The sequence below is a fragment of the Phoenix dactylifera genome, unplaced genomic scaffold (assembly GCF_009389715.1).
Source record: "Phoenix dactylifera cultivar Barhee BC4 unplaced genomic scaffold, palm_55x_up_171113_PBpolish2nd_filt_p 000143F, whole genome shotgun sequence".
NCBI lineage: Eukaryota > Viridiplantae > Streptophyta > Magnoliopsida > Arecales > Arecaceae > Phoenix > Phoenix dactylifera.
Window position 1 is genome coordinate 403326 of NW_024067698.1, and position 128317 is coordinate 531642.

At 40.8% G+C, this 128317-nt stretch overlaps 5 protein-coding genes across 9 annotated transcripts; 3 read left to right on the forward strand and 2 right to left on the reverse strand.

The window, feature by feature from the left end:
• Positions 1-285: 285 nt before the first annotated feature.
• Positions 286-39450, reverse strand: LOC103712013 (peroxisome biogenesis protein 5-like). Its single transcript, XM_039116862.1, has 15 exons — positions 39227-39450; positions 36721-36852; positions 36466-36646; positions 31151-31344; positions 30487-30738; positions 15148-15270; positions 14095-14265; positions 13389-13579; positions 12823-13072; positions 5905-5989; positions 5513-5622; positions 4937-5161; positions 4336-4401; positions 1142-1236; positions 286-1001 (listed from the first exon to the last, which is right to left on the reverse strand). The coding sequence occupies exons 1-15, from the start codon at positions 39344-39346 to the stop codon at positions 923-925; spliced, it is 2274 nt and encodes a 757-aa protein (XP_038972790.1). The 5' UTR covers positions 39347-39450; the 3' UTR covers positions 286-922.
• Positions 39451-62118: 22668 nt separating this feature from the next.
• LOC103711994 (COP9 signalosome complex subunit 6-like) lies at positions 62119-75597 on the forward strand. Its single transcript, XM_008798356.4, has 9 exons — positions 62119-62539; positions 62768-62856; positions 67847-67940; positions 73192-73253; positions 73344-73422; positions 73515-73607; positions 74292-74392; positions 74634-74689; positions 75280-75597. Exons 1-9 carry the CDS (start codon positions 62242-62244, stop codon positions 75359-75361), a joined length of 954 nt encoding a protein of 317 aa, XP_008796578.1. The 5' UTR covers positions 62119-62241; the 3' UTR covers positions 75362-75597.
• Positions 75598-77206: 1609 nt separating this feature from the next.
• Positions 77207-112901, reverse strand: LOC103711993 (F-box protein At-B). 3 transcript variants are annotated; one of them, XM_039116864.1, is made up of 5 exons: positions 112717-112901; positions 83553-83801; positions 82240-82445; positions 79500-79599; positions 77207-79385 (listed from the first exon to the last, which is right to left on the reverse strand). In XM_039116864.1, exons 2-5 carry the CDS (start codon positions 83733-83735, stop codon positions 78024-78026), a joined length of 1851 nt encoding a protein of 616 aa, XP_038972792.1. In that variant the 5' UTR covers positions 83736-83801; positions 112717-112901; the 3' UTR covers positions 77207-78023. The 3 variants fall into 3 exon arrangements, with proteins under 3 accessions (XP_038972792.1, XP_038972791.1, XP_017699493.2); XM_039116863.1 differs by lacking the exon at positions 112717-112901 and adding an exon at positions 83913-84013; XM_017844004.3 differs by lacking the exons at positions 77207-79385; positions 79500-79599; positions 82240-82445; positions 83553-83801 and adding exons at positions 95147-97268; positions 97383-97482; positions 111033-111238; positions 112357-112605.
• Positions 90580-93144, forward strand: LOC103722390 (COP9 signalosome complex subunit 6-like; the record flags this gene model as incomplete). The annotated part of the gene is made up of 6 exons (XM_039116837.1): positions 90580-90690; positions 90781-90859; positions 90952-91044; positions 91738-91838; positions 92077-92132; positions 92730-93144. Coding segments are annotated over 6 exons (522 nt in total), but the record flags the coding sequence as incomplete, so codon positions are not given.
• A 1765-nt stretch (positions 112902-114666) lies between the features above and the next one.
• LOC103711985 lies at positions 114667-119492 on the forward strand. 3 transcript variants are annotated; one of them, XM_026806552.2, is made up of 4 exons: positions 114667-114973; positions 115364-115400; positions 115479-115600; positions 119062-119492. In XM_026806552.2, the coding sequence occupies exons 1-4, from the start codon at positions 114728-114730 to the stop codon at positions 119155-119157; spliced, it is 501 nt and encodes a 166-aa protein (XP_026662353.1). In that variant the 5' UTR covers positions 114667-114727; the 3' UTR covers positions 119158-119492. The 3 variants fall into 3 exon arrangements, with proteins under 3 accessions (XP_026662353.1, XP_008796567.1, XP_008796566.1); XM_008798345.4 differs by lacking the exon at positions 119062-119492 and adding an exon at positions 115988-117906 and having other exon boundaries at positions 114670-114973; XM_008798344.4 differs by lacking the exon at positions 119062-119492 and adding an exon at positions 115678-115962 and having other exon boundaries at positions 114675-114973.
• The last annotated feature ends 8825 nt before the right edge of the window (positions 119493-128317 follow it).

Consider the following 128317-nt stretch of genomic DNA (forward strand, 5'->3'; position numbering starts at 1 on the left):
ATATATGTATATGCATCCAAGAGTTAAATGAGGGGGAAGGTTCCACCAAACTCCACTTTCTTCTATATGCACTATATTAACATGCTCAGATGGCTGGTTCTACATCCTCGAACGACCTTTTCATTAAATAACCTTTGCAATGTGGGAAAATTGAAAAATTCTGGTGTTAGTACAAGCAATTTCATAGTCGAAACTTTCTTGAGAACATGAAGGTCCCACATAGAGCAATCTTCAAACATGTCACTCCAAGATGCAGAGCTGTTAATATGAAATTGATTGCAAACGTAGAAGAAAATTCTTGTGCGATATAATGGAGAAATCCCTGAAGCTCATCAGGGAAGCTCATCACATTCTCTCTCTCTTTCTTTTGATGAAAATGCTCAGCACATAGTAACATAAAGTTTTTTGAACCGTTATCCACCTAAGAGGCTGGACCAGCACTAAAAAAAGAATTGTTCAACAAAATAATAATTATGAACAGCAACATAGATTTGCATAATCATTTGTAAGACATTTCTTGCCCCTCCAACTTCATACGATGATAATGTGAGTTTGTGATCTGATAATATTTAGTATTCTGATTTATACACTGCCTCACTATATGTTGTTGTCCGGTTCTCTAAGTTATTCTCTGTATGCCTAGGTCCCATTTTGACTCTTCTGGTTGATTGCTGTCCTCCAGGTCTTCACTTCGAAGCTTAGCCTCCAAAATTCTGAACCCGAACTGGCAGTCCACCTCAAATCTCATTGTACATTGTTTTTTTGTTTCACCGGATGATGCAAATTTTATCAGAATCAACATTCAAGACAAAAATCTGAGTGTAAATCAGCACACTCTTGGTTGCATTTACTCTCTTTATTATGTAGGACTTCCCTTCCATGTGTAAATATTGAAGACTTCTGGTCTATGGTACATTAAATATCACAGTGGAAATTCTTTCTGAAGAACATCAAGGTTTCGTGAATCACAAGCTTCAAACATGTCATTCCGAGATGCACAGCTGTACAAATGGAAAAAGCATATCGTCACAAAATTTTCCTGTATGTCTACTCTCTAAAGAAATTTTTTTGTTTATTTCAATAAATTGGTTCAGTTTCCAGTTTTGAATGCATATGGCCAAGAAACTTATCAGCAGCATACCTGAGAGAAATCCTCAGGTATTGCCAGGCATTGTCCGCTTTAGGATTCATGGAAAGTGCTCTCACATAGTATCGTATAGACTCTTCATGCAGACCCTGAACAAAGAAATAAAGAAAGCATGCAAGGGTGAAAAAATGTTAGGTAAGCCAAGTTATAAACAGAAACAATTGGCGCACACAAGCAAATATGATATCATCTATCATAATATTTATTGTTCACCTCCGGACTTCTACCAATTAAAACACTATAATTCCTTCAATTTTCAGTTTTGCTTTGATGTTAGGGTTTTATTGAATTATTTATAGGGGCTGTTGCATTGCAAGTTTTTGTAGAGGTTGTTTTGATAAAAAATAGGATTTGATTGTGATAACCTACAAAATCATTTTGGTTGTTTTCCTTTTTCTGGGACTACATAAGAATAGAGTTTATAATTACTAAAAAAAATGTTGCAAGGATCTTATTTGAAAGTAGATGAAGAGTACGATTATTTTATGCAAGCCTGGGACAAATTATATGGAACTATATAGAAAAGGAATCATACGTACATGTATATAATTGTTTCATTTACAATCATCATTCTAATGAATATTATTTGCCATGCCAATTCTCAAAAATTTATTTTAAAAAACTGCAAATTATAGAGGTTGACAAATAACCATGTATTAAGAAGGGGTGAAGGGAGATTGGCTGTGGCTCATTGGGAGTGAAAGGACATATCAACTTAACAAGGTGAAGGGATATTTTTCTCTCGATTGGGGAAACTAGAAGCTTCCAAATCCCTATATTTTTAGGGATAACTAAAACCACCCTTGAAGTGGAATTTGTAATATCAAAGACTGAGGGATTGTGAGTGATACATTCCTCAAATCTGTTAGACAGTTCTTTTATCTTGAAAAATGCCGATCATAAGTTATTCATGGATAAGAAATCCAGGATCCAAAAAGCCCTTAAAAGGAAAAGAAGAAGAGGATAATTAGAATAATCTGGCTTGCCTCCATAATTACCTCTTTTGCAAAAGGGATAAACACGAGAAGGCACATAGAAAAGGAGACATCAAGGCAAATGAGAAAGTATTAGGCATTAGACGTCACACAGACCCCAATCTAGCTTGATTAGTCCGACTGGACCAGAAATTAAAGGGCAGGACCCCAAGTCTCTCTAGATCAGGTTGTTCTGATCTATCCTAACGTGTCCTAGCCGAGACAGACTGAGATTGATGCATCCTGACACTTGGGACAGCCTAGCAATCCAGATAATTAACTAGGATGCCAATTTTTTCATGTCTTTTTTTCCTTCCTGTTTTCAATGGTTGTTTTTTAGGGGCTTTCTTGTTATTTTATTTAAATCCATGACTTTTTGTTCATGATATGATAGATAAGCAGCATTTCATTTAAATTTATTATTATTTTTTCATTAGTTTCAATCTATCACTAACAGCTTAAACTAGGGCTGTCAACGGGCCGAGTTGCTCGGGCTCGGCTCGGGCCCGGCTCGGTAAAAGCCCGGCTCGAGCTCGGCTCGTTAGTCAAACGAGCCCGAACCCGAGCCCAAAATGAGGCCCGTTTAGATCCGAGCCCGAGCAGCTCGCGAGCCCAAACGAGCCCAAAAGAGGAGGGTTCGGGTTCGGACTCAGCCCGTTAACCCAAACCCAATCCGTTAACCACTTAACCCTTCCCTCCACGGTTCCACTTCCACCTCCTCTTTTTTTTTCTTTCTTCCCTTTCTTCTCGTTTTCTCCAGAAGCTTCCCGCACCGGCGCTGGGTGTCCCTCCCCTCCCCTCTCGCCTTCCTCCTCCGCCACCGATGCCTTGCCGCCTCCTTCCGCTACTAGGCAAGAAATCACACCCGAGGCCCTCCCCCTCTTTCTTCTCCATTTCTCCCCCTCCCTTTTCCTCTCTTTGCCGACTCTTCCACGGCTCCACCGGCGAGACTGCGACAGAGGAGCGGAGGGGACACCCCTGCGGCCGACTCTTCCTGCAGCCGACTCTTCCTGCGGCCGACTCTTTCCTCTCTTTGCCGACTCTTCCTGCGGCCGATGCCCGTGCCGGCGGTGCTCGCGGCCGAAGCCGGCGGCCGCCGCACGCGACGAGGTGAGTCCATTCTTCTCTCTTGTTTCTTTCTTTCTTTCTTTCCTTCTTTCTTCTCTTCTTCTTTTCTTTCTTTCTTTCCTTCATTCTTCTCTCCGTCGTCTCCGACGACGAACCGTCGGAACCGAGATCTCTCCGACGGAGACGGAGACAGCGACGGAGATGGGGATGGGGATGGGGATGGGGCAGGCTCGGGCTCGAGCTCGGGCTCGGGCAAACGAGCTTTACGAGCCCGAGCCCGAGCCCGAGCCGGGCTGTGCCGCCGGAGCCGGGCTGTGCCGCCCGAGCTCGAGCCGGAAAATTTGGGAAACGAGCCGAGCCGAGCCGAGCCTGCGAAGGCTCGGGCTCGGCTCGGCTCGTTAACAGCCCTAGCTTAAACCCAATCATTGGCTCAAAAACCCTACCTTAAACCTTAAATTTTGACAAACAACCCCTAAAAACCTATAAATAATATAAAAAAAGGGCAACCTAGTAAATCACTGGGATGCCAACCCAAGTGTCAAGACAGGAGTTCCGGTAACATCCTGACTCGGCCTTAAACTGATACAAGCACTGGGATCAAGATGGGTGCAGGCATGGATCATTAGCTTACTAAAGAATGTGACGTCCTCCCAATTGCGCCTTACAGGTTCCTCTAACCATGAAACAGCACATAGGAAAACTAAATTTGACAAATTTGTCTTTCTCATACTTATGTCTTATACATTTACCTCAAGTCTTCCCACTTATCTTAGGAAAGGAAGTATCAACTCCTAATCTAGTTTGTAATTCTTAATTTCAGGGACATAGATAAGAAAGCCTATAACAACATAACTAGTTTGGAGATCACAGTTTGGCAAAAGGCAGCTTATCTTGCTCAAGAATCAAAGAGCAACCTCCAATGAGAAAAGGAAAAGGCAAGAAGCAATGCCTAATAACTGCTTGAGTAAACCCAAAAGAAGAGGTACAAACAAAAAAGACATTTTTTTTAACCATCTTAAGATTTACTGAACAATGTCTAGCAATGAATGAAAAAACCATGACTTTTCACAAGCGAACAGTGGAAATAAACAATTAAAATTAATTTCCATATGGCAAAGGTTGTTTGACTTTGAAAGGGAAAAAAACCTGATTGGCGTAGCTGATACCCATATTTGCCCATGCTCGAACATAATTGGGTTTCAAGTCTAGTGCCTGGGAAGAGAAAGGTAAAACAAGGAAAACAAGTAAGAACACTACAGAAGCCAAAAGGCAACACACTAGATTAAGCAGAAGGAAACAACCTAATGCTCCCTGTTATCAATTAAAAAAAATCACTATTCATTTGAATGAATGCAACATGCAGGCCCATTTACTTGAGTGTGAAAAATGCATTTCCCAAAAACAATGATGTGCTATTCTACTATCTAGAAGTAAATAACTATGCAGCTACAACTCTTGTAACAGAGCTGTAACCAAAGAAGATGGATGGATACAACTCTGTGAAGGAGACATGAAACTTGCGAGGATGCATGCCTGATGCAGATTTTACAATGTCAGTAGCTGAACAAGTAAGATAGTCTGCCTGATAGCACATAAGGCACACCAATATGCAATGTGTCAACTAATTAGCACAAGAAATCAAATCAATGAACATATCATGGTCTTCTTTTTTCACTTAAAGACTCTGTAAAGATCTGTTGAGCAGATACAGTCTGTAAAGTTACATTTTAAAAGATAATTAATCTACCTGTTGGTACGCCAATATTGCATCTGCACTTTGAATATTGTTCGCTTGGGTTGCACCAAGTTTGTTCCAGAGAGAGTAATCATGTGGTTTGAGTTTTAATGCTGCCTGAAAGGATTCTATAGCTTTGTCATATTCCCTTGACAGGTTGTATAACACACCAAGTACAATATGGACGTCAGCATCCTCAGGTGACATTTGAGAAGCTTCATTGAACAACCTTGCTACCTGATATCAATAATATAGTAAGTCTTTTTTATCAACAACATTAGATGCAATATTTGTTATATCAGTAAAGTTTTTTAAAACTGTGTTGATAGAGCAAGTTGATTACCCAAACAACTTGCTTCCTGTCTTGTAGTAATGAGAAACCAATGTCAACTTTTATTTTTCAGAAGCCACCCAAATCAAGAAATTGAAGGAAATCAAGGGATGGTTATTTACATCATTACTGCTCCAATCCAAACTATTGCGCATAATGGTTGTAACAGACAAAAACTGAAGAGTTTCTCTCATCTCTGGTGTCAATTTGCTAAGAATGGCAACAAGAACTTATAGGTGATTGTCTGGAGTACTTACACTGGCATAATGCAGAGAATCAACTTGCTCTGGGGGGGTAAGAACCCCATACTTTGGGTGATTTTGAAGCCATTTATAAAGAAACTTCAATGCCTCTGCTTGCTCTAATTCTGTAAATGTCATGGGAAAAGGAATCATAAAGAATCTTAGACCAGAAAACGGTATTATCTTAAGTCTCTATACGACATCATTGGTAATATAATTAAGCAGAGTCCAGACAAAAGAAAAGAGAAAAATCAAGCATAAGTGTTAAAAATGAAAAGTGTCGATTCAAGAAAAAGATAATCATCAGTGATGGGAAGAAGAATTGGTAAATGAAATTTCTTAAAAGTTTTATAAGCAAGTAGTCAAAGATCGTGGCATATAGCAATTTCATGAAGTGTCACACTTACCATTGGTATGACTCACACCAAGAGCAAGAAGCACTTCAAGGTTTGTTGGATCTACTTGCTGGGCACGCATCATGGATGCAATAGCCTGAAATGTAAACAGTCAATTTACCACAACTGATATAATCAGAACCCAAAATGCAATATCTAGAATGAAGCAAATTACATTAGGTTTTTCATCTTTTCATATCCATAAATCTCAACATTTGTTTTCATCTTTTCATCCCTATCAATCTCTAATTCTGTCAACGAAGGCACAAATTTCATTGGTTAAGCTGTTGGGCATTGAAAGAATCTATAAAATAACCATATTGTCCAATAAGATTCCTACCTCAGAATTTTCTGACACAAGCAAACATTTAGTGACCTATTTAATTATTCAAAGATCTATTGACATGTCTAGTACACACAAATACCCACCAAATTCAAGAGTATTATGGCATAAACAATATTAAAATTTCATCAATTAGAAATGATGTCTGCTTGGAATTAGTACAGATTGGTATTCCATGCTCACAAGTGCTTCTATTTCACATCATATAAAAGATAGCCCATATTAACAAGCCCATATTATTCATCTATCTAGGGCCAGCGTCATCCAACCTAGTAATAACATTTTGCTACTGGAGTGAGACTATGTAATTTGCAAAAGCAGAACCACTTGAAACGTACTGATGATTATTTTAGGACATGAAGCACAAAATTTGATAGAGGTACGTGTCTCATATGCTAAGATGTTCAAACATTCCTTTATATGTACATGAGTCACATATACATATGCGAAGGACATGAGCCATTGCAATTGTACATATAAGGATATTTGCCCATTCACTGGATTTGAGTTGTATGGTTGCAAATTTGCAACCTAACCAACCTCTCTCCTCATGTTTCATGGATCAAAGTCTGATATGTAACTGAGTCCTTTGTGTGACCTCCAAAGGCAATTTGTGACATATCAACTTACTTCTTGTGACTGCACATTGTTCATCCAAACTAGTGGTCTTTAGTTGCATGGTGCAATTTTGCAAACTATCCAGCCTCTTATGTTTGCAAGGTTCTCTGCAACATTGCTGCATCTCTCTTGGGGAGAACAGTTGGGTTTCCCAATCTTTTGTTCTGCCCTTAAATCCCTGAACTAATGAAGTCTTGTTTCCATAGAGAATCAATTTGTTAACATACCACCAAGCCATTTTTTATGAACCAAATGACACAATGCCCTTATTGCTTTTGATGCTACTTAATCCACTGCCTTATTTCTGGTACCAGCGATTAAGAGGTCTTTTCACTAGGGGTGGCAATTTATGATCCAACCTGTCAACCCGACACGAAATGACCCACTTTAAGTAGGTCCAGGTTTGACAAAAATGGGCTTGAGTCATAAACGGGTCAACCCACCTAGACCCATTTATTAAACAAACTGGGCTTAGATCTTTGACCCATTTTGACCTGTTTAATAATTGGGCTGGTTCATGACCTAACTCATTTAAACCGTATAAGATCTGTTTAACCCACTCAAAACCTGCTTAACCTATTTTTGTCTTGTTTAACCCAATCCGCTTAACCTATTTAACCATTCAAATCCATTTAATCCATCAAAAACCCGCATAATCCGTTTAACTTGTTTAATCTAATTCAACCTGTTTAGTAAACAGGTTATGCGGGTCTTGGGTTACCTATTTAATAAACGATCGAATTCCAATCTGAATTTTTGACCTGCTTAATAAATAGGTCGGGTTCGGATTGATAAATTTTTGACCCAACCCACAATTGATCCGACCCATATCTGACTCATCCCGACTAATTGCCACCACTACTTTTCACCTACTTGCTGCATCAGACAATAAATCACAAGCTTTTGATAAAAAAAAATAGCAGTTCTGGTGAGATTTGTAATATGAATACCTTTCCACTCTACAGAGATGTTGAAAAGGACCAATAACAATATCAAAACAAGATAAGGATCTTGTACAGTAACACTCTACAAAAACTTTAAAAAGAGATGTAGCAGAGCTTTGGAAACACGTTTGTTTTGCGTACAAAATGCCACAAGTCCAAGCGTTGTCATCCCTACCTTTACTTCTCCAATGGGCAGTAAAGAGGGATTAATTAAGATTGATTGAAATTGAATTTTGGTTCTTCCATGGGCCAATTATACATTTAGAGTTTAGACACTAACATCAATTGTACATGATCAGTCAATAGTTTTGCTCACTATTATTGCCACGAGGGCTTTTTACTACAAAGTTGGTTGGCCACTTTAAAACTTGCCAAATTCATTACTAAGCCTTAGAGTTGCCTCAGGATCCTAGGTGTGAGAATTTTTTTTTTCATTTCCCATAAGTGCCAACATTTTGAATTTGGTAAATTCCACCTAATGAATAATGCATGCAAGCATAATCCCAACTTATTCTTCTTTACTGGGCATGTCCCCATGCCAACTCTTCTAGAGGTGCAGAGGATGTAGAACAGAAAATCAAAGAGAGAGAGAGAGAGAACTCTGATAATGGTAGAGGCAATAAGGCATTGAAATGCACATCCAACGAACCTATTACAAGCCTTTGAATAACTCCATGTTCATATTAACATGATAAAATGAGAAAGAAGATGAAAATAAGATATTTCAATTCAATAATAGGAGAGAGATTGACCGTTCCTTCTACGAAGAGAGATAAAAGAGAGAGAAAGATGAGAGAAAGTTGGAAAGAGAAGGTAAGATAAGCAACAGAACTAAGATGACAACTGAGAAAGTAAAGAAAGATATGGGGACAAGAAGAAAAGGGAGATGGCACATACACACACTTGCATGCACACATACACACACAATGAGAGAGGGACAACTAGACAAGTGATAGAGTAGAATCATTCATAAGACTAAATCCTTCTCTACTACTTTCTCATTATGACTTTTCATGAATTCATAACCTTCGGACCAAGGAACGCTGAGCCAACCCGAACTGTGTAGTTCGGCTTGTAACAAATTGAACCGATGCCAACCCGAGATGATTTGGAAGTGCGGGTGAGCTATAAAATCGATTCACCGTCTCCCCAATTTGAACAAAGCCCTCTCAAAGCTTCACCCGCTCTCTCCGCCTCTCCGTTGGTGTCCCTAGGGCAAATTGTTCAAACCCAAGCTCGACCCGACCGGTTCACCAATGACTTTCCCATCCCTCCTCGCCTTGCTCTCCACCTAGGGTTCTCTCTCCGCTCCTAGGGCAAGAAAGGGGATCCCAAGAGATCTGCAAAGGTAACTCTGTCTCTCTCCCTCCCTCTCCTTCTTCCTCTCCCCCCTCTCCCTCTCCTTCCCTCTCTCTTCCTCCTCCTCTTGCCTCTCCCCCTCCCTCTCCCTATTTTGGTACACTTCAACACAATACAGTACGGACCCGTACCATACCGTACTAGGGGTGAAAGTGAACTGGATAATATCCGTTCGGATCCATTTTCATATTTGAATCTATCCGGATATGGATAGAAATTTAAGCATCCGACTAATATCTATAACCATATCCATATCCGTCAAGAAAAAATGGATATGGATATAGATAAACAACAACTACCCGATCCATATCTGAATATCCGATTTTATTTGTAACCCTATTTAATTTTATATAGCACTCATGAACTTTTAAAAAATATATATAACCACACTAACATGTTATTAACTTAATTTACTATCCACTTAGTAATATTTTTGATTCTGTGGTCATAAAGTTTAATTATCCTACTTGTACCGTGATACCAAGTTGATGTGCGCTTAAACTGGAGCATATTAAAAGCTGACTAAAGAAACAAAGGGTGATGGCTGACATAGAGTGCCATAACATCATGTTGGACATACTTTGGTGGTTGGTTGACTAGTTCGGTCAATAAATAAATCCTGAAGACTTGGTAACATAGGGTTCACATTGTCCATTCTAACCAATTTAGTAGTTAAATGTCTGATGGAGAAGAATTCCTGCATCATAACCATTTTAAGGCTCTCTCTCTTTTCATTCCCCATCCTACACCTAGTTCCACCCTTCCAAACCTTCAATACATTTTTCTAGTTTCAACTAGATTTCATAACCTCTTCTTCTGCTATTTAACTGATATACTTTCTAGACTAAATGTCACTTGGCGATTTCCCTTCTTTTCTCTAGCTTCTTGCTTCTATGTTCATCTCTTTCTAGCCTCTAAGAGAATTATTTTATTATGATAAGTGGGTTTTTCCATGCTTCTATAAACTTTCACAATATTGCATCTCCTTTGCACTTAGTGGCTTCTCTTTTGCTTATCCCCATCTGATTTACACTACCATTGCTTTGATAGCTCTTCATAGTCCATTCTTGACCATGTGGCTGCACACATCCAAAATAATGCTTCCTCGAAACTACCTTCGAGCCATAGATATCCAATGCAAGCTATTGGGTGGAGGATCATTATCGGTACCAATCTTGGCACATTTAGCACATGAGCTATTCTAAAGGCACTTGAACCAAGCCTACATGACATGTTAACTCTTAAGTTACTTATGACATATCTGACACCATCTCTAGCTTAGTCTTCATGTAAAAGCAAGTGGCATTGTATTAACCAGTGCAAGTTCTCCAATCCATGACCTTGTTACAGTCTTCTTTCGTTCCCAAGTAACCAACCTCCATACAAGTCAAATATGGACAACTCAATAGTTGTTACAAAAATCTAACCTTCCTAGATCAAAGATATAACGACTCTCTAAGATTCATCTTATTTTAAATAGCCTTTGCTCTCATAATGAATAAGATTTGTTTCATAGTTCAAACTTTTTTTTACTATTTATCAATCCAACATCAACCATCCACCTATACCATTTGATGTTGGGACCATCACTGGTCCCTTTGTAAAACTAGAGAAGATAGAGTGAGTAATGAGTACATAGAAAGAGGTTTATGGAGGACAAAGTAATAAAGAACCAGTCGAGATGGTATAAGCCAGTCCAAAAGAGCCTCTAATAAGTTTAGGGTTTAGGGTTTAGGGTGTTTAGAATTTAGGGTTTAAGGTGTTTAGGATTTAGGGAATCAGGGTTTAGGGTTTCGGGTATGAGTCTAATACTTGAAAAATGGAAAGACTTAAGATAGCAAAATGGAAAGACTTAAGATAGCATGGATGAAAGCTGTAAAAAGAATTTGGACAAGTTTGCAATAACACCAAATGCTCAACAAGAAAGGTTTTAAATAAAGATTCATGAAGCAAACCCATATATGTCAAACAACACCCAATGTAATGGCTATACTTACGGGACACAAGTTGTCTCCCATGATGTCTCACAAGTTTGACACCATGGTAATTTGTGTAACTCTGCATATCCTATGTTCCTATACACATAAACCAATATGGTTTTCCTCTAGCTTAAAAAAATGATTTAAAGATATTATTCAACAAATCCCTCTAGGTAGCTCCAAAAATTTTCAAACTTAAATTGGTATTATATCTAGCCTGTAAGGCTTCACTCTACATATTGTTGCTTAAGTCACCATCACTTCTATTAACCTATCCGGTAAAATCTCCACTAGTCAACCCTATGTGTTGATCTTGGTCTACCTTCATGCTCCAAGCATTATCATCATTCATCAGCAGTTCCAACTCCCAACTATCTTGTCCTTCACGAACTGTGCCTTTCATAAACATTCTACATCTATGTGCATATAATGTAATCCATCTCAACTTTTTCCTCCATATATTATTCATATCCTACAAATATTTCTATTGCACTCTTTATATGTTAACTTATAAGTAATCAAATGCCAGTCCTATTAATTAGAGTTTTAATTCTTGTTAAAAATTTTGTACATCCTTGATAACTTCATTCTACAAAAATATGTTATGAGAATACAGGAGTTAAGGCTGAATAATATCGCATAAGCTCCCTTCTGCACTATCATTTTTACCCCAATTCACTTAATAAGTTCTATCTTTTTCTTCAACCATTATCAAATCTACTTGCAAGTAAAGTTCCCTTTTTGGAATCCATCATCTCTCCCTGAGTTACAACATGACCCCTTTTGAAGGATAACAAACCCTATCAAATACCATCATAAAAAAGATTTTGCAAATCAGATTACAAGAGAGATTTTTAGGACAAGCATAAATTAGAATGTAGAATGTAGATGGGAGCTCAAATAAAGGAACGAATGCCGTTGGCACAACAATGGCCAGCATGGCACATGCCTTGCCATGCCATATTGATATGAGCCATGTCCTGCCGAAACAAACAAACAAAAATCAAGCAAACAAACAAATAATAGACTTAAAAGTTCTTTTGGCTGGGCACCGAGACTTTTCAAGAATCAAACTATTTCAGGTTGCTTTTTACTCTATTTACGAAGACATCACTGGATATTAAGTGGTTCATCATATACCAGTAACCAACATAATGCATGGGTGCGTACTTCCCCAGCATATGTGCTAGTTGGAACAGACTAGGACAGGCCGAGACCCAAAACCATGTAAAAGGATCGCATGTCTAATGGGAAAATAGAACGAAATCCAAAAAGTGATATCAAAACAAACTAAGTAGCCCAACTAAAGAATTCATCCACCGAAAAAAAGGACAACCTATGGTGGGAAGACATCTCAACTAATGTGGATTCCCTGCTGCATTTGAATAGTGATCATTGGCATGCATGCACAAGCCGCACAAAAATAAGAAATGCTTCACTAGTTTAGGAAAGCCCAGTGATAAACAATCATGCTTCATTTCATGAAACATTGTCACCAACAAGGAGATCCACCTGCTATCATCACCAATGCCGAAGTGCACATTTGGGGATTTCAGGATGTTTCTAGGATCTCATAACACCAGTGTTACTCTTTATTTTAAAACAAAAAAAAGGATTTTGGGCTGAAGCAATCATAAATGGACAGTGAGGAGAATGAAAACTTTTCAAAGGTTGGAGATTGTCTCACCTGTTGATCATCATCATTTTCTGCATGTGTTATTCCCAGCAACCTCCACCCTTCAGCATTGTCAGGATTCTTTAAAACTTCAGCCTCTAAAGCGAGAACTGCTTCACTTAGAAGCCCCTGGCGAAAGAGCTCCTGCCCTTCCTTCAAAGGATTGGGATGACCAACATAAGGATTCATATCAGAAAAGACATAAACCTGGCTTGAAGTATTGGACCGTTGCTTGGATGCCAGTACTTGTTCATCAAGATACCTATTAGTAGTAGATTAAAAAATTAATATAATGAAAAGAAAAATTAGAAATTTATCCAAGACAATAGGGAAAGTATGCTATAACAGATGATTAACAAAGCATGGTCCTAACTGTTCAAGAGATCTCTAGATAAATGGGCTTTCATAGAAAGAGAAGCATAGCACTTCACAGAAGATATTCAGATTGAAAGGCTTATATAGCCAAATACAAAAACTGAATTTTCAAAAATAAGCTTGTAAGCATAGCATATGCACAATGATTTATTTAAAGCATGATCACAGAACATTATAAAAGAAATTGATGCGATTATACTTACTTATCATATGCATCTGCCCAATTATCTGCAGAACTGTCCCCAAAAGCACCTTCACTGACCTGCTGTCCAAACTCCTCTGCCCAGTCTTGGACATGCAATTTGGAGAACTCATCTACCCATTGATCATCAACTCCCTGCTGTTGATGTTCCTTAGCAAACTCATCCACCCACTTATCCATTCCTTGTGAAAGCTACACCAGAATTGGTAGCACAAAAGTAATCAGCTAACAAGCAGAGGTTGGTGATTTCAAACCATGAGGTCCTACATAATTTTTCCAACTTCAACTTAACAAAGTAAACAAGGCCATCCACAAGGCTCCCCCATTGCGAGGTCTGGGGTGGATCTGGCGTATGCAGCCTTACCCCCGCAAGGAGAGGCTGATTCCATATTTCAAACCCGTGATACCCAAGTGAATGGAGCAACCTTACTATTACACCAAGGCCTGGCCCCTTCGACTGAACAAAGTATAGGACAAAAAAAAGGAAAATGGTGTAAATGAAAAAAAATAGTTTTAAATATGATAACATCACTAGCAGGGCACATGAAAAACCAACAAAGTATACAGTCATACTCCTATGAACAATTCAGAAAAGGAAATTTGATATTTTAGTGTGCTTCATGATGAATAGAGCATACAATAGTATTGTTCATAACAAATTCAGAATATAACAGTATACTTCATGATGAATACAGCATATAACTTACTTGTTCATGTACAAACTGATCAGCCCAAGAGTTTGGACGAAAATTATACTGTGTTTGATATTCGTCAGCCCAATCAGCAGAAATAGATCCAGTAGCTGGCTTGATTTGATTCTCATCAACTATAAGCTCCCCTCGGCCCATCTTTGAAACAAACTGGAGAAACTTTGAATTCTTGTGGATCATGAAGCAAAAATAATGTCAGGTGTTTATCATACAAGAGAATTGAAGAAAAACAATTAATGGGATTAAAGGACGGTGTGGCCCATTAAGGCTAGCTAATATCATTTAAGTTTGTAATTTCTTCTCTTGGAAATGCTATAAGGTTATTAAGCGCAAAAGTCAAAATGGATAGATTACCAGCATTATATGACACATTCCATGCTGAGGCTTCATTTCCCCACTGTATATTTGGTGGTACAAGCAACCCTAGTCTTGGTCAATAATCTTATATAATATCATACTGATGATTCACTATGGCATTCAACATTATATTGTTTCTGCATGTATGTACGTCTATATGTGTCCATATGTATGTATGAAATATGTGTAAATGCAAACATGCAACATGCTACACAAAACACAAGCACACACAAGCACCTTCCACCCACACTGACACATACAGTTTTAAGAAACTAAGTAATTAGTTATTGTAAAGCAGCACTAAACCTGAACATGATATTAGTCACATTTCAAGATGTTTATAATTTAGATAGAGATGAAGGCCTTGGTCTCCATTTAATGCTGAAGACAGACCCCAATGACCATATTGTTGAACTGTTTGAAATCAAGAGGATGCAAAGCACAAACAACAATATGCACAAAGCAATAGCAAATCAACATTTGAATATTACAGCCTAACCTTCTTCAAACAAATTTCTACTAAATATATTGAAATTTCAATCTTGTACAACATGGCCAAGTTATACCATGCTAAATGACACAATGCGTCAAATAGACCAGTGATCTCGGTATTTATTGAGATTGAAGACTTGAAATAAAGGATGATAACTGCAATATTTTTCTATAAAGACATCACGACTGACATTTCTATACCTGAAATTTTGGGTCAGTATTTTGTGCTAAAGTATGTGCAAGCATACGGCTCTGCTCCATAGCTGCAGTATTAGACATGTTTCCACCCCTTATCTGACCAACTGATGCCATTTGTGATTGTTCCTGTAAGCGAAGACAATGCCAAGGCAGAGCACAACACTTTAAAACTGAACTGTGAATTATTCAATACTGTCTCATAATAAAAATAGAAGATCTCAACTTTTCTGAATTTTTTATGTGAAAAGCTTTTTCCTGACAATCAAAGATACCAGTTTGCAACTAACTATAATATATGTCACATAACAGTGCAGAGTAATATGAACTCAGGGCTTGTTGGTTGCCAATGAGTGTTGTTGGGGGAAAAACCCCAAGTCATGCCGTCACGGAGGCGCTCGGCCAAAGGGCGCCGGCCAGAAAGGCGCTCGGCCAAAGAGTGCCGACCGGAAAGGCGCTCGACCGAAGAGTGCCGACCAGCAGGGTGCTCGGCTAGAGAGTACCGACCAGAGAGAGCGCCAAGAAGAGGCGCCCAACCAAAATGACCAAGTAGGGATGCTCGGCCAGAAAGGCGCTCGACCGAAGAGTGCCGATCAGCAGGGTGCCCGGCTAGAGAACGCCGACCAGAGAAAGCGCTTGCCTAAAGAGCGCCGACCAGGAAACCAACCAAAGAGCGCAAGACGCTCGCCCAAAGGGCGCCGAGCAGAAGTACTATGAAGCAACCCCGCCACAGGGCGCCCCATTGGGCGACCAGCTCGGCTCGGCACCCCTGCCGAGCCGATTGCCTTGGACCAAATGTTCAACTTCCGTCTAACCCTCTAAGCCTGAGGGACCTGACAACTCCACTACAACCTGCCGCTATCTCCAAGCCATCAAGGCATAAGATCTCCGCAGATATTCGGCACGACCTGCCATTAATGCATGAGACCCCCTCGAGTCTCCGATGCACTCAGTCATTTAATGAACACGGCTCAACGCGATCTCCGGATCACCGAACCATCAAAGCGTATGGCTTTCCCTGACCGCCGGTTCACTCGGTAATAAATGCACTTACCATCCACGGACCCCAGGCCTACCACGGCCGGCGGTTCAACCACCCCAACAGGTCCGATCGACCGTGACAACTCCCTGGTTCCGGTCTGATTCGGCCTTATTTTCCACCACGCCATCAATGGGCCAAATCGTGCCCAATTATTACAAAACAGGACAAACCTCCTGTCACCTCCCAGGTAACAAAAATCCTCCTATAAAAGAAAACCTAGGGGAAAAAGGGAGGGGGGGAGAAAAAAAATCGAAGCCCGAGAGAACCCTCCCAGACCGGGTGGAAAGAAGTGAACAACACAGACAATTGAGAAAACTGATCCTCTGGATCTGATCCAAATATTCTCTCTGTCTTCTACACATACTCTCTTCCCTGCTCTCTCCACATATCTGCCCCCTCTGACTTAAGCATCGGAGGGCCGGCGCCGGGGAGCCCGGCCACCGGTTTTTCTTGCAGGACTTACGCCCCCCAGGAGGACGCCACCTGCCGGCACGCCATCGACCACTGCTCCTGCGGCGGAGCTCCGCCCTACAGGAGAACGCCAGTAGCCGGCGCATAGTCATCCACCGTCCCTGCGGCGGAGCCCCTCCTTCCCCGGCTTCGCGGCGGCCCCCGAGTCCAATTTCCAGCAACAGTTGGCGCTAGAGGAAGGGACCGAGTTCGCTGCCATGAAGCTAAGAAGCAAAGGGGCTTCCAACGCCTCTCGACGTCTTCCACCCAGTCCTGAGCATTCCGTCCGGAACTCACCACCTCCGGCCGAGTCAACCCCTCAGGTTCGGCCGGAGCAGTTTGATGCCCTGGTGCAACAAGTGCAAGCCTTGGCTACCGCTGTCCAAAACTTGCAACCCAGGGGCATCCCAACGGCACCGCCTCCTCCGGCTCCAGCTCAACCGGAGCCTCCTACAAGCGGACTTCCCCTTCGAGGTCAGGACTCCCAAGTCCAGGCCTCCCTCTGGAGAGAGCACCCAGCCAGAGGCTACGGAGGCTGGCCACAGCCTTCAGAAGCTAAGTCGGTTCCAGGGCAACCTGCGCTCGAACGAACCGCTGCAGCGATCCTCCAGAATGATGAACTCGACAAGAAGGTCGAGAAGCTGGAGCGCCAAATCCAGGCACTCCATGGCAGGAAATCGGGGCGTGATGACGACTTTGAGTTTACTATGAAGTCGCCCTTCTCCCCGGAGATTGAAGATGAACCGGTTCCGCTACGGTTCAAGATGCCCCAGGTGGAGCCCTACAACGGCAAGGCTGATCCCCTTGACCACCTGGAGAGTTACCGGGTCTTAATGGCCCTACAAGGAGCCTCGGAGGCCATGATGTGCAAAGCTTTCCCGGCGACACTCCGAGGACCAGCCCGGCTTTGGTTTACCGGGCTGAAGCCGAGTACTGTCTCTTCCTTTGAGCAGCTCGGCAGACAATTTGCTGGCAACTTTGCTGCCAGCCAACCCCAGCGGCGGACATCCGACTCCCTCCTAGACATTAAACAAAAGGAAGGAGAATCCTTCAAAGAGTACTTGGACCGATTCACCGCCGCAACATGGGAGGTCCGGGAGCTTGACCAGTCCATCGCAATGTCAGCACTAAAGACTGGAGCCCGGTCCTACAGATTCCTCTTCTCAATCGAGAAGAATTTCCCTGCGGACCTCACTGAGATGTTCGCTCGGGCGCGGAAGTATGCCAAGGCAGAAGAAGCCGTGGCGGTTAGGCGGGGCGGGACCAAGCAAAACCCCAAGAAGAGACGTCGCGAGGAGCGCGGCCAGCCCAGAAGCCCGTCTCCGCGACGAGCTAAGAATCCGCCCCGCCCGAAGAGTCTACCCCGGTTGAGAGGACCGCCACAGCAGAGGTCACCACCCCGCCCGAGGTTCCCACTGCAGGCCCGTGCACCAGAAGGGAGGTATGAAAAGTATACTCCCCTCAATGCTCCTCGGGCTGAAATCCTCATGGAGATTGAGAGTCGGGATTGCATCCAGCTCCCACCTCCGAAGCCAGACACCAGAATCTGGCGTGATCTCCGGAAGTATTGCCGTTTCCACCGGGATCACGGCCATGATACCGAAGATTGTTATCAGCTCCGAAATGAGATCGAAGCACTCATTCGCCGAGGGGTGCTCGATCGGTTTGTGCAAGGCCGGCGTGAAGGGAAGAAGCCAGCCGAAGGAGCAGCACAGCCTGAAGGTTCAAATGCCAACAGGCCCATCGCCGGCGTCATCAACACTATCCGAGGCGGGACCTCGGCTGGGGAAGCCTCAGGGGAAGAAGCCTCCTCGAAGCGCCCGCGCACCTCTGAAGCCATCTCCTTCTCAGATGACGATCTAGAGGGAGTCGAAATTCTCCATGATGATGCCATGGTCATCTCCATGATCATAAATAAATTTGATGTAAAACGCATCCTGGTTGATAATGGAAGCTCGGCGAATGTTTTGTATTTTGGTGCTTATTATAAAATGGGGATGACAAAAGAACAGCTACGGAGGATGAATGCTCCGCTAGTTGGATTCACTGGGGATTCAGTTCCAGTAGAGGACGAGATCGACCTTCTGGTCACAGCCGGGCTCGCCCCACGTGAAAGTACCGTGGATATGAGCTTCCTTGTAATACGCCTGCCCTCGGTTTACAACGCCATCCTCGGAAGGCCAGGACTCAACGCCCTCCGAGCAGTGGTCTCGACTCACCACCTGCTGATGCGATTCCCCGCCAGCCAGGAAGTCGGTGAAGTCCGAGGGGACCAAATGGTGGCAAGGCGATGCTACCTAGCGACCCACGAGGCAAGACGACCAGCCGAGGTGCCTGCCCCAACGACTGACCAGCCCTCAACTGAAGTTATGAAGGCATGGGTCAACCCCCAGAAAGAGCGGGTAGAGCCTGGTGAGTTGTTAATTCAAATTCCCTTACGAGAGAACTTTCCCGAGCTAACCGTGCAGGTCGGCTCTAGCCTTGACGAACACGAGAGGAGTCGCCTCGTCAACTTCCTGCGGGACAATATGGATGTCTTCGCATGGTCGCCTGCAGACATGCTGGGGATAGATCCGGAGGTCATGGTCCACCGGCTTCAGGTGAAGCCGACCTACAAGCCCGTGCGACAAAAGAAGCGAGGCGCCGCCCCTGAACGACAACGAGCAGCAGCCAAGGAGGTCGGCAAGCTCCTTGAAGCCGGCTTCATCCGGGAGATATCCTACCCGGAATGGCTCGCCAATGTGGTTCTCGTCAAGAAAGCTAGCGGGAAGTGGCGTATGTGCGTGGACTACACCGACCTGAATAAAGCCTGCCCGAAGGACAGCTTTCCACTTCCCAGCATCGACCAGCTCGTGGACTCCACCTCGGGTCACGAGCTGTTGGCATTCATGGACGCCTTTTCCGGATACAACCAGATCCGCATGACGCCAGAAGATGAGGAAAAGACAGCCTTCATCACCGACGGGGGAACCTACTGCTACAAAGTGATGCCGTTCGGCCTAAAAAATGCCGGGGCAACTTATCAAAGGCTGGTCAGCCGGATCTTCAAAGACCAAATAGGCCGAAACATGGAGGTCTACGTGGATGACATGCTGGTGAAAAGCAAGGCGGCACAAGACCACATAGCCGACCTCAATGAAGCATTCTCCACACTCCGAAAGTACCAGATGAAGCTCAACCCAGCTAAATGTGCATTCGGGGTCACCTCCGGCAAATTCCTCGGCTTCGTCATTACACAACGAGGAATTGAGGCCAATCCAGAGAAGATCCGAGCCCTCCAAGGGATGACGCCTCCCAGGACGGTCAAGGAGGTACAGCGGCTCACAGGCCGAGTGGCAGCCCTCGGGAGATTTATTTCCCGCTCGGCCGAACGCTGCCTTCCATTTTTTGCAGCCCTCAAGAAGCCATAGAACTTTTTATGGTCGGACGGGTGCCAGCAATCTTTTGAGGAGCTCAGGCATCTTCTGGCTTCCCCTCCCCTGCTCACGAAGCCTCAACAGGGTGAGCTCCTCTACTTGTATCTAGCTGTCTCCCCTGTAGCAGTAAGCTCGATCCTGGTCCGAGAGGAGGGGAAACTTCAGAAACCAGTGTATTACACCAGCCGGGTCTTAAGGGACGCTGAGACCCGATACTCCAAGCTTGAGAAGACCGCCTATGCTTTGGTCATCTCGGCTCGGAGGCTCCGACCCTACTTCCAAGCTCATACAGTGGCTGTGCTGACTGACTAGCCGGTCAAGCAGATCCTGCAGAGATCAGATCGTGCGGGTCGGATCACTAAATGGGCCATTGAGCTCGGGGAATTCGACATCGAGTACCGGCCCAGACCGGCGATCAAAGCACAAGCACTCGCAGACTTTATAGTCGAGTGCACCATACCGGATGAGGTCGAGCCTGAACCTGAGCCACCGCTGGAGCAGACCCCGAGTTTGACATGGACTCTACATGTCGATGGCTCTTCAAACTCGGGGGGTAGCGGAGCAGGATTTATTCTCACCAGCCCGGAGGGGGTGGTCGCCGAGCAGGCCCTGCGCCTCGAGTTTCCTGCTTCCAATAACATGGCGGAGTATGAAGCGCTCGTCGCCGGGCTAAAGCTAGCCAAAGAGCTAGGAGTGAAGGACTTGAAGGCCTTCAGTGATTCTCAGCTCGTCGTCAACCAAATTGTGGGCGACTTTGAAGCCAGAGACCCGACCATGCAGAAGTATCTCCAGAAGGTACGGGATCTCGCCTCGACCTTAGACTCTTTCCACATTCAACATATTGCCAGGTCGGAGAATCTCAGGGCCGACCAGCTATCAAAGCTGGCGTCCTCTCGCATGAGCGAGCTTTCCAAAGAGGCAGTACTGGAATATCTCCAAAAGCCCAGCACAGGCGAGCCCGAGCAGACCCTCTGCACCGAGCTCGAGCCAAGCTGGATGGATGAACTCATCAGCTATCTGCAAGACGAAACTCTCCCCGCTGATGAACGAGAGGCTCGCCGAATCAAGCGCCTCGCCACCCGGTACATACTATACGAGGGAAAGCTCTATCGGAGATCCTTCACCTCTCCCCTCCTCAGATGCCTTCGCCCAACGGAAGCTAATTATGCCCTGCGCGAAGTCCACGAAGGGATTTGTGGAAACCATCTGGGAGGGCGAGCATTGGCCCATAAAATTCTGCGCCAAGGATATTATTGGCCGACACTCCAGAAGGATGCTATGGATTTCGTCCAAAGATGTGACCGGTGCCAAAGGAACGCCAATGTTCAGCGCCGGCCCTCGGCTCCTTTGACTTCTATCAGCTCCCCTTGGCCCTTTGCCCAGTGGGGAATTGACATTCTAGGGCCATTTCCACTGGCCACCGGGCAAAGGAAGTTCCTGGTCGTCTCCATCGACTACTTCACAAAGTGGGTAGAAGCCGAGCCCCTCGCCCGGATCACCGAGCAGAAGCTGCGGAATTTCGTCTGGAAGTCCATCATTTGCAGATTCGGGCTTCCCCGCATCCTTATCTCTGACAACGGTCGCCAGTTCGACAACATCCATTTCAGATAGTTCTGCTCCGAGCTTGACATTGACCATCGCTTCACCTCAGTCGCGCACCCTCAAACAAACGGAGAAACCGAGGTAACAAATCGTACTATTTTGCAGGGTCTCAAAACCAGGCTCGACAAATCCAAAGGACAATGGGTCGAAGACCTATACAGTGTCCTGTGGGCTTACCGGACTACGTTCCGCGTCCCCACCGGCGAGACTCCCTTCAACCTAACATACGGGACGGAGGCCGTCATTCCACTAGAGATTGGGCTCCCCTCTCCAAGAGTCGAGCACCACGATGCCAGCTCCAACTCTTCGCAGCTCAGAGGCAACCTCGACCTGTTCGAGGAAACAAGGGAGGTCGCCCGAGTGCGTATGGCGAGGTACCAGCAAAAGACAACTCAGTACTACAACGCCAGGGTCAAAGTCAAATCTTTCAGACCAGGGGACCTTGTCCTAAGAATAGCTGAAACCTCCCGACCAACTGAGCAAGGGAAGCTGGCCCCGAATTGGGAAGGACCATACCGAGTCACGCGCATTCGCCGACCCGGAACTTATCAATTGGAGTCTCTAGATGGGACTCCCATTCCGCGGAGCTGGAGTTCTGAAAATCTCCGCGTGTACCACCAGTAGAACCCTAAGGGATTCCCCATTATTCAACCATTGAATTTCATTTTGTGAATTTCATTTCACAATAAACTGATGGTTTGCGAACCTATTCCGAGCTCACCAATTTTCCTGATTATCTCATGGCATCAGGTTTATTCTTCTTCCTTGACCACGGTTGGGATGCCCCGATGCCTCGGGATGATGGAGTACCTGCGTGGACTCCCTGAAGATGTCCGTGAGATTCGTGGTGCGCTCTCCATCAACCAACGAGCTCGGCTCGTTCTTCTACCCTGGCCACGGTCAGGATGCCCCGAGACGTCGGGAGGCCCCGGTTACCGGGAAGCTCGAGACGTCGAGATATGAGTAGCGGTCCTCTCTGACCGGACGAGCTCGGCTCGTGCTCCATCGATTATTAAGTAGCGGTCCTCTCTGACCGGACGAGCTCGGCTCGTGCTCCATCGATTATTGAGTAGCGGTCCTCTCTGACCGGACGAGCTCGGCTCGTGCTCCATCGACTATTGAGTAGCGGTCCTCTCTGACCGGACGAGCTCGGCTCGTGCTCCATCGATTATTGAGTAGCGGTCCTCCCTGACCGGAAAGCTCGGCTCGTGCTCCATCTACTGAGTAGCGGTCCTCTCTGACCGGACGAGCTCGGCTCGTGCTCCATCGACTATTGAGTAGCGGTCCTCTCTGACCGGACGAGCTCGGCTCGTGCTCCCACCCCGACCTCGGCCGGGATGCCTCGAGACGTCGAGATGCCCCGGTTCATCGGGATGCCCCGATACGTTGGGATGTGGTCTTTATTGGCCAAACGAGCTCGGCTCGTTCTCTACCAGCTTCAGCCAACGAGCTCGGCTCGTTCTCCATCGCCGGATTTCTCTGCCGACGTCCCCAAAGAATGGAGTCCGAGCAGAGAAGCGTCTTTAGTCGCCTCGGCGCCAGGACGCACACGGTACAAGGTACCCATTTACTTAACGTTAATGTCTCTATATCTATTCTATTTTTGGATTTCTCTGCCGACGTCCCCAAAGAATGGAGTCCGAGCAGAGAAGCGTCTTTAGTCGCCTCGGCGCCAGGACGCACACAGTACAAGGTACCCATTTACTTAATGTTAATGTCTCTATATCTATTCTATTTTTGGATTTCTCTGCCGACGTCCCCAAAGAATGGAGTCTGAGCAGAGAAGCGTCTTTAGTCGCCTCGGCGCCAGGACGCACACGGTACAAGGTACCCATTTACTTAACGTTAATGTCTCTATATCTATTCTATTTTTGGATTTCTCTGCCGACGTCCCCAAAGAATGGAGTCTGAGCAGAGAAGCGTCTTTAGTCGCCTCGGCGCCAGGACGCACACGGTACAAGGTACCCATTTACTTAACGTTAATGTCTCTATATCTATTCTATTTTTGGATTTCTCTGCCGACGTCCCCAAAGAATGGAGTCCGAGCAGAGAAGCGTCTTTAGTCGCCTCGGCGCCAGGACGCACACGGTACAAGGTACCCATTTACTTAACGTTAATGTCTCTATATTTATTCTATTTTTGGATTTCTCTGCCGAAGTCCCCAAAGAATGGAGTCCGAGCAGAGAAGCGTCGTCAGTCGCCTAGGCGCAAGGACGCACACGGTACAAGGTACCCATTTATTTAATGTTTCTACATTATCTATTCTGTTCTTGGATTTTTCTTTGCCGATGTCCTCAAAGAACGGACACCGAGCAGAGGAGCGTCTTCAATCGCCTCGGCGAAGGAATGCTCATGACACCAGTACATTATTATACTAAGTCCGGTGAATTCCCGTCACGAGCTGACAAGCATTCGACCCATTCGTTGGAAATGAATCTGGTCCGCCCCGGCAACGCGAGGATCGAAGTTCACTAACTTCGCAAAAATTTAATTTCCTAGAGACCGCCTTAGGGCTCGGTCGAATTCTGGACTGAGCTCGGAAAGACTCTCCGAGCCCAAATCCTTGGTATAAGCACAAGCGTTGCTATACCACTGGATTGAAGGACCGAGCAATGGAGCTCGGCAAGCCAAACTCAAATTCAAACCCTGTGGCAGGTAAAGCTCAGGCCCTAGAGCCCATATCCTCGGACCTAAAACGGATTCGAGCAGAGAAACTTGGACTACGATAGACGAGTTTCTAAAAAAAAAATGTATATTCATTTCAAAAAGGCCCGTAGGCTAAATACAAAATTCGGGTTCGGCCCTTACAAGTACGGGAGGCCATCCCGAATTTACAAAACAAAACAAAATTACACTCTAAGGCCCGAGCCCGACCACTTCGGCTTCGGCAGTGTCAGGAGCAACGGGCTCAGCAGTCAGGACCTCCTCGGCCTCGGCAGCGATGGAAGTAGCCTCGGGGGCGGCTTCGGTCGCCTCGGCCTCCGGAGCATCCGCCTCCGCATCCGGCCTTTCGACCCCTGCTCCCGGTTGGAGCAAGTTCACGTCAAAATCCGGGAGGAGCCGCCGCAATTGATTGCGGAAATCCCGGAAGCCCTGGATCAGCCCATTCACGCCCTCCTCTTCCAGGAGGTCGCGGAACTCCTCCGACTCGCGAAAGAGCGCCACCGCGCTCTGAGCTTGCTCCCGAGCCTCGAGCTCCCGAGCCTCGTGGTAGGTAGCCTTCTTCTCGAGGGTTTTTATTTCCCGCTCGAGCTCCGAATGTCGGAGGCGGGCATTCCCCACCTCCTGCTCGCGGGAGGCCAGCGCCTGCTCGACTTCGGCCAATCGAGCCTCAGCAGCGCGCAGCTCGGACCTCGCCAACGCATGCGCGCCCTTTCCCTCATCGAGCTCAGTGGTAAGAGCTCGAATTCTTCCCTCGGATGCTCCGACCTTTTCTTGGAGCACCTGTCGTTCGGCCTCAGAGGCCTGGTACTTCGCTTCGGAGGCTTGGTACTTCACCTCGGCGGCCGTGTACCTCGTCTGGGCCTCGTCATACCCGCACTGGCACCTCCGGGCCTTCTCCTGGTACTCTTGTACTAGGTGCATCAGCATCTCCGTCTCGTGCAAATGCTGTAAAAGAGACGAAAAGAAAAACATAAGGCGCCACTAGTAGAAAATCTATACAAATTACACAGGTGGAGAATTTTACTTACCCGGACGGCGTTGCAGCGGGTAAAGTCCATGAAAGCATTGTAGCTCATGGACTGCATCGCGGCCCGGTCGGCCGGGAGCAGCGCGACCCGGAAGATCTCACGCGCTACTCGAGGGTTTTCGAGGGCCGAATCACCCTCGAATACTGACCAGGTGGGTGCAAGGGGCACCCGTTCCCCCGAGCCCGATGGGCCCGGAAGGCCAGCATCGGCTGGCCTAGGCGGAACCGACCCCGAGGCTCCCTGACTACTCTCTGGCTCGGAGCTAGGGGGCTGGGATCGCACAAGCGGCCGATCTGACCGCCGCACAACTATAGCGGGGCGTGCAAGCACGGGACCCGCGGAACTCCTCCCCTGGTCGGCAACTGAAGCGTCCTGCCGACCAGGAATCTGCGCTAAAGGCGCTGGGCATGGGGGCGCCACCGAGGCTCCTCTGGAGCCCGAGCCCCCGGAATCCGCGCCCTCCCTCCGACCAGCTTTGGGGCGCGCGGGCTGAGAAGGGCCCGCCTCGGAGTGAGCGGGGCGAGAAGAACCCGCCTCGGCCACCGCTGCCGCCGGGGGCGCCGGGGGCGCTGAGGTCGCCGAGACCTTCTGTTTCTTCCTCGGCTCGGTGGGCTCGCCCGAGAGCTCGGCTGCCCTCTTTTGGAAGCGGGCGTAGAGGACTTCGCTTTTCGTCACCATCTTTGCGATATCTGCAGAGGCAAAAAGGATTAGAACATTAGAACAGTAAGGAAATAAATACACCTTGAAATTACTTACCATGGGGACGCGCCGAGCTCAAGCCCACGTTTACCAAAGCGTCCTCACATATGAGGCCGTTCAGTAAGATGCCGTCCCCGAGGCTGCGGATGGCGTCGAAGATCCCCTGCTCACGCGGAGAAAGTCTGGGAGGTTTGTTGATGGACTTGAGCTGAGCCGGTCCCCACCGGGGGTCAAACCCCCAGGACTGTGCAGAACCAAGGAAGAAGAATTTCTCCTTCCAGCCATGAATGGATGAGGGGGCACCATGAAAGAGTGGCCGACCCACCCGAAGGGCGATGTACATCCACTCTCCATCTCCCGGATTCGACTTAAAAATAAAAAGTCGCCGGAAGACGTTGACAGAAGTCGGAATCCCCTGCAGTAAACACAGGGATAGAAAACCGACCACCGTCCTCCAGGCGTTCGGAGTGAGTTGCGCCGGAACCAACTGGCACACCGTTAGCAACTCATTCACGAAGCCGTGAAGAGGAAATCGGAGGCCGGCCCAGAGCGATTCCAGATGCACTCCGATCCGGCCTACCGGAGGATCGGTTATCCGGTCCCTCCGCCTGGCGGGCTCCAAACGGAACTCGTGAAGAGGGAAGAACCACTCTTCGGCCATTTCGACCTCCAGGACGCTCATGGTGGACTCGACCTCACTGGGAAGAGAACCCATTGCAAGAGAAAAAGAAATCAAAAAAAAAGAGGGGGGACCTGAGAAAGATGCCGGAAAGAAGGGACTTCGGTCTGAGGAAGACTGGAAGAATAGAAAGCTGGAAGCAGAAAACAATAGGAAGAGGACAGAGGGCCAGGGGAGAGTTTAAATAGACCTCCCCAACGGCCCGGATCAGCGAAAAAAAATGCTGTATCCTGTTTAGATGACGACGCGTGTCGGTCCAAGAGACAGAACGACGCATTTAATTAGGGCTAGCGCTTCGGACGCCGAAGCGCCCCATCGGATCGTGCGGCCCCATCATGAGCCCACGACGCGAGGACGCTTCGCAAAAAGCGTCCCAATAATGAGACTTTTCGGGAAGGAAGAGACGCCGCCTATTAAAGACATCTCGAAGCGCTCGATAATTCAAAATGTGCAATAAATTAGGATTTTCGGAATCCGTAATGACCCAACTGAAGCTACTTCCCACGCTCCAGCTGGTAGCTAACTGGAACTCGGAAGTCGGGGGTAGTGTTGGGGGAAAAACCCCAAGTCATGCCGTCACGGAGGCGCTCGGCCAAAGGGCGCCGGCCAGAAAGGCGCTCGGCCAAAGAGTGCCGACCGGAAAGGCGCTCGACCGAAGAGTGCCGACCAGCAGGGTGCTCGGCTAGAGAGTACCGACCAGAGAGAGCGCCAAGAAGAGGCGCCCAACCAAAATGACCAAGTAGGGATGCTCGGCCAGAAAGGCGCTCGACCGAAGAGTGCCGATCAGCAGGGTGCCCGGCTAGAGAACGCCGACCAGAGAAAGCGCTTGCCTAAAGAGCGCCGACCAGGAAACCAACCAAAGAGCGCAAGACGCTCGCCCAAAGGGCGCCGAGCAGAAGTACTATGAAGCAACCCCGCCACAGGGCGCCCCATTGGGCGACCAGCTCGGCTCGGCACCCCTGCCGAGCCGATTGCCTTGGACCAAATGTTCAACTTCCGTCTAACCCTCTAAGCCTGAGGGACCTGACAACTCCACTATAACCTGCCGCTATCTCCAAGCCATCAAGGCATAAGATCTCCGCAGGTATTCGGCACGACCTGCCATTAATGCATGAGACCCCCTCGAGTCTCCGATGCACTCAGTCATTTAATGAACACGGCTCAAGGCGATCTCCGGATCACCGAACCACCAAAGCGTATGGCTTTTCCTGACCGCCGGTTCACTCGGTAATAAATACACTTACCATCCACGGACCCCAGGCCTACCACGGCCGGCGGTTCAACCACCCCAACAGGTCCGATCGACCGTGACAACTCCCTGGTTCCGGTCTGATTCGGCCTTATTTTCCACCACGCCATTAATGGGCCAAATCGTGCCCAATTATTACAAAACAGGACAAACCTCCTGTCACCTCCCAGGTAACAAAAATCCTCCTATAAAAGGAAACCTAGGGGGAAAAGGGAGGGGAGGAGAAAAAAAACCGAAGCCCGAGAGAACCCTCCCAGACCGGGTGGAAAGAAGTGAACAACACAGACAATTGAGAAAACTGATCCTCTGGATCTGATCCAAATATTCTCTCTGTCTTCTACACATACTCTCTTCCCTGCTCTCTCCACATATCTGCCCCCTCTGACTTAAGCATCGGAGGGCCGGCGCCGGGGAGCCCGGCCACCGGTTTTTCTTGCAGGACTTACGCCCCCCAGGAGGACGCCACCTGCCGGCACGCCATCGACCACCGCTCCTGCGGCGGAGCTCCGCCCTACAGGAGAACGCCAGTAGCCGGCGCATAGTCATCCACCGTCCCTGCGGCGGAGCCCCTCCTTCCCCGGCTTCGCGGCGGCCCCCGGGTCCAATTTCCAGCAACAAGTGTTAAACAGATAATTATTGAACCTGAATTAATGTAGAGTAGTCTTTATAAAGACAGGGAAATTTGTTTCTCAAAAAACTCAATCTTCAGGTTTATGACCTATAGTTTTTTTCTAAAACAAGTTTTATGCCAAGCAACCAAACAAGCGTGTTCCAAAACTCATTTTTTAGGATATTCTTGAACTGGTTTTAGTAAAACCTGACAACCAAACAGCCCATAAATCCCTTTATTGTTAAGCAGGGAATGCCTCTAAAGGACAGAATTTCAATTACTATATCTTATCCAAGGTTCACCATACCGGTGCATACCGCTCCTGTACAAGGTATACCACACCATACCGGTACTGAACTAAAACTCGATACCGGAGGCGTATTGAGTCTCGGTACGCCGAACCAATCCCAGAACTAGGTGTACTGACATTGTATCAGCATGGCATCGGTGTGTGCTCTGGTGAACCTACACTTATCCAAACAACAACTCAACAGTTTATAATCTCAAGCATCTGCTAATTGGACAGCAGCTATGTTCGTAAAACTTTTGGACGTCAGATGGCAGAAGCACAAATCCTCAAAATTTTAGTAGCTCTCACATAAGAAGGATTTATTTGATTAAGTTATATGACAACTAGCTGGTATCTAGTGATTCTTTAAAAAAAAAAAAAACTAATTTTATATGGGTAAGTAGTTGATGGAATTAGTATCCAGCTTAGAAAGGGCTGCCGACAACAACAAATAAAAGGTAGAACCTATGCTTAATGCAATCTCAAACTCCACAAGTTGATAAAAGATTGTTATTTGGAGGATTTATTTGTCTTGTATCTAGATAAGAAGTAAAGTCACACTGAAATTATGGAGCCAAATAGACATGTTAGCAACCAGAGGTAGGAACAAATGAAAGAATGAGAGGTTAGACAGGTGGGAGCAAGAGGAGATTAAAGATTCCATATCAAGAAAAAACACCTGTACTTAGGTGACTTAAAAGTAAGATATCTTTAAACATAATCAGCAATAAATTTGGCAGTGAAGTTCCAGTTAGAGTACTATTTCTAACCCTATATAATTCAGATGAGTCCAGGTAGAGTTGATTCACGGCAACTTTGAGTTGAATCTTTGACCAGAATTTCAAATAAATACCAGAACAAATGCATCCATGTTGCCTAACATATACATAGAAACACCATCCTCAGACCCTCACTAAATGCACAACTAGATCTGTAGAGTACTGGAGAATGTAAACAAACAAATCAAGTGGGATAACTTGTCTTTCTAACTTATAGAACTATAATCAGGTACATTCTCTTGTCTAACAACTTCTACTGAATCAAAGTGTATGGCAAGGCAAATTGTCTCTTTCCACGAATTACATTTTGTGTATCATCTTCTTATTCTCACAATTTACACAGAGGATCACCACAAACAGTATGTATAGCTTCTTGCCAGATTTTTGACAATCTTTAAGAGAAAAGAAATATTTCCAAAAGAGAACGGAAAATAATTTCAATTCATTTCAGCAGCAGAAACACCCGTATATATGTTTGTTCCCTTTTTTCGCGAGTGGCCAGTATCAACAGGAGATAAAACTAAATTACAAATTGATTCTATATGACCATCTTGAAACTAAAGAAGATAGAGAAAAGACTCCTAAAACTATTCAGAAGTCTATATAGATGCATCTACCAACAGATGGAGCATAAACCATGCTATTTATGGTTGGAATAATCCAACTAACTATATCCATGCCATTATCTGCAGGACACCAGTACATAAATCATAAATAATCCGGATGTACTAATACATAAATGTTTCAGTAACATCAGAGAAGGCATTCTGTTAAGGGCCTTGGCAGTACATAACAATCCAATTATGTGATTCAAATTATAAGCTCTGCAAGACTCTACCTTCTCAAATTCAGATGCCCAACCATCAGCACCATGTAGTTCTTCAAAAGAATAAGCCCAAGCCTCAGGGTCACCATGCTCCCTTTGTTGATTAAATTCAGTAACCCATCTATCTGCAGAATTAGGCATCCCAGATTTCAAGGCACTTTGAGACTTATTCCAATGCTCTTCTAACTCTGGAAAAGGATCATGCATGGGACCTCTAATTTGACGGTCACCATCGATATCCAGAGAGTGCAGCAATGCATTTACCTGAGACAGGCATTGATTAAATATAAGATCAGAAAAATTAAAAAAAGAAGGCACAGAACTTGATGGACTGTAGCAATTAACATAGTAATGAAGTGCAAAAAGGAAATAGATGAATATAAAAAAGTTGACTTCATCTAAACAATTTGAGGTAGCACAAAGAGGAAAAAGGTGGCCTTTTTTTTGGTAAGAGAAAAACAAGGACTTCTTATTGTTGCCACTAATTACATTCTAAGGCATGGTTCAGTTAGGAATATGAACATATAACGAAGTAGATATTGAAGAGCATTAAATATGGGCACACACTTCAGACTGATCAACTTAACCAACCTGGAAATTTTCAATGCAACCCACAAAACTAAAAGCAATGACTTTGATAAATATCATGCATAACAAATAAGAGACTCGAGCCAACCTGTGCGCTGATGTACTCTTCGCTTTTATCCACAAAAATATGCCTAGCCATTATGCAGCTACGATCACGTATGCATTGTTTGTCACCTTCAGACAACCCAAGAACTGGCAGCACTGCTGGACGGAATGGAATACCTGCACGACCACTGTCCACAAAGGAATGCAAGAAACTGGACAATACTCTCTGTGGTGGTCCTACAAAGAGAAAAGGTGATATAAATCATGTTGATGTTTAAAGAACTAGTATGCTTCTGCACTTCTCTTCCAATATGTAATCAATAAGGTTTTATCATACTTCTAGAAGCTTTACACCAAGACTTCCTGCATCATGATAGGATGAAAATTGTGGCTGAAACAGAACAGATATAATCTGACAATATCCATCTCCAATATATGGCAATTGTAGGATATGGATATGTATTTGTATATCCAGTCCATATATAGATATGTAGCGATTTTTTCCCCCAAGATCTGGAATTCTGGATACAGATACATACATACATACATACATATATATATATATATATATATATATATATATATATATATATATATATATATATATATATATATATATATATATATATATATATATATATATATATATATTAGATAGGATTACAGATTATCCAGATACTAGAACACATATAACGATACAAAATGCAACATATCACAAAATAGCTTTTCCTTATACTGACGACATATGTAGAATTTATTTCCAGTTAGAAGATTAGTTATGTATATTACTTCCCAATAGATCTGTTTTTATCATATTTGACATATTTAACTCATTTATTTTTTCTGAAACAGATATAGGACAGCAAGTGCAGCAATTAACCAATCTCTATCCAATATTTGTTATTGAAGAAAACAGTGACACTACTTGTATTCAATTTTTTCCTGTACATAAAATATGAATATATGGATATTACTGATTTCGATCTGTATCCATATATGTGCAGAATAAAAATGTATATACTTTAGCTGTCTACTTGATGTGCATGTTTATATTCATAAACAAAAATGGATATGGTTATGGATATATCAACATCATCCTTAAATGATTAAAAAAATCTCTAGTCAATAGAAAAATGTGCAATGACAAGTATATGCATTGAAAAAAAGTACAATAATATATCCAACAAGCTCTTGTGTAGTACTCCTGATTCAGTTTCTTAACACATGGGATTGGACTCTGGCTTCAATCTCATTTTCATATATATATATATATATTGGTATTCCTACCAGTACCATTAGTTCACTAGAAAATAAATTTTCAATGAAGTACCTTATTGAAGTAATTTGGTGATTGATTCTATTATGCCTTTAAACTAGAATTTTCTTGGGCTACAAGGTAAATAAATTTCTGATAAAGCACATTGGTATTCCACAGGGTATCATGAGTTAATGAGAAAAATATTTGGATACAATTTTGGAGTGCTCAGTTAACAATTTAGCAAAGTTCAGGAGTACAATTCTTTAGATGCAGAACAAGATTACCAATGTCACTATATTATTTAATCTTGACTAGTCTCGCTATTTTTTCTTCAACTTTTAATATTGCAAATTGCAATTGTGAGAAATCATCTTCAAGGGGAGGTCCATTTACTTCGAATTGTTAGGTAGGTGGTTGTGCTTTCATGACCCAAGTAGTATGTTCCTTTGGATAGACAGAGGAAGCATTCCTTGGATTGTCAGGTAAGTGGCTTTTCTATTGTCATGGTAGTAGTAGAAAAGTAGGTTTCTTTTGGGAAAGGTGATGAAATTTTGACATTTTTAGAAAATAATTGATCTCATTCAGACAATTCCTCCCAATAGAAAGCTTCCTGGAGAGCAAGGATTAAGTACCATGGTGCCAAGCCCACATAAATCACAAACTGGCACAATTGTGGCCACACACCATGACTAATGGAAAAAGAAATGGGCTTGTGTTGATTTCTATCAGCTGATGCTGATCTGTGCCAATCCAGCATGCATCATCACAGACTACAGGCCAGCAGGGATTGGTGCTCAGGATGCAAAGATACACCCCTCTACACCATGTATGCAGTAACCCAATACAATATGTATTATGCAATAGATAGTGGTAGGGTACATTAATCCTTGACAGACAGCTTAAAGGTTACTAGTGTGATAGTTTACTTTAAAGTGGGCCAGAAGGAATAGTGTGTTCTTGTCAGATGTAACATGGCCTTACTCCTTTAGAAGTTTCAAAGCTAGATCTTTCAAGTTCATAGTTGTTACTACAATTAGGGATTAAATTGATAACAAGATCTGGTATCCTTGAGTTTCTACAAGATTTTGACTACAACCTGCCTCTTTCTTGAATCGAAGGACCCTTTTCAACATTGGAAAACTTGCCCAAAACATCTAATTCCATTAAAGATCCACCCATTCATCTAGATTATCATTTAGAGAAGATCCAATCTTGTGGCCACTTAATGCAGAAAAATGTTCTGCAAATCATATGAATGTACGAATAAGTAATTTCTCGATTGCTACTCCTTATGCCCTTAAGAAAGATATTCTGCAGAAGCATAGGAATACCACATACCAATTAACAAGGGAAAAGATATTCAGTTACACCCATGACATTGAAAGGGCTGAGATTTCGAAGAGATCTTCCATCAAAATGAACTCATATAGATATTGCTGTATCCATCTTAATTTAAGTACAACAAACTTTTTAAAGATTAGTGATAATCCTTTTTAATAATGCAATAAATTATTTAAAGGAAAAATGGCGAGTGAAAAAAGAGAGCTAAAAGAATCCAAAGAAGAAAGTTTATGGCAACATATTACTAATAGAAGGATTATATGATCTAGAATGCCCTTATTAGCAAGAAAGTACAGTAACTCGTTGACAGCTAGAAGATGCCCCACCTTTATTATTCTTAATCCTACAGAATGTTTCCCTTTATTAGCAAGCAGTATCATAACTTTAGTCACCCTCCACAATACTTTCATTAATTAAAAACTTCACTAAATTCTTTAGTTTTCATGAAAGTTTCCCCTAAGTTAGAGATCTTCCACCACTCCATCCAGATTACCGAAATGAGTGTCTAATGTCACAATTTGTCCACCCAACCACCATAGGTACTAATGTGCTTCCATGAAATTATAACTTGGTTATATCCCAAGGAGGAGTGGCTTGCCTTAGAGATAAACTTCCAATTCTATCCAGTTAACACCAAGAAAGTTAGCCTTGATCTATGAAGAAACCACAAATATAAAATATCCATCAATCATAGATGTTGGGAAGCATGTTTCCCACTCTAAGAGGGGTTTCCAGGGAAACTGAATTGAGAAACAAGTGTGAATTGCATTTTAAGAAGCATGGAATTCACATTTTCAAAAATAACCTATTGCACTCGGATGAGAAAAAAATGATCTCATTCTCCCCTCCCCATGCATGGTCCCAGCACCCACAGATTTTATCAACTTGCTCAAGTTTCCTTCTCTAATTAGATGTCTTATAAATCTAAATAAGTTTCCTTCTTTAATTAAAAGTCTTATAAATTTGCAACTACTTTTAATAAAAATAATCTACCATCTACTAATATGTGCTACACCTCATGAAAAAGAAAGAAGAAAATATGCAACTCCTCTACTTGGGTTTATAATATATATATATATAGGTAACAACTGGAGCAAGGATACATAAGTGCTGGACTTTGGGTTTTCCTCCCTCCTGTAGATTCAACAAATTTTTTTATGCATTCACCTCAACTAATTTTTTTGTTTTTTTAGTGAACATTTTTACGGAGATGGGAGGGAGAGAATGTTGACTAGGATAGAGACTTTAATTTTTTGTTGAACTTCATAAGATATATTTCTTGTTTCCTATACAAACCATATGAATGATTTTTGTAATTTTACATAAATGTTTATTGCTTCCCAAATTATACAATTTTTTATCAATCATTTCCCGCTCTTGTTTCTCGTATGGTTTCTTGCACTCGTTTCCCAACCTGGCAACTATGCTATCAATATCCTCATATGCTTCACAATTGGCAATTTTGCTCTTCATTGATGTGGCAATTTGTTCCTGGCTATTCATATATCCCAACATATTGTCCTCAAAATATTCTTCCAAATTTCCTTTGCCTGAGATTACTAATCCAGCCAATAATGACAAAAGATACATCAAGTAGCATAAAATCAAGAAAGCAGGTCCATATGTAGTATGTATCAAACCATTTTGCATTTTTTCAAAAAGAAAAGGTTATGCGGCTCGTTAGCATCATCAACAAAAATCATATAAAGGAATAAAAGTATCATATATGAATTGTTAGTTTGGTTGCACTCCTAAATAAGAACCTTACACATCCAAATGAATGTTATGGGTTTAGGTGCAGATGAATCATGAATGACTTGGAAACAACAATGAAGACATATTCTGGTGAAGTAATATGAACTTCATATACTTTCTATGAAACAATCTGAGTGAAACTCAAGTCCTTTAGTGGCTAAAATCCAATCCATTATGTGGATTCAGAAATGCTTCTCAAAATCTTGTCAGCTAATTTAAGTGCTTCCCCGTTTCTTTTTAAAGTAACATGACAATCATGACCTCGTCCAAAACTAATTAAAATGCAAAGGCTTTCATCTCTCAATCAAGTATAAGAATACGACTTTTATACTACCTTCAGTAGCGAATGCTAGCATGGTGGATTATGTTTTAAACATTTAATAATTATTTTACATGGTTTCATCAAAAATGATTAAACCAATTCATCATAATTCTAGATTTATAGTACATTTTTGTCTTACATACTTGCATTGCAGAAAGAAATAACCATATTACACCTCCTCTCTGCTAAAGCATGTCATACTAAAACAACTAAAGCATTTAGACCTGGCAAATTATAAGCAGAAGCAGGCTGGTAGGTAGATTCCATATTGAAAATCAAGAAGGCAAGCATGAAGTAATATAAAAGAATATATATCATGCTAAAATCAAATTGTCCTCACAAGAACCTAAGGTTGGTACATTGCAAATATAGCAACATAGTAGAGAAAGTGCACATAAAACTACCACGAGGTAGCAGCTTTTTCAATAAGCAAGCTTTAAAGAGGCAATTTTCTGCCTAAAAGAGCAGGTATTTTAAGGACGTGGCAGACAAAAACATTAGGTGGAAGAAAACTGAAATATGCAACTTAAAGTGTACTGAGGAGCAATTTCGCGCACTGCTTAGCCAACTGAACTTGTTTCAAATTCCATAAAACCAGCTAAAATTGCTGACATATGGCATGGATTACACGAATAATGATAACAGTAATAGTGATAAAGGAAAAACAGATCTGAAAGCATACCATCCCAAGTGGGTTGAATGGCAGAACTGCCACTATGGTTGTAAATTTGCTCGAACTCAGCAAAGTGAGATTCACCTTCTCTTCCTCGAGCCTGGGGAAGAATTGGAGGTCGATGAATTTCATCCCAAGCATCTTCAAGACCATGATTAGCGGAGCGGAAGCCATATAGGAATTCAGAATTCTGTGGAAGGTTAGTTACGGTTAGAGAAGTTCTACACATTAAGATTTCTTTTCTTATAAAGGATAAAATTTTACCCGGGAGTCCAGTTGCTGATGCTGTTGGTTCTCATATTCTGACCCCGGAAAGGTTGTCAAAGGAGCTTCAGGCCTAAAGTCAGGAGAGGAACCAGGGACATTAACTGAGGCTTCAGGAAGTCCCTTTAACTCCTGTTAAAAACAATGGATAATGGATCAACTGATTGAACAGGGAAGGAGAAACAAGGAGGAAAAATTAAAGAACTATATAGGGGCATTCATGTATTCATAGACGTGCGAGAAGAGCAATTATAACTCCATCAACTGCTATCAACTATGCTTGACCAGCACCCGTATTCTAAAGTTGGAAATGATTTATACAAGTTTTGCAACAAGACCGAAGTTTAGAAGGTTGAGAAGGTTAAGCATTTACAAACTTTCAAATTCTTTAACTATCTTCAAACTCCGTATCCTTTCTCTTGAGAAGACAAGAACACATTTTTCTTGGCCAAAATTTAAACAATCAAGAAACCAGGAAACATGTTCCAGCAAACAGTTAAGCAAGCTTATACCCCATTCAGTAATTAAATATCACTTAATGTTAATCATACATCACATGGCACAAGTCAATCATATCAAAACATTTAAACAACTGCTATCAACTACGTTTACTTGACAAGTACCTGTATTCTAAAGTTGGAAAATATTTATATAAGATGTCCAATAAGACCAAGGTTGAGAAGGTTGAGCATTTACTATGTTAAAACTCTTTTATCTATCTTCAAACTGCTTATCCCTACTCTCGAGGAGGCAAGAACGCATTTTCTTTGACCAAAATTTAAATAATTAAGTAACCTGGAAACGTGTCCAAGAAAACAGTTAAGCAAGCTTTTAGCTTATTCAGTAATCAAATTTCTCCTGTGTTAATCACACATCACATGGTACAAGTCAACCATATCAAAACATTTTAACATGGTCATTTCTTTCCTCGCTTTTTGTTGTGATTCTTTGTTTAATATGATGAGTAGACAAAGAAAAACTCATGCATGCAAGTCAGCTCAAGGAACATATGCTTCCTTAAATAATCCAAAGATATAACTGTTCTGCAAAAGAGCTGAAAAGGTATGTCCTAATTAGAGAGACACCTATCAGCCTTGCAATCTTCGGATTGATAGGTTATTTTAAGTTTCTGAATGACCAACAGCAAATCAAGTAAGCATTAGGCAGGCTATTACTCGACGAGTTGATAGCACCACAATCATACACCATAAAGACATTTAAAAAACTTCCCTTTCTACCAACACCATCCCAAAGAAAACAAACTTGGGGATGTCAATATTAATACTGAAGCAAACTCATGGATCTAATATTATCAAGATGTTTTTAAGCAACATAAAGGTGTCAATTGAAAATTATGGGTGTCTTCGCTTCATCACATGGCCTATAATCATTACCATTCTCCCTATTGTAATGTGTATACACACACGTGTGTATGTATATATTTGTATGTATGTATAAAAGGATACACATTTAGCCATCGTGCAAGCCTTAACTAAGAGGCTATTAAGATCCTAGACACCTAAGAAACAGTTCTCTCAAAAAGGCATATATAATAAGCAAGAACTTAGAAAGCAGGCGTCGGAGCAAGTTTCCGATATGATTATAAAGTGGATGCAAAACCCTAAGCAGAAAATTCCTGCTACTAAGACAAAGGCAAAGACAACTGCCCTTCTAAGCATGACTTATGCAATATGAAATAGCACACATTTCACAATAAGCTAAGGATTCTTATATGGTTGTGTTATCCCAGCAGGGATTTAAGTAGATAATTAATTCCAAAACCCTAGGCTAAGAAATAAAATCCAAAGGATTTTCTTGTATGAGGCATTACTCCTTCAGAGAAGTTGTAAGGGAAACTATAAAAATTAAAATTGAGATTTTGCACACCATGATTCAGCTGAATAAAACCAAAAATAAATGTACCTTGTACTACATAGCAAATGGCGCCAGTGATCCATTTTTCTAAACTTAGAAACTCAAAATTCATATAAAAAAGGGAAAATATAAATGCTCAAACAAGTAATGACAATTTTTCAGGATGCCCAAAACAAAAGGTACGAATAGATTTCTAGGAAAGGTGCACACAATTTCCGCTAAAATAATGCATAAAAATTGGTCTGCTGGCCAATCAAAGAAGCATGGAAGGAAAGGCTCGTGTGATCCAATAACTACATGGTTTCAACTGATAGAGTGAAAATGGTGAGATTTTCAGTAGAATTCTACCAGCTTGTCAGAGAGATTGATGAAAGATGAATAATTTAGCAGTTCGGCAGCTAGTTTCCAGGAAAAAGTCCAAGAAAACCTAGTAAATCAGCAAAACAACTCGATATTTAGACTTTGTTGAGTCGGGCGTAAACAAGCCAGGAACCGAAAATTTTCCCAGGAAATCCAATATTGCAAATAAATTGCACATCAAGTACCAAGTAGGAATCGTCGATTTCAACCAACAAGAACCGACCAAAGAGTTTTTGAACTAGAATTCGAGATTCGAGTCACAAGAAGGTACCTGGGCCTTGGAGGACGACCCGAGGATGGCGTTTGCAAGGGCGCCGAAGGGATTCGAGGGTGAGGAGGTGCCGGGGACGGCGCAGGCCGCCCCGCCAGTGACGAGATCCCTCATCGCCATCGCCGCCCTCCTTGTGGACTCGATCGAACGCTGGGGCTCGCTCGACTTCGGATGGCTCCTCTAGAATTCTTTCCAATATATTTATGGTTTTCGCGGTGAGTGACGACGAGAGTCGCACCGCGGAGGACGAGAGAACGCCGTTTCGGGGTCGCAGGACGATATAGGCTTAAAGCCGTTTCTCAGCCGCGGTCGTAGCGGGACGGGATTCGATCGCCGTCCATGAGTTGACCACCTTGTCAGTGGGGTTGAGATCATCTGGGAACGGCTATTGATTGACAGACAGCAGATAGATGGCTGATGATTTCGTTGGTTGAGATAAGGATGGTGTACCAGAGTTAAATCATATTGGGTTGGGATAGGAGATGTTTTGCCTAGCCATGCGAGCCCGAAATTTTTATGGATGGCAATTTATGATCTGATCCATCAACTCAACTCGATTCACTTTAAGTAGGTTTGGATTTGACATAAACGGATTAGACCGTATATGGATCAACTCATCTAAACTTGTCTATTAAAAGAGTTCGGTTCATACTTAAATCTTTGATCCGTTTAATAATTAGGTTGTGTTATGGGCCAATCCGTTTAATATATTTAAAATCTGTTTTATCTGTTAGAATCTGCTTAACATGTTTCTGACCAATTTAACCCGACCTGCTTGACTTGTTTAACCTATTTAAATCCACTTAACTCGTCTAACTCATTTATCTTGTTTAACAAATAGGTTACGTAGGTCGGATCAGGTTATTTGTTTAACAAATAGGTCAGATTTAGATTTAAAATTTTGATCTATTTAATAAATAGATGAAGTTGGGATTGATAAATTTTTGACCTGACCTACATCCAATCTTATCTGTATCCGACCTAATTCAATTGCCACTCCTAAGTATCTTGCACTCGCAGCCGGGAAATTCATATTTGGAATGCTATAATTCTATGAAGCAGGAAACTCTAACATGGCTCACGAGTCACGACAGAGGGCTCCACCCACGCATGACACTCACACGCCTTCCTTGCACCAATCTTTGATTGCCACGTAGGATGAGAGTAAGGGATGAAGCAAGGACCAATCAAAATACTGAAGTTCTTTCAAGAATAATAATTGTTGGGGGAATATGGTTTTTTTCCCCCAGTGACACAATTACCCCTAAGGAGTCGCACAACCGCCGACCTTGGACAGCCGAAGTCGGCGTCCGACCTCGGAACATCCGACCTCAGAGCCTCCGACCCGAAAAATTTCCGACACCCGAGGTCTATTCTTGTCAACCACCTACTACGGCCGTACCCCTCTGAGGTCCGGCCGAGGGCCATGCCCTGCCACTGCCCTGGCATTTATTACGCATGACCCCTGCAAACCCCCGGTTCACTCAATAATTAATGCGGATCTCCGGCTTACTCAACAATTAATGCGGATCTCCGGCTTACTCCACCATTAATGCGCATGGCTCCTGTTATCTACGGACCCGCAACTCTCCACGGCAAGTCAGCCCAGGAGAGTCCAATCAACGATGATAAGTCTCTGATCTCGGCCATACCTCCGACATCAATGCAATGATTCGCCCGATCGCATGCTACCTCGGGTCGTACGGCGACCTCACCTCCGACATCAATGCAATGATTCACCCGACCGTTCGTCAGTCCAAGCAGCATGCCGAGCTGTACGAACGGCCTCGCCCTATCACATCACAGGTACACCGACCCCCCTTATAAAAGGGAACCTCCGCTCCTCAGAGGGGGGTTGAACATAAAAAAACCCAAAAATATACTCCCTGCTTTCTCCTTTCAACACTGATTGCCTCCCTCTGACTTAAGCATCGGAGGGCCGGCGCCGGAAGACCCGGCCACCGGCTTTTTTGCAGGCACCCCGACGGAGGACGCCGCCCGCCGACGGACAGCCACTCGACCGCCGCTCCCCCTCTTTGACCGGCGATCGCCCCCGGGTCTAATTTCCAGCAACAGTTGGCGCTAGAGGAAGGGTCCGAGTCGCGATCATGAAGTTGAGAAGTAAGGGAGCCTCCAATGCTTCCCGGCGTCCCCCACAGAGTCCTGGACATTCCGTCCAGAATTCACCTACTCCGGCGGACCCGGCTCCCCAGGTTCAGCCGGAGCAATTCGATGCTTTGGTGCAGCAAGTTCAGGCCCTGGCTGCTGCTGTTCAAGGCCTGCGACGGTAGGAGGTCTTACCAACGCCTCCCCCGCAGGCCCAGGTTTTGCCGGAGCTTCCTCCCAGCGGCCCGATTCTTCCAGGCCAGAACCTCCATGGCTCCTCCAGGGCCAACAACGAAGGGCGGGCCTCGCCCCAGAGAGAACAGCCAGGGGAAGGTCCGAACGGAAGACCCCAACCCTCTGAAGCCGAGTCAGCCCCGGGCCGTCGTGAGCCGGAGCAAACCACGGTGACGATTCCTCGGGTCGGGGAGCTCGACAGGAAAGTCGAGCACTTGGAGCGCCAGATTGAAGCGCTCCACGGCAAAAAGGCAAGGCAAGAGGGGGATTTCGAATTTACCACCAAGTCCCCCTTTACCCGCCAAATCGACGATGAGCCAATCCCTGTGAGGTTCAAGATGCCTCATGTGGAGCCCTACAGTGGAGTCACCGACCCCCTCGACCACTTGGAGAGCTACCGGGCTCTCATGGCCCTACAAGGATCCTCGGAGGCCGTACTTTGCAAGGCCTTCCCGGCGACTCTTCGAGGGACAGCTCGGCTTTGGTTTTCTGGGCTAAAGCCGAGCACGGTGTCTTCCTTCGAGCAACTCGGCAGGCAGTTTGCTACCAATTTTGCCGCAAGCCCACGCCTAAGGCGGACGTCGGACTCCCTCCTGGATATCAAGCAGAAGGAGGGGGAATCCCTCAATGAGTACCTAGACCGCTTCACCGCCGCCACGTGGGAAGTCCGTGGGCTCGACCAGTCAATAGCCATGTCGGCTCTAAAGACTGGGGCCCGCTCTTATCGATTCCTCTTCTCCATCGAGAAGAATTTCCCGGCCGACTTCACCGAGATGTTGGCCCGAGCTCGGAAGTACGCTAAGGCTGAGGAGGCAATTGCCTCCAGGCGGGGTGCAATCGAGCCCGTCTCAAGGAAGCAGAAGAAACGCCGCGAGGAGCCCGGCCGACAAAGAAGCCGATCCCCCCGTCAGGAGAAGAGCCTCCCCCGACTGAGGAGTCCACCTTGGCAGCGGGGACAGCCACAACGGAGGACCTCGCCTCGCCCAAGGTCTCCACCCCGGCCTCGGGCGTTCCCAGGGAGGTACGAAAATTACACACCCATCAATGCTCCCCGGGCCGAGATTTTGATGGAGATTGAAGGCCGGGACTTTTTCCGACCTCCACCTCCCATGCGGGATACGGGATTCCCGCGCAATCCCAGGAAGTACTGCCGCTTCCATCGGGACCATGGGCACGACACGGAGGACTGTATTCAGCTCCGAGACGAGATCGAGGCGCTTATTCACCGTGGAGTGCTCAATCGGTTCATACGGAACCGACGCGAAGAGAGGAGGCCGGCAGAAAACACCACGCCCCCTGAGAATCCAAATGACAACAGGCCCATTGCCGGCACCATCAATGTCATTGGGGGAGGGACTTCCGCTGGAGGGCCAGCCCATGAAGCTCCCCCGAAGCGCCCACGCGCTTCCGAAGCCATCTCGTTCTCAGACGAGGACTTGGAAGGGGTTGAGACCCCTCATGATGATGCTGTGGTCATCTCCATGATTGTAAATAAGTTTGATGTAAAGCGTGTCTTAGTTGATAATGGGAGCTCGGCTAATGTTTTGTATTACCATGCCTACCAAAAAATGGGATTACCAGAAGGACATCTCCGAAAAATTAATACCCCACTAGTAGGGTTCACCGGAGATTCGGTCCCAGTTGAGGGTGAGGTCAGCTTTCTTATTACAGTCGGCCTCGCTCACCAGGAAAGCACCGTGAGGACGGACTTCCTTGTAGTCCGTCAATGCTCAGCCTATAACGCCATCCTTGGACGGCCAGGGCTAAATGCCCTCCGAGCCGTGGTCTCGACCCACCATCTACTCATGCGATTTTCCACCGCCCAAGGAGTAGGCGAGGCCCGCGGGGACCAGCTGGTCGCCAAGCAATGTTACATGGCGGCTCACAAAGCGAAACAACCAGCTGAGGCGCTGCCTCAGGCGACGGGCCCCTCGCTACCCATGGAAACCTTGGACGCAAGGGACGACCTTTGGAAGAAGCAAGTAGAGCCTGGTGAGCTCCTCGTTCGAGTTCCTCTACGAGAAAATTTTTCCGAGCTAACCGTGCAGGTCGGCTCCGGCCTTAGCGTCCGCGAAAGGGACCACCTCATCGGCTTCCTGCGGGACAACGCCGATTCTTCGCCTGGTCACCCGCCAACGTACCAGGAATTGACCCTGAGGTCATGACCCATCGACTCCAAGTAAAGCCGACCAGCAGGCCCGTGAAGCAGAAAAAGAGAGGCTCCATCCCAGAACGACAACGAGCTGCAGCTGAGGAAGTGGATAAACTCCTTGAAGCTGGCTTCATCCGGGAGGTCTCCTACCCAGACTGGCTCGCCAATATAGTCCTCGTGAAGAAGGCCAACGGGAAATGGCGCATGTGCGTGGACTACACCGACCTGAATAAGGCTTGCCCGAAAGACAGTTTCCCCCTTCCAAGCATCGACCAGCTCGTCGACTCCACCTCAGGACACCAACTGCTGACTTTTATGGATGCCTTTTCAGGGTACAATCAAATCCGAATGGCGCCAGAAGACGAAGAGAAGACGGCCTTCATCACCGACAAGGGCACCTATTGCTACAAGGTGATGCCCTTCGGCCTAAAGAATGCTGGAGCCACCTATCAGAGGCTGGTCAGCCAAATTTTTAAAGACCAGATCGGCCGAAATATGGAAGTTTACGTGAACGATATGCTGGTGAAGAGCCGAGCGGCGGAGCACCATGTAGCTGACCTCAACGAAACATTCTCCAAGCTCAGGAGGTACCGGATGAAGCTCAACCCAGCAAAGTGCGCGTTTGGAGTTACCTCAAGCAAGTTCCTGGGTTTCATAGTGACCCAGCGTGGGATTGAAGCAAACCCCGAGAAAATTCGAGCGCTGCAAGAGATGGCGCCTCCGAAGATAGTCAAAGAAGTGCAGCGGCTTACCGGACGAGTTGCCACCTTGGGGAGATTTGTCTCCCGATCGGCTGAGCGCTGCCTCCCATTCTTCAAGATCCTTAAGCGGCCAAAGGACTTCCTGTGGTCAGAAGAATGCCAGCAGGCCTTTGAAGAGCTCAGGCGCCTCCTGGCCTCTCCCCCGCTACTCACCAAGCCACAGCGGGGCGAAGTTCTTTATTTATATCTGGCCGTCTCCCCGGTTGCGGTGAGCTCGGTCCTTGTCCGGGAAGAGGACAAGCTCCAAAAGCCGGTCTACTACATCAGCCGAGTCCTCAGAGATGCCGAGACCCGGTATTCCAAACTGGAGAAGACAATTTTTGCCCTTGTCATCTCGGCGCGGAGACTCCGGCCTTACTTTCAAGCACATACAATAGTCATACTGACCGACCAGCCTATGAAGCAAATATTGCAAAGGTCGGATCGTGCGGGGAGGATCGCCAAGTCGGCGGTCGAGCTCGGGGAGTTCGACCTCGAATATCGGCCCAGGCCGGCCATTAAAGCTCAAATACTCGCCGACTTCCTCGTGGAATGCACCTTGCCAGACGACCCCGAGCCACCGTCTGCACCTATGGAGACAGCCCCAAGGCTGCCATGGGTCCTGTATTCAGACGGATCCTCAACTTCGGGGGGTAGCGGAGCTGGACTCATCCTCACCAGCCCGGACGGAGTGGTGGCCGAGCAAGCCTTGCGCCTCGAGTTCCCCGCCTCAAACAACGAGGCAGAGTATGAGGTGCTCATTGCTGGGCTCAAACTAGCGAAGGAACTGAAAGTAGAAGACCTGAAGGCCTACAGCGACTCCCAGCTAATAGTGAGCCAAGTATAGGGAGACTTTGAGGCAAAAGAGCCATCAATGCAAAAATACCTTCAAAAAGTGCGGGAACTTACGTCGGCCTTGGGCTCCTTCAACATCCAGCACATCCCCAGGGCGGAGAACCTCAGGGCCGACCAGTTGTCCAAACTGGCGACATCCCGCATGAGTGAGTTTTCCAAGGAGACAACGCTCGAATATCTTCGGACTCCCAGCACAGAGGAACCCGAACCTACCATGTGCATCGACTTCGAGCCGAGCTGGATCGACGGGTTCGTTTGCTATCTCTAGGACAGAACCCTCCCCCATGATGAGACAAAGGCTCGCCAGATCAAGCGCCAAGCTTCCCGGTATGTCCTATACGAAAACAAGCTCTACCGTCGATCATTTACTTCTCCTCTTCTCCGATGTCTCCGCCCCTCTGAGGCGGACTACGCCCTCCGAAAAGTCCATGAAGGAATTTGTGGGAATCACCTGGGAGGCCGGGCGTTAGCCTATAAGATCCTACGGCAAGGATAATATTGGCCCACGCTCCAAAAGGACGCGATGGACTTCGTTCGGAAGTGCGACCGGTGCCAACGGAACGCCAACATCCAGCGCCGGCCTTCGGCCCTGCTAACTTCGATCATCGCCCCCTGGCCGTTCGCCCAGTGGGGGATCGACATTTTGGGGCCTTTTCCCCTGGCCACCGGGCAGAGAAAATTTCTAGTCGTCTCCATCGACTACTTTACCAAATGGGTTGAAGCTGAATCCATAGCCCGGATCACCAAGCAAAAAATGCGGGATTTCGTGTGGAAGTCCATAATTTGCAGATTCGGACTCCCCCGGATCCTTATATCTGACAACGGTCGGCAATTCGACAATGTTCACTTCAGAGAATTTTGCTCCGAGCTCGGCATCGACCACCGCTTCACCTCGGTCGCTCATCCCCAGACAAACGGGAAAACTGAGGTAACAAATCGTACCATTTTGCAGGGACTCAAGGCTAGGCTTGATCGATCCAAAGGACAGTGGGTCGAGGACTCATACAACGTCCTCTGGGCATACCGGACTACGTTCCGATTGCCCACAGGAGGGACCCCCTTCAACCTAGCATATGGCACAGAGGCCGTCATCCCGCTGGAAGTCGGCCTCCCTTCTTCAAGGGTGGAACACTATGACCCCGACTCCAACTCTTCCCGACTCAGAAATAATCTGGATCTCGTTGAAGAGACACGAGAGATCGTCCGGGTCCGCATGGCGAGGTACCAGCAGAAGACGGCCCAATACTACAACTCCAGAGTCAAGCCCAAGCTCTTCAAAGTGGGGGACCTCGTCCTCAGGAGAGCCGAGGCTTCTCGGCCAACTGAGCAGGAAAAGCTTGCCCCAAACTAGGAAGGGCCATATCAAATCGCCCGAGTACAACGACCCGGGGCATACAAATTGAGATCTCTCGAAGGGATTCCAATTCCACGAAGCTGGAACTCCGAGAATCTACGGATGTATTACCAATGAAACCCCTAGGGGTTCTGTGCAACCAGGAACACGGACTCGATTCTCCTCTTTGCAATGATGTTGCCCAGAGATGGTCACCCAAGAGGGGGGTGAATTGGGTGTTTTAAAAGCTTTTGACTAATTAAAAATAAAACACACGAATATATGCACTAAAGTAAAGAAGGAGGAATAAGAAAGGTCAATCGCAAACACAAGGTTTTATAGTGGTTCGGAGCTTCCACTGCTCCTACATCCACTCCCCAAATCACCTTTGGAAATTTCCACTATAATCCAAGATTACAGTACGGTAGTTTTGCGAGTTCACTATCCAACTCGTTGTTTTACACCGGGCTCACAACAAACCCTAAAACCCCCAATTTCACTTAGGCTTGGGACGCCTTTTCCTTGTTCCAAGTCCCTTGACTGGAACAAGCACCACAATGAAAGAGTTTACAAAGGAAAAGTAAAGCTCTAAAAAGCAAATCTGACAATTATGAACAATAGAACCCGGAAGAATCCTTTTGCCGTTGGAAGCGTGAGAAATGTTGATTCTTCCGATGTGGACCGCGTAGGGTTGAGTGTGAGCTTTGAATCCCGAGCGTACGAGAGAGGTTGAGCTTGAAATCACTTGGGAAGCTTGAAAACACTTGATTTCTTCACTTGAATGCACTCACTCCCTTGAACTTTTCTTTCTTACTTTTCTCTTGAATGATCTAGCTTTGGGTTGGTGAAGAGTTGTTGAGAAGCACTTAAGAGGTCCCTTTTATAGCCCAAAAAAAAGCAAATATAGCCGTTAGAGACAAAGTAAAAAAGATTTGAAATTCAAACCAAACCTGAAAAGCTGTCAGTCGCGTCCCAGGCGCTCCGGGGACGTCTCCGCTTCAACGAGAGACGTCTCGGCTACAAGATTTTACTTTTTACGTTGTCTGGGGTCGACTCGGCACTTTAAGGGGACGTCTCGGCTTGTTTGTACTTTTTGAATGGGGACGACTCCGCTGCTTTGGGGACGACTCCGCTTCTTTATCTCTGAAAAACATGTCCTCTGGAATTCCCTGAGAGAGTCGACTCCGCTCCTTCAGGGGACGTCTCGGCTTGTTTGCACTTTATGCATGGGGACGACTCCGCTGTCTCAGGGTCGACTCCGCTTCCTTATCACCGAAAAAACCATTCTCTGGAAAACCCTGAGAGAGCCATCTCCGCTATCTTGGGGACGACTCGGGAAGTCTCCTTTTTACTTGCGAGGACGACTCCGCGTACAGTGGGGACGTCTCGCGCATATCTCTTGAAAATTGCCATTCTGCCGCAACTGAGAGAGTCGACTCCGCTACTGAGAGAGTCGACTCCGCTAGCGCGGGGACGACTCGGCAGGTGCCGGAGACGTCTCCAAGTGTCCCAGTTCTTTCTGTTTGTGCCAGAGACGTCTCTGAAACTATCCGGAGACGTCTCGGCTGTCCCTGATCTGTTTTCTTTAACTCAAAATATTCTTCAATAAATTCATAAAAATTATGGGAACTTGCCTAGACATTTCTTAACAATATTCTCAATTAATCACATGAATTCCTCAATTAAATTGTTAAGATAAATGGAATAGTGTTTTGTATTCATCAAAATCCATTAGGGGGTCAACAATCTCCCCCTTTTTGATGATGACAAAACACTGAGTATATGCAAAAATTTGAAGTTTAAACATATACACAGTATTTGATCAGATGTACAAGTATAATGTTTTGATTAGAGCTAGATACAGTGTGCATAATTGCATGGGATTGAACTTTATAGCTCTTAAGCAATTTTAGCATATCAACTGAATTTGAATCAAGTTAAAATGAAATATTGATGCTGAATTTGAATCAAGTCAATATTCTTCAATTTTATCTTTTCTAAATCAACTTTGGAGTATGATTATAAATTTTGCATTCCATATTCAATATCCATATTGGTTCTTTCTATATATCTACTCCCCCTTTCAATTATATCTACTCCCCCTTTCAATATCTCCAGATTCAATATCTACTCTCCCTTTTTGTCATCAACAATGAAGGGGACAAATTATCATTAGGTGCTTAAAACTCAATTCATAGTATATTATAATTAACCACTCAAGGATATTCAAGTTATCTTTATTAAAGAGTTCAGCATTCATTTTACTCCCCCTTTGATATTCAGGTTGTGCTCCCCCTGTTTCATATGCTTTGATAAGTTGTGCCAAATTTGAATACATAATGTATGTTATGAGATTCTTATGACACATCAAGAGGCACATTCATATTTACATATACAGAGTTGGAAATGTACACAGGGTTGCAAAAGAAATTGTATGTCATTCATATGTCATTGTAAATCTTCGAAGTCAGTACATAGTCAAAAGAAGAAATCATTACAAGTATTGATTTCTAATACAAAAAGTGTTTCAAAATAGCCTAGGATTTACAAAAAGAAGAGCCTGCAAAATGTCCCTCATCGGCGACGTTGCTCATGGGCCCTACCAGCTGTATTTTGTTCATAAACCTTACAAGCTGCATCTATGAATGCATTGATGGAATCCATGAGGGTCTTAAATTGATCTCCCTGTGACTTGTGGAAACCTGCCACAAGTGCTTCAAACTCTATGGTTGCCATTTCAATTCTTCCTCTGAGTTGGGCAACCAAGGTGCCCACGTTGCCATCTGGTTTTGTCAGCTCTTTGAGACTCTTGGAAATGCTCCTCAAGCTGTCCTTGAGCTCTATTGATCTGATGGTTTGGGTGGCACCCACACCCATTATTTCTTGTGTTGTAGCTTCAATTTGACTTCTAATATCCTTCATCTCTTGTAGAAGCCCTTCATGTGAAGCTCTGATGGGGGCCAACTCTGTAGAGATCATGGATCTCATCTCCTCCCTCATCTGCTGGCAAATGGCAGATGCTAAGGTGCGCATCTGATCCTCTCACAGGAAGGAGGGCCCACTAACTGGAGGAGGTGGTGGCATGGATGTGGAAGGTCCAGCTGAGCTGGAGGGTATATCAGGGATATCCAAGTGGCTAGGTGGAGGAGAGTGATGGTCAGACTCATGATGTGGGTTCTCGGGCTCTAGGATTTGGGCTTTTCTCTTTGGTACCTTCACCCACGACCCATCTATCTTATGAAATTCCATTCTTCTCATTGTGCCCTCATTATAATAGTCGGTGTTTCTCAAGGGCTTTGCAGGTTCATTTGTTGGAATGAAAACTTTGAAGTATTTGAAAACTAAGGTAAAGATCATGCCGTAGGGTAAACTAAACCTAGAATACCTATGACATAGGGCAATGTAGTTTAGCATAAGTCTAGGGAGGTTTAGGGGTATCCCTAGTAGGATATGGTGCATTATAACTAAATCTCGCTCCGAAACAAAATCGAAGCGACCGGTTTTGGGAAATAGGACCCGGTTGACAATACTTAAAAGAAGTCTCATCTCTGCATTTAGGTCCTGGGAATTGACAACATCAAGAGGGCCGCAGTCCTCTCTTCCTAAAAGTAGATTTAGGGCTGATTCCCTTTGGGGATGTGAGGTTGGAGCCTCACCGTCCTTAGGGATTTGTAAGACAGTGGATAGGACATCTTCATTGACTTCTACTAATGTCCCTCGGACATATGCAGTGTACCCTATGTCCCCTAAGGCCATATTGCTAAAAAGTTCTCTAACTAGGCCGGGGTAGGTCGAGGTATTGAGGGTACAAAAGTGCTCCCACCCTTGGGCTCGGAGTCTCTCTCCAATAGAGAACCCCTCATGATCTAAAAATGAGAAATCTATGTACCTTCCGGTCGTGACTGTGCGATTTGCACAGAAAATAGTCGTGGTTGGCGGAGCAACCGGAGGAGACGGCGCGGAGGGTTCTTCCCGCCGTTCCTCACCGTCGGCCGCTGCCCTAGGTCGCCTTCCACGGGTCGTCCTAGCCTTCTTTGGTGCCATGGATGCTAGGGTTTGTGATGGAGAGCAAACGGAGGCTAGGGTTTGAGGTGGAGAGCAAATGGAGGCTAGGGTTTTTCGTTTTGGTCGGGGATGAAGGAGAAAGCTCGGGTCGGCTCGAGCTATTTCGACCTATTTTAAAAGCCCTCATTCGGTCCCCGAGACGTCTCCGCGACTAAGGCGAGACGTCTCCCCTGGGGGGACGTCTCTGCGATTTGCCAGAGACGTCTCCGGCACTGAAAAATTTCAGACTAAATTCTATCTTCTCCCAATTTTTGTTTAATCACCCTAATCAACATGATCTCTTTTGATAAACTTAGAGTGAATTTGTTTGTGATCCTCTCCCTTAATGATACATCCTATAATAATTTGATAATAATTTTTGAATTATTAATATTGAAATGAGGAATGTTTGACCAAATTTCGAATACCTATGAAATAGGCTCTGAAAATATCTCCATGAAGAGTCCAAGGGAGGGTAACCATCCTCCGGAAAGTCAAACAGTTCGTCATTTAGCTTACATGAATTCATGTTTTCACTTATGTTTACCTTGAGGTTGATTACTAGTTTGCGCAGCAAAACAATGCAATACAAGTTCAATTCATTTGCTAGGATCATACAAGCTCAAAGCATTCCTTAAGAAGTTGAATCTTTCTTTACAAAGGGGCTTTGTAAAGATATCAGCCAATTGATTTTCAGTACATACATATTCAATCATCACATCATTTTTCAGCACATGATCCCTAATAAAGTGATGCCTAATCTCTATATGCTTTGACTTAGAGTGTTGGACAGGATTTTTTGTTAAATTAATTGCACTTGTATTATCACATTTAATTGGTATATTATCCATTTTGATACCGAAATCTTCAAGTTGTTGCTTAATCCAAAGAACTTGGGCACAACAGCTTCCAGTTGCAATGTACTCAGCCTCAGCTGTGGACAAGGCAACTGAATTTTGTTTCTTGCGAAACCAAGAAACCAAATTGGCACCCAAGAATTGACATGTGCCACTTGTGCTTTTTCTGTCGAGTTTGCACCCAGCCAAATCAGCATCGGAATAAGCAATTAAATTTATGTCAGATTGTTTAGAATACCATAAGCCTACATTAGATGTCCCTACTAGATATCTAAAAATTCTCTTAACAGCTTGCAAGTGTGATTCCTTAGGACATGCTTGGTATCTAGCACACATACAAACACTGAATAATATATCTGGTCTACTAGCAGTAAGGTAAAGTAGAGAGCCTATCATACCTCTGTACAATTTGCAGTCTATACTTTTACCTTTTTCATCTTTGTCAAGCTTGCAACTTGAGCCCATGGGATGCCCCGAGGTTCGACCGTAGAGTCTCAAACTCCCTCGACCTCGAGAAGCGTCGCAGGTCGACAGTTGAGGATGATAGTGTTATTTTGATGATTAACAAGCAATTATGTAGAGCATGCTATAAGTTAAATTGATACTTCATTTATAAGTTCATTACTCTCAGTACATTTGTTTAATTGAGAATATATATATGGTCTTGTTCATTTGAATGAATCTAACCTTAAGAATGCAGCAAAGTGTGGATTGAGTCGACCCATAGGTTGATTGGGTCGACCCCGGCACATCGAGGAATCATCTGGCACACTCCTGCAAAAACAGCACAAATGAACAGTGAGTTGGGTCGACCCAAGGTAAGCAAGAGTCGACCCAACCTCCAAAGAACCTCAAAATGCAAAGGAAGAATGCTCTCTGGATTTACTGAGAGGGTCGACCCAAGAAGAAGTTGAGTCGACCCAAGTAAACCTTGAGTCGACCCAAAGAAAGGTTGAGTCGACCCAAGTGAAGAAAGGCTGAAATTCAAGGTTCTGATTTTCCTGAGTTTGGGTCGACCCAAGAAAAATGTTGAGCTGACCCAAGGTTTGAGTCGACCCAAAGAAAGGTTGGGTCGACCCAAGGCAACAGAAGGCTGAATTTCAAGTTTCTGTGTTTTCTGAGAGGGTCGACCCAAGAAATGGTTGAGTCGACCCAAGGCAAAGTTGGGTCGACCCAAGGACAGGTTGAGCCGACCCAAACACGGGCTGAACATAACGGCTAGTTGTGCAGAAATGCTTTTTGGACTCCCAACGGCTATAAACGGCTAGTTTCTTCAATCCAACGGTTAGAAAGGACTATTTGGAGGTTGGAGAAGTATTTAAGAGGGAGTATTCATCAGAGGAAGCAAGACTTGGGGAAAATACATCAAGTGCATTCAAGAGAGAACCCTAGCAAGGCAAGCTTCATTCAAGAGCTTCATTCAAGAATCAAAAGAAAGGGATTGAGCAGATTCAAAGAGGCATCAAGAGCTCCTTCCCCCATTGAAGAGTGAAGCTTCCTTGACAAAGAAGAGCAAAGCAACTTCAAAGCGATAATTTCTTTCTAAACTCTTCTTTGTTGTTCATATTGTCTTATATGCTCATTTAGGAGTTAAATCTTTTATTTTCATTTGCTTAAACACTTTGTAAAGGTTCGTTGGTAAGCCCGCAAAACCAACAAAGGTTTTTGGTGAACCCGTAAAACCAAAGTTGTATAGGTTCGTTGGTGAGCCCGCAAAACCAACAAGGTTCTTGGTGAGCCCGCAAAACCAAGTGTATAGGTTCGTTGGTGAGCCCGTAAAACCAACTAGGTTTTTGGATTGTGAGCCCGGAAAACAATCCAACTGTAATCCGTGTGATTATAGTGAAATCCCAAGGGTACGCTTGGGGAGTGGATGTAGGTGCTAAGGAGAGCACCGAACCACTATATATTGTGGTGTTTGTATTGTGCTTGTGTCTCTATTTTCTCTTGCTTTACCTTCTATTATTGCATTAGCGTAACTCACTAAAATAGCTTAAGAAAGCATCCACCACACTTAATTAAGAAAGTTTTTAAAAGCACCAAAAGTTTAAAAGAAACCAATTCACCCCCCCCCTCTTGGATTGTCACCTTGGGCAACAACAGTGCTTTCCCAGACCCCTCGACCTTGCGCACGACACCTCGACAAAGTTCGGAATGCCCCGAGGTTCGACCGTAGAGTCTCAAACTCCCTCGACCTCGGGAAGCGTCGCAGGTCGACAGTGCGTTCCCAGACCCCTCGACCTTGCGCACGACACCTCGACAAAGTTCGGGATGCCCCGAGGTTCGACCGTAGAGTCTCAAACTCCCTCGACCTCGGAAAGCGTCGCAGGTCGACAGTGCGTTCCCAGACCCCTCGACCTTGCGCACGACACCTCGACAAAGTTCGGGATGCCCCGAGAGTTGACCGTAGAGTCTCTAACTCCCTCGACCTCGGGATGTACCACCGGACCAACTGTAAGCCCGAGCTCCAGGCATTGAACTCGATTCTCCGACTGAAGCCAGAATGCCCCGTGAGTCGACCGTAGAGTCTCAAACTCCCTCGACCTCGGAATGTACCACCGGACCAACTGTAAGCCCGAGCTACAGGCATTGAGCTCGACGCTCCAACTGAAGCCGGAATACCCCGAAAGCCGGTCCCAAGCTTCCTCGACCTTGGGACGACGGAATCTCCAACGGCAACCATTTCTCCTATTATGCCGGCGTCCCCGAAAAGTGAACCCCGAACAAAAGAGCGCCCACAAAAATTAGTCGAGGAGCAAAGCTGCCGACCTCGGCCTGGGAGAAGCGCGACGCGGAAGGTCTGTCGCGTCATCTCGACATTCTCGAGAGCTGAGTCGACCACGAGCCAAAGAAGGCTGCTGAGTCGACCTGGAGCGCTTAACTCCTACTGCACAAGGTACATCCTACATAATGATTGCCTCGCTATATTTATCTACGTATTGTCGGCAAAACCCCAGCTAAAATCTGGCCAAGGTCGGATTGCTCCTGCGAGTCGGCGAACAAGGGCCTAATTCGGCCCCCATATACGGACTCCGATGCCAATCTATGAAGGTAACCTCGACCATGAGCGTATTAATCGAGCTCAAGAGGGCCGAGATGTTTTCCATAGGTTTCGATCCTGCTCGCCGAAACCTCGGCAGGGACCAAGGGCGATAGCTGTGAAAGCCCTGGCGACGATCTGATTAGCGGCTCATGCTCCCCTTCGAGGGGACGGCGCTAACCCCTTTTATGAACCCACGGTCCGAAAGCCGAGCTCGAAAAACTCGGCTAGACCGCCAAGTAGTGGCCTGGGCAAATTTAGCACGGCCCCACTAGGCAGCGACAGGCCCGAACCCGGTGCCTCAAAAATCTAAGAACTAAACTCGGCGGCCTCCGCGATCCTCGGATCCGAGCTACAAGACTTGGCGAAATTTTCTAAAATCTAAGCTCGAAGCCTCCCTAGTCAGCATAATCGGAGTTCGGACACCCAAACAAGTTAGAGGAAAGGAAGGCAAAACATGGCCAAAAAACATGCCTTTATTAATAAGCAGCCCGAAGGCTCGGATACAAAGTCGAGAGTCGGCAAAAGTACCGACCTCGTTCACAAACAAAATAGACAAGGGGAGAAAGGTAAACACGGAGAGATGAAAGGAAATCTTTTCATTAACAATAAAGTGCCGAAAGGCTAAGTACAAAATTAGAGGTCGACCGATCAACAGTTTCGAAGGCCGACCTCATCTACAATAAGAAAAGAAGAAAGAGAGTCTGCGCCCTAAGAGGCGGCAGCAGCATCGGCGTCGCCCTCCGGGTCATCTATGGCAATGACCTGGGGGCCTTCAGCGGTCGCGGGCTCGGCGCCTGTGGCAGGGACCTCGGCAGCCACCCCAGGAGCATCCCCGGTAACTCCGCAAAGGGGAGACTCCGCCACTGCCAGCGTCGCTTAGTCCGCCTCAACTTCAGTAGACTCCTCCTCGGGCGCGAGGGCATCAGGAACGTCGTCGTCGGAGCCATAGCCCAACCTCATCCTCGGACGAATCGTGGAGAGGTCGAATTGGGGACAGAACCGAGCCATCTGTCTCCGGAAGTTCTCGAAGCCGCGGAGGAACCCATCCACGGTTTCCTCCTCTAACATGTCGCGGAACTCCTCCGACTCCTTGAAGAGCTCCACGGCATTCTCGGCTCGCTCGAGCGCCTTCTTCTCCCGGGCCTCAAGCTGCCCGATCTTGAGGCGGGAGACCCCGGCCTCGTACTTGAGGCCCGCGACCTCGGACTGGGCCTCCCCCAGTCGCGCCTCCGAGGTGCGCAAGGCCGACTTGGCCAGTGAATGGGCGGCCCTTTCCTCCTCGAGCACCTCGACCACTGCTAAGCGCCCGGCCTCAGTGGCCTCCCTCCGCGCTTCGGCCTCGGTCAGCGCTGCCTCCAACTCGGCGATTCTTTTCTTAGCTGGCTCCAATTGCCGGCTAACTCGCCGAGTCTCTGCTTGACACCCTTGGGCGATGAACACCAGGGTGTCGATCTCGTGAATGTGCTGCACGGGAAAAAGAGGAAAGCACTTATGAGCTGAAAGACCTACAATATGTTCGCCAATAGCTTAAGGAAAATTAGGAAAATAGCTTACCCGAGCGGTATTACGGTAGGTACCGTCGACGATCTCTTCCAGCGGTATGTTCGCGAACTCAGCCCGGTCCGCTGGAAGCATCGCACGCCGAAACACGGCACGTGCGACATCGGCATCATGAATGGCCGAGCTCCCCTCGAGAAGTGGGGATCCCGGCTCGGCCGACTCCTCCCGCCGGGCCCTTGAAGAGCTCGGCTCCTCCGAGCTGGGGACCTCGGAGCCTCTGGTCGGCGCGGGTCCCGGGCGCCGTAAATGAATGGGGGTCGGCCTCCCCCGCTGGGCGACGGGAGCGGGACAGAGAGGGGCAGTCGAGCCTGTGTTGCCGGCGTCCGGCGTCCGCCCCTGATCAGTCGCAGAGGCCCCCGCCTCCGTGCCTCTCGCCCCGGCCGATGTGGAAGCACCGACCGACCTCGACTTCTTCCGAGGCTGGGGAATTGCCCCCCCGGCCTCGGCCTCCCGCCTCTTCAGTCGAGAGAAGAGGGACGTGCTGCTGGTCAGCATGTGAGGGATGTTTGAAACCAAAAATTTTTCCAAGTATCAGACCGCTGTTAGAAAAAAGAGAGAACAGGTAAAAACAAAGCGATGCAACTACTCTTACCCTCGGGGCGCGCCGAACTTAAGCCCACGCTCGCCAAGGCGCCCTCCCGCAGGAGCTCGGTCAGGTTGAACCCCTTCCCGAGGGCTTGCAGGGAATCTAAAACCCTCAGCTCCCCCCCCCCCCGAGGGATCGGAAAGCCTATTGAGAGCTTTCAGCCGCGGATGCCCCCACTGCGGGTTAAACCCCCATGGCACCTCGGACGCAAGAAAGAAAAATTTCCCCTTCCACTCATGAATAGAGGAAGGGGCGCCCTGGAAGAGTGACATAATGCCCCGAAAGGCAAAATATAGCCACCCCGCATCCGCCGGGTTTTTCTTTAATAAAAAACATCGGCGGAAAACACTCACCGAGATCGGGATCCCGTGCCCGAGACACAAGGACAAGAACCCGATTATGGTCCTCCACAAGTTCGGTGCAAGCTGTGCTGGAACGAGTTGGTACTCTACCAGCAAGTTGTTCACGAACTCGTGAACGGGGAACCGCAGGCCGGCCCAGAGCGTCTCGCGATAGACCGCGATCCGACCTGGGGGCGGCCGCGTCACCCTGTCCTCCGGCCCCGCGGTTTCGAAACGAAACCCAGGCTGGAAGAAGAACCGGGAGCAGATCAACTCCAGCTCCTCCCCCGACAGACTTGACCCAACTTCCTCTGGGCCAGAACCCATCTTACAGAAAAGCGAAATAAGCTAAAGGAAAGTGAAGAGGAGGAAGAAGAAGAACCCTAGCTGGTACAGGGTGGAAACCTATGGGAAAGTTGCCGAAAATCGCTCCGGGCACCGTCGGCAAGACTGGGTTAAGAGTGGGAGCGAGGGAGAAGACGGCAAAGACGAAGGGCAACCAAACGGAATTTTTAGGGCAGATTCGTGGGGTTTATATAGACCCCCCTAACGGCCCAGATCGGTGGGCTCGGTTCCCGCCCCCCGTCCTGATTGCGCCACGTGTCGGCCTCGGAAGCCGAAGCACCACATTGAATCCAGAGCAATAAATCGGGTACAAAATCGAAATGCTGTCCCATCGGATCTCGCGGCCTCATCATGGGTCCGCAGAATCGGATCACCTTGAAAGACGAGCGGACGTCACTCCCGCTCCCCTCATTTAATAAGACTCCGGGACACGTGGAGCACCGATGTAGCCTCCACCTCCCCAAATCAATGATCCACTAATACGAGATCGGGAACGTTCGACCTCAGATCACGCCGCGTGTTCATTTTGAAGCACGAAACCGCATACTCATTGATGAGGGGGGCCTCGACCACGAGATCGAGGCGCCGCCTCGTCGGGCCCGGGGACCCTCATCATGGGTCCGCCGCACGAAGCGACCTCGAAGCACCAAAGGGCGCGGGTTCCGTCATAAAGGCTCCAAGAAGCGTAAGGGTGCGAACGTGATTCCCTCCAACTTTGATAATAATCTCTACTTCCCGCGTCCGAGCCTGCAAGCCGCCCGAACTCGGAAGTCGGGGGGTAGTGTTGGGGGAATATGGTTTTTTCCCCCCAGTGACACAATTACCCCTAAGGAGTCGCACAACCGCCGACCTTGGACGGCCGAAGTCGGCATCCGACCTCGGAACATCCGACCTCAGAGCCTCCGACCCGGAAAATTTTCGACACCCGAGGTCTATTCTTGTCAACCACCTACTACGGCCGTACCCCTCTGAGGTTCGGCCGAGGGCCATGCCCTGCCACTGCCCTGGCATTTATTGCGCATGACCCCTGCAAACCCCCGGTTCACTCAACAATTAATGCGGATCTCCGGCTTACTCAACAATTAATGCGGATCTCCGGCTTACTCCACCATTAATGCGCATGGCTCCTGTTATCTACGGACCCGCAACTCTCCACGGCAAGTCAGCCCAGCAGAGTCCAATCAACGATGATAAGTCTCTGATCTCGGCCATACCTCCAACATCAATGCAATGATTCGCCCGATCACGTGCTACCTCAGGTCGTACGGCGACCTCACCTCCGACATCAATGCAATGATTCACCCGACCGTTCGCCAGTCCAAGCAGCATGCCGAGCTGTACGAACGGCCTCGCCCTATCACATCACAGGTACACCGACCCCCCTTATAAAAGGGAACCTCCGCTCCTCAGAGGGGGGTTGAACACAAAAAAACCCAAAAATATACTCCCTGCTTTCTCCTTTCAACACTGATTGCCCCCCTCTGACTTAAGCATCGGAGGGCCGGCGCCGGAAGACCCGGCCACCGGCTTTTTTGCAGGCACCCCGACGGAGGACGCCGCCCGCCGACGGACAGCCACTCGACCGCCGCTCCCCCTCCTTGACCGGCGATCGCCCCCGGGTCCAATTTCCAGCAACAATAATAATATTATCAGATATCCTTTAATGTCCTACTGACATTAGGCATCCAATGCTCCTCACAACTCATTCTACCGGTCGCTATGATTATAGTATGTCTGATATACATAATCAAACGAGGTACAGTGAAGAGCAATGATTTTATGATCTACTGTTTATTTATGTGAATAATGTGGTGCAGGACTTCATGAGTAGGTCTTGATCTCATGGTGTGCGATGCATTAAATTTAGAATTAGTAACTAAGATAAGCTTCCATGTTTTTTCCTGTCTTATTTAAAAAATGAGATAAAGGATCGCTGCAATCAAATGATGGAGTGATAATGATGCCTCGGTTTCGATGTTTGAAACTAAAAATGGCAGTTTATTGAGGGCATGTAGTTAGTATGACCAAATAATGATGCCTACCATATTGAGCCAACTTGTTTTGGACACAAAGCTAAGCTTAGTAATATCTCGTTGAAAGTGAGGGTTAGGCCATTGATGCTCCATCGCAAGTATGCTTAATGGTGAGGCATGAGATGAATGTTGTTAGAATTGTACTGCACTTGTTCATATTGCCAAGTATTTCATTTTAATACGACATGTTGCTAACATGAGGTACCCACTATTTGGAGTTGGTTATCATGATCTTTCCATTATTTTAGTTTCGACATCGGTATTTATAAAAAATATCTATGTAAATTGTATATAATATATTGTATTATTTATGTAAATGCATTATTGTTGTAGTATTTATGCAAATGCACAAATGTTCCTTCTCTATGTCTAATCTATATACTATAGAATTTTTGTATCAGGACTTGCATGATAATGTTGTGGTTTTCTATTTAACAAAATAGGCATACATTTCTCATCTATAAAGACATTTGAAGTCATTTGTTCTTTAGCATAGTTTATACTAGCAATTTACCATCCCACAACCAAACTAATGACATACCAGACCTTGTATCTAGACCATGCTAGTATAGAATCGGTACATCTAGTACAAAAAGTTGGTTTGGCATATCGAAACTTAATACATCTTCCGTATTGAGTCTTTCTTCGATATCGGTACAATATAGTATATGCCTGATGCAAGACAGTACACACTAAGATGCCAAACTATATTCCATACTACAACTCAATTAATTATTCCTACCAAACCTTCAGCATGAAAACTTTGATTTTTTTTTTTTGCTAAGAAAGGCAAAATTTGGGTTCAACCTTCAAAAGCATATAAACAAGCTTCCAAGACAAGTGACTTCTCCTTCTCACAGTCAACATACCCGAAACCTGTGAGGACTTGTTTGAATTTAAACTAGTACAGGGTTATGAACATATATAAAGCCTTTCCAAATTTAGACTTTTTTTCCCTTCCATTCTTCATCATATTCTAAGATTACTAGGATGATGAAAAGTTTCCAATTTCTAGTAATTCATGTAATATATATCGTACAAAGAGTGATACGATAGGTTACCAATACGACCGGACATATCCTATATAGTTTCCTCTCACCATATACTAGTAGTATATATTATTATGAAAATTATATGCTACTATATTTGTTTTCATCGCATCACATATAGCACATACAAGTTGCACTGATGGTGCACTTAAAATTACACAACCAATTTTATCCGCTTTCGACCTTGAGCATATCAATATTATAAAATTATGTGTTAATATATTTGTTTCCATCCCATTACATATAGCATGTATAAATTGTATTGATCATATACTTAGGAATTACACTTGGCCAATTTTATCCACATCCTACCTTCAACATACAGAAACTTGCTTACATACTTGCACAATATTTCAATTAATATATATGAGTGTAATATCTATCATGCATAAAATGATTGAATAAATTACCAATAACATTATAATAACATATCTTAAATTACAATATAATTTCCTGCTTTACAACTATAATATTTTAGTATTACATTTTAGTATTATTTCATGCTATCATAGCTTTTCTATCTTGCTATAAACCAATAAACTACATGTATAACCTCACATAAGCCTTGATTGGACATAGCCATTTTGCTATCAAATTCTAGTGGCATTTTACAACTAGCATGCACAAATACTATACGATATAATAATAACTAAAAAATTACAATCTAAATTTAAATTAAAATGCCATATAATTTATTGTACAATATTGTATATTAAATTATGTCGTAATTGATATAATTTACTGTAATACATATCATGCATAAAATGATTGAATAAATTATCAATAATATCATAACAATATATCTTAAATTACCTTATTATATTTATATGCTTCACTGGTATAATGTTCTAGCATTACATTTCAATAATATTCTATATTGTTATGCTTTTTCTATTATATTTATTTTATCATAGGACAGAGCTATTTTTTTCCTATCAAATTCTAATGGCACTTCACAACAAATTCACATAGGAAGGAATAATAATATTAATTTAAATTAAAAGACTACCATAACTTAATATAAAATACTATCTTATATTAAATTATATCGTATTACTATAATTAGAATAATGCAACATATAATATCAATATTATACTATACCACACTTCTCTGCAGCATAATTTATAATTTTTAATATTTAAATACCATATTACATCAATTGCATAATATACTACTAATCATATATTAGTTAATACTTTATTATATCATATTGTATTTTACTATATTCAATTTCAATAATCTATATTGTTGCAATATATAATAAAATGTTGATTTATACATAATATATCAATAATATAATATGATATCTTTATATTTATTATTTAATTCTATTGCTATAGAAATACCTCATTTCTCATGGAAATACCTCAACTTGATTTTTACACAATGGAGACTTTGAGGGTTTGCCCAATTTAAAAAAAAAATTATCTATTTCAATAACTAATCACCAAAAAACATTTCAAATAGCATTTCTCATTCTCGTCAGCATCGAAACGTTTGTTTTTTTTCAAAAAAATCTATCATTACTTGATATAACTCTATTTTTAAACAGAAAATAAATTATCAAAGCCGGTATAAAATAATATCTTTGCGGTAACTTTTTCCTTGTCCTCCAGAAAGATCCAAAAGATAGCGGTAGGTTCCAAGCTGCAAGCGAAAAATTTCTTCTGCTTCTGCTCCCACCGCCTCTTCTTCTCTTTTCTGTTCTTCCCTTTCGCTCGCTTGCTGTGGGCGCGATGGCGTCGTCGTCCAGCAGCGGGCTGACCTTCAAGCTCCACCCGTTGGTGATAGTCAACATCTCGGACCACTACACCCGCGTCAAGGTCCAGGACCAACACTCCTCCTCCGCCGCCTCCCCCGCCGCCGGCGCCGCCTCCAACGGCGGCGCTCCGGCTCCCTTGCCCCGCGTCTTTGGGTGCGTCATCGGCGTCCAGCGCGGCCGAACCGTCGAGATCTTCAACAGCTTCGAGCTTCTCTTCGACCCCGTAACCCACACCCTCGACCGCGCCTTCCTCGAGAAGAAGCAAGAGCTCTGTAATCACGCCTTCCTCTTTCTTCTTCTAGTGTTTTTCTTCTCTCTCGCGTTCCCCTCTTCTATTTTTTTTCCGTTCTTTCGGTCATAATCTTCTCAAGAAAAAAAAAGGAAGGAAAAAAGATCAAGATATGATACAAGTTAGGGCTTTCTCTTTTCTGATGCCAGGCTCCTTTTTAATTTTTTTCATAGAAAATATACTTTTTAAATTCTTGGATTTTTTGATGTAGACAAGAAGGTTTTCCCAAACTTTTTTATTCTGGGGTGGTATTCGACCGGGAGTGATGCCGAAGAATCAGATATGCAGATTCACAAAGCTGTAAGTTTGGCATTGCCTTTATATATATGTATAAAATATGCTGTTAAATTATTCGAGAGTTAATTTTATGTTGATGCTAGTTGAGTTTGGATTAATTAACGGGGTTATTTGTTTATTGTCGAGAATGATCATATATCAGGCTGAGTTTTGAATCCATGTGGTCATGCTTATACAATGTAGTAAATATCACTGTAGCAGAACAAATTTTCCTGGTCTCTGAAGATATTAACATGTTGAACACAAAGGTTCTTTGTAAGCTCTTATGATCCCTTCTAAATAAGATTTGATTAACCCATATCTATGAACTTACAAGGAAGGCATGAGATGGTTTGAGAATGCGAAAGGATGTTGGCTTGGGAAGATCATCTCTTGGAATGTGGTCAGCTTACCTGAAACTAGTCTCCTATTGCTTACGTTGTTGGATGAGGCATTGGCATCCCACTCCCTCTCTCCCTTGGGAGGAAATGGACAGGTTTCAATTCTTTGCAGAAGTGTAGTTGTCTTAACAAATTAAAAGCCATAAGGAGGAAGAAAGCAGCTAAAAATCTTGTGTATGTAGAGTGGAGTTGAATATTTTCCATTTCAAGAGTTTGATCACGAGCCGGTAAAAAGGACAATAAACATAAGGTTAGGATGTGATTTAGTCGTAAAAAGATATTAGTGTATGGTTCAGTTGAAATATGTTGGCTTTTTAGTTTTTTTTGTGTGGCACCAGTATGTTTTTATTCTTCAATAATGAAGGTGAAAATAATCATGTTTGATGTTTCATTTATGACTATTGTGTTTGTGGTGTTTTTGGCTACTTCAAGCCTAGATGACCCATGGTTAGGAAGCTGATTTAGATTTGACTGAGTTGAGACAAATTGAAATAGATTATCATTGAGGGTGATTTAGTTGTCCCCTACACATTATTGGAGAAGCATATCTGTGGAATGCTACCCGAAGCATGTAAGTCTTGAAACTCTGTTTGGAGTTTGATTGGGTGCTGGATTCCTAGACAGTTGCTTAATCCTTATGATGAACTTTTTTGAATAGATCAGAACAGGTTATTGCTACAATGTTTTTGCTTTTTATAATCAGAGTTTGTGTTCAAGTACTATCCTACATTTTTTTCTTGTACAGTAAAAATAGATAAGTTTCCTCTTTTTTTTTCTCTCTCTAAGGATTGTATAATTGTTATTCTATGTCTTGCCCCACATGATCGTGATAATTGTAGGGGGAATTAACCATGCTAATATTCTTATAGATTTGAGATAACATGACTTGAAAAGGTCGGATCACTCGAGTTTCTGAGATAATGTTGTAAAGGGGATGAGGAGACATTTAAACATGTTAGACAATTATCTTAGATGGTTTAGGAGTTCAACATATCTGGGTAGTCACCAGAGATACAGAAGTTGGGTATAAAAGGAGAGTCTACTTGTTAACTGAAAAGAGACCCAAGGGCTTGAAGTTATGATATGGGAACTGGTTTAAGAGCGAGAGAGGATTGCTTAGATGCAAAACGAAAAAAAAATTGTTTGGCTTGATACATAAATGTCAGAAACTAGAAATGCATTTATGGTAGTTTGGGTGGGGTGGGAATTGACCTCATGGTGTACCTACCAAAATCTTATGAGGTGCTTATATTTATGGTGTTGGCTTTACATGATTGAGTAGGTCACCCTGACTCAACACAACTTGGATATAAATTCTGTAGTTGGTGTATATTTAGATGACACAGTTCTAGAGAATGTGGGGTAGTTAACATAGAGAATAGATTTTCTGATTAGGTATTGGGCTTTACAATTGAGTAGTTGCAGTTCAAGTAGGCAGGGTTGCTATGCCACATGGAGTGCTTGCTTACTTGGATCAGCTAGCTTGCTGTTAATTGAACATAAAATGTCGTAAAAGCGAGAGAGCAAACAAGGACCAGCTTGAACTCATGAGGTTGTGGTAGATATTGAAATATTATTTTAGATGTTGCTGGCGTTGAAAGGAAAAAAAATCACAGGCTTACACAGTTTGAGTGAATTTCTTACCATGAATCTATGCTCATGCTTCTTATTAGGGTGACAAATTAATGAAGGAAGTATCCAAAATAATCTTCTTGAAGAGGGAGTAGGGTTGAGTATGATGGTCTGTAACGACGGAAGGACACTTCCGAGAGAAATTTGTGGAGGTGAAAACTTCAGAGACTAGGCAAACCTTCATGTTGGGATGTGGAACTATGGAGCAATGCCATTGTTACGGGTGATAAGATTCAACATAACTAACTAAAATGGAAAATGTTCCTCTGGAGGGGCTTGCAGTATGACGATGGATCAACCTTCTCATGGTTGCTGATGTAGTGACTCTCAATTAGAGTCCTGCTTAAATACTACGTTTGATTGCTGATTATAGATTTGAACTTTTGAGTTCTAGTGCTGAAAATCAACAGAAAAGGTTGCAACTATGTTTTGAAGGTGGCAAGTTAAGTCGCAATTGAAGATGGTCCACCAAAAGAGAGAGAGCCTAGGGAGAGAAGAAAAAATTTGACTGGCCATCCTAGTGATGACTTAAATAGGGAGGACCTTTAGACAAAAGGTCATCTAAAAGGTTCTTAAAAAAAATGCTAATATATAATATTTATTTCAATAAGATCCCTAAGACTCAAAAATTAATTTCTAAGATGCCAAAAACATTACAAAAGATATTTGAAATTTTGAAAATTTAAATATAAACCCTTAGAATGCATTATATGCATCTACTGCATGGATCATCTGTAAGACCTCTTTGATGATGTCTGATGGTGTGCTCCATCATTAGACCAAACTTTATCTCTTATCATGTTTTACTGGATGAACTCTAACTTTATTTCATGATTTGATTGATGAATAGATGCTCCTGAGGGGGTTTGTTTGATGACCTTGATCCTTCTCTTGTGAACTTTCACTGCTGAGTGTTTGAAGTTAAGATAAAAGAGATCATATATTGAGGACTTGAACAAATCAATCGGTTTCAAAATAATAGTTTGATTTTGATGACTATTTTACCTCTTTTGAATATCTGATGTTTGGACCTTTTGGTGCTCTGGTTGCAAATTAGTAAACACTTAAATCTTGCTGATCTCTGATTATGAGATCATTGGCTGTTGATCTTCAATCTTGAAATTTTCTTCAGTGAGATCTTCTGTCTCAAAACTTTGAAGCAAGGTTCACCGATTTGGTACCGGATCCCGTACCATTATCATGTTCGTATAGTGTCAGTATTGCCCGGTACGGGGATTGATTCGGCATATCGAGGCTCGCTATGTCTTCTATACCAAGTCTCGGTTCAGATACTGTTTGCCTAGTATGACGAACTATGCCTTGAAGCAATTGATTTGCAGGGGTTGGAACTTCATTTGATAATATGTGAAGGACATTGAGTTTTGATGCAACCATTCGCTTCCATATTTCATGTAATCACTTATCTATTTGCTCCTCCAACCTTGGCTTTTAATTCTTGTCGATTGGCAATGATTGTATGATCTAGATGTTTGAATCTTCTTTTGAGTTGTAGATGCCATTATTCAAATTGTCCACAACTTGTCCCATGATCTGTGTGCGACCACATGAAAAGATCTTGCAGCTTAGATAGTGAATTTCAGAACTTTGATACCAATTTAGTGTGGATGGATGTTTGGTTCCATCTACAAAGGATCCATCTGAATCTTTATGCATTCCAGATCAATCTTGCTAAAGATTCATAAGAGAGGAATGATGAACATCGCACAAGTGAATTTTCAAACCTCAGCTAAAAGGGATCAGAAGCAAAAAAGAAGAATAGAAGGGACAGAAGGAGAAAAAGTGAAGCATTTTTATTAAACTCATCAAAGTTACATTGGCTTCTTCTTTCTATAGCCTAAAGTTGACCCCAAGTACTAGTCAATGGGCAATCTGATAACACCAGTATTAGGGGGCTGTGCTTCAATTATAAAGGGGAGAAATAGGGGTTTTTGGTAGCTCAGGCGGCTGGCATGAAAATTTTGATATGTTCCTGAGAATTAAAATTTGAGTTTTTTGTAGACCAACTTGAAGGTTGTTCTGTTCCTGTGAGTCTTTTTTTCACTGCAGGAGTATGACCCTTCCATTTGAGATTTCATTTACGTGTGGAAAAGGGAGAAGAAGAAAATAACTTAGGGGCAATTCTGTTGTTTTTTCTAGTTCTTTTAGCCCTTAGTATCTTTAGTTATTTCAGAAATATATTTTGGCAAGGTTGTTAAGACTGCATCATGGGACTGTGACAGATCACTGGTCAGTATGGCATATACTATGGTAGGTTCCATACTAATGCATGGTTCATTCTGCACGGCTGGTAACCTGTATGGACACAGATTGGTGATAGGCTGGTCCTGGATTATGGTATTTGAATTGCTGGATCTATGGGTTTCTTTTTGGGCGTGAGACTGACGTGGATAGTGTTGAGGCTGGTATATCAATAATGATGTCACTTCAGATCTCTTATTAGTTGTGCTGGCGTTCCTCTATCAAACACTTGTGACAAATCATGCTTTTTGAGTATGTGATTCTGAAAGTCTTTCTCGTCTCATATGAGTACTTGATCTTGCCTTGGTCATACATGTTCATATTGTTTAGACTTTTTTTAGTTACTTGATTATTTGGCTGTAAACTTACATGTGTTATGGATCTTTTAACATTCATGTCATAAGTAGCATAATTCACAAAATTAGTGCTAGGGCAAAGAAAGTTAACTTTAGGAAAAGGAGATTGGTTGTGATAGTAATATTCTTGTATGTAACGGTATATCTGTTATTCTCCACCAACTGTTTGATGTGAGTCATAATAATATAATATACTTGTTCTATTATGGATTATAGAAGACCCTGTCCTTCTTGCTTCCTATTTACATATGCTATATTTTTAGAACTCTACTATTTCTCTTGCTGTTTGCATGAGGAGGTTATTACTATAGTAAGCAGTTGTTCTAAGTCTCATGCTCTTTGCTAACAAGACATTTTTTGAAACAGTTGATGGATGTTAATGAAAGTCCTATTTATGTCCTTCTGAATCCTTCGATCAACCATGCTCAAAAGGACCTTCCAGTAACCATCTTTGAAAGTGGTGTGTTCTTGCCCCTAAACCTTCTTTTGTTTTCCTCTTATTCTCATTTACAGTATGTGATGCTTTGTACAGCAAAGACTCAAATCTTGCCAATCTGTTTTTTGTTTTCTTCCCTGAAAGAAAAAACAGAGGCAAAATTTGTTAAAAATTCATTGTCCAGTTATCTATGATTATGCGCGTCTGTCTCTTTTGTTACTTCAAATAAGATTTTAAATCATGGCAATTTCATGCACTTTCATCCTTGCAAGTTGCAACATCAGTGGCCCCCTCCGCATCTCTGTCTTTCTCTATAGGGGGGGGGGGAGCCTTGTACTGTTAAATTTTACTGTGTAATGCCACTTGTGGGCACCTTTATTTAAAATTCTTCTCATTTCGTAGTGTCCAATAATTGCTAGGGAATATGCCTTAAAAGGAAACCTCTCTATTTACGCTTCCTTGGTATGTAAGAAGTTGTGGGTCGGACATGCTGAACGTGGTTGGGAAAAGTTGGTTTTGTCATGACGCAGATTATGAAGAGCAGCAGTGAGATGCATTTCTTCTACTCCTACACCTGTTAAATGTAACCTCCCACCTTAAAAATAAGAGAGGATTTTTTTTGGAATTGCTTCTCTTTTATAGGTTGTGAAATTTTGTGTCGTATCCTTGTTCCTTTTTCGGCCACAGGGCTGAAACCACTGATGGTCCCTCTATCTGCCTATTTTCATGCTTCTGCACATATGGTTAAGTTGTGAGTAGAGTGAAGGATTATAAAGAACTAGATGAAATAATGGTTATGCTCCAAGAGAACCCCAGCTTTTTTTAATGATGACTTCATGATTTTATCCTTCAAAGCACTAGTTTGCTAGTATTGGTAGGTACAAAATAAAACATAAAGGGGCATCCCACTGCACGATGTTCCCACCATTACGGGGTTTGGAGAGGGTCAGCTATATGCAGCTTACCCCATGTGTAGAGAGGTTGTTTCCATGTTTCAAATTGGTGACACCCAATTCGCAGTGAGCAACTTTGCCATAGCACCAAGGCCCACTGCCCCACCCTCTAGATAAAAAATATGTTTTATTTTTAGATAAAAATAAAAACATATTTTAAAATTTTCTTTTTTAAAAAAATCCACCTTTTTCCATATCTCATGATGATTTTGATGGTGGTTCAATCGTGAGCATATATGCGAATGAAGCAGCTCTAAGGCACTTACTTCTGTGTTATTTCGTAAATAATGTGACTATCTAGTATCGCTTGCCACATATTCATTTCAGTCCAAATCTACTAAAGCCTTTAGTGGACTATGTGATCTCCAAAATAATAGAACCATGATAAGACCAACATATGTTGCATGATAATCTGTAAGGATTTTTTTCTTTCAATATATGGCAACATAATTCAGCCCAGTGATGCATGATCAGGTCTTTGTAGTGTTGATGGTGATTTATGTGAAGGGGTATATTATGGGGCTTGTTGAATTATTGCTGGAGATGAGGACCTTGCCAATTTTGCAAAATGGTGTGAAGATTTTCTCTTTACCTTAGATTCTGCAAAACCCATCTACCTTTCAGGTTTATCTAACTTCATATTAGGGGGACCTGCCCAAATTTGATGCTAATTGATCAAACAAGATAGAAATTTGGTATTTTTTAAGGTTCAAGAGCATTTAAGTTAGGGTACATGAGAGCGAGCCATGATTAAGAAACATTTGTCTTATGCTTAGATGTTAATTCTTGTGGGACAAAATCATTTGTGATTTCAGCAATAGATGAGGCACTATAGAAAATAGATGAGGCACTATAGAAAAGATATGAGGCACTATAGGAGGAAACATCAATCTAGGTGTTAGTTTTGATGAAGCAATAGTAGGAATTAACAGTTCCTATGAAACATGAGAAGAAACTAGGGATTTTTTTGTAAAAAACTTAAAGACATAGGATAAAACTAGAACGAAGCAGCAAAATTGAAAAGGAGATAAAAAAGTAAGTTCTGTGGATTCATTATCACCATATAAACCTAGGACTCTTGGTTAAGTAATCATCACCAACAAGTATTGTGTATGATTTTTCATGCACTACAACATTGCTAGCTTGCAGTTCATGTAGCACACGTGGATGCAGCTTGGTAACTGCACTGCATCAAAACTGGTTGCATAGTGAGTTGCCAGGTGCTTGCATAATGCCCAAGTGGCTTGTGTGTTGGCCAAGACCATATGGATTGTTATCAAGGGTGGCAAATGGGTCGAGCTGGGCCTGATGTGGGGTGAGTTGGATACTGGTTGGGTTGGATGCAGATTGTGTCAAATATCTATCAACCCAAACCTGGTTTGTTTACTAAACCAGTCGCAGTCTAAACCAGAAACCAACCTTTTTATTAAACAGTTAACCCGACCCAACTTGCATAACTTGTTTAACAAACGGGACAAATTAGGTTAAATGGGTTTTAGGTTGGTTAAACAAGCCTTTAATGGGTTAAATGAGTCTTAAATGGGTCAAATCACAACTTGGCACAGCTATTAAATAGGTCAAAATTGGTTAAATGGGTCAAGACTCTAAACCTGAACCTGACACACTTAATAAATGGTTAGGTCAGGTCTACTTGCTTACAGCTTGGTCCCATTTATGCTTGATAGCAAACTTGAATTTGCTTAAATTGGGACTGTTGCAGGTCAGTTTGTGGGTCGGGTTGTAAATTGCCCCCCTTGATTGATGGCTCGTGATTTGACAAGCCATGCCACTTACCAACATAGGAAGATTTGATGGCCGGTGGAAGAGGGGGGGGGGGTGGCTGGAAAATTTTCATTATATACTTTCTATAACTGCACAAACTCTTCCATAGTTAACTCTCCCATGAAAAAAAAAAACCCACCCAAGCTTATGTTTCTACAAATACAATACATCCTCATATTTCAGAACTTGAGAAGAAAATCGAACCCCTATCCCATTAGCTTCCAAAAATCGAAATTCTCGATTGTTGGATCCAGGATAACCAAAATTGCTGCTGCCTTAAATTTTAAAAAGTAGAAACACATTCTAATATGGAAACCTAAGCCAAATCCTTGTAGATTTAAATTCTCATGAGTCAATTGATGGAACTCAGCTTACCATAGATACAGCCTCTCTTGAAACTTTTCCTTTTGTTTTTCCCACAATCTGCTTGCCTCCTTAGTGTTCTTACTTCAGTCGCACTTTATCATCTCCGCCATTGAATGCCCATCCATGTTAAATGAGAGCAAAAGAGAAGAACAGGGTTTTTTAGCGGAGTGAAGGATTTTATATGCTTAAAGTAAGTGATCTCTACTTTAAAAATTGATTTGATAATACAAAAAATTACTTTATCAAGTTTCATTTTCATTTAAATACGAGATTTATGTCTAGATAAATGCATTTGTTATTTGAGGAACTTTGTATGTATGTTGAAGTCATAGTAAATTCCCACTTTAAGCACTAAAATTGATTGGTGAGAAGGAACAAGTTTAGGGATTGAGTGACTAATAGAGTGTAACATGGACATCTAGCTTGCTCGACTGTTCTGGATTACACTAATGAAGCTGTATTGGTAGTTAATACCATTACGTTTGAAGCGCAAGAGGCCATTGGCATAGAGTTCTGACAGTTCTGATGCATTATGGTCTTATTGTTATATTGGAGATCTTGGAGGATCTGTTAGTCTTGGAGATCTGAATGGTTGATGGCTTGATGCTTTTTTTTTTTTTTTGGCAATTGCTAGCAAATACTTGATATGGATGTTGGATCAGAGATGAGAAGTTCTAATGTTGGTACTCTAATTCGGTATATTCAATTTAAGATCTAAAATCAGTAGCCTTCCAATACATTGCAGTTTTCCTAGGTCCATATTGGTAGAGATATAGGGATCTATACTATAAATTTCTAGTCCATGTTACGATCGTAGTCAGCATGATCACCTTCATTGGGCTATTGAAATAATGCTCCAAAATATTTGCTTCTGCAACCTGTGCTGTGTCATTTTTTTGTTATTTTCCTGTTTTACCATTTGTTTGGAACCATAATAATGTATGCAACCTTTTCCACATAAGCTTATGAAGAACTATATGTTTATTGATTCATAAGTTGTTTGATTCACTAGACCTTGTAAAAACTGATAATCCTTTTAATTCTTGAGGCTTTCTTTGGGAATTAATATTTGCCTATCCTATTTCTTGAATGTTTTACAACCCTTGTGTTTAAATGATAAAAGCATATTTGTGTTACTATATTTGCACATTGTCTTTTTATATATACCTTAGATCATGGTGCTATTCAATGCATATATCCAAGGTAACACATTCTTTCTTCCCTAATAAAAGTGCATTTTAGATTTCTTTGGCAAAATCAAAGTTTGATTCCTTGTTTAAACTTCAGTTTGATACCACCTTGTTTCTCATTTTGCGTGGGGGTCTGGTAAATCGACCTCTTTCCTGTTGTTATCTAAGTTTTATAAATAACACATTCCAACTTCTTAATCTTGTAAATTGCATTAATGCATTATATTAGTTGTGACTTATTCAGTTTACCGGACGTGTACCAAAACCATTGATGAAGTGCTTGAGATTTCTTTTTCAAAATGATGGTTTTTATATCAGTGATTCCGAAGTGCTTTTCTGGATTTAAACCTCTTTCCCAGAAAGCATGCCACACATGGCTCAAGTTTTAACTCATACTACCTTATTTAAAATCAGAAGTCACCTTACCCAGTAGATTCGAAGTGGAAATCTCTTACATAAAGCCTATGCAGATTAAACTGCTATATAACAGTTTTGAGGCCTATGACATTCTAAAATATTGGCATGACAACTTGCTTAAAAACAAGACGCTATAATTTACAGTATCTTGTTGAACTCAAACATAGACATCTTACCAGAAATCCATATGGTGGAAATAGTGAAGCTAATATGGTTTCCTTGATCTGTCACTGGAAAATGATCTTCCCATGATGAAACAGGGAGATTAACTTCACATCTTGTTAGCAGGCTGCATCTTAACTGTGTTTTAAGTTGGTCCTTAGTTCCCTCAATCTGGTTTGGTCAATCTATATCATTGAAACTTTAATTTAATTGTGTTCTATGGTTTTAATTTGATACACTGACCTGCATTTGTGCCACCTAATAAAACTGATTTGATTGCAGCAAGGAAATAATTATTATGATTTGGATTCTCTCTATTTATTTTTCTTAGTTTCAAAAGTATTTAATTCTGTAATTTTACTGACAATTGGCCTTCTATTCTGGAAATATGTCATTACTTTCAAGAGTTGCACGTCATTGATGGAATTCCTCAGCTCATATTTGTTAGATCAAACTACACCATTGAGGTTGGTCTTTTTCTTTCCATTTACTTACATTGCTATCTAGGTGAGGCAGCAAACGTTTATCAAAATTGACATTTTTCTCCCAAAATTAAGACAGTAGAGGCCGAGCGAATTTCAGTTGATCATGTAGCTCATCTTAAGCCATCTGATGGTGGCTCGGCTGCAACACAATGTGAGGTTTCTTTCTTCAACTGAATTTATTATTTCATTTTATATTTTCTATTGTCTTTTTCTTTTGTATTTATAAATGTATTATGTGAGCAGTGGCTGCCCATCTGACTGGCATGCATAGTGCCATCAAAATGCTAAATAGCAGAATTAGAGTTGTTCATCAATATCTGCAAGCAATGCAGAGAGGTACATTTTTATGACTTGAAATCACCTTTCAGACTTCTTAAATATTGCATTATTTTCAATTTCATTTGTGAGTTTCATGGACAATTTCCATTGGAGTAATGCTAGGGGGTGCCTGTTTCATGCATGCGAAAGGGCCTCCTGCCAAACATGGCAGGATGGGATTGGCGTGACTCATGGGAATTGGTGCAACACACGGGGGGAGGGTGGTTTGAATATGGAGTTGCCAGGCCAGTTTTTAGTTGGCCCAAGGAACTCTTCATGTGTGTTAGCATCAAAGCATTTTCGTTCTTATAATACTTGGTGGAGGTTCTTTATGCCATGCTGCTTCGAGTTTACATCAATTTTCTTTTGTATCCTTTCCATTGCATTCCATTTTTACAAAATCTTTATGCTGAATGCTGTTTTTTGCATTAAAGTGCACTTCTTGCCACTATGTCCTGAATAGTAGAATCCAGTCTTATTTATTTTTGTGATGAATGGCTTTAGTGTGAAACATTGAAAACTGGTGAATGGCTTTAGTGTGAAACATTGAAATCTTGCAACTTTAGAGCATGGAAAAAAAGATTGAAAATAATCAGAATTCCTTTTGCACTTCTTTCTACTTACTGTGCTGTAACTTTTAATTGTTGTTGATGGTGTGTTTCCTTGAATTTACAAGAATGCTCATAATTATAAAACATGCAGGTGATATTCCTCTTGACAATTCATTGCTTAGACAAGTCTCGAGCCTTCTGAGAAGATTGCCAGCCATGGAATCAGAGAAGTTCCAAGATGATTTTCTGATGGTATGTATTGAACAGATTGAGGCATGCCAACTTTGCTTTGTGCATTTGCTTGTTTTGATGCATTAGACTTCTATTCCACTAAGCTGGGCTACTTTGGCATAAATCCTACTTTTTGCATATAAGATCATGATCATGACAGTACTATTGGTTTCAAGCAATATAAGTTCATATTTCTTTTCCAGATGCTATCTTCTTATTATCCATCAGTAATTCAGTAACCATATTGATTTTTCATCTACAGGAATTTAACGACACACTTCTCATGACCTACCTAGCTATGTTCACAAACTGTTCAAGGTATGCAAAAAGTCTCTTTTACTTGTAAAGAAAGAGAAAATGGTTAAGAGTTTACATAAATGGAAGACTTAGATTTTGAGTCGCCCTTTTGTAATGCAATCGTGTTCTCCATTAAGTAGGATCACATAAATTAGAGGAGAAGAGAGAGGGAGGGTGAAGACAGCAATGCCATTTTATATTTGCACTAGATGATCTATTAAATAGTAGCACAGAGGATCTTGAAATGGGTACATGGCAGTTTTGCGTCAACCTAAGGACATATTTGGTTGCAAGAAATGTGCATCCAAGTGGTCCCTTGAAATTTTGATCCGTGATCCCCACCCTACAGTTAATAAGATGCTCGTTTATTTGTGTACAAATTCTTTTTTAAGAGGCCCATATGGGAACTAAAGTGACTGTCTGCTTGCTTCTCTGCCACTGCCAGTAAAATTAACATATGCATATATTTGTTCCAATGAAATCTGAAAGCCTATTGTCTTGTGAGATTTTATTCTTTTGCATTTGTTTGATAGACATGGAAATTTATAGATCTGGGGCTGTTGTCAAGTTATTTCAGGCATGTGATAACAACTTGTTCTTGAACTCTGCAGTACCATGAATGAGCTGGTTGATAAATTCAACACAACCTATGACAGGCAGAGTAGAAGGGGAGGCCGGACTGCTTTCATATAGCTGGTGTGCTTGTTTTACTGGCATTCTGTCTCGAAGTTTTTCCTTCATTAGTTGGTTCTAGAGTTAAATTTTCTTCTCAGTTATAGAAGGGGTGATCATGTGCTTCATACTTTTTGTAACTTCTCATTTTTGCTGTTGATGCCTCCAGATAGGAGGGTAAAGTTTTTAACCTTGTTTTTCAAATTTGTTTGTGCATCAAAGATCCATCGCATGGTTTGGGTCGTGCATTCTAGATTTCAGAATGTTTTGCAAACTCGAATTCCCTTTGTTCTTCTCAACAGGTGGTATTGAAGTTTGAAGAAATGAGAATGGAATTTGTCATGTGTTTGTTTATCTCCATAGCTCCTCGTACATGCAATGCGTGTGCCATGGACATCAAGTAATCATTTGCTATTTGTGGAGCACATATTGGGATTCTGAGTATATATTAGAAGGCTAGCAATGATGGATGATGAACTTATTGGTCAAATCAACCAAGTGCTGTCATGGGTTGATGTTTGCTTGGCGGCGGCGGCGGCGGCGGCGGCGGCGGCGGCTGCTGTTGTTCTTCTTCTTCTTTGTACTATGGCTGCTCACCCTACTCTAGTGCAAGACCGGCCAACAGAATCAAAGACTAGGACGTGGCTCAGGGTCGAGGGAGGGGCCCTCTGGTGTGGCCAAAGCACCTCTTCAGAGTGTTGCGTAGCATAGGATGCAATTTAGTCTGCAGCCCTGTTCGCCTTCCAGTATATATGCGTTATTTAGAAGGCGGTGCAATCTCTCAGCATGAGTCGATATCACAAAGTAGGGGACTACTCTTACCCCTCCATTTCTTCTCTCGTATTCAATCGATCGCTATAGCCGAGTCTTTTTCTAGAATGATGTGCTCAGTCTTTAACTTCTGTCTTGCATAGGAGATTTTTTTTCATGCTGCCCTGAGCTCCGCTTCTATAACTGAAGGTCCGTCAGTCCGCCGTCCATCAGCAACAATCAACTGTGAATCGTGGACTCTGGTTACAAAACCCACAACGCTCCTATTGCTAGCTCTTGGGCCACTACAATTGAAATTCATCTTTAGATACCCGCCGGGGGGGGGGGGGGGTGACCTCCAAGACGCTTCTAGTGTGGGTCATGAGTACCATCCTTCCATTCAGTCTCGCTTAGACCAGCAGCATTTTATACCTTTGCAATGACGGCACCCACTGGAATAGCATTTATTTTGAAAAATACAATCCAAATCCTACTGTTCGCAATTGTGGTCTCCTATGCTTTGTGCTATCGTAGTGCCGCATGAACCAGTACTGGCTAAACCTGCTTTTGTGCAATCCAAGTAGCAACGGAAGCTGAACCTGTTTGAGCTATTGCTTTACGGACCAAATTACCAGCAAAAAAAAGGAGATAGGCGGCTCAATATCCCCAACCATAGCTCATACGGCCAATAGATTTTGCATGATCTACTTGGCCTAAAGCTATCATCAACAAACACGTGCCATGCTCGTTAATGTGTCCCCTTTTAATAGCAATAACTTGGCTCATAATTAGGCTAAAACAACTTCACTTAGGGCAAGTCCTTCGGTCTAAATTTTAATTCTTTCTTGCATTGTAAATTTTTTTATAACAGATGAATGCTATTGTTCTAGAGATGTGGGTGAAATTGGGTCACATACTGACCTTTTTATCCAAAAAGAGTACCTTGTACCATATCAAAGAATCTATAAACTGTATATATCAGATGAGGTGCACTAAAACTGAAAAACCGTTGCAGATCAAGAGAGGAGATGAATAGTCTGGATCATTTTGTAAAGAGATACCACTATAAAATCTTTCCCTATAAGACACATTAATATGAAAATGAGACCCTCAGCATAAGTAGAATGGTAGCAAAGTTAGCTTCTCTAAATTCTTGGGTTAAATTCAGTCGGGGTTTCTTTTCAATAAAAGTTTCATGTCTTGTAATACTAAGTGAAGCTTAAACAGACACTAGTTCACATCGAGCATAGAAAAAATTCATTAATTCAAGCACAAAAACCTTTTCTCAAGTGGCCACAAGCACAAAACTGATAGCCTGCTTTGCAATGGCAGTTGGAATAGGTCTATTCTAGTCATGGTTTCTTTTTCGGTAACCATCCCTCAGCCTAATCTCGAATGCTCCACCTTTTTCATCTGGAATGAAAATCATCATGGGAGGTCTTAGTTAATAATCAACTGCCATCAGAGAAGAAGAAAAAAGAAAAGATAACTGCTTCCTTTTTCTGAACCTCGATACCAGGCATGGAAGCACCATTGTAGCATCAACTTCATACTTCGAGAAAAGAGTCTGGTCCTGAATGACTCCAAGATGATTTAGCCTTCTAAACTGGACCTTGCTAGAGTCCATTCTCTTCCTGCTTCACAAGATATAAAAGGAGATGAGAGAGAAATATCAAATCCTGCTCTTGATGTAGGAAATGCAAGTCGCTACAATTGTCGATGCTTCATGTCCGAAGGAACTTTTCAACATCAGCAGCACTTCCTCTCGCTAGCTATCCTGAGTAAGAGGGGGAGGAATTTAGGTCTGGCATGGAAAACACCATATTTTCAGATGCAAAGAGTCCATCAAATAGCCATCCATCATTTCATCTCCGCTGTACTTCTTGAACTTACACACAAATGGTCAATACCAAATTTATATTGTCAGATAAATTCATGTCAATGCATGAAATCCAGCCTTGCAACCCATCTCACAGCCCTTTGTGCAAATTGTTAGGCATGGTCGGTCTCTTGAAAGTTCCACAAATCTGTTTTCGCTTTCATCCAGCAACCTAGTGTTTCCCACACCAAGCCAGCGTAGGCCACGGAAGAAGGGAGGGGCAAGTAGCCAAAAAGAAGCGTTTGACAACCCACTACAGCTATAGAGATCAAGCTTTCGAAGTGGTCTTCTTTTGCCCTCAAATGCTTCCATTGAACCCAGAACTGTTATAGAAGCATCAGTGACATAGAAACAACTCCGGATGCTGAGGTTGGTGATTTCTCTACAGACCTCAGCAATAGTAGACATACCTTTATCCGACAATCCAGGCAGGTAACCCAGATCAAGAGTTGATAAAGTTCTCCTAATAATGCCATCCTGATACAACAAAAGCGCTATCCCTCTATCTGTGATCCTTTTGCAGCCCCTTAGACATAAAGAAGCAATCGGGCAACTCCCATGACCAAGGGCTGCTAAACCACTGTCAGTAATATCAGCTCCACCAAGATCCAATGTAGTCAATTTACAAAGTTTTGAAATTGAAATGAGCCCAACATCTGCAGTGCTTTTGCATCCTGAAAGGTCCAGAACCTCCAAATTTCTGCATAAGGATAGAGATTCTGCAGTTTCACTGGTTACAAGATTGCAGGACAACAATCTCACTTCAACAAGGGAGTTTGTGGCATCAGCAAGATTGTGAAATGCCAAATCTGACAAGAAAAAAGCATTGACGACCTCAAACCTTTTCAAGTTCTTGCAGGAGTGAAGAAAAGATACATAGCCTGCATCGGTCACTCGAGAAAATCCACCAAGTCTTACTGATTCAAGTCTTCTACATCCCTCAGATAGGAGGAGAATACCAACATCATTCACCCTTCTGAAAGTGGCTGGGTAATTTTGTCTACTCCGTGTAAGCGAAAGGCTAGTCAAATTTCTACAGGAGCCTAGAGACTGAAGCCCTCTGTTGGTCAAGTCATTGTGCAAAGAGGGCTCCCCCAGTGGTTTATCTTCAAGACACAGCCCAACCAATTGAGGAAGACTGCTTGCAATAGCTATAAGAAGTTCATCTTTTATTTTATTTAAAACAAGAGATAGCGACTGCAGTCCATTACTATTGGGCCTTAGAAAGGAACTGCCAGCACCAGCTAACGATGCGGTTGAATTCCTATCAGCTCCAGCTTTGAGGACAAGCAGCTTGGCTTGCCTATCAGATATAGGCTGCAACAGCAGAACTCTAATGGTTTTCGGAAGGATGAGCTGGCTGAATTCAACATAACATGTGTCACCATAATGGTCATGGAACTTTATAGACAGAGACTGCAAAGCAGCGGAAACAAATTAGAATATATGAATTTAACACATCACTTTCTGCTTCAAACAATATGTGAAAAGAAACTGAAAATTTGGAATCTTGTATTTATAAATTTTCACCTCCAAGTACAAGCATCCCTCGAGCATCTTTGCTATGGAATTGTTGCAGTCATCAGGTGATTCAACATCACATGGACATACCATTTCCAATGATAAAAGTCTGACATGGTAAAAAGATGACTTTTCAGGCTATTTTCAGTCCTTTCTCATATATGCAACTATGTAAGATCCTAACTAAAGGGAATACACTCATCAAATCAATGAAAATTATGTCAAAATAAAGTCACTGAACAACATTGAGTGATTCCATATCGCATTTTGTATAAAACTATAATTTTTTAAAAAAATCATAGCATTACTAATCTTCTGAAGTCAAATTTACCTTGCTGTATGTTTGGAATAACCTATGCCATGAGTTTTAACTTTTCAGTTCATTAAGAGAAGTTGATCATTTTTTCGTAGAAAATAGACAAGAAAGAGTTCACATTATGCATGTAAATAGCTTGTCATGCTTTACTAGTTACTGCAATATCAAAAGTGAACATCGAGTCAAGTATCAATGCTCTTGCTGATAAAACATTTCGTATTCGACAAAATTATTGCATTATATATCAGATGAACTGATCGTTGAAATATATAACAGAAATAGCAGGATTCTACAGAAGTTGACTGCAATATTTTTTTTCTTTTTCTCGATCATTTTTTTCTTTTTCTCCATTAGCATAAACCAAATCTCTTACAAACGGTCATTCTACAATGATTCGACAGGCATCAACATATGATATGGAGGGTTTCTTACTTTCTTTTATACCCTTCTTAATGCTTCAAGTCATCTATATCTTTGCATTTCAATTGTATTATGTGGTGGTGGACCTCTTTTCTTCATAATATCTATACTATGTTTAAAAAGGACAGTTTCAAAATTGGGGACCATTCTGTTTAGATTCAGTCTATCATTTTTTCAGAAAGTGCCTTGCCTTGCCACCATTGGTGAGCACAACTGTAGGTATGGATGGTGATCGCAGGGAATGCACATGTGACATGCTATGCGCCAGCCTTGCAATCACCGTCGCTCGAGATTGCACTTGCCTAGTGGCAAGTTAAACCTGTTTGCTTTTTTATACCAACAATAATCATTCTTTCTAGATTAGCAAAGCAATCTTCCATGTATATAAATAAGGAAAAAATTTAAAATCCTAGTTACAAATAAATAAGGAAAATTCACCTAGTTACAGTTCTGGAAGTAAACAAATAAAGAAACAAATCAAAAACCCTGGCTTCCAAAAAATAAGGGAAAAAATAAACAAATAAGCTGCAAACAACTAAGGAAAAGGCCATAATAAAAAAATGTGAAAGGAAACAAAAAGGGGAAAAATTGAAAATACTAGCCGCAAGGGAAAAAAACTAATAGAAGATATCCTTTTTGGTGACCATACAAAAAAGAAACTCCTTTCTCTCTGTTATTCTCTCACTTAAACACAGGGAGAAAATATATCATAATAAAAAATTGTAAGAGTAAACAAATTAGAAAAATTAAAAGAAGGCTGCAAACAGATAAGGACAAATCTAATTACAAAAAAACCTGATTATTTTTAATATTATTTTCATATTTTAATTTGGTATAATTTAAAATTTTATATTTTTCTTAAACGTGCATTGCATGTGTTCAGTTGCTAGTGAGCATGAATTCCTTTCCCCATATGGTGGAAAAGGCCCTTCATTTTGTCTTATTGCTTCCCATGACACAGAATCGTAATATATGCAACAAAAAAGTAAAAAAAAGTCTCTACTTGGAAGAGAGATTGTCATGTTATACAACAAAACTGAAATAAATTCAGCTAACTCTAAAGAAACATATCATTCAAAATATTAGACTTCATATTCTTTTGATCAAAATCTTTCGAATGCACTTCACATACATTTCTTCTACACTGATGACCGCTAACTCAATTGTGATTCTATAGAGCGCTTAATGTTCAGACAGAAACTGAGGCTGGTGAAAATTTTGAAAAGCCTGCAAACTACAATTTTCATATTTTGTTTTCGAAAACCCACAAGTTTTATGCATTTCTGAGTTGGAATATTTATTCTTTTAATTTTTTATAGCATTATTCTTTTTGATTTATGCTAGTTTGATCGGTCGAAGGAATATCGCATGAACCATGGGAAGTAATATGAGTAGGAAATAAACATGAGATTCATTGACTTCCCTACTTAATCACAAGTTTATATTATAAGAATCCATAGTGTCTACTTTTCTATTTACTAGACCTATTATAATAAAACTTGAGACAGAAGCACTTCATTTTGATAGCTTTGAACATAAGGAACAGCATAGCCCATCTTTAAAATGACAGAACTTCATAAAATCACCTCTATTTTTGTTCTCTACATCCGGAACCTTAACGGTTGCAGTCAAATATATACTTTCTTCATTTATTCCACTAAAATTTCCACATCCTGCTTACTTTAACCATGCACTATAGAAGGCTTAGTGATGCTTTAGGTCACCATTTCTATAGAGGGGAGGATTGAGTCCTCTGTGTATTGGCAGGGGCACATTTTTCTTTTCAGATGACATCTATTGACTTCCATTTAAGCTTTCCTAAAATCCTGAACTCACACTTTTTGAATGAATTATATCATAGGTGGCAAACAACCAAGCTATAGCATGTCCAGGAATCAATTTTGTTCTAACATATTAAATAATTGCAATTATATCTTTCAGGTAAGACAAAAACATCATATTTAGCTCTTCATTCAATGGTTTGATGTGGTCTATGGAAACTAAGATCCATACCTTAAATTGGGGCACTTTCTGCTGATGGCTGTGAGAATATACAAAGAGAACCTGAAGCACTTAAGCAAAACAAGTTCTTGGAGATGTTCCTTGCCAAAAACTTCAATTGAAGAATCATCTAGCTCAACACAATCAAGGGTAAGGCTTCGAAGCATTCTATTATTAGTCAGAACTCTATTCAGGATCTGGACAGTATGTGAAAACCCCTGCAATAACAACAACCAATATTTTAATAAGAAAGACGAAGGAATGTCTAGATTATACTCAAACATCTATTCAAAATCTCAGAGCTGCTAGAGCTGCACACATGCAACCAAACTCTGTCCACATGCTGAACAACCACAATAAAAGCACCCTCTTAATGTGGGCCCTACATATAATATATGTGAGGCCCATGATTCAAGGGCAGCAAGGTGTGCATGTAGGCAGTCTTAGTCTGGTCTATTCCTAAAATGCATAGGTAGGTTTAGCTTTTCCCGCATTCTTCAGCTCTACCTCATAAGATGAAGATTATATGCGAAGATTAAATTTTTGAATGATGAAAAGGAGAGAGCAAAGTGCAATTTGATAATCTACACTTGTTTCTAAGGAAAAATTATAAAGATAAGAGTAGTTGAAAGTGCTGAAGTAAGCAAACTGAAGTTACAAGGCACATCAAAAGGTCCAGCCACCTGAATGTCAAACCTGTCTTGCCACCAAAATAAAATAAAATGCCCAGAAACTATATCGTTCGCATGCCTTTCAATTTTCTAGCCAAACCCCACCTTTTAATTAACCGAGCTTTAATGTGCACGAATAAGTTAGGAATTTGATGAGAACCACTATGAAATTATTACCTACATAGTGGATAGGACATGTTTCTAACTAAACTAATTTCTAACACAGAACAGGCAAATCTGTTGCACACCAAACAACACCCATTTAATGTACCATGGACATTGGAAACCAAATTAATCCATTGTTCACACAATAGGGGAAAATCTTTCTTATTCAAAATTTTAAGAAGATACATCCTAAATAAAGAGTCAACAGGTCCAAAAAATTAAAAAAAAAACATTTTTCTTTTACCAGAAACATTATTGACCAGACACAATCAAGAGGGCATCTAAAATATCTGAAAAGCGTATGCAACTGTCTAAAATTGTAGACCCATTAAGTTGTGCAGAAGAATCACAAAACCAAAGATCCATCTCACATAGAAGCGAGAAATCTGCACAAAGATTACAACTTTACGACACCCAACTAGTTATTCTCGCAAGATGGGTGAAGAAAAGGAGCAAACGTGTCAAGAAAAAGGATTTGGGAGTACTCACAGAGAGGTCGATTGTGGAGATGGTTGAGAGAACCTGCGACACCGAGAACCGGAGAGCTTTGCAGGCGGGAGCCGCCGAGCACAGAGACTCCAAGTCGAGCCTCCCAAATATTTCCAGTACTAGGCTCTGTGGTAGCCTCTCTATCAGCCCCCCATCGCCGCCTCCTCGTACCACCTTCGCCATTTCCGACTGCGCTGAGAGACTCTTGGCGCACGGAGCTGCGGATTAATCTTGGATTAAGTCCGTATCCTGTTTAAAAAGTAAAAAATCGGGGTGAAATGAAGAGATGAAGCAAACCCTAGCAAAGATAACAATGATAACAAGTGGAATTGAGGAGAGCTAGATTTTGGGATCGGTTACCTGCTCTCAAGTAGTGCCCTTCGAGACGGCTCAGTATCTGGGGAACGAGTTGGTCGCCATCGTTATGGATTCGACTCGAAGTAGACGCGAGGGAGAGCGGACGAGGCGACGGCGCAAAAGTCGCCTGGAGGGCTCTCCCACAGGTCGCACGTAGGCCTGTTAGCGGGCCGGCCCGGCTCGTAGTCCAATAGGCCCGAATTCGACCTGAGCTCAAAATGAACCCGTTTAAACTCGAGCTCGAGCCCGAGCAACCCACGAACCCATTTGACTAACGAAGTACTAGCCATTGGGCAATCTGATAGCACCAGTATTAGGAGGTCGTGCTTCAATTAAAAGACATGTTAGCTAGATAAAGGGGAGAAATATGGGTTTTTTGTAGCCCAGGCGGCTGGCATGAAAATTTTGATATGTTCCCGAGAATTAAATTTTGAGTTTTTTGTAGACCAACTTGAAGGTTGTTCTGTTCCTGCGAATCTTTTTTTCACTGCAGGAGTATGGCGCTTCCATTTGAGATTTCATTTACGTGTGGAAAAGGGAGAAGAAGAAAATAACTTAGGGGCAATTCTGCTGTTTTTTCTAGTTCTTTTAGCCCTTAATATCTTTAGTTATTTCAGAAATATATTTTGGCAAGGTTGTTAAGACTGCGTCATGGGACTGTGACAGATCACTGGTCAGTATGGCATATACTATGGTAGGTTCCATACTAATGCATGGTTCATTCTGCACGGCTGGTAACCTGCATGGACACGGATTGGTGATAGGCTGGTCCGGGACCATGGTATTTGAATTGCTGGATCTATGGGTTTCTTTTTGGGCATGAGACTGATGTGGATAATGTTGAGGCTGGTATATCAACAATGATGTCACTTTAGATCTCTTATTAGTTGTGCTGGCATTCCTCTATCAAACACTTGGGACAAATCATGCTTTTTGAGTATGTGATTCTGGAGGTCTTTCTCGTCTCATATGGGTACTTGATCTTGCCTTGGTTATGCATGTTCATGTTGTTTAGACTTTTTTTTTAGTTATTTGATTATTTGGCTGTAAACTTACATGTGTTATGGATCTTTTAACATTTATGTCTTAAGTAGCATAATTCGCAAAATTAGTGCTAGGGCAAAGAAAGTAAACTTTAGGAAAAGGAGATTGGTTGTGATAGTAATGTTCTTGTATGTAACGGTATATCTGTTATTCTCCACCAACTGTTTGATGTGAGTCATAATTTACTTGTTCGATTATGGATTGTAGAAGACCCTGTCCTTCTTGCTTCCTATTTACATATGCTATATTTTTAGAACTCTAATATTTCTCTTGCTGTTTGCATGAGGAGGTTATTATTATAGTAAGCAGTTGTCCTAAGTCTCATGCTCTTTGCTAACAAAACATTTTTTGAAACAGTTGATGGATGTGAATGAAAGTCCTATTTATGTCCTTCTGAATCCTTCGATCAACCATGCTCAAAAGGACCTTCCAGTACCCATATTTGAAAGTGGTGCGTGCTTGCCCATAAAACCTTCTTTTGTTTTCCTCTTATTCTCATTTACAGTATGTGATGCTTTGTACAGCAAAGACTCAAATCTTGCCAATCTGTTTCTTGTTTTCTTCCCTGAAAGAACAAACAGAGGCAAAATTTGTTAAAAATCTTTGTCCAGTTATCTATGATTTTGTGCGTCTATCTCTTTTGTTACTTCAAATAAGATTTTAAATCATGGCAATTTCATGCACTTTCATCCTTGCAAGTGGCAACATCAGTGGCCTTTTCTCCCCCAACCCCCTCCGCATCTCTGTCTCTCTCTCGGTGGGGGGGTGGGGGTGGCTTGTACTGTTAATTTTTTACTGTGTAATGTCAGTTGTGGGCACCTTTATTTAAAGCGCTTCTCATTTTGTAGTGTCCAATAATTGCTGGGGAATATGTCTTAAAAGGAAACCTCTCTATTTACACTTCCATGGTATGTAAGAAGTTGTGGGTCGGACATGCTGAATGTGATTGGGAAAAGTTGGTTTTGTCGTGGCACAGATTATGAAGAGTAGCAGTGAGATGCATTTCTTCTACTCCTACACCTGTTAAATGTAACCTCCCACCCTAAAAATAAGCGAGGAATTTTTTTGGAATTGCTTCTCATTTATAAGTTGTGAAATTTTGTGTCATATCCTTGTTCCTTTTTCGGCCACAGGGCTGAAACCACTGATGGTCCCTTTATCTGCCTATTTTCATGCTTCTGCACATATGGTTAAGATGTGAGTAGAGTGAAGGATTATAAAGAACTAGATGAAATAATGGTTATGCTCCAAGAGAAGCCCAGCCTTTTTTAACGATGACTTCATGGTTTTAGCCTTCAAAGCACTAGTTTGCTAGTATTGGTAGATACAAAATAAAACATAAAGGGGCATCCCACTGCATGATGTTCTCACCATTACGGGGTTTGGAGAGGGTCAGATATACGCAGCTTACCCCATGTGTAGAGAGATTGTTTTCATGTTTCAAATTTGTGACACCCAAGTCACAGTGAGCAACTTTGCCATGGCACCAAGGTCCACCCTCTAGATAGAAAATATGTTTTATTTTTAGATAAAAATAAAAACATACTTTAAAATTTTCTTTTTAAAAAAATCCACCTTTTCCATAGCTCATAATGATTTTGATGGTGGTTCAATCGTGAGCATATAGGCAATGAAGCGGCTCTAAGGCACTTACTTCTGTGTTATTTCAGAAATAATGTGACTATCTAGTATTGCTTGCCACATATTCATTTCAGTTCAAATCTACTAAAGCCTTTAGTGGACTATGTGATCTCCAAAATAATAGAACCATGATAAGACCAACATATGATGCATGATAATCTGTAAGGATTTTTGTCTTTCAATATATTGCAACATAATTCAGCCTAGTGATGCATGATCAGGTCTTTGTAGTGTTGATGGTGATTTATGTGAAGAGGTATATTATGGGGCTTGTTGAATTATTGCTGGAGATGAGGACCTTGCCAATTTTGCAAAATGGTGTGAAGATTTTCTCTTTACCTTAGATTCTGCAAAACCCATCTACCTTTCAGGTTTCTCTAACTTCATATTAGAGGGACCTCCCCGAATTTGATGCTAGTTGATCAAACAAGATAGAAATTTGGTATTTTTTAAGGCTCAAGAGCATTTAAGTTAGGGTACATGAGAGCGAGCCATGATTAAGAAACATTTGTCTTATGCTTAGATGTTAATTCTTGCAGGACAAAATCATTTGTGATTTCAGCAATAGATGAGGCACTACAGAAAAGAGATTTAGAGGAGGAAACATCAATCTAGGTGTTTGTTTTGATGAAGCAATTGTAGGAATTAACAGTTCCTAAGAAACATGGGAAGAAACTAGGGAATTTTTTGTAAAAAACTTAAAGACATAGGATAAAACTAGAACGAAGCAGCAAAATTGAAAAGGAGATAAAAAAGTAAGTTCTATGGATTCATTATCACCATATAAACCTAGGACTCTTGGTTAAGTAATCATCACCAACAAGTATTGTGTATGATTTTTCATACACTACACCAACATTGTTAACTTGCAGTTCATGTTGCACACATGTGGATGCAGCTTGGTGACTGCACTGCATCAACACTCGTTGCATAGTGAGTTGCCAGGTGCTTGCATAATGCCCAAGTGGCTTGTGTGTTGGCCAAGACTATATGGATTGTTATCAAGGGTGGCAAATGGGTCGAGTCGGGCCGGATGTGGGGTGAGTTGGATACTGGTTGGGTTGGATGCAGATTGTGTCAAATATCTATCAACCTGGACCTGGTTTGTTTACTAAACCAGTCACAGTCTAAACCAGAAACCAACCTTTTTATTAAACAATTAACCCGACCCAACTTGCATAACTTGTTTAACAAATGGGACAAATTAGGTTAAATGGGTTTTAAGTTGGTTAAACAGGCCTTTAATGGGTAAAATGAGTCTTAAATGGGTCAAATCATGACTTGGCACAGCTATTAAACAGGTCAAAATTTGTTAAATGGGTCAAGACTCTAAACCTGAACTTGACGCACTGAATAAATGGTTAGGTTGGGTCTACTTGCTTACAGCTTGGTCCTGTTTATGCTTGATAGAAAACTTGAACTTGCTTAAATCGGGACTGTTGCGGGTCAGGTCCGCAGGTCAGGCGTAAATTGCCACCCTTGATTGATGGCTCGTGATTTGACAAGCCATGCCACTTACCAACATAGGAAGATTTGATGGCTGGTGGAAGGGGGCGGTGGCTGGAAAATTTTCATTATATATGCATTTCTATAACTACACAAACTCTTCCATAGTTAACTCTCCCATGAAAAAAAACTTACCCACCCAAGCTTATGTTTCTACAAATACAATACATCCTCTTATTTCAGAACTTCAGAAGAAAGTCCAACCCCTATACCATTAGTTTCCAAAAATCGAAATTCTCAATTGTTGGATCCAGGATAACCAAAATTGCTGCTGCTTTAAATTTTAAAAATTAGAAACACATTCTAATATGGAAACCTAAGCCAAATCCTTGTAGATTTAAATTCTCATGAGTCTAATTGATGGAACTCAGCTTACCATAGATACAGCCTCTTTGAAACTTTTCTTTTTGGTTTTGACACAATCTGCTTGCCTCCTTAGTGTTCTTACTTCAGTCGCACTTTATCATCTCCGCCATTGAATACCCATCCATGTTAAATGAGAGCAACAGAGAAGAACGGGGTTTTTTAGCGGAGTGAAGGACTTTCTATGCTTAAAGTAAGAGATCTCTACTTTAAAAATTGTTTTGATAATGCAAAAAATTAGTTTATCAAGTTTCATTTTCATTTAAAATACGAGATTTATGTCTAGATAAATGCATTTGTTATTTGAGGAACTTTGTATGTATGTTGAAGTCATAGTAAATTGCTACTTTAAGCACTAAAATTGATTGGTGAGAAGGAACAAGTTTAGGGATTGAGTGTAACATGGACATCTAGCTTGCTCGACTGTTCTGGATTACATTAATGAAGCTGTATTGGTAGTTAATACCATAACATTGGAAGCGTAAGAGGCCATTGGCATAGAGTTCTGACAGTTCTGATGCATTATGGTCCTACTATTATATTGGAGATCTTGGAGGATCTGTTGGTCTTGGAGATCTGAATGGTTGATGGCTTGATGCATTCTATATTTTTTTTGCAATTGCTAACGAATACTTGATATGGATGTTGGATCAGAGATGAGAAGTTCTAACGTTGGTACTCTAATTAGGTATGTTCAATTTAAGATCTAAAATCATTAGCCCTCCAATGCATTGCAGTTTTCCTAGGTCCATATTGGCAGAGATATAGGGATCGATACTATAAATTTCTAGTCCATGTTACAATCCTAGTCAGCATGATCGCCTTCATTGGGCTATTGAAATAATGCTCCAATATATTTGCTTCTGCAACACGTGTTGCGCCATTTTTTTGTTATTTTCCTGTTTTACTATTTGTTTGGAACCATAATAATGTATGCAACCTTTTCCACATAAGCTTATGAAGAACTATATGTTTATTGATTCATAAGTTGTTTGATTCACTTGACCTTTTAAAAACTGATAATCCTTTTAATTCTTGAGGCTTTTTTGGGAACTAATGTTTGCCTATCCTATTTCTTGAATGTTTTACAACCCTTGTGTTTGAATAATAAAAGCATATATAGTTCTGTTACTATATTTGCACAATTGTTTTATATATATACCTTAGATCATGGTGCTATTCAATGCATATATCCAAGGTAACATATTCTTTCTTACCTAATAAAAGTGCATTTTAGATTTCTTTGGCAAATTCAAGGTTTGATTCCTTGTTTAAACTTCAGTTTGATACCACCTTGTTTCTTATGTGGGGGTCTGGTAAATCAACCTCTTTCCTGTTGTTATATAAGTTTTATAAATAACACATTCCATCTTCTTAATCTTGTAAATTGCAGTAATGCATTATATTAATTGTGACTTATTCAGTTTACTGGACTTGTACCAAAACCATGGATGAAGTGCTTGAGATTTCTTTTCCAAAATGATGATTTTTATATCAGCGATTCAGAAGTGCTCTTCTGGATTTAAGCCTCTTTCCCAGAAAGCATGCCACACATGCCTCAAGTTTTAACTCATACTACCTTATTTAAAATCAGAAGTCACCTTACCCAGTAGATTCGAAGTGGAAATCTCTTACATAAAGCCTATACAGATTAAACTGGTATATAAAAGTTTTGAGGCCTATGACATTCTTAAAATATTGGCATGACAACTTGCTTAAAAACAAGACCCTATAATTTACAGTATTTTGTTGAACTCAAACACAGACATCTTACCAGAAATCCATATGGTGGAAGTAGTGAAGCCAATATGGTTTCCCTGATCTGTCGCTGGAAAATGATCTTCCCATGATCAAACAGGTAGATTAACTTCACATCTTGTTAGCAGGCCGCATCTTAACTGTGTTTTAAGTTGGTCCTTAGTTCCCTCAATCTGGTTTGGTCAATCTATATCATTGAAGCTTTAATTTAATCGTGTTTTATGGTTTTAATTTGATACACTGACCTGCATTTGTGCCACCTAATAAAACTGATTTGATTGTAGCAAGGGAATAATTATTATGATTTGGATTCTCTCTATGTAATTTTCTTAGTTGCAAAAGTATTTAATTCTGGAATTTAACTGACAATTGGCCTTCTATTCTGGAAATATGTCATTACTTTCAAGAGTTGCACGTCATTGATGGAATTCCTCAGCTCATATTTGTTAGATCAAACTACACCATTGAGGTTGGTCTTTTTCTTTCCATTTACTTACATTGCTATCTAGATGAGGCAGCAAACGTTTATCAAAATTGACATTTTTCTCCCAAAATTAAGACAGTAGAGGCCGAGCGAATTTCAGTTGATCATGTAGCTCATCTTAAGCCATCTGATGGTGGCTCGGCTGCAACACAATGTGAGGTTTCTTTCTTCAACTGAATTTATTATTTCATTTTATATTTTCTATTGTTTTCTTCTTTTGTATTTATAAATGTACTATGTGAACAGTGGCTGCCCATCTGACTGGCATGCATAGTGCCATCAAAATGCTAAATAGCAGAATTAGAGTTGTTCATCAATATCTGCAAGCAATGCAGAGAGGTACATTTTTATGACTTGAAATCACCTTTCAGACTTATTTAATATTGCATTGTTTTCAATTTCATTTGTGAGTTTCATGGACAATTTCCATTGGAGTAATGCTAGGGGGTGCCTGTTTCATGCACGCGAAAGGGCCTCCAGCCAAACATGGCAGGATGGGATTGGCGTGACTCATGGGAATTGATGCAACACATGGGGGGAGGGTGGTTTGAATATGGAGTTGCCAGGCCAGTTTTTAGTTGGCCCAAGGAACTCTTCATATGCGTTAGCAGGCACCTCGAAGCATTTTCGTTTTTCTAATACTTGGTGGAGGTTCTTTATGCCATGCTGCTTCGAGTTTACATCAACCTTTTCTTTTGTATCCTTTCCATTGCAATCCATTTTTACAAAATCTTTATGCTGAATGCTGTTTTTTGCATTAAAGTGCATTTCTTGCCACTATGTCCTGAATAGTAGAATCCAATCTTATTTATTTTAGTGATGAATGGCTTTAGTGTGAAACATCGAAAATTGGTGAATGGCTTTAGTGTGAAACATTGAAATCTTGCATCTTTGTAGCATGGGAAAAAAGATGGAAAATAATCAGAATTCCTCTTGCACTTCTTTCCACTTACAGTGCTGTAACTTTTAATTGTTGTTGATGGTGTGTTTCCTTGAATTTCCAAAAAATGCTCATAATTATAAAACATGCAGGTGATATTCCTCTTGACAATTCATTGCTTAGACAAGTCTTGAGCCTTCTGAGAAGATTGCCAGCCATGGAATCAGAGAAGTTCCAAGATGATTTTCTGATGGTATATATGTATTGAACAGATTGAGGCGTGCCAACTTTGCTTTGTGCATTTGCTCGTTTTGATGCATTAGACTTCTATTCTACTAAGCTGGGCTACATTGGCATAAAGCCTACTTTTTGCATATAAGATCATGATCATGACAGTACTGTTGGTTTCAAGCAATATAATCTTTTCCAGATGTTAGCTTCTTATATTATTCATCAGTAATTCAGTAACCATATTGATTTTTCATCTACAGGAATTTAACGACACACTTCTCATGACCTACCTCATGATGTTCACAAACTGTTCAAGGTATGCAAAAAGTCTCTTTTACTTGTAAAGAAAGAGAAAATGGTTAAGAGTTTACATAAATGGAAGGCTTAAATTTTGACTCAGGCCTTTTGTAATGCAATCGTGTCCTCCATTAAGTAGGATCATGTAAATTAGAGGAGGAGAAGAGAGAGGGAGGGTGAAGACAGCAATGCCATTTTATATTTGCACTAGATGATCTATTAAATAGTAGAACAGAGGGTCTTGAAATGGGTACATGGCAGTTTTGCATCAACCTAAGGACATATTTGGTTGCAAGAAATGTGCATCCAAGTGGTCCCTTGAAACTTTGATCCGTGATCCCCACCCTGCAGTTAATAAGATGCTCGTTTATTTGTTTACAAATTCTTTTTTAAGAGGCTTCTATAGGAACCAAAGTGACATTGTCTGCTTGCTTCTCTGCCACTGCCAGTAAAATTAACATATGCATATATTTGTTCCAATGAAATCTGAAAGCCTATTGTCTCGTGAGATTTTATTCTTGTGCATTTGTTTGATAGACATGGAAATTTATAGATCTGGGGCTGTTTGTCAAGTTATTTCAGGCATGTGATAACAACTTGTTCTTGAACTCTGCAGTACCATGAATGAGCTGGTTGATAAATTCAACACAACCTATGACAGGCAGAGTAGAAGGGGAGGCCGGACTGCTTTCATATAGCTGGTGTGCTTGTTTTACTGGCATTCTGTCTCGAAGTTTTTCCTTCATTAGTTGGTTCTAGAGTTAAATTTTCTTCTCAGTTATAGAAGGGGTGATCATATGCTTCATACTTTTTGTAACTTCTCATTTTTGCTGTTGATGCCTCCAGATAGGAGGGTAAAGTTTTTAACCTTGTTTTTGAAATTTGTTTGTGCATCAAAGATCTATCGCATGGTTTGGGTCATGCATTCTAGATTTCAGAATGTTTTGCAAACTCGAATTCCCTTTGTTCTTCTCAACAGGTGGTATTGAAGTTTTAAGAAATGAGAATGGAATTTGTCATGTGTTTGTTTATCTCCATAGCTCCTCGTACATGCAATGCGTGTGCCATGGACATCAAGTAATCATTTGCTATTTGTGGAGCACATATTGGGATTCTGAGTATATATTAGAAGGCTAGTAATGATGGCAGATGAACTTATTGGTCAAATCAACCAAGTGCTGTCGTGGGTTGATGTTTGCCTGGCAGTTCCGGTTAGGTTTAAATGGGATACCAAAGTATTGCGTAACAGGTCCAAACTCCCTACTACGGATTCTTGACATTATGGAGGGTCGAAAACTGTACCTGAAATGCCTGTTATCAATTGCAAAGTTCGGCGGAGAAACATCCAAAGTTTCAGAATTAGTTTAAACATTTCTACCTTTCTCATAATCCATCATAGGTGGCAGTCTGTATGGTTGTCAGATACCCCGTTGCAAGCTACTGCAGATTAAGTTCATGCTGTTTTGCGTCCAGGAAGATCTATGTTCTGACTTCAAATGGGCTTCGAGATGTATGGCACCTAATATCAGATCCCTTGGGTCGGATTCCTTCTTTATTGCAATCTTTTTAAAATTCTATGGGGTATTCTTCAAATTGAACCGGAACAGTTTTACGGTACAGAACAATAATGGTTTCTGTTATTGATTTTGGATCCATCGGCGAGGCAATCTGCCTCTGATTCTGAAGTATTCGCCTGAACATATACTGAAACTCGTCTGATCAGACAGCGTCACCGTTCAGATTTTCAACTGAAAAGTTGATGCCCAACTCCTCATCTGATCAGACAGCTTCACCGTTTAAACTGAAAATTGAAAATTGCAATCCCAACTCCTGCCGCCGTGGAGAGTTGCTGATCTGCATAGAAAAGCTCATCGGACTGGATAGGGTATTGAGAACAGGACAGAAAAAAAGAGCCTCGTGTAGAATAGAATAACCTGTCTTTTTTATGCCTGGGTTTTGAGCCCTCTGAGTTGGATTTCTCAGAGGCCGCCCATCTGAGTTAGACTTTTCAAAGTCCAAATCTGAGTAGGAGACTACTTCTTAGCTTTTCCTTACTGGATGGGGTGTTACAAAAATCTCTGACCGTAAGCAGTGCTACAGTTTGGACACTTGCACCATGGCCACCGTACGTTTCCTCAACATCTGAGTGACTACCTCTGAGTAGGCCAGGTAGTTTTGTTGGAGAAGCCTTCTTTTAGAAGAACCGAGGTTGCAAGTAGCAATGAGGTTGCCGGTGACTTGCACCCCTTTGGGATACCAAGATGCTTCTAGTGTGGGTCATGAGTGCCATCCTTCCATTCAGTCTTGCTTAGACCAGCAGCATATTTATACCTTTGCAATGACGCACCTACTGGAATAGCATTTATTTTGAAAAATACAATCCAAATCCTACTGTTCGCAATTGTGGTCTCCTATGCTTTGTGCTATCGTAGTGCCGCATGAACCAGTACTGTCTAAACCTGCTTTTGTGCAATGCGAATGGCAACGGAAGCTGAACCTGTTTGAGCTATTACTTTACGGAGCAAATTATCAGGAAATAAAAAAGGAGATATGCGGCTCAATATCACCAACCATGGCTCATACGGCCAATAGATTTTACATGATCTACTTGGCCTAAAGCTATCATCAATAAATACGTGCCATGCTCGTTAATGTGTCCCCTTTTAATAGCAATAACTTAGCTCATAATTAGGCTAAAACAACGTCACTTAGGGCAAGTCCTTCAGTCTAAATTTTAATTCTTTCTTGCATTGTAATTTTTTTATAATAGATGAATGCTATTGTTCTAGAGATGTGGGTGAAATTGGGTCACGTACTGACCTTTTTATCCAAAGAGTACCTTGTACCATATCAAATAATCTATAAACCGTATATATCAGATGAGGTGCGCTAAAACTGAAAAACCGTTGCGGATCAAGAGAGGAGATGAATAGTCTTGATCATTTTGTAAAGAGATACCACTATAACATCTTTCCCTATAAGACACATACATATGAAAATGAGACCCTCAGCATAAGTAGAATGGTAGCAAAGTTAGCTTCTGTAAATTCTTGGGTTAAATTCAGTCAGGGTTTATTTTCAATAAAAAGTTTCATGTCTTGTAATACTAAGTGAAGCTTAAACAGACTAGTTCATATCGAGCATAGAAAAAATTCATTAATTCAAGCACAAAAACCTTTTCTCGAGCGGCCGCAAGCACAAAACTGATAGAAGCCTGCTTTGCAATGGCAGTTGGAATAGGTCTATTCTAGTCATGGTTTCTTTTTCGGTAACCATCCCTCAGCCTAATCTCGAATGCTCCACCTTTTTCATCTGGGATGAAAATCATCATGGGAGGTCTTAGTTAATAATCAACTGCCATCAGAGAAGAAGAAAAAAGAAAAGATAACTGCTTCCTTTTTCTGAACCTCGATACCAGGCATGGAAGCACCATTGTAGCATCAACTTCATACTTCGAGAAAAGAGTCTGGTCCTGAATGACTCCAAGATGATTTAGCCTTCTAAACTGGACCTTGCTATAGTCCATTCTCTTCCTGCTTCCCAAGATATAAAAGGAGACGAGAGAGATATATCAAATCCTGTTCTTGATGTAGGAAATGCAAGTTGCTACAATTGTCAATGCTTCATGTCCAAAGGAACTTTTCAACATCAGCAGCACTCTTTAGGTCTGGCATGGAAAACACCATATTTTCAGATGCAAAGAGTCCATAAAATAGCCATCCATCATCTTCATCTCTGCTGTACTTCTTGAACTTACACACAAAGGGTCAATACCAAATTTATATTGTCAGATAAATTCATGGCACTGCCATCCATCCTTGCAACCCATCTCACAGCCATTTGCACAAATTGTGAGGCCCGGTCGATCTCTTGAAAGTTCCACAAATCTGTCTTTGCTTTTAGCCAGCAACCTAGTGTTTCCCACACCAAGCCAGCGTAGGCCACGGAAGAAAGGAGGGGCAAGTAGCCAAAAAGAAGCGTTTGACAACCCACTACAGCTATAGAGATCAAGCTTTCGAAGTGGTCTTCTTTTGCCCTCAAATGCTTCCATTGAACCCAGCACTGTTATAGAAGCATCAGTGACATAGAAACAACTCCGGATGCTGAGGTTGGTGATTTCTCTACAGACCTCAGCAATAGTAGACATACCTTTATCTGACAATCCAGGCAGGTAACCCAGATCAAGAGTTGATAAAGTTCTCCTAATAATGCCATCCTGATACAACAAAAGCGCTATCCCTCTATCTGTGATCCTTTTGCAGCCCCTTAGACATAAAGAAGCAATCGGGCAACTCCCATGACCAAGGGCTGCTAAACCACTGTCAGTAATATCAGCTCCACCAAGATCCAATGTAGTCAATTTACAAAGTTTTGAAATTGAAATGAGCCCAACATCTGCAGTGCTTTTGCATCCTGAAAGGTCCAGAACCTCCAAATTTCTGCATAAGGATAGAGATTCTGCAGTTTCACTGGTTACAAGATTGCAGGACAACAATCTCACTTCAACAAGGGAGTTTGTGGCATCAGCAAGATTGTGAAATGCCAAATCTGACAAGAAAAAAGCATTGACGACCTCAAACCTTTTCAAGTTCTTGCAGGAGTGAAGAAAAGATACATAGCCTGCATCGGTCACTCGAGAAAATCCACCAAGTCTTACTGATTCAAGTCTTCTACATCCCTCAGATAGGAGGAGAATACCAACATCATTCACCCTTCTGAAAGTGGCTGGGTAATTTTGTCTACTCCGTGTAAGCGAAAGGCTAGTCAAATTTCTACAGGAGCCTAGAGACTGAAGCCCTCTGTTGGTCAAGTCATTGTGCAAAGAAGGCTCCTCCAGTGGTTTATCTTCAAGACACAGCCCAACCAATTGAGGAAGACTGCTTGCAATAGCTATAAGAAGTTCATCTTTTATTTTATTTAAAACAAGAGATAGCGACTGCAGTCCATTACTATTGGGCCTTAGAAAGGAACTGCCAGCACCAGCTAACGACGCGGTTGAATTCCTATCAGCTCCAGCTTTAAGGACAAGCAGCTTGGCTTGCCAATCAGATATAGGCTGCAACAGCAGAACTCTAATGGTTTTCGGAAGGATGAGCTGGATGAATTCAAGATCACTTGGGCCATCATATTGGACATGGAACTTTATAGACAGAGACTGCAAAGCAGCGGAAACAAATTGAAATATATGAATTTAACTCATCATTTTCTGTTTCAAACAATATGTGAAAGGAAACTGAAAATTTGGAATCTTGTATTTATAAATTTTCACCTCCAAGTACAAGCATCCCTTGAGCATCTTTGCTATGGAATTGTTGCAGTCATCAGGTGATTCAAGCTCACATGGACGTACCATTTCCAATGATAAAAGTCTGACATGGTAAAAGGAAATTAACTGCAATCCAAAGAACATGGATGATAGTACAAAATGAAGTAATAACTTCACCATTCCCTCCACAACAGTCAATCAAATTAGATTCGACTGAAGCCACTGCTTATTTGAGCTTGAATAAAACAAGCATGGAATATGTAAGAGTTAAGGAGCTAAATGACTTAATTAAAGCTCAAAATTATACAAACACATATTTAGTATGTGTAAGAAGCCAATTAATGGAATTGGAACAAAAAATTGATAAAATGCATAATTTCTTTAAGAAAGAAATTCAAACCTTGAGAAAACTTAAGGGAATAAAAATAGAAGAAAAACAGGAAGTAATAGAACTTCCAATGATACAACCACCAATTAAGGTAGAAGGTTTTAAATTACAAAACCAAAACTCTGAATTTCTAGAATTACTAGAAGACAGGTTGAAAAAATTACATATTGGAACAATAAAGGAGAATCAAATGGATGATTCTGAGTCTAGTAAATTGGAAGAAGTTTTCCAACAAAATGTTGATCTGAGTAATGATTCAAGTCTAGAAAAATTAGAACAATAATTAAAATGTTTTAAGATTAATAATCTAGATGAATTATCAGAAATTAATCAGGTTAAATATGAACCAGCAAGGTTGGACCATTATTATTATAATTGGCCAACACCGGCAGATGCTCTAATTGAAGAAAATCAGCCTCATTTTCAGAATTCCTATTCAGGAAGACACATCTATGAATGGAACATAGATGGAATGAATGACAAACAGATAATAGATATCATACACAAAATGATGATGTATGCAACTGTTTGCCAAATAAATGGTAACACAGATCATCAAATTGTTCAGTTTATGGTAACTGGATTTGTGGGACAACTAAGAGGATGGTGGCAAAATTATCTCACCAATGACCAAAGAACGAAATTTTAAGTCATCAAAAAATAATAAAAATCGAGCCAAATCAGGCAGGAACCAGTAGTGTGGCTACTACTAAGCAAGATGCAGTGTATACACTAGGCCTTGCAATAGTACAAAATTGGTTAGGTCATGAAATATCAGTGACCGATAGCATCAAATCATTATTAATCAACTTAAAATGTCCAACTTTGACCCATTTTAGATGGTATAAAGATACTTTCCTTAGCAGAGTCATGCAACTTACAGACTCTAATTCAGAAAGATGGAAGACCAAATTTGTAGAAGGTCTACCTCATTTATTTGCAGAAAGAATCAAGAAGACTCTAAGAGATAGATATAATGAAACTTCTATTGACTATCAAAATTACACCTATGGACAATTAATAAATGTTTGTGTCCAACAAGGATTAGCTTTATGCAATGATTTAAAGCTAAAAAAAAAGCCTAAGAAGCAAAAGCTCACAGAAAAATATTAATTAGGAGAATTTTGTGACCAATTTGCCTATGACATGGGCGGCCAAGAAAATCCAATAAAAAAGAAGAAAAAACATGTTAGAAGAAAACCACATAATGATAAGTGGTATAAAACTCGAAGAAAGAAGCGTAAGGAAAAACTCCCTCCTAGAGAGAAAAGACCTAAAAATGAAATTAAATGTTTTAGGTGTGGGAGATTTGGTCATTTTGCAACTGATTGCAAATTAAGAGATAAAATCAATCAATTAAAGATTGATGATCATTTAAAAGATCAATTAGCAAAATTAATGCTAAACTCTTCATTAGAAGATCAAGAAAGAACTAATAATAGTTCCACATCAGATGATGAGATAAACATCATCTCCTCAAGTTCTTCCTCTGAGTCAAATTCTGATTCAGACATCTGCTGTTGTAATAAATCAAATTGCAACAAGACTATTGGAACTGACTAATAGTCAAGAAGAAATTCTTAAGATATTAAATCATGCTACTAATAACGATACGAAAAGAAAGTTACTAGAGTTCTTAATTGAGAAGAACCCTAGCATTGACAATTCAGGGCCAAAGATACCCAGCCCAGGATATCAGTTAAGTGAAGTCCTGAATAGATTTTACTCCTCTCAAATGAAAGAGAAACCAGTTTCAATAAATGAATTAAAACAAAAGGTTAGCCAATTAGAAATAGAAATTACTCTATTAAAAAAGGATAACCAACATATTAGATCTAGACTTTTAGATCTAGAAACATCAAAAGAATCATCTTTAGATAGAAAAGGAAAGAAAATTATCTTTCAAGATACTGATGGCTTACCTGAATATTTAAATATGTTAAAACAAGCAGCCAGTCAAAAATGGTATATCAAAATTGATAATAAAATCAATCAAAATCATCTTTTGCAAAATATAATCTCTTATTGATTCTGGTGCAGATTTTAATTGTATCAAAGGAGTAGTTCCGAAAATCTATCTGGTTAAGACTACTCAATTAGCTACAATAGCTGAAGGCACTAGATTGCATATTTTTGATAAATTTCAGATGCATATATCAGTACAAATGATATGGACATTCAAACATCATTTGTCATAATCAAAAATTTGACCCATAATGTCTTTCTACGAACACCTTTCCTAGACAATATCATACCTATCAATAGGATAGACAAAACAGGAATCCTTATTGAAAAACAAGGCAAACAAATTAAGTTTTCTTTTGTAATTGACCCTCAGACAAAGGTCATTAACGAAGTAAAAGAACTTATTCAAAAGGAGAAACTATTAATCTCCTCTCCGCAAAGCAAACAAGACTTTAAATTAAAAAGTCTCGGATATATTCCTAACTATTATACAGCATCAGTCAATGACTATAATCAGTCAGAAAGAATTCCGCAATGGACACCACAGCAGGAGGCCATGGTGAGTATGAAAAAAGGAAAAATTGATAAGGTAAAAAATTTGCCTTGTAATCAAAATGCATCAACTATTGATGCTATCCTGAAACAGGTAAAGTATTATACATATTATAATACAAGTTTTGAGGATAATCCTCCCTAATATATGTGTTTTGCTAGAACATATAATCGAGGCAGAAAATTTACTGCTCGATATGTCAGGGGATGCAGTGCTAATGCACTTCCCATGAGTACAGAAAATGTTCTTGCTCATTATGATTGGGGACGCAGTGCCAATGCACTTCCCACAAGAATTTCACAAATTGTGAACTTGGTATTCTATTTGAAAAAGGATCAAAAGAATAACCAAAATAGCAAATTTCTATCCCACAATGAATCATGGTGTAACCAACTTCATTCTTTAAGCCATGTATTACAGGAATAATATCTCGATACTTAACTCCAGAGAAGTAATCTGGAAAGGTATATGAATCATTATTATAATGAAGATAATCTGAATAATTAATGATTCATCGAGTCAAGAATAATATTGACTCATTGGCAACAGAATGGTAATAACCAATTATGGTTAAAAGTCATAATTGCAACTGCCTCTATAAAAAGTAAGGCAGCCAAATTCAAAAAGACAGTCATGTGATCAGCCAAAATCGTAGCTGAGTCACCAACCATTGTCCCGAAGGAATCTACTTTCGGCAGAAACACATCAACTTTGTGTCTACATCAGCACATAGCTTTTGGCAGAAGATATCCCCTCCAGCCAACAAAGAGAATCATCTTTATTAAAACTGCTTAATGTCAAAATAGCTTTGCCAGCACATCACTGCGGATGAAGCGATATCTTCTCCAGCAAGCAAAAGGAATCTACTTTTTCAAAAAGCTACTTTTATAAAAGAAGCTACAAGTCATATCAAGTCAATTTTGTCTTTTCTTCAGGCGGAAAGAATCGCTTCTGATCAGAGAAAATGGAAGATGCTTTTTGAAAAGCTACTTTGTAAAAAGCACGATGCCTTGCTTTATTTTGCTTTGAGTTTTTTCAGTCCTTCCTTTTCTTTTTTTAAGTTGAATCATTGTTTTATCTGTCGGCCATGAGCGACAGACTAACTTTCGGACTCCAAAATAGATTGGAATCCACCTTTATAACTCGGTCTATAAGAAGAGATGCCCTCGCACTTGCAAAGGCGGAAGCTTTCAGACCTTTGGAGTAATTGAATTTCTTTTCTCCAACTCTGAGCTTGCGTTCTTCCTCCTTCCGCTTTCTCCCCACTTTTGGTATTAGAGCCAAGTTGGCATTGTTCAGTTCATAGGCCTGAGCCCAAGAGGGAGGCTACTGGTAGTACCTCGAGCCAGACCGTAGTAGGCAACTATTCTTTGTGAGGGATCATAGGCCAAGGCATAAGCGCCGGAGAAAGGCCTTATTGAGCCAACCTCACGGGGGTAGGGAACTGGGCATAGCCAGAATGGCTGGCTAAGTGCATCTGACAGTGCTAGGTGCATTAAGGTATGGATGTTCAGACCTTAATCATTTTATGTTATGTTTTTTTATTATGATTCATAGACTAAGGACATGAACTGGTTGTCATAATCCATCGTATGTTGAATTATGTATCGTTCAAACTGAAGTTATTAGAATGACTAGCGGGTTACTAATCTCAAATATCTACTATACTGTTTGAGTTGAGGTTGAGGTTAGGAAGGCATGTTTGCCCGTTGATGCCGGGGTGGCGAGTAGGGCATGTTGGGGCATTTTGTTGCCATGTTCCTGAAGACCACCTCAGAAACAGTACAGTATGAAAATAGATTGATTGGAGACCCAGGTTGTAGTTAATTCTGCGATTAAAGTTTGAAAGGTATATAGTTCAACTAGATTAAAGGATTTAGACACCATATCTTCATGGTGGTAGTATTTTGAGTCTTAGAATCAAAAGAAATGATCATAAGATGAAAAGGTTAAGATCCATAACATGATAGCTTTATGCATAGAGCACTAGCCAGTAAGCCAAAGTCATGGAAAATAAGCCCAGGTTCAACCTCTAATGATAATAATGAATATAATCTAGTAAAATATGCTGAATCAATAGAATATCCAAAATATTTGGATGAATTAAACAATTGGACAATTCCAAAGGTTAATCCAAGCCAAATCTATAGAAAAGAATGGCTTGAGATTAGTTCAAAAATGATAGTAAAAACTATTGAAAGAACTATCCCAGTGAAATAACAATCTGAAACATTTAAATTGTTAAATGAAGATGACATCAAAGCATACCGAAAGAAGTATAATTTTATACACATCGGTATGGTACAGGTTTCATTTAAACCTTTAATTTTTCTAGGAATTGATTCTAGTATCATGTCCATAATTAGGGACGGAAGAAACAATGATTTCAAATCATCTTTGGCAGCAGTCGTAGAGACTAGTCTATGCCATGGACCAATTTATTTTAACTGTTTTCCAAACTTGAATTTGTCCTTAACAGATATAAATCTATTGAATGCCTTAGAACTTAAGGTAGTTACACATGGGTATAATTTCATACTTGGATCAAAGGTCATAGCTTTGAGCTATAGAATTTATTATAAAACTCTGACAACCCTAGCACCTAGAATCAGAGAGGTGAATGTTCAGAAAGGGCTAACAACTGTAGTCCAAACAAATCTTAAATTATCTCATGTGATAACAAATAAGTTGATCAAATGGGAAGATATACATTTTCCAGAATTTTGGAAAATAGAAGAGGTAGTAAACCCCAAGCCTATATTAAATGAAAATATAGACCAGATTATCCAACTGACAAATGGGTCGGTAGAAATTATGTTCCAAAACTCAAGTAGAAAAATACATCTACCAGAAGTAACAAGATCTTTATCAAGTAGATCTTATGAGCCATATCAGGCTAGTATTCCTACAAGAGCTTCAACTTCTCGAATGAGGAATGAAGAAATTGAGATAGTTGAAGGAATAGGAATAAGTAGGAATGATATTCCTTATGGAATTTACTCTAAGGAAAAGGGTAAGGAATCACCGACCCCATCAGAAATGAGTTTTGACTAAAAGAAATACACTTTAAGATCCTAACTGAAAAGTCATTTCTGATGACCAACCACATTAGAAATGATTTAAGATTTGTTTGGACTACAGTTGTTAGCCCTTTCTGAACATTCACCTCTCGGATTCTAGATGCTAGGGTTATCAGGTTTTATAATAAATTCTATAGCTCAAAGCTATGACCTCTGATATAGGTATGAAATTATACCTATGTGTAGCTACCTTAAGTTCTAAGGCATTCAACAGATTTATATCTGTTAAGGACAAACTCAATTTTGGGGAACAGTTAAAATAAACTGGTCCATGGCATAGGCTAGTCTCTACAACTGCTGCCAAAGATGATTTGAAATCATTGTTTCTTCCGTCCCTAATTATGGACATAATACTAGAATCAATTCTCAGAAAAGTCAAAGGTTTAAATAAAACCTGTACCATACTGATACTTCTTTCGGTATGCTTTAATGTCATCTTCATTTAACAATTTAAATGTCTGAGATTATTGTTTCACTGGGATAGTTCTTTCGATAGTTTTTACTATCATTTTTGAACTTATCTCAAGCCATCCTCTTCTATAGATTTGGCTTGGATTTACCTTTGGAATTGTCCAATTGTTTAATTCATCCAAATATTTTGGATATTCTATTGATTCAGCATATTTTATTAAATTATATTCATTATTATCATTAGATATTGAATCTGGGCTTATTTTCCATAACTTTGGCTTACTGGCCAGTGCTCTATGCATGAAGCTATCATGTTATGGATCTTAACTTTTTTATCTTATGATCATTTCTTATGATTCTAAGACTCAAAACACTACCACCATGAAGATATGGTGTCTAAATCCTTTAATCTGGTTGAACTATATACCTTTCAAACTTTAATCATAGAATTAACTACAATCTGGGTCTCCAATCAATCTGATTTCATACTGTGCTGTTTCTGAGGTCGTCTTCAGGAACATGGCAACAAAATGCCCCAACACGTCCTACTCGCCACCCCGGCATCAACGAGCAAACACGCCTTCCTAACCTCGACCTCAACTCAGACAATACAGTAGATATCTGAGACTAGTAACCCGCTAGTCATTCTAATAACTTCAGTTTGAACGATACATAATTCAACACACGATGGATTATGACAACCAATTCATGTCCTTAGTCTATGAATCATAATAAAAAACATAACATAAAATAATTAAGCTCTGAACATCCATACCTTCACGCACCTAGCACTGCCAAATGCACTTAGCCAGTCATTCTGGCTATGCCCAGTTCTCTACCCCCATGAGATTGGCTCAACAAGGCCTTTCACCGGCGCTTATGCCTTGGCCTATGATCCCTCACAAAGAATAGTTGCCTTCTACGATTTGGCCCGAGGTACTACCAGTAGCCTCCCTCTTGGGCTTAGGGCTATGAACTGAACAATGCTAACCTGGCTCTGATACCAAAAGTGGGAAGAAAGCGGAAACGGAAAGAACGCAAGCTCAGAGTTGGAGAAAAAAAATTCAATTACTCCAAAGGTCTGAAAGGTTCTGCCTTTGCAAGTGCGAGGGCATCTTCTCTTATAGACCGAGTTTTCAAGGTGGATTCCAATCTATTTTGGAGTCCGAAAGTTAGTCTGTCGCTCATGGCCGACAGATAAAACAATGACTCGACTTAAAGAAAGAAAAAGAAGGACCGAAAGACTCAAAGTAAAATAAAGCAAGGCATCTTGCTTTTTACAAAGTAGCTTTTCAAAAAGCATCTTCCTCTTTCTCTGATCAGGAGCGATTCCTTCCGCCTGAAGAAAAGGCAAAATTGACTTGATGTGACTTAAAACTTCTTTTATAAAAGTAGCTTTTTCAAAAAGTAGATTTCTTTTGCTTGCTGAAAAAGATATTGCTTCATCTGTAGTGATGTGCTGGCAAAGCTGATTTGATATTAAGCAGCTTTAATCAAGATGATTCTCTTTGTTGGCTGGAGGGGATATCTTCCGCCGAAAGCTATGTGCTGATGTAGACACAAAGTTGATGTGTTTCTGCTGAAAGTAAATTCCTTCGGAACTGGTGGCTCAGCTATGATTCTGACTGATCACATGACTGTCTTTCTGAATTTGGTTGCCTTACTTTTTATAGAGGCAGTTGCAATTATGACTTTTAACCAGAATTGGTTATTACCAATTCTGTTGCCAATGAGTCAATATTATTCGACTCGATGAATCATCAATTATTCAGATTATCTTTATTATAATAATGATGCATATACCTTTCCAGATTACTTCTCTAGAGTTAAGTATTGGGATATTATTCCTGTAATACTATTCTTCATCCATGGCTTAAAGAATTAAGTTGGTTACAACGTAATTCATTGAGGGATAATAATTTGCTATTTTGGTTATTCTTTTGATCCTTTTTCAAATAGAATACCAAGTTCACAATTTGTGAAATTCTTGTGGGAAGTGCATTGGCACTGCGTCCCCGATCATAATGAGCAAGAACATTTTCTGTACTCATGGGAAGTGCATTGGCATTGCGTCCCCTGACATATCTAGTAAATTTTCTGTTTCGATTATATGTCCCTGCAAAACACATATGTTAGGAAGGATTATCCTCAAAACTTGTATTATAATATTTATAATAATTTACCTATTTCAGGATAGCATCAATAGTTGATGCATTTTGATTATAAGGCAAATTTTTTACCTCATCAATTTTTTCTTTTTCCATACCATGGCCTCTTGTTGTGGTGTCCATCGCGGAATTCCTTCTGAATGATTATAGTCATTGACTGACGCTGATACTGTATAATAGTCAGAAATATATTCGAGACTTTTTAATTTAAAGTCTTGTGTGCTTTGCTGAGAGGAGATTAATAATTTCTCCTTTTGAATAAGTTCTTTTACTTCGTTAATGATCTTTGTCTGAGGGTCAATTACAAAAGAAAACTTAATTTGTTTTCTTGTTTTTCAATAAAGATTTCTGTTTTGTCTATCCTATTGATAGGCATGATATTGTCTAGGAAAGGTGTTCCTAGAATGACATTATGTGTCAAATTTTTGATTATAACAAATGATGTTTGAATGTCCACATCATTTGTACTGATATATGCATCTGATAATTTATCAGAAATGTGCAATCTAATGCCTTAAGCTATTGTAGCTGATTGAGTAGTCTTATCCATATAAATTTTCGGAACTACTCCTTTGATACAATTAAAATCTACACCAGAATCAATAAGAGCAATTATATTTTGCAAAAGATGATTTTGATTGATTTTAATATCAATTTTGATATACCAGTTTTGACTGGCTGCCTGTTTTAACATATTTAAATATTCAGGCAAGCCATCAGTATCTTGAAAGATAATTTTCTTTCCTTTTCTATCTAAAGATGATTCTTTAGACGTTTCTAGATCTAAAAGTCTAGATCTAATCTGTTGGTTATCCTTTTTTAATAGAGTAATTTCTATTTCTAATTAGCTAACCTTTTGTTTCAATTCATTTATTGAAATTGGTTTCTCTTTCATTTAAGAGGAGTAAAATCTATTCAAGACTTCACTTAATTGATATCCTAGGCTGGGTATCTTTGGCCCTAAATTGTCTATGTTATTAGGGTTCTTAATTGTAACTTTCTTTTCGTATCGATATTAGTAGCATGATCTAATATCTTAAGAATTTCTTCTTGACTATTAGTCAGAACATTTATAGTCTTCTTATTTACTATTGATTTCCAATAGTCTTTGTTGCAATTTGATTTATTACAACAGCAAATGTCTTTGTTGCAATTTGATTTATTACAACCCTTTTATGAAATGATTTTTCAGGCTATTTTCAGTCCTTTCTCATATATGCAACTATGTAAGATCCTAACTAAAGGGAATACACTCTCTTTTCCCACTCGTTAGGGCAGCGGTTGGAGAGGTAAAAGCTCAATTTGAGGAACTCCTATTTCGTTTCCTCCATCTAAGCGAGTGCCCTGCTTTGATTCCAGAGATGTTTCCGATACAAACAGCAAAACGAAGAGGTCGAACGAGATGAGCTGACCGAGCAGCCAAAACCATCCAACGGGTTCCGGAACGAGAAGAGGACCAGGTAGAGAGGTCGCCGATGGAGATACCTCTAACTAGGAGGACCTTCAGGACAAGGGATTCATTTCTTTCATTAACCTATTCTTGCGTTTATTATCCCTCTTTCCAGCGATCTCAACCGGAGCCTTTGTGCTTTTGCTTTCTGAGTTCTCTCTAAAACTAGTTGTGTCTATGCTTTCTTTCTGCGACCCCATTTTGCTGTGAGCTATATTGGCAGGAGAACTGATGATCAATTCCATGAGTGGCTGTAAACTGAGAGAAAGCTGATGAGACATATTCTCCCCCTGAATCTGAGCGCAAAACTGGAATCCGATGACAAAAGAAGAAATTCTCAACCTTAGTTTAAAAAAGCTGAAAGCACTTAAGTACCTCTGATTGGTTATTAATAAAATTTTTTTAACGATATAGGTTCATTGCTGTGCTTACACACTAGGCTACCCTTCTCCGAAAGCTCCGCAGGACCACCTATCACTAGTCTTCGGCCAGAGGAGTTTATTGCACAAAAACGCCGGGACGCTGGCTCCCGCAGAGGGAAAACAGCCTGTTGACCTCAAACCGCCCGAAAGTTTGTTTGGGCCTGTCAAGTGGAGCCCCCGCCTCCCTAAATAAGGTAAAGGCGTCGACTTGAGAGCCTTCTCAATTAGCACTTTCCAAAAAGGGAATTCTTTCCATCTCAGGGAAAGGTAGTGATTGAGACTCTGGGAATTCACTCTCACAGCACCACCATAAGGAGCAGACCTCGAGAGCTGGCTACCCTTCGGCTGGCCTCTTTAACTAGAAGTGATAAACGGGCGGAGGGCTTTTTCAAATCTCAAACTTCTGAAGCATCGGATGAAGCGAGAGCTAGCTTTTTAGCTGAATCTAGGGCAGAGGCCACAGACGGTAGCAAAGCAAGAAAAGAAGGAAGAACTCGTCAGGCAAGAAGGGACTTTTCACTCTTTTGAGGCGATGTAATAGAAGATGCAGACTTCGGGCAAACAAATGAGTGAAGTTCCTGTTCTGGAATGTCAAGCCATTTCGAGTAGATGTCGGCATTTCCTAAAGAAAGCAGTTACAGTAGCAGTAGGAGTAGCCCCCGGAGCGCTAACTCGAAAATTATGTCAAACTAAAGTCACTGAACAACATTGAGTGATTCCATATTGCATTTTGTATAAAACTATAGTTTAAAAAAAAAAAAAAAAAAAAACATAGCACTACTAATCTTCTGAAGTCAAATTTGCCTTGCTGCATGTTTGGAATAACCTATGCCATGAGTTTTAACTTTTCAGTTCATTAAGAAAAGTTGATCATTTTTTCCGTAGAAAATAGACAAGAAATAGTTCACATTATGGATGTAAATAGCTTGTCATGCTTTACTAGTTACTGCAATATCAAAAGCGAACATTGAGTCAAGTATCAATGCTCTTGCTGATAAAACATTTCGTATTTGACAAAATTATTGCATTATATATCAGATGAACTGATCGTTGAAATATATAACAGAAATAGCAAGATTCTACAGAAGTTGACTGCAGTATTTTTTTTTTCTTGAGCATTTTTTTTTCTCCAATAGCATAAACCAAATCTCCTACAAACAGTCATTCTACAATGATTCCACAGGCATCAACATATGATATGGAGGGTTTCTTACTTTCTTTTATACCCTTCTTAATGCTTCAAGTCATCTACATCTTTGCATTCCAATTGTATTATGTGATGGTGGCCCTCTTTGCTTCATAATATCTATACTATGTTTAAAAAGGACAGTTTCAAAATTGGGGGCCATTCTGTTTAGATTCAGTCTATCATTTTTTCAGAAAGTGTCTTGCCTCGCCACCATTGGTGAGCACAGCTGCAGGTATGGATGGTGATTGCAGGGAATGCACATGTGACACGCTATGCGCCAGCCTTGCAATCACCGTCGCTCGAGATTGCACTTGCCTAGTGGCAAGTTAAGCCTGTTCGCTTTTTTATACCAAAAATAATCATTCTTTCTAGATTAGCAAAGCAATCTTCCATGTATATAAATAAGGAAAAAATTTAAAATCCTAGTTACAAATAAATAAGGAAAATTCACCTAGTTACAGTTCTGGAAGTAAACAAATAAAGAAACAAATCAAAAACCCTGGCTTCCAAAAAATAAGGTAAAAAATAAACAAATAAGCTGCAAACAACTAAGGAAAAGGCCATAATAAAAAAATGTGAAAGGAAACAAAAAGGGGAAAAATTGAAAATACTAGCCGCAAGGGAAAAAAACTAATAGAAGATATCCTTTTTGGTGACCATACAAAAAAGAAACTCCTTTCTCTCTGTTATTCTCTCACTTAAACACAGGGAGAAAATATATCATAATAAAAAATTGTAAGAGTAAACAAATTAGAAAAATTAAAAGTAGGCTGCAAACAGATAAGGACAAATCTAATTACAAAAAAACCTGATTATTTTTAATATTATTTTCATATTTTAATTTGGTATAATTTAAAATTTTATATTTTTCTTAAACGTGCATTGCATGTGTTCAGTTGCTAGTGAGCATGAATTCCTTTCCCCATATGGTGGAAAATGGCCCTTCATTTTGTCTTATTGCTTCCCATGACACAGAATCGTAATATATGCAACAAAAAAGTAAAAAAAAGTCGCTACTTGGAAGAGAGATTGTCATGTTATACAACAAAATTGAAATAAATTCAGCTAACTCTAAAGAAACATATCATTCAAAATATTAGACTTCATATTCTTTTGATCAAAATCTTTCGAATGCACTTCACATACATTTCTTCTACACTGATGACCGCTAACTCAATTGTGATTCTATAGAGCGCTTAATGTTCAGACAGAAACTGAGGCTGGTGAAAATTTTGAAAAGCCTGCAAACTACAAATTTCATATTTTGTTTTCGAAAACCCACAAGTTTTATGCATTTCTGAGTTGGAATATTTATTCTTTTAATTTTTTATAGCATTATTCTTTTTGATTTATGCTAGTTTGATCGGTCGAAGGAATATCACATGAACCATGGGAAGTAATATGAGTAGGAAATAAACATGAGACTCATTGACTTCCCTACTTAATCACAAGTTTATATTATAAGAATCCATAGTGTCTACTTTTCTATTTACTAGACCTATTATAATAAAACTTGAGACAGAAGCACTTCATTTTGATAGCTTTGAACAAAAGGAACAGCATAGCCCATCTTTAAAATGACAGAACTTCATAAAATCACCTCTATTTTTGTTCTCTACATCCGGAACCTTAACGGTTGCAGTCAAATATATACTTTCTTCATGTATTCCACTAAAATTTCCACATCCTGCTTACTTTAACCATGCACTATAGAAGGCTTAGTGATGTTTTAGGTCACCATTTCTATAGAGGGAAGGATTGGGTCCTCTGTGTATTGGCAGGGGCACATTTTTCTTTTCAGATAACATCTATTGACTTCCATTTAAGCTTTCCTAAAATCCTGAACTCACACTTTTTGGATGAATTATATCATAGTTGGCAAACAACCAAGCTATAGCATGTCCAGGAATCAATTTTGTGCTAACATATTAAATAATTGCAATTATATCTTTCAGGTAAGACAAAAACATCATATTTAGCTCTTCATTCAATGGTTTGATGTGGTCTATGGAAACTAAGATCCATACCTTAAATTGGGGCACTTTCTGCCGATGGCTGTGAAAATATACGAAGAGAACAGGAAGCACTTAAGCAAAACAAGTTCTTGGAGATGTTCCTTGGCAAAAACTTCAATTGAAGAATCATCTAGCCGAGCACAATCAAGGGTAAGGCTTCGAAGCATTCTATTATTAGTCAGAACTCTATTCAGGATCTGGACAGTAGGTGAAAACCCCTGCAATAACAACAACCAATATTTAATAAGAAAGATGAAGGAACGTCTAGATTATACTCAAACATCTATTCAAAATCTCAGAGCTGCTAGAGCTGCACACGTGCAACCAAACTCTGTCCACACGCTGAACAACCACAAAAAAGCACCCTCTTAATGTGGGCCCTACATGTAATATATGTGAGGCCCATGATTCAAGGGCAGCAAGGTGTGCAATTAGGCAGTCTTAGTCTGGTCTATTCCTAAAATGCATAGGTAGGTTTAGCTTTTCCTGCATTCTTCAGCTCTACCTCATAAAATGAAGATTATATGCGAAGATTAAATTTTTGAATGATGAAAAGGAGAGCAAAGTGCAATTCAATAATCTACACTTGTTTATAAGGAAAAATTATAAACATAAGAGTAATTGAAAGTGCTGAAGTAAGCAAACTGAAGTTACAAGGCACATCAAAAGGTCCAGCCACCTGAATCTCAAACCTGTCTTGCCACCAAAATAAAATAAAATGCCCAGAAACTATATCGTTCGCATGCCTTTCCATTTTCTAGCCAAACCCCACTTTTTAATTATACTGAGCTTTAATGTGCACGAATAAGTTAGGAATTTGATGAGAACCACTATGTAATTATTACCTACATAGTGGATAGGACATGTTTCTAACTAAACTAATTTCTAACACAGAACAGGCAAATCTGTTGCACACCAAACAACACCCATTTAATGTATCATGGACATTGGAAACCAAATTAATCCACTGTTCACACAATAAGAATAATGATAAAAGGGAAAATCTTTCTTATTCAAAATTTTAAGAAGATACATCCTAAATAAAGAGTCAACAGGCCCCAAAAAATTATAAAAACATATTTTTCTTTTACCAGAAACATTATTGACCAGACACAATCAAGAGGGCATCTCAAATATCTGAAAAGCGTATGAAACTGTCTAAAATTGTAGACCCATTAAGTTGTGCAGAAGAATCACAAAACCAAAGATCCACCTCACATAGAAGCGAGAAATCTGCACAAAGATTCCAACTTTACGGCACCCAACTAGTTATTCTCGCAAGATGGGTGAAGAAAAGGAGCAAACGTGTCAAGAAAAAGGATTTGGGAGTACTCACAGAGAGGTCGATTGTGGAGATGGTTGAGAGAACCTGCGACACCGAGAACCGGAGAGCTTTGCAGACGGGAGCTGCCGAGCACAGAGACTCCAAGTCGAGCCTCCCAAATATTTCCAGTACTAGGCTCTGTGGTAGCCTCTCTATCAGCCCCCCATCGCCGCCTCCTCGTACCACCTTCGCCATTTCCGACTGCGCTGAGAGACTCTTGGCGAACGGAGCTGCGGATTAATGTTGGATTAAGTCCGTATCCTGTTTAAAAAGTAAAAAATCGGGGTGAAATGAAGAGATGAAGCAAACCCTAGCAAAGATAACAATGATAACGAGTGGAATTGAGGAGAGCTAGATTTTGGGATCGGTTACCTGCTCTCAAGTAGTGCCCTTCGAGACGGCTCGGTATCTGGGGAACGAGTTGGTCGCCATCGCCATGGATTCGACTCGAAGTAGACGCGAGGGAGAGCGGACGAGGGGACGGCGCAAAAGTCGCCTGGAGAGCTCTCCCGCAGGTCGCACGGTCGGACGGCGTTGGACTCCGGACAACAACAACAACAACGACAATAATAATAATAACAATAAGAATAATAGGAATAAAAATAATAAGAACAATAATAATAATAATAATAATAATAATAAATATTTTTTTTGGTTTATGCTCACATACTCAAACGTGAATACAAACAAAAAAGCCGGAAAAAAGAAGACACGGCATAAAAATGGAGCAATAAAAGAGGCAATTTAGTTCGCGATCCTGTTCGCTTTTCGGTCCATATGAACGGTTTGAAATTCTATAAAATTTTATAAAAATTATCGTTCTACCGACCTGCCTCTTATATTTTCATCCTATTTTTTAATAAAATTTCATAGATATTGCTCCTTCCAACTGCTAAATATCGAGACTAATCGTAGCTCTAACGTTCTTTTGATTCTAGCTCTTCTTAATAACCCGTGACAATTTCCAATTGCCATCATCTCCCGCTTAAGTAAGTTGCATGCTGTTCTTTGTAATTTGGATCTTCTTCACATTGCTTGTGTATGAATTTGCAGAAAACTTCATAATAACAACGACTAGCCTTCTTGATGGTTTTATTGGTCACACTTGCTAAATATTTCTCATATAATATATATATTGTAAGTTAATTTGCACCTCCTTGTACCTTTCTATATGTGCCTGTCCCATAACTTTTCCACTTCAATATTTTCGCATACGTTGACAGTCATATAGTTTAGTTGTGCATGCTACCAATATTTAAATGTTTTGTTCTTCTTTTTAAACTTAGCCACAATCATTTATTAATTTATGGATTTGGGTTTCACAAGGGGCATCAAACTTTGATCTAGTCACTGATGATGCATAATTAGAAAGTGAAAATACACGTTGGCCTCATTATTGCATGGTTCAACTCTGGAGGTCATCATCAATTTTTTTGATGCTTATCATGCAATAATGTGGAGAGGCTGCTAAACATGAATGCAAAAGGAAACACTTATTACAGGCCCTCTTTTGTTTAGCAAATTTTGGTAAGACAATTAATTTATCATGCTGCACAGAAAGATACTAGTTCAGTATTAAACTAAATTGTGTAGAACCAAATTCATCAAATAACTTGTAACTTGTGCAATCTATATGATATTGAATTTATGTATCCTGATCTGATCCATTAAAGATTAGGAATGTTTTATCACCAGGCCACAACTTATGTCTAACTCTTTGTTTGATTGGGTTTTCATGCTCCCCTAACTAGGAATAAATTATATTCTACACCTTATGCAGCAACATAACGAGTGCATGATGAATAGAGTTTACCTATACGAGATGCATTCTGGGCGCGGACTGTATCCATTTAGAGAGAGGCTCAACCATTGTGATTGAGTGGGTTCGAGATCGGAGGTGCGCTGCAGAGGAGAGGCCGCTGCTCCATGACATATGCCGACCTTTGGGGGAGTGTAACTTTCACCTGGCCACTCATATTTATAGAGAGGCAAATTGTGCCACGGACTGAGTTGTCTCATTTGCTGCATATCACTCGGGAGATTTTATCTGGGTGGACCATGCGTCCATGATGGAGCCTCTTTGTAGTCATTTGTTCTCTATTTTTGTTGGCAGCATTCATACTCGACAGGTGTGAGCTGCCGTTGTACCAAAAAAAAAAAAAAAGCTTACAAAAACAAGAAATAAGATGGCCTGATTAGCATGATGTATGGCCATATGTTGCACATGGTGCAGATATAATTTTTCTTAAACTTATTTATCTTCGGAAAAAAAAGAAAAAGAAAGGGAAGGGCAAGCAAGGAAGAATCAAGATAAGAAGATGCCCGATCCAAAAGGGATAAGATGTCCCTGCTTCTGTCCCTCCACCTTCAAAATTAAACAGGCATGGCCTTGCGAGTCCACCCTACGAGCCTGACCAGTCCTTTCCTTCTCCCTTCTCCCTGCTCTCACTCCAACCTCTCCAAAATCCCCCATTTCCAAACCCTAAGCCTAAAAAGCCGAAGCTTTCGGTCTCGGAAACTCAAGGCCCTTCCCAGGGGATTGCGCTCCCCAACGATAACTGCAGCTCTCCCTCCCCTCGATTTAAACGAGGACAACATCCGCCAGGTCCTAATCGACGCTAGATCGGAGGCAAGTAGCTCCTTTTTGGTATTTTGGGCTTAAAGAACGATCTTTTGTATAACAATCCTATTTTCCTGTAATTATATGAATCAGTAATAATGTCCTCAATAGCATAGTTTGGTTAAATTTTACAGTCAACGTGCATGTATGAATGGGCTCGGCGCCTTTTAATTTAACCAATAGAAGGAATATGTTAAGGATAAAAATTAGTTTACCATACGAATTTGAGGTTGGATATAATATTGGATCTGGATACTTTATACTTCTCTGTTTTTTCTATCTTTTGCAGGGTGTTGGGCATATATGTTTGTTGTCCATAATTTATATATTATGGGACTTGTTCATCAATGTCAATAACTATGACCTTTCAGAGACTAATTGCATGTTTTTCATGTTCAGTTTGCACAGATATTTGATTCCTCAGTCGGCATAACAGGTAATCTGATAGTTTACATTAAGCGTGTTCTTCTCTGTTTAAGTGTTCTATTGATGCGACTATAAAAATGTTTTTTAGGTGAAGTTGATCTTGCTGAATTAGATGGCCCCTTTGTTAAGCTTAGACTTCAAGGCCGGTTTTGGCATCAGCGAGCTATAGTCCTAGCACGTCTCGGTAATTATCTCAAGAATAGGATCCCGGTAAGTTACTCTTTATATAGTGTGTGTACAAAACTGACATATTGAAGATAGCATTGACATGAAGTTGATTTGGTTAGGAAATTTTGGAGGTGGATATTGAAGATGAGAGACAATTAGATGACAGTCCAGAAAATTTTTGAGGCATTGAGGCTTGGGTGGTTATTAGCTTTTGTCTTTTATAGCAACAGTGTAATCAACTTAGAATATCTTTTATTTTGGTGCTTCGTGGCAAAGCGTTCTAAAAATATGGTTTAAAAAGATCATGTTGTTGTTCTAATCTTGGGATGTTTTATGATTTAAATTGCGTTTGCATTTGTAATATAAAATAGTTTGTATATAATAAATGTAGAACTTGTCAACAATATTATCTATTTCTAGTTTTTCCAGATTCAGGATTAAAGACTGCCTTGAGTAATGAGCTCAAAATCACTTATCTAATTGACACAAATCACTCCTCCTTGTGATTGATTGGTGGAAGTTCTACTCCTGTATATTGGGTCAGGTAAGTGTTGAGTCAGCTTAGCATGCTCTTATGAAGACGTTCCCACTTCTCCAACAAGGATACTATGGCATTGTGCTGTTGATAGTTCTTGGGTATATGACAGTAGCAGGAGTTTTGGCATGTACTTGGAAGGATCTAATTTCAAGTCAAATGATACATGTAAAAGGAGGAGTTTCAGATAATTAAAGTTAGTATTCTATAGTGAAATAGTTTATGTTGTGGTTGACTTACCAACTGGAGGTAGCAAAGGATTGCTTTTGTCAACAATTTCTTAGTTATATAGGAAGATGAAGTTAGATGCAACAGTCTTACTGATCTGAGTTTTACCCTTATGCTCTTGCAAAAACACCATCACTTGCACATTCTTCTGCTTTGTCGTAATCTTTATCAAAGCCACCTTCCATTCTAAAATGAAAAGTTAACAATAAGAAGATTGTAGCAAGATCAAAAAGAAGAATGCTTGGTAGCTCATGTATTACCCTAGTAAGGTACTTTCTGGACTTGAGGTGTGGAGATAATCTTAGAAACACAAAGGTGTGCAGTTGATGCCTTTTATCCTTTCTTCCCTTGCTATAGAAGTTCTACTGGTAAAGTTAAGTGAGCATAAGTGAGGAGAGTGATGAGTATTATTATGTAGAAGCGAAGGCCTACTGCTTCCCTTGCGTAAAAATTAAGGAGAAAATTTTGCAAAGCACAAGTACTATACTAATAAACTTGATGTCTTGTTTGTGTTTCTAGAAATATATCAAGTAAAACAGACAAGTAATCAAAAATATTTTGCATTATCGCATTTAGCACAATGTCTAATTCACAAATACTATTCCATTATATCTTGTACTTTTATGCTATCTTGAATTATAGAACTTTTTGATACTTTTACCGAAGACTTTGCATTAATACTTAGTCATGCTTCCATTCTTTTCTTTGTCAGAGTTCTAAATCTTTCTTAATCTATGCCTACATTAAATTCTTATACAATAATTTATGGATCAAACAGTTATGAAATGCTAACAGAAGCAAAATATTATAGCATTTATTCAAAAATGTTTGAGTTTCCTGGTATCAACCACTGATACAATCAGACCCGTGAATTTTAGAATCTAATTAGTTTTTATTAAGAACATGATTGTTTTTGGCTTGTGCCTTTTCATTTTGTTTTCTTTGTTCAATCTACATTTTAAATTTTATAAACATATTTATTGTTTATTAGCCAAGCTTTACTGATGAATGTTTTCTCAGTAAAGTTAAAAGTTGATTTTCTCAGCCCACTCCACGGGCATGCAAAAAAAAAACAAAAAGAAAGAAGAAACAAAGAAAGAAAAAAAGGTGCTGTTTACTTGGACTCTATATCAACTTACTGGGCATCTATACCCATAAAAATAGTCATCACCATTCATATGTATCATTTAATCTTGATACTGATCATGAATATAATTTGAAATATTTTACTACTAGTTAATTAACCAAGGTTACCTCGACTTCGTTTGGCTTATAAATCTGTATCAAATATGTATCCAACTCGGATATGTATGAGATACCTCAATATTGTGAAGTTCTAGAGTTGTCACTTTCAAAGATTGGTGGAGAGTTGAACTCTTCCAACAATGAATTTGACCCTTCATAGAAGTGAGTATTTATTCTTCTTAATGATTGGCCAAGGATGTAGGTATTGAAATTATTGGGAAGTTTGAATGAGAAACATCTTTATTGTAAGACCTCAACAAACATTATCTCTGTATTGTTTATTTTTAATGTTTAAACAAACGATATCCATGGTATAAATATATGTATAATTCAGTTAAAACTATAATTTTATCCTATGTATCCCCATATCTTTTTTTCTCTCTTGCTGAGTTAGCCACTGGGATATGCATCCGAATCCTGTTCTCATATCCGTGTCCGTGCAACACTGTAATTAATGGTTGCATTTCTTCGCCTAATATATCTGTTTTCCCAATTGAATGGCATAGCTTTATAAACACTTAAATAGAAAAATCTCGTCATGGTCACATACTGCAGTAAGAAAACAATGCATGATGATATGGAATAAGGCAAGGGAAAGACGCATAACATGTTCTATACATATGCAGCTTAAGCTACAGGCAACCCTCATGAAGAAGGGTCTTGAATTCAGGTAATGGGCCGGTTAAAATGGTAGAAGAGCAAAGAAGATTTTTGAGTGAAAGTTAAAAAATTACAGTTGCTTTTCACCTAAATTGACTTAACCATGATTGGAACTGATCATGAAGACATGCCGTAGGATTCAAATAGCAAATATTTATGGTTATATTGCAATATCCGTTTTTGTTTTTTTATTGAGTTCATTTATTATTCGGTGCTTTTTAAAGTCCATATCAAATTGAACCGAAGTGTATAGTCTGGACTCGTGCAGTTTGTACCATTTTCAGCTGAAGCAATTTCTGCTGCTGTTTTCAATTTCATTTGATCATTATAATATCTTGGCATGCTCGAAGCATGTGATTATTCAGCAAGGTGCTTCTGCAGCCACGTAGCCGCACAACGCACACAAAACATTTGCATTACAATCTTAGAAATATATCAGTTTTTTTGTATTTTCATACATATATTCTATGAGTTTGAATAAAGCTAAAGAAGGATCCAAACCTCCTGTATCTGCGCACCAGCAGAACTTTGCCCATGTCAGTTATTATCTTTCACTAGTATTACTGATAATGCCAACAGAGGAGACTTAATTTAAGTAGTTAAACGTTAATGAGAGCCCTTCCTCATCTCCTTCCATGCCAAGTTAACCTTCAGATTGTAACTTCCATGAAACTGATTTCAATCTTCTATGTGTTCCTCAAATCCTATATTTTTTTAACTGGTTTTGTGGATTAGTGACTGTCCTGTTTGATTCTCATTTCATTTTGTATGATTCCTTGGAGATTTGAACTTCAAATTTTGGACTTTAAATATAGCAAATCAATTTGTCTTCCAGGCTGCCTTGAGAGTGAGTTGTGTCTGCAATTTGTCATCTGATTCTCATAATCGAAGGCGGGAGAGATCCAGTGATGTCAACAACAATAGTCTATAGCCGATCTATGATATGCATATTGTGACCTAAAAACACATATTTGATGCCCCACAGATTTCAGTACATTCCATCAGAAAACATAGAGCAGCTTGCAAGGTAGAAGACTTAGCAATTATTGTTTTAGGAAAATTTCATATTTATCTATGAGAAACCCTTTTTGGTGAATCCTGTTATGTCGAGATGTTTTGTCATGTAATTCCCATCAAAGAGGTATGTGCTTGCAAGGTGAAGTCCAAGTGATCCCTTAAGATATGCTGTTAAGTACATGCTAGTTTGTTGTACATCAAAACAGAGAAGCATCGCTTAATGACTAACCATGTGGTGTTTTTAGGCCATGTTTTGACTGCAACTGGTATCTAATGGATAAGTAAAACTTGAAACCTTACTGATTCTTGTATTCCTGAAAGCATCTCAGAATTAAGAAGTTTGGTTGATTGGTTCCATTTTACGGCTCTCTATGGAAAGCGGTAAATTATTACAAGCTGAAGAAAGGGGAATTTAGATGAGCTGTAGGAATTAAAGTATCAAAAGTTGGCATACTGAAGAATAAAGGCCTATTATTTTTCCTGTTGAGGGAACGCCTATTACTTTAAGATGGCAATAAAGCCCAGTGAAGTTCCTTGCATATGATAAAGAACTGACTGTGAGTGTTTGGGCTTTGTGTCCATGATGGTGTCTTCTTATTGAGAAAACTTGTTTTAGATTTAACCACCAGCCAGGAAAAATTCGTAGTATTTATCATAGAACTTGCATTTGTTTATCATTCACCTTGAAGCTGGTAAAATGGACAGGATAGCTGATGCTTGTGTATAAAGCATACCTCACTACCCTTCTCATGAGGTGGTTGTCTTCAGCTTGCTGGAATTACCTACAGACTTCTAATCAAGATGTTGCAATATTGTTAAAAAAGAAGATTTAATGAGTGTAAATAAATAATAACACTCTTTGAAGGAAATCAACCATGCGTATTGGTTGGTATGACTGGGGCTCTTGTATTAGCTCTGGTGGCAGTATGATGTAGCATATTTTGTTCAATGATGTGTTTGTCAGCTGAATAATTTTCCTTTTATTGGTTTCTCTGGTCCCTTTTCAAGTTTAGACCACATTAACAAACTGATTGGAAAATTCTCCATGATGGTGTGATTACTAAGATGTATTTGATGCCACGAAAATTCTATCTTTTTTCTTCATATTTATAAATTTTAGATAGCCTCAAGAAAATATAAAGGTTCAAGATTTTCTCCACTAATGTAAATTGGTTGAGGAGCTTTTTGCCCTTTTTGTTTTCGACCGTGTTCGCGCTGGGGAGGTATAATCCTTTGATAAAAGTGATTCTTTTAAAGATTTGTTTCTTTTTTTCAAAATATGAGAAATAATTTTAGAAAATGATTGTTTAGAAACATAGTTAATAATTCAAATACTAGGTTTTTCAACAATGCATCATTTTTTGCAATTAGATAGAAACATTCCTGACACCGCCCCATTATTGTACTTGCCCATTCTCTTGGTCTAAAATTTCAGGAAAAAAAATGTGGCCAACATATATTTAAAAATTTGAGTAAATTACAAAGATCCGTGAGGTTTACATTTTTTACAGTTACATCCAATAGTCTGTAAAATTTACACTTATACTCAGTTAAATTAACGGTATTAGTGAATCTGATTATTCTAGGTGAAAAATAAAAATTACCTCTAAGTGATAAGTAAATTACAAAAAAAATTTAAAATTAGAGATAAATTATACTTACATCCAATACTATGAAAAATCTATGCTTGTCCTTCTGAGATTTATTTTTATTCAATACTTTAATCCATAACTTAAATAGACCTAAATGCCACGTTAGAAAAATTTTAAAAAAAAATCAAACTAGTCTTAAGTGATATAACCAACATCCAAAGAGGAGAATAATTGTTAGGCGCTATTGGTTTGGAGCTTGATTTTAATGAATTATTAGAAAACAATCATGCATCAAGGAAAAAGCAATCTGCACCTACGACAAATGGATACTTCTAAAATTTTCTATTATAGGGAACTAGCATCAAGAGTTTTGTCGCTTGAGCCCGTCTATCCATACCAGGCTATCGAAATGCAACTAATGCACCATCCAAAAATAAGAATTCTCGTACACGTACTAATTTGGATCTTTTTGATAATAGACTGCTAAAGCTATCATAGTTCTATATTTGTAGATATAGAAATTCTCATCCACAACAATAATATTAAGAAATCATATCTACGGTATTGGACAAGTAGAACTCGAAATCAGCAAATAACACCAACATTTCCGATCTGTATGACGTGATGGGTGGAGAAGCAAGAATAAAATCTTAGAAAGAATGCTCGTTACTGGATGCTGGTCGGAAAGAATACTCGACGCCAGATATTGGTTGGGAAGGAAGCTGTTGTCTGTTGCTTGTCGAGAAGGGACACTCATGGTGGGGTGACAAAGCGAGAAAGAAATCCTAGCTGCTCAATTTCGAAGAGAAAAAGACTCTTGAAGATGGAAGATTTCGAAGAGCTCTGAGCGTTAGAAAAATGAAAGAGAAGTCTTATTTTCTTATAGAGATAGTTTTGACTTTTTTACAATTGATAAGTGATTTCACTAACGTTGTTTTTTAAATTTAACTGGGTGCAAATATAGTTTTTACACAATATTGAATATAAGTGTAATAAATATAAATTTTAGAAAAGTTTTTATAAGGTTATTTTGGTTATTTTAAAAAAAATTCTAACGTGATATTTAGATTCTATTAAAAAATTAACGATTTGACTAACGTTGTTAAGTTATAGATTAAAGTATTGTATAAAAATAAATTTCAATTAGATAAATATAGATTTTTCATATTGGATGTAAATATAATTTATTTCTAATTTTAGAATTTTTTTTAAAATTTAATCTAAAAATTATGCACAGATTGTTTAAAACCTATGTTGTTTTTTTATAAAACTATATAGTTTAAGTTTTTGAAGCAAGTTTTTAGAAACCTGCGTAATAAGAAATCTTCGGAACTTGTACAATATTTATTTGTGAACTGTACATAGCGCTTTGATATCTGTGCTGAATCCTTCTTTCGTGCTAAAGATGCAGCCCCGATCCGCGTGGAAGATGCTCATTTCTGGGAAGGGGTAGGGGGGTGTTTTCCATGCGGTGTTCCGTAGAGCGCGGAGGTCATGCCAAACGGCGGGCAAAATTTGTACCTTTCTCTCCCCCTTCTCTGGAAGAATTTTGCCATCTCGAGAGCCATGCCTACTTTATTGGCACCGCTTATCTTTTGCTTTCTGCCTTCCATTGGGGTTTTAAATTGTTAAAGCAAATGCTATGAGACAATTTAGGTTAATGCAGCCAAGGAAGATGGCATTAGGTCATCTCCATGGACCTCTTCTTTTCCCCAACTCTTCACATTAATATAATCCTCTCATACAAGTCAATATGGAATTTGATGCCATTATCAAGTCCATTGAGAATGATTAGAGAAAGCTGGCATGACATGATAAAGCCTTTGGCCTTCTTCACTAGAAGGATGTCTGTATATTGTGGAGTGGACATCATGTAAACTAGCACAATTATTCACCACACATACATGGTTGCATAGTTTTGGCCATCTTAACCTTCCTTCTATCAAAGATACTGGAAGGATGACTTCTGCAAGTTTTTCAATGGCCTTTAAAGCTTGCTAAAAGAAAAAAAAATTTAAATAAATTTTTCAAAAAAAATTATAACGATGCTTTAAAGCATCGTTATAAAAAATATTAGTGGTTAAAAGCCGTCATTTTTAAGCATCGCTAACTATCCGACGCTTATAAGCGTCGGCGGTAGTTAGCGACGCTTTCTAAAATCATCGGTAGATTTTTTTTTTTTTTCAACTCTCACATTGCCAACGCTTTTGTGATGCTTTATAAAATACTGGTAATAATATTAACGATGCTTATAATTAAGCGTCAGTATAAACGATAAAAAACATTAGCAATGTTTTTTTTTTTTTTAGTGACACTAAGTATACTAAAAAAAATTAATTAACCAATTCCACTCCCTTACGCCCTTCCTTTGGGAGCGCCGTGGGAAAAGAAAGCTTCCCTAGGCTTCAATTCTTATGCTCTAATCCCAAGCTCATTATTTTTGAATTTTCCACTATATCTTAATTTTGGAAGGTGTTCCAGGAAGCAACATGTCCCTTCGCACTGAAGTCGCATGATTAGTTCTTGTGCTGATTGTGAGGTTCACATGCATGCCACGTCCCTCTTATCTAGTTGCATTACTTTTTGTTGGCAGGGATCCCACAACACCATTGTTGGTTGCAATATTCGTCCAAGTTCATCCCTTTCCCATCGAAAAGTCACCTTGTATCATTACTTGCAAGTTCCACCCATTCAAGTTTATTAATTCCCAAGTTTGCTCTGGCTTTTGCCGACATGCACAAATACTTAAATGCAAGCACACCGGATATTATGGGAAAGCACAGCATAAAGGAAATAAACAAGGCTTCGCTAGAAGCTAATCAAAGCTTGTGAGTTGGGTTCTTTCTAGTATTAATTGAACCTGACACCGGCCAACGCCAACCACCACCTATCTCTTTGCATGGCATTGTTTAAATAGGACTAAATCAATGCAGTCAGTGAAACCCAACGTTACCACTATACTATAATCTCAATAAAGAAACATATATGGTAGCTTCTTCCCAAGAGGAAGATCAGGGCCTCACTTGGAGACAAGAATATGTGGACAACTGAGACTAGGGGAAGAGTTATGAATGCAAACTGAAGATATAAATCAAAGAATCCTAGTGATGCAGGAGAGGTAGAAGACAAAAGATGTGTATATAGTTAATTAGTTATATATTTCATGGATGGGTAGAGAGAAGGAACTTAGCATGGCCGATAGGATAAGGATCCACATGCCTTGGAGTGCAAGGACTGGGGATTCTATTTATTTAAGAAAGAATGCACCATTTAGTCCTGAAGGTCCTGAGCATGAGGCTAAAGTGACTTCCAATTCTTTCTTTGTGCAGGAAGAACAGTGCTACAATCCAAATAACGAGAAGTCTTCCCTTGTTGTATGGTGGACCTGCACATTTTTTAGGAGGAAAATGTGCTAACAATTCTAGGCATTTGCATTGTGTCTAACATGTGTTCGAAGGGCTCTTAATAGCATGGTACACTGTATCGGTCCGAACCGAATGGTACAGAACGTACCATACCGTATCGATATCTGGTATGGATAGTGTACCGACACTTGGTATATTAGAGCGTATGATACTGTACTAGTATGGTAGCAGTATGGAGTTCGATATCGAAACGATAAATCTTGCTTAATAGTCTGATTAAATAAATAAATAAATTTTATCAAAAATTCAAAATTATCATTGTTGAATTACAGGCTAAGTTATTTTAATTTTAATTCAAAATTACGACAATTTTTCAGACTTTACATCATTGTGTTGTAATGATATTCCGGAAAAACAAAACGAGTCACTATTATCATAATAATTTTTTTTTTTCAAAATTTGCTAGCTAGTTTTTCTAGCATATGAAGCCTTCCTTTTTTAATTATTCTTAGAATCTGATACAAATTCAAGCTGCTCTCCTTAATAATGAACCCCTCTAAATATTGAGAATAAACTAGATTTCATCTATTTTATTCTTGATTCTAGCTCCTTGTCCTACCCCAATTGGGACGCATCCACTCCTATACTCCTCTTTAATTAAATCCTTAGTGATTTGCCAACCTTTGGCTGAGACTTAGAAAGACCTTGTAGGTCACTGTTTCATCTGAAGGAACAAAGGCAGCGTTCTTTTCAAGTAAATTGGTGACGGTAGGAAGGTTTGCTGCCGCTTTCACCACCGGCGTGTGCAGCCAAGGACAGGCCATCCAATGGATTCCGAGGCTGGGAAGGTCCCAACGGACGCGAAAGTCTTTTCCAAAGCAATTTAATGTAAGTCAAAAAATACGGAGCAAAATTGTCCTCATCAGAAAAATTGGAAGAATTAGAGGGGCCTTGGCGACAATTTCAACAAAATATCCCTTGTGCTGGAACAGGAACACTTTGGCTCTATTATTTTATCTTTGAATAAAATGTAGTATCTCTAATGATAAAACTCATGATGAGGTTTTATAGTGGAACAAGCGGCCAATCTTGAGGGGCCCTCAACAGGCCATTAGAATCTAGCAGGAAACATAAGAAATGATTAATAATAGAATTGCTATAATTCATTCTAGATAATTTAATACTAAATACTTATATATATATATATATATATATATATATATATATATATATATATATATATATATATATATTCTTTGATGAATGGAACTTCTTATAAAGACTTAGCCACCTAGTATATGATTATACATACATACATACATATATATATATATATATATATATATATTCTTTGATGAATGGAACTTCTTATAAAGGCTTAGCCACCTAGTATATGATTATACATACATATATATATATATATATATATATATATATATATATATATATATATATATACATACACACACACACACATACATACATACATACATACATACATATATATATATATACACATACATACATACATACATATATATATACATACATACATACATACATACATATACATACATACATACATACATACATACATACATACATATACATACATACATACATATATTATATATATATAATGTGTGTGTGTATATATATATATATATATATTAGGTTGAACTTAAGATCTTTTAAGAAGCTAGATAAAGCAAAAGATATAAGCAATGCTTAGGTGGGAATTAAAAGTAGAGGTTAAAGATAACTTGAGGAAGACTTAACCACGGTGATCGAGTGGATTTGAGGTCGGAGATACGATGCTTGTTCTAGACTACTGCTCTACGACATTTGCAAGCTTTTAGATGAGTGTGGACTCTTTCGGGCCAAACATGACGAATAGCATGGTTGATTGGGTGGCCTCATTCGCGGCTCACTATTTTGGAGGCTTCATTTGAGTAGACCATATGTCGGTGCCTCATTTTCTATATTATTCTTTTTTCCTGATTTTATTGGCTGCACTCACACCTATCGCATGTGAGCCGTTGTTGTACCAAAAAAAAAAAAAAACTTAGCAGCACAAGAAAGCTAAAGAATTTCTTCTTCACCTAAAAAATTATAAAATTTATATGCATGCACTATCCTTATGTGACCTCAATGTGCCATTATCTAAGTTCAAAAATGTTCCATGTTAAAGAGATGGGAATATTTTTCATATAATATTCAATAAAACTTATGAGATTTTAGATTGTTCTGTTCCATTTTTGATTATGCGGGACAGCAAAATGATTTGGTCTGATGGCAGGCTGGAGGAATTCCTTGTGCTGATCATGTCTTTTTGTCCCCTTGCTTTATTCACAGTTGGAGCACCAACTTTGAAAAATAATAAAAAAATCTATTGGGCCCCAGATGTGGGTCTTCGCGGTGCAGGCCTGAGAAAATCGCGACTGGGTTCCGTGGACGGACGACCCTCCCCCTTCCACGTGGCACCCCGACACGCCTAGGTCCCCAAATCTTATCCCTCCCCAACCCACCTCCAAAATTGAAAAAAAAAAAACAAAAACAAAAGGCGTTCATACATAAGAAGTCGCCGCTTATATCGTAATCCCCATGGACGAGGCGGCGGCGCCCCCGCCAGATCGGGATTCATTTGATCCTCATTAATGGGCGAGGATAAACCTACCGCGGTGGCCGTGAACTCAAATCTCCCTTGCTCCTCCAGCATTTCAACGTTCTGTTATTCCCCTCTCCGAGTCCAGCTCTTACCCCTGTTCCTTGCCCACCATGGTGCATAGTGTACACCAAGAAGTTATTTTTTTTCCATCAATGTATTTTCGGCTATAATTTTAATTAACAAAAAATTATTTTTTATCTATTAAATTTTAAATATTTTATATATTTTAAAATATTTTTTTGTAAGAAGTCTATTTTAGAAGAGTTGTGATTTTTCAAAAGAGAGCATCGGTTTCCAAACAAAATACGGTGTTTCTGAAATCTTATGTATTCGGTCTTCCTGATGGAGTCTATAAATAGACTTCTCGGGATTAATCAAAACAATCCAATCCAATCTATCTCTTATTTCTGATACCCTGTCTTTCGAGAATTTTTTTCAAAAAAGAGTTATTCTACTTTTCAACTTTTTGCCTTTTTTTTTTTTTTTGGGTATCTGAAGGAGTCAGTCAGATCAAGCCTATCCAACGAAAGTGCCTGTTGGTGGAGGATCAAGCTGAGTAAAGCTGTTGTACCTTAGGAACAAGATCGCTGCAAACCTGCATATAGGGAGTGAGTCATGTCTTTAGGACTGTGTATCACATGCCTCAATCCATGCAAGCTCTTTTCAACCTTCTTATTTTATTTTAGTAGATTATTTTTTATAATACTTATATAAAATAAAGATATAGCAGTTTTTAAATAAAATACTATATTTCTAATATTTTTCTCATCTGACTGGTGGTGGTATTGCCTGTTTGCAACTCTAAAGAGGAAGAAGACAAGGTTTGCGCAAGTTTGAGGAGGAAAGCCTCTCGAGTCTGGGTAGGCTACTCGCACCAAATTCTTGCGCTATTACATCAAAATAAGCTAAAAAACTTGTCCTCTACCTCTGAACTCAGACAGCGACAGAGGCACTGCCGAGGACCTAGTGGATCTGCCGCTCTTTTCCCCACGGTGGTCCTCTTCTTGGATGCCATCCCTCTCCAAAACTTCAAGTCACCAACACCACTGATACCGAATGTTTTAAGGCAAAGGATATCAAAGAACAGAAGAGGAGAAAAGCTTAATAAAATATTAGGAAATAGTAAAGAGGAGAAGAATACATAAAGGAGGAAATGGGAATGAAATGAAGAGGGAGGTGACTTGGTGATAGGCTTTCTATAGGTATCACTGGGAGATTGAGAGGGGTGAAACATAAAAAAACCAACATCTCCTTGCCTTTATCCTCCCAAGGCACACACATCGATATCGGCAACTTTGAGGCTGGCTGGAAATGGTTTATCTAAAAACTGTTATATTTTTATTTTATAAAAGTATTATAAAAAAAATTTATCTACTAGAATAAAATTAGAAGATTAAAAAAATCTTGCCTGAATTACGGCGTGTGATATATACTGTCCTAAAAATATGA

Bases quoted from the DNA above. Each gene is read 5' to 3' on its own strand.
- LOC103712013 (XM_039116862.1), bottom strand. From the start codon at position 39,346: ATGGCGATGAGGGATCTCGTCACTGGCGGGGCGGCCTGCGCCGTCCCC. The intron at 30,739-31,150 runs GTTGGCTCGAGT...TGCCTGTCTCAG, and splicing joins AAGAGTACATCAGCGCACAG to GTAAATGCATTGCTGCACTC. The intron at 4,402-4,936 runs GTAGATTAATTA...TTCTCTTCCCAG, and splicing joins CAATATTGGCGTACCAACAG to GCACTAGACTTGAAACCCAA.
- LOC103711994 (XM_008798356.4), top strand. From the start codon at position 62,242: ATGGCGTCGTCGTCCAGCAGCGGGCTGACCTTCAAGCTCCACCCGTTG. The intron at 74,393-74,633 runs GTATGTATTGAA...TTTCATCTACAG, and splicing joins TCCAAGATGATTTTCTGATG to GAATTTAACGACACACTTCT. The intron at 74,690-75,279 runs GTATGCAAAAAG...TGAACTCTGCAG, and splicing joins ATGTTCACAAACTGTTCAAG to TACCATGAATGAGCTGGTTG.
- LOC103711993 (XM_017844004.3), bottom strand. From the start codon at position 112,539: ATGGCGAAGGTGGTACGAGGAGGCGGCGATGGGGGGCTGATAGAGAGG. The intron at 111,239-112,356 runs GTGAGTACTCCC...TTGTTATTGCAG, and splicing joins TCTCCACAATCGACCTCTCT to GGGTTTTCACCTACTGTCCA. The intron at 97,483-111,032 runs GTATGGATCTTA...TTACCATGTCAG, and splicing joins AGAAAGTGCCCCAATTTAAG to ACTTTTATCATTGGAAATGG.
- LOC103711985 (XM_026806552.2), top strand. From the start codon at position 114,728: ATGGCCTTGCGAGTCCACCCTACGAGCCTGACCAGTCCTTTCCTTCTC. The intron at 114,974-115,363 runs GCAAGTAGCTCC...TTTCATGTTCAG, and splicing joins TAATCGACGCTAGATCGGAG to TTTGCACAGATATTTGATTC. The intron at 115,401-115,478 runs GTAATCTGATAG...AATGTTTTTTAG, and splicing joins TTCCTCAGTCGGCATAACAG to GTGAAGTTGATCTTGCTGAA.